The sequence below is a fragment of the Vitis vinifera genome, chromosome 6 (genome assembly GCF_030704535.1).
Source record: "Vitis vinifera cultivar Pinot Noir 40024 chromosome 6, ASM3070453v1".
Classification (NCBI taxonomy): domain Eukaryota; kingdom Viridiplantae; phylum Streptophyta; class Magnoliopsida; order Vitales; family Vitaceae; genus Vitis; species Vitis vinifera.
This window is the reverse complement of record NC_081810.1, coordinates 15481211-15625389: the sequence shown is the minus strand read 5'-3', so window position 1 is coordinate 15625389 and position 144179 is coordinate 15481211. Positions and strand designations below refer to the sequence as shown.

Sequence of the window (144179 nt, the reverse complement as noted above, 5' to 3'; positions counted from 1 at the left end):
CAAAAGCCCTACCTAAGCAACAATCCTCAACAGAGGTTCCGAAGTTAGAAGAACATATTGACAAACCACAAGGCAAGAAACCTTCACCTCCTCACTCCCTACGAAAGCTGGAGTCTTTCAATTACTACCATTCGACTCTCTTCTCTTCGTTAAACCCAACCCGCATTTGCTCACAAAGATCTCCACGGAAGTTTTTTCGAAGATCAGATCATTTTTCCTTGCCACAATCGAGAATCTGAAACACGGAGGCCAACTCTTCACCTACCGCCTCGCGTCACCTGGAGTAGCCCATTCAATAGCTTTAGCTTGTCCTTCAACGTCACCTCAATCCTTCGCAAAGCAAACCTCTGTGCCCTTATAATTTGGGGACGAAAACCTACTTTAAAAAGATTCGTAGAGGGCCCTTACTATTGTGTAAACTGTGCTACCTTCTTTTGAAGAAGAAAATGACCTAAAACTGCACCCTCTGATTGGAGCCAAAATATGTGCTCTAAGGGCACATATTCGATATGATTTGTACACCAAAGGACATTCAAATCACCCAACTTGACCTAAATCAATGCTAAAACCCTAATCATGAGTTTAATCTGTACTTTGGAGACTTATCTCAGGTTTAAGGGAAGAAAATTGTGCAAATTGAATGACTTTAGATTTTGAAAGATCAAGAAATGGCTAAATGAGGAAATAAGTGAGTCAAGACTCATTGAACATAAGGAAAGGCAAAACAAGGATATCATGAGGTTGGAAGATGATAAATGACCATTATGGAGTAAGAAAGAAGGCAAGAAAGCGTTGGACTCCTGACTTCTCGAGCTTCGAAACGATATATAGTATGTATATAATGGACTCCAGAAAGTGCTCCAAATTTGTCCTCAAATTCAAAGTATATAATGTCATCAGATTTTTGAGTTCTAAATTTTCATGCAGCTAAATCTTACTTCATGCCTCATTTCCCACGCTTTCTTGCCTTCTTTCTTACTCCATAATGGTCATTTATCATCTTCCAACCTCATGATATCCTTGTTTTGTTTTTCCTTATGTTCAATGAGTCTTGACTCACTTATTTCCTCATTTAGCCCTTTCTTGATCTTTCAAAATCTAAAGTCATTCAGTTTGCACAATTTTCTTCCCTTGAACTTGAGATAAGTCTCCAAAGTACAAATTAAACTCATGATTAGGGCCTTAGCATTGATTTAGGTCAAGTTGGCTTTTCCCAAATTGGGCTCGTCATTTCTTCATTACGGGCTTGCTTCTTTCCATGAAATGGGCTTCCCAAGAGATGGGCCAAGGCCCTTGGTTCAGTTACTTGAACCGTAGGAGACCTAAGGCTCTTTTTCCTCAACCTCCTCTTTCCTTTGTGAGCTTTAGATGGTTAGGTTTTCATTGTTAGTGGGCTCTTCTTCTTTAAGCCCTTGTTTGACCCAAGATTTGAAGATGAAACAGGAACTCGTGGGAGACAACTATCACCAGTATTCAAACTTGGGAAACTTGTGTTTGGGGTGGTAATATCAAAATATTATCAGATTGGAAACCAACTTTTGATTTTTTTAATATAACTATTCTAATCCCAAAAATAATATGGGTTTCATGCACTTTGGGCTGAGCTATTTTTTAATGCCCAATATGCCCTCCTTTTTATGTCAGGTCAACCTTCACATGTGGAAAAAAAAAACCAAAAATAAAAAGAAAAACTTAATAGCAGGACTTTCTTCGTTCAGTTTTTGTGTCTAAACCCTTTGGGCTTCTATTCACTTTCTCATCTTCTTTATTTTGCCCTTCCCTTTGAACATGTCTAACTAGTATAAATCCTAACGGAAAACCTCTTCTTCATTTTTCCTCTTCATCCATACAATACAAACCCTAATTAATAAGCACAACTATGAGGCTAATGAAGAAAATAAGATTAGTATCAGCAGTTCTTCAATTCCTTGGCTTTCAAGTTTTTCTCGATTTAAAAATTCGGGTTCTTTTTTTCTTGATTCTGCTTCTTTCTATTTGTGTTTCTAATTTCCATATTTTAAGTTTGAAGAAAAACCTTGCATTTGCAATTGAAAATGGATTATTTCTATGTTTTGAAGAATATGAGAAATTGATGCCTTTGTTTGGCTTTGTAGAATGATTTCTTGTGGGTTGGGTTATTTGTGCAATCTGTGGCTCAAATCAACACTTATTTATAGCAACTTTCACTTATATAGCAACTTCAAATTTCTTATTAAAGCAATTTTCATTTACGGCAACTTTAGGTGTCTTGAGATATTTTTAACCTTATGACAATAGTGAGTACAATGTTCATTATATCAGGGAAGAAATTTTTGGAGCTGATTTGGTGATTTTTATGAATACAGTTTCCTTCCTGTTACAATACTCATCTTCTTCTTCCCCAATGATTGAGGTTGAGACTATGAAGCTCCAAGCCCCATATTTCACTTCTAACAACGCCTGAAGCATAATGTTGGTGTAGACCCTCCATTTTGTCTTCCTAGCACATGTCCTATTAGGCATTTGTTCGATACTTTACAACAATTCCTTGATGGCCCATTACTACTCGTGTAGCTTATCTTTTCTAAGCCACCTTGGGGACTTTGGTTGAGGGATTTATCTAACTCCATTGTGACTCTTAGTAGCTCTAATTTAGACTTAGGCTCACTTAGGCACCCTAGGCTCATTTAGGTACACTTGGCCCATTAGACACCACCTTAGGCCCACTTAGCCACATTAGGCCTATTTAGGCACATTAGGCCCACTTAGGCAACTTAAGCTCACTTAGGCACCCTAGGCTTATTTTGGCACACCTTGGCCCATTTAGGTTTACCTAGTCTTACTTAGGTCACCTTTCAAGTATGGTTGCATGGCTTGTATGACTAACATGTGCTTGATTTTTTTTTAATTATTATTATTAGTTTTATTCATTTACTTATTCTTTTTTTAGAAAATTACATGAGAATTGAGATTTTAGTTTTTCCTAATTGCATGAATTGATATTTCATATATATTTATATTGCTTGAGCTTCATGATTTTTATTCTTTTAGTGTGATTGATATTTTAGTTTTAATTACATAATTTTAATTTTTAATTTTCAATTAGAAGATTTTTTATCCTACTTTTTAAGATTTTCAAATTTTACTATTTTATTATTAATATATGGTTATTGACTTTCTATTTTCTTTTGTTTTATAGAGAGGATGTCACTTTGGAAGGTGGACTTACCATTCCGAAAATGAAAAGAACCCTACAAGCTTCGTATTTAAAGGACATGATTCCATACACCGTTTGAGGATTGATGAAATGGGCAGGTTGCATAATTCTCTTATTATTTCCTTGATTTCTTACTTTTCCATATATTCTCTGCAGGTTGCCATGTAAAAAATGGAAATATGTTGCATATAAAGTAGACCAACACACTACCAAAGGAAAGAATGGCATACCTACCATACGGTAGGCATTTGGAATCACAATTGGTGGGGGAATTCTTGGAAGAAAAAGACACTATTTTTAGAGAGATTCAGCAATGTTTTAAAAGAAGGAGAATCAGTCCATGTGGAGTGGGTCAATTTTCTTTTTTTGAAATATGAATTACCAAAGCTATGAGGAGCGGAGGAAAAGGAAACATTCAATGTGTATATGGACAGAATGAAGGCTATATTCAAGTGGGATCTCTCTCTGCTGGGCTAGGGGCGTCCTCTCTCTCTCTCTCTCTCTAAACCAACCTCCTCTGGACTTGACTTTAGGAAAGGAACTGTCGGATTTTAGTATGATGTCTATGTCTTTGATTGTGAAAGATGTTTGATTGTGGTCATAAGTCACAGTACACGGGGGTCCAATGAGAAAGGTTTGTAAGGTTGGATGACTTGGACTCCAAACTATCAATTTTTCTGATCCAGGAGTTAATAGATGCGAATTTAGTATTGACGGGTTAAGCTATGTTTTGGTTTTGCGAGAAATACATCATCTAGATATTTGAAGAAAGGAATGAAAAAAGAATCTGAAGGACTAAAGTCAATTGGCCGATCACTTGGATTTGGGGTTTCTCGAGCAGTATTCCCACAAGATCTTAAAGTGTCAAAAAAGAAGATATTTGACCTTCAACACAAATTCCTTCATTCGTGGAATAAACTTTTTGTCATATCATGCATTCTTGCAGTATCTGTGGACCCTCTGTTATTTTATCTTCCAGTCATTGATAGTTCATCAAAATGCCTTGATATAGATCGTAAGCTAGCAATCACAGCGACAACATTGCAGACAATTATTGATGTTTTCTATTTTATCCATATGGCTCTCCAATTTCAAACAGCTTATATTACCCCATCATCTTGGGTTTTTGGGTGAGGTGAACTTGTGATAAATCCTGCACGAATAGCTAAACGGTATTTGCGAGCATACTTCATCATTGATTTTCTTGTTGTGCTACCACTACCACAGATTGTGGTTTGGAGATTTCTTCATAGTTCAAATGGTTCAGATGTATTGTCTATGAAACATGCTCTGTTATTCATAGTCTTACTTCAATACATCACTAGGTTGTTTCGAATGTTACCCTTATCTTCAGAATTGAAAAGGACTTCTGTGTCTTTGCTGAAATTGCTTGGGCCGATGCTGCATATTATTTGCTTCTGTACATGCTTGCTAGTCATATAGTTGGGGCTTTCTAGTACTTACTAGCTGTAGAACGTAATGATTCATGCTGGTAGAAGGCTTGTGTTCATAGTGAAAATTGCAAGACATATTTCTTGTATTGTAGTAACAGGCACACAAAAGCTTTGTTTGAAATCTGACTTGGGTTTTGTATCCTTGTTCTTCACCTCAAAACCCACTTGTAATTTCAACTTCTTTTCCGTTTCCTAGTAGCCAAACTGGTTCCTTTAATTTTTATTTTATTTTTTTATTTTTGTTTCCCTATGTTCTGTCTGGTTGTTGAGAAAACGGAGGAAAACTTTAGGAAGGAAATGGAGTTTTGCATTTGATTGTTTGGAATTTCGGATTTTGGCGAATATCGGTCATTTTAGACCCAAAAAAGCTAGAATCATCCACTCAATTGAGCTTGTTATGGCAATGTGTGTGTGAGATTCGATGATTTGTTTGCATTTGATGTTTAGTTGTTGCTGTAGTTCAATCAATATGATTCTATTGCTGTTGGAAAGTATTAAATTCATACTTCTAGGAAACAAATTTGGAAGCTGCAAATTTTGTGGGGAAAATGGTTTAGGAGTAGAAGAATTGCATTAAGAGTTTGAACCAAGTGAATAAAAAAAAAAAAAAAAAAACATATTCTCAAATTTAATTTTTAAAACTTCGATTTTTAAATAATTCTTCAAAATTCCAATTTCCGAATTTAATTTCCAATTTCCAAAATTCCAATACTGGGGCATATTTTTGTTTTGGTTGAGATTTTTATATCTCCATTGATTTGCATGATCATTCCCATTTACGAGATACATGTTGAGTTGATGATCTGTTTTTATTTTACGATGATTCCCTAGTGGAACATTTCTTGAATCATTCAGTTAGACTCATACTTTCTGATATTTTCATGATTCTATGATGGAGTTATCTTAGGCGCATGGACTCCCATATAATCATTTCAATAGAGTACACGTCAGATCTTTTATACATCCCCATTGAGTTATTCTCGAGTTATCAGGACAGACCGGATGCCCTAGTTGCTATACTAGGGCATATTTCCCTTTTTTAGCTGTGGAGATGATTGTTTTCCCACAAACCTGTTACAGTCTTCATTACTCATACTAGGGATATTTCTTTGCATTATCGGTCACAGTTTTGGTGATTTTGGTCGAGATGAGTTTCCAGATGAGCACGACCTTCTGGGTTTTGATTGCCTCACTATCCATGACTTTTCAGTAGATTTTTGTGTTGAGGTCATGGTAGTTACCCCGACGAACTATTCTCTTGAGACTCCCCATTGGATCATTCATTTGAGATGACAATAGATTCCTCTAGTAGAGCATTTTAAGTTAGAGACGTTCGACTTATTGTGGCACTTTGTCAAGCCTCACAATTTAGTCAGATGGGTTGTGAGGCCATATTTATAGTCGATTTGACCATTCCAACTCACTAGCGGAGCATCTTTTGAGACTTAGGAAGCCTCTTTCAGACCCTTCCAGTGGATTGAGAGTTGTGGCAACACGCTACACTGGGGCATATTCCCCCCTCATCATTTCCTCATAGCTATGGCGTTCAGAGTCATCATCTCCTTCTAGTTCGACATTTAGAGTTGCCATTTCCTCGTAGCTTGGTGTTCAGAGCCATGTTCTCAGTCAGGCATTCAGAGCCACCATTCCTTCACAGTCAGGTGTTCAGAGCCACCATCTCTCCACGGTTTGGCGTTCAAAGCCATCGTTCACAGTTTGGCATTCAAAGCCATTGTCTACAGTTTGGCATTCAGAGCCACCATCCCTTTTTAGTTACGACGTTCAGAGCCGCCATCTTTTTACAGCTCGACTTTCAAAGCTGGCATATCTTCTCAATTACAAATTCAGAGTCGTCCTGCTCAGTTTGACATTCAGAGATGTTAGTTCTCAGTTATGGCGTTCAGAGCCACCATCTCCTTACAACTTGACGTTCAGAGCCATCATCTCTTCTCAGTTACGATGTTCAGAGTCGTCTTTCTCAATTTGACATTTAGAGATGTCAGTTCTCAGTTATGGCGTTCAGAGCCTTCATCTTCTTCAATTTGGCGTTCAGAGTTGCATCTCCAACTTAACGTTCAGAGTCACTATCCCTACACAGTTTGAAGTTCAAAGCCTTCATCTTCTTCAGTTTGGTGTTCAGAGCCACCATCTTTTTTTAGTTTGGCATTTAGAGCCACCATCCCTTCTCAGTTATGACGTTCAGAGTTGTCATTCTCAACTTGGCGTTCAGAGCCATCATATCTTCTCAGTTACGACGTTCAGAGTCGTCTCTCTTAGCTTGACATTCATAACTATCAGTTCACAGTTAGGCATTCAGAGCCACCATTCCTTTTCAATTTAGCGTTCAGAGCCACCATCTCATTACAGTTTGGCATTTAGAGCCACCATCTCCTTTCAGTTTTGGCGTTCAAAGCCACAATTTTTTCTCAGTTTGGTGTTCAAAGTCATCATCTCATTACAGCTTGCCGTTTAGAGCCATTGCCTCATTTTCAGTTTTGGTGTTCAGAGTCACCATCTCATTTCATTTTGGTGTTCAAAGCCACCATCTTCTTTTCATTTTGGCATTCAAAGTCGTCGTTTGTTTCTAGTTCTACATTCATAGCCATCATACATCCTTTTCAATTTGGCGTTCAGAGTTGCATCTTCATTTTGGCGTTCAGAGCCGTTGTTTGTTTCTAATTCGGCATTCATAGCCATCATACCTCTTTTTTGGTTTGGCGTTCAGAGCCGCATCTTCATTTTGGCATTCAAAGCCATATTTTCAGTTTGACGTTTAGAGCCGTTGTTCATTTCCTTACAGTTCGACGTTCAGAACCACCATCTATTTTTACTTTGACATTTAAAGCCACCATCCATTCTCAGTTATGACGTTTAGAGTCGTCATTCTCAACTTGGCATTCAAAGCCACCATGTCTTCTCAGTTAGCTTGACATTCATAGCCATCAGTTCACAGTTGGGTATTCAGAGCCATCATCTTTTTTCAGTTTGGCGTTCAGAGCCACCATCTCTCCTTAGTTTTAGTGTTCAAAGTCATCATCTCATTACAATTTTGCGTTCAGAGCCACCGCCTCCTTTTCAATTTGGTGTCTAGATCCATTGTTCATAGTTTGGCATTCAGAGTCGTCGTCCACAGTTTGGCGTTCAAAGCCGCATCTACAATCAGGCATTTAAAGCCACCATCTCTCCACAGTTTGGCGTTCAGAGTCGTTGTTCACATTTTGGCATTCGAAGCCATCGTTCACAATTTGGCATTCAGAGCCATTGTTCACAGTTTAGGGTTCAGAGTCGTCGTTCACAGTTTGGAGTTTAGGGTCATCGTTCACAGTTTGGCGTTCAGAGCCGTCATCCACAGTTTGGTGTTCAGAGCCATCATCCATAGTTTGGCATTCAAAGCCGTCGTTCACAGTTTGGTGTTTAGAGTCGTCATTCACAGTTTGGCATTCAGAACCGTCATTCACAATTTGGCATTCAAAGCCGTCGTTCACAATTTGACATTTAGAGTCGTCGTTCACAGTTTGACGTTCAAAGTCATCATTCACAGTTTGGCATTTAGAGCTGCATTTCCAGTTTGGCATTTAGAGTCATTTTCCCTTCATAGTTTAGCGTTTAGAGCCATCATTCTATCACGATCGGTCATTCATCGCCACCTTTTCGGTGTTCAAAGCTACATTCCTAGCATTCAAAGCTGTCAGTTCAGTTTGGGCATTTAGAGCCTCATTTTTAGTATTCAATGTTATCAGTTTTTTTTTAGTTTAGAGTTCAGAGCCATCATCCTATCACGATTGGGCATTCATTGCCACTTTTTCGATGTTCAGAGCTACGTTCCTAGCATTCAGAGTTGTCAGTTCAATTTAGGCATTCAGAGCTTCGTCTTTAGTATTTGGTGTTATCAGTTTTTTTTTAGTTCGGCGTTCAGAGCCATGCCTTCATTTCGGCATTCAGAGTCATCATGTCTTTCTTTCGATTGGCGTTCAGAGCCACCATCTTTCCTCAATTATGGCGTTCAGAGCCATCATTTTTTTTTTTTAGTTTGGCGTTCAGAGCCACCATTTCCATAGTTTGACATTCAGAGTCATCGTTCACAGTCAGACATTCAAAGCCATTGGTCGCTTGGCATTCAGAGCTATCATATCTTCAGTTCGGCATTTAGAGCCATTAGTCAGCTTGACATTCAAAGCCATAATATCTTCAGTTTGCCGTTCAGAGTCATCGTTCACAGTCAAGCATTCAGAGCCATTGGTTAGCTTGGCATTCAGAGCCATTGGTTAGTTTGGCATTCAGAGTCATCATATCTTTAATTAATTTTATCAAACAACTTTAATACTTAAAGTAATAATTAAGTATATTTTAAGTGTTATGTTTATTTTAATTGCTTAATCTCCACCCTCTTTCTTTTTGTTTTCTTTGTTTTTTTAATTGTTGTCAACTTTCTCCTCTTCCTCCCTACCTCATTTCTCCCATCCTTAGATACTCCCACCTACATACCCGAAAAAACACTTTCTCATGGGTCAATTTTGATTAAAACTCATACACCAAATGTAGTGTGTCCTAATGCAAATAGCTTTACTTTTCAATCACAAAAATAAATAAATAAATAAAATAAAATAAAATAAAATAATACAAAATTTACTTACTAGTATGTCATTTCTTAAGTTTTAAAAGGTATAATTTTACACATAAAAGTTAAAAGCTCATATACCATTATTGACAAATTATTAAGAATATGTTTGATTTCCGAAAAATTTAAGGGAAAATTCTAAGGAAATATGAAAGAAAAAAAATAAAGAAAAATAAAAAATAGATTTAAAATTAATAAATTATTTTATATATTTCATCAAATTTATTTTACTTATTTTTCTTCATTATATAAAAATTAAGTAATTTTAAAATACAGAAATTTCTAACTAATTTTAATTAGTCCACGCTCAAATTATTAAAAAAAAACACTTATAAGATCAGAGAAAACAAATAAACCAAAAAATAATGTTAAAATGTAGAAATGTTATCCATGAAAGACATTGATAGAAATCAATGAGGGTTATCTTGCATTGAAGGGGAGAGAAGAAAAGAAGTGAATGAGTGAGTAAATTGATTGGAGATTTTTATAATATTTCCAATGAATAAGCTTAGGGAGAAAAATGGGATTTCCTCCCCCTTCTTTTGATCAGCAACGAGTTTCAACCTTAAGAGTCGCATCAATTTATTTAAGCTTGGGGACTTGACATTCTTCTCATGCCCCTTGCCAAGAATTTGTAATATGTGGAGCCATTTGCAGTACTTAAATAAGGATAGTTTTTCGGGTAAGTATCCCGTCTCGTTACATTAAATAAGCGGGTTGGGAATGGTTTAAGATTTCTTTTTTTAAAAAAAAAAAAAAAAAAAAAATTGAAACAGGTTCAAAGTGGGTTTATGTATTATCTTGTCTCACCTCGTCCTATCTTATTCTGTTTATATATAAAATTTATTTTTATTTTTATTTTCTTATTTTTAATATATAGATAATAATAAAAATAATAAAATAATTTTTAATAAAATAAATGATAAAAAATAATAATAATTTAATTATTTATAAAAAATATATATTTTAATATAATTAAAAAAATTTCAAAAATAAGTAAAACGGGATGGGATGGGTACCTGTCCCATTCGTTTAATATTTTTAATGTGACATGAGAATTATTTTGAATAAATAAGATAAGATTAGGATGGGGCAAACCATTCTGAACTCGTCTTGTTACCATCCCTATCTTTAAATTTGAAAATTTAAGAAGTTTATATCCATCTTTTGGTAATTTACCCTTTTTAAAAACAAATATAAAAGCTATTTGATCTTATTATAATACAAAACTATACTTTTCTCATAACTATCAAAAAAATATTACAAATTAGATAGTGTCATGTATATATTTTTAGGTCTTATTATTTGTTTGACTCAATTAATTTTATATTCATCTTTTGTTAATTTACCTTTTTAAACACAAATATAAAAAGGTATATGATTTGATTATGATGAAAAAGTATATTTTTTTAGTATCTATAAAAAAGACACTACTAATCAAATAGTGTCATGGATATATTTTTAGGTCTCGGTGTTTGTTTTATTGAATTAATTTTATATTTATCTTTTGTTACTTGATTTGATTATAGCACGAAGAACTTTTTTGACTTGTAGCCCAAATATTATAAGAGAAAAAAAATGTTTGAACTCCCCTCTGTTCCGTGGAATGTTGATGGCCTCCTTCGCTAGCTGCTTGCCATGCTAGCGAAACCAACGACTCTGCTTCTCCAAAAACACCTATCTCGCCTCAACTCTTCGAATACTCAAGGTAACAGAACAACCAAATTCCTCGTCCACTGCCACTCTCAGATCACCAAACATGGCAGAAATGGAGATCTCAAAGAAGCCGAGTCGATCTTCAGCCGCATGCCCCACAAGAACGCCATCTCTTGGACGGCCATGCTCACAGCCTATTACGAGAACGGTCACATTGCAAAGGCCCGCAAAATGTTCGAAAAAATGCCCCAAAGAACCACCGCCTCGTATAATGCCATGATCACGGCTTACACACGTAGTAATCCGATGATGATAGGTGAAGCTAGCAAGTTGTTTGCTGAGATGAGGGAGCGCAATTCGATTTCTTATGCTGCGATGATCACGGGTTTGGCTCGGGCGGGGATGGTGGATAATGCTGAGGAGTTGTACTTGGAGACGCCGGTTGAATGGCGTGACCCGGTTTGTTCGAATGCGTTGATATCTGGGTATTTGAAGGTGGGGAGATTAGAGGAGGCCACTCGGATTTTTGAGGGTATGGGGGAGAGAGATGTGATTTCTTGGAGTTCAATGGTTGATGGGTATTGCAAAAAGGGTAAGATTGGTCATGCTAGAGAGTTGTTTGAGAGAATGCCAGAAAGAAATGTGGTTACTTGGACAGCTATGATTGATGGGCATATGAAGATGGGGTGTTACGAAGTTGGGTTTGGATTGTTCTTGCGTATGAGAAAGGAAGGGTTTGTAAAGGTTAATCCTACGACATTGACGGTAATGTTTGAAGCTTGTAGTGAATTTGGTGAATACAAGGAAGGTATTCAGATGCATGGGTTAGTTTCACGTATGGGATTTGAATTTGATGTGTTTCTAGGCAATGCTATTATCATCATGTATTGTAGGTTCAGTTTTGTTGTTGAAGCCAGAAAAATATTTGACATGATGAACAGGAAGGATGTTGTTTCTTGGAATGCCTTGATTGCTGGTTATGTTCAAAATGATGAAGTTGAAGAAGGTTATGTACTTTTTGAGAAGACGCAGCAAAAAGATGTAATATCTTGGACGACCATGATTACGGGATTTTCTAATAAAGGGAAAATGGGAAAGTCCATTGAGTTGTTTAGAATGATGCCCAAGCAAGATGATATTGCTTGGACTGCTGTTATTTCAGGGTTTGTGGGTAATGGGGAATATGAGGAGGCTATCTATTGGTTCATTGAGATGCTTCGAAAAGTGGTGAGGCCAAATCCTCTTACCTTGAGTAGTGTGCTAAGTGCTTCTGCTGGTTTGGCAACATTGAACCAAGGGTTGCAGATCCATACTCTAGTTGTGAAGATGGGAATGGAATTTGATTTGTCCATACAGAATTCTCTTGTTTCGATGTATACAAAGTGTGGAAATGTAGCTGATGGCCATCAAATCTTCACAAGTATCAACTCACCTAATATTGTTTCTTTCAACTCGATGATTACTGGGTTTGCCCAAAATGGATTTGGAGAAGAAGCACTTGAATTGTTTCACAAAATGCTTAATGAAGGCCAGAAGCCTAACGAAATTACCTTTCTGGGTGTTCTTTCAGCTTGCACCCATGTGGGACTTCTAGAGCAAGGATGGAATTACTTCAAATCCATGAAATCATTGTATCAAATAGAGCCAGGGCCTCATCATTATGCATGCATCGTTGATCTCCTTGGCCGAGCTGGGTTTCTAGATGATGCTATTGATTTAATTCGTTCTATGCCCTGTGAGCCCCATTCTGGGGTTTGGGGAGCTCTTCTTGGTGCAAGCAGGATACACTTACGTCTTGATGTTGCAAAGCTTGCAGCTCAACAGATTTTCAAATTGGAGCCTGACAATGCAGCCCCTTATGCAGTATTGTCCTTCTTATATTCTTCTGCTGGAAGAAACAGGGATAGTGAACAAGTAAGAATGGCCCAGGGATTGAAGGGGGTGAAAAAGAGTGCAGGCTACAGTTGGATTATTGTGTAAGACAAGGTCCATTTGTTTTCTTGCAAGGGATCCATTGAACATGGACTCTGAGGTGATTAGAGCTAACCTGTGTCCAGTTATAAAGGAAATCAATCAATTAGATTGGCGCATATAAAGAATGGTTTCCTTTTTTCAGACAACCATGTATTATTTTTGAAATAAAGGATAACTGCCGAAGCTGAAAGCTGGCTGGGAGCACACTGAGAACCACCATAATATGGAGCTTGGTAACAAGGTGGTGCAGCTTTGATCAGAACACTAGAGTACGGCACAAGATTTTGGTTGGCTGAAATGGAGAATTGGAACTACTTCATACCAGCAGCATCTGGATGGGTTAAAATAAATAGGAATGCAAATGTTAATTGATTCTGATTGAAATGAAATACCATCTGTTTCCATTAACGTGCTCCCCATAGGTGTTGCCATTCATGCTCTCCATGGGAATACAATAAAACCCACAGAAACTTAATTTTTGCTATGCTCCAGTACTACATTCTCCATTGTCTCTGAGCTCTCAAGAAGAATGTTCCTGCCCAAGGGGCTCTCTCCAATGAAGCAATTTTTTGCCCTTGACTGAGGGTTGCTTTGAAGCTTAGAGCCAAAGCTCTCCTAAAACTGCTGTTGGTAAACCCCAGGTGAGGATGGTTTTTTTTTTTTTTTTCTTTCTTTCTTTCTTGTGGTTATTTCTTCAAAATTTCATCAGTAGAATGGCTGCGGTTCAGTTCTGTTGTGTGATGGAAGGATTCTGGTTTATAGTTTTTCTTCTTTTTCTCACTTTTCTTTGCTACCAATGAGAAGGTTGATCTATATTTGTGTGTGCTGTTTTTTTTTTCCCCTTGTTTTCTGCGTTGTTGCTGTGTTTTGATTTCAACTATTATGATCATAAGGCTAAAATTTGTGGTTGGGGGAGGAAGGGGATGAGACTAGTGGAGCTCTTTGGATTCATGGAAAAGAATATCTAGGGAAGGTTCTGCCAAATTTAATGAGGGGCTTTAGTGAAGATCAGGAGTAAAAGGAAATGGGATGGTAGCTATGATGAGAAAAAGTAGAGGGGTGTTTGGAGGGAGAGAAAATTTTGTAGGATGTTTCCAAGCAAGAGGTACATTTCTATGGTGCTGAGGGAACTGATTTTCTGTAGCTCAATGAATGTCTGAATTAGCAATCTGAATCATACAAGTGACATTTTTTAAGCTAGCTCATTCACTCAATAGTACCTGCTATTGAGTTTTGACATTTTTTAACAAGTCAATCTGAAAAATTCAGTTAGTAACTGTTCTGCTTGCAGTTGAGTTTTGATGTTGTACATATCATATATAAATTCCATAGGAATGATATTACTTTTACACTATGTTTGGTATGAGGGAAGTAGTAGGGAAAGGGAAAAAAAATATTAATGACAATAATTTTTCATGTTTGGTTTCTATGGAAAATATGAAAAAAAAATCAAATATAATTAAAATATTTACAAACTATGTATTTTTAAATTATTTAATATCTCTATTAAAAAATAAAAATACATGCAATGAGTTTGAGGAAACATGTAAAAATAAGTTACTAACTTTAAATCTATATTTTATTTTCTTTTACTTTTTCTTTCCTTTTGTTTTTCCTTTCTATTTTCTTTCCTACGCATTTTCTTTCTATTTATCTAATCACCCGATTTTGATTAAAATAGATTGTTTTGAAACTTCCAATGCATTCCAAGTGTGAAGTAGAGTCACACATGTAGGATCCTGACATTTCTCAACGTGTTTTATCTAAAACTTTTGAAGAAAAACATTTTTAAAATATAGTTTCCAAACATATAATTCAATTGCATCATAACAATAATTACTTTTGTTTCATGCTCTTGTTTTATTGTTAAAATGCAGAAGTTAAATGCTATTCCAAATAGAGCTATAGTATCAACAGTAATTAACTATACTTCAAATCTTAAAGCTGATGCCGTGGTTGTTCCTGTCTGTCTGTCTCATCTTCTATCTTATGTTGATCTCCAAATCATTCCTTTGTTGTTTATGAGTATAATATGATTTGGACCTGGCACAATTATATGGGATGGGGGTTACGGATGCATTGAACTGATTTCATCTTGTTTCATGTTTTGTTTTATAGTTTGTTGGTGCTGAAGGGATTAATAATAAATACAACTTGTTCAATGAACAAGATACCATTAGGCCTTGGCTTTCTGGAACTCTGCTTGGGTTGGATTCAGTAGTCTTTCAGAAGACTCGGTTCTTGATCTGGGAAATGAATGAAGGTCAAGTTGGCATAGCTTTAGAGAAACATCCAATATGGAAATAAAGTTGATCTATGCACAAAATAGTTGTATTAGAAATCACTCTTTGGGGATTGTTGTTTGTTGGTTTCCAGACGATGATTTTCATTTTTCCCCTTTCCAATAGGTTTAAAGTCATTCCTGGATGATGGAAACATGCCATGATAGTTTTAGTCTTTTGCTTTTTCTGACCTTTTCTTAGAAACCAAACAATGTTGAAGCACAAACCCTTTCTAGTAGAATTGCTGCTCTCTAGAGTAGCAAACCAACTGCAATGAGTTGTTGAGATGAGGGTTTTATAAATTGTCTTGGTTATCTTGAATGTGGCATGTCTTTCCCTTTTCTGAGAGGAAGACGTTATTTTCTTTTCTTCCTTACCAAACATGATGTAAATCTTTTGGCATATCCACCTGCATGCACTTTCACTTCAAGCAAGGATGTGAAATTGAGAATACCTTTTTTTACTCTCAAGCTCATTTCTTTGATTTCATACATCTGTTGGATGAGCCTCTAACAACTGATTGTTTTGTCAATAGGAATCAGGTATTTAAGCTTGCATTTGCTTTGTTAAACATTTTTTTGTTTTCATTCTTTATTTTTATTGTTTTCAAAACAGTTTTTGTTTTCTATTTTTCTTTCTTCAAAATACGTTTGATTAAATAAAGTGAAAACTGTTTTTAAAAATGAATTTTGTAAAATCTTATTTGGATTTGGATTTTCACTAATGTAAATATTTATCATTCTTTTTTTTTTTTATTTCAATTTTATTTATTATATTTTTTATTTTAAAATAATTAAAAAAATATTCTAATAATTATAATTAATCAACAATCACTCTTGTGGGCTTAAGTCCCTTAAGCGTACCATTGGTTTATCAAAGTTCCTTTTTTTTTTTTTCTAAAGTTTTCTCTTTTGTTTCTTCTTAGTCATTCATGGTTGTAATGAGATTTTTTTTTTTTTTTTCTTTTTTGATAGGTAAAGATGGTGGTAATGAGATATCTTTGCTCCATGTGTGGTTGAGGGTTTTCGAATCCAGATAGGGTTTGCTTTCAAGGGAAAGTCCTCACTGAAGGAGTGCATTTTCCTATAGGTAATCCTTATTTTTAGATTCAAATCTTTCAATATGTTTTAGATCCAAAATTTTCTACAAGTCTCTTAGGATTAGGCACATTTGATGTTTATTGTTCTCAAAGAATGCTAGCTTTGAGACTATGTTTGATTCCCAGAAAGTAATTAGGAAAGGAAAAAAATGTTAACAAAAATGGTTTTCTCATGTTTGGTTTCACATTTAAAAATACAAAAAAAATTAAATATAATTAAAATTAGTTAGAAATTTCCCTCGAATTTTCCCTCAAACTTTCCAAGAACCAAACATAGCTTAAGCGTTTAATTCAGTGAAATCGATTTGATGATTCATGTATGAAACCCTAGAATAGTTCTTAAGATGAATTAGGTTTTTTAATATTTTGAGAATCAAATATGAAAGAGTGCAACCGTTTGTATGAAATCTAATATGTTATTCCAAGTTAGGATTCAACCTAAAGAACAAGTTAGGATTCAGTCTCAAACATTGATGACATGATTTAAAGCTTGAGGGAACTCTTATTACAAATTGAAAACTAAATTTTCATTCACCAAACTGTTTGTTATACATGACATAATAGGAACTCTCTCATAGTTCTTCATTTGTATGAATCAATTTGCATTATCCCTATTCCAGCCCTTCATCTTTTCCAAAACATAGCATACTAACTTCTTAATACAACCAACACAAGATGAATTTTAATAGAATTGAATACAACCCGCATGAAGATCTTCATGCTTCAAGTCACACATCAACTTCTTCCCTCACTTTGGGCACACTCAACTGAAGTAGAAAAGTATTTTCAGAAGGGATGAAGTAGACAACTGAGTGGATGGAATGTTTCTATTTTGAATTTTTAGCAATGAATAACTAAAGGGTGTTTTAGTAGGTATGCACAATCTACAACATAACATAAGCATCATTGACAACCTAAGCATTATGAATTGTGCATTCCTAAAGCAATTGTACTACCTCTATTACATCCCCATTTGGATCTTCCCATGGTATATTTTGGGTCTCACCCAAGGGCATAATGGATCACTACTAACACTTAGATTGCGTTTGAGAGTGATTATATGAAGTATTTATAGTATTTTTAATATTTGAAGAATAAAAATTTTTAAGTGTTACAAATATTGGAAACACTTTTTAGAATCATTATCAAATGCACTCTAAGAGTCTGTTTGGTAGTGATTTTAAAAAATATTTTTAATTTAATTAAAAAGTTTTTTTGAAAAAAAAAAAGTGTTTGTCAAAATTTAGGAAACACTCTTAAAAATTAAAAAAATCACTTATGGTATTGAAAAATTATTTATAATGTTCTTTAAAAAAATATTTTAGAGGTGATTTTCGTAAAAATACTTTTGGAGAAAAAACTTTCATTAAAAATATTTTGAATACGTACTCTAAAAATTCATTTGACAGTGATTTTAAAAAACGGTTTTAACTTAAAAAGTATTTTTAAAAAAACATTACGTGATTGATAAAATTTAGGAAACTTTTTTAAAATTTGAAAAAACACCAATAATGTTTTATGAAAAAACACTTTCATAGGTGATTTTTAAAAACATATTTATCAAAAAAATGTTTTCACTAAAACCATTTCAAATAAAAATACTTTCAAATGCAGTCTAATTCACATATGAGACTTTTCCTTAATAAAATCACTAGTGAGCCTATTGACCTCCTGTGGAGTAATTTCTCATATTGTTTTATACCAAATCCTTGACCACATTGAATTTTTACCAGGACAATTAAGTAGTCTTTACTAAAATTTTTAATAGGTTACAACATTGCATGTGTTAATCTCAAGGTAGTACATGTGGCCATATAGGTTACAACAAAGATAATCATGAACCAAGTACTAAGACTAGAGAGATCCCAAGTAATTTGTATTCATCAACTCTCTTTCCTCAGTCACTTTTGTTGGCTATCCAACTGTCAACTCAACCAGCAAACGTCAGAGTGGCCAGGATCAGGTATACTACAATTTCTTTGCCTGTTTGATTTGATTTGGAAATTAGTGCATATGAATGATATTTTTTTGTAATTATCCGCTGATTTGATTTTGGAATATACCCAAACAATTGGGCAAATTAAATTTCCTTGACTCATTGAGAATATTCCATTTTTTTACTATTATTTAAACTTAGGATAGAAACAAGATGATGTTGTTTTCCTGGACAAAAGGTAGCACAATTAATTTATTTTACCCACATGGTGTTGGAGAAGTCTAGGTTTGGTTGGAAAGCCCAACTCGGGAAGAGGCTCCGCTGCCTACCACACATCAAATTAAAAGCAGGTGATCCAAGTTGAGAGCAGGCAGCAGAGGCATCACACCAAACTGTAGGGAATTGTCCTCACGTTCATAAATTATTTGTACTGGAGTGGACCAGTGGTCCAATAATAATGGTCGGCAAGTGGGTTCCGGTTCATGCATTCGCTGCTTTGTCTACTTGTGCAGCAAGCAGCCCAAAAGTGATCTCAATAATGAAGCATAGAGTTCCCAGCTCCCACGTTTTCCATCAAATTATTGGTTAAGAAAGATGCAAACTCTCTTTCGGCACGAGTCTCCTTTGTTTCTTCTCGTGGACCCATTCACGCTTTCTGCCCAAACCGCCGTAACTGCTGGGCCCATCTACACGCTATATCTGTGGAACTATTCTATCTTTGAAAAAAATGGTATCTTTTGATACTAGTGTTTTTGCTAAAGATTTTTGATTCCTGGGAAATAAAATGTTTCTTCTGCTTAGAAAAAGGAGGTAATACAATAGGAACTCCGGGTCCACTGCAGTTTGATATCATTAATTTGGGGCTGGCTTTAGGCTTTATCTCAATATATATGACACATAGACACGTGTCTCAGAAGCAGGTTGTAGATCTGTCATGATGATGTCTGTATTAGATTATGGTTTTTTTGACATCACGTGATGCAGATTTTCGACCATTTTCAGTCTAGTCATTTTTACACGTGTTTTCTAGTGCAAGTAACAACTACTGCCAGCTTGCTGCTGCTCTTGGCTTTCCGTCAGGCACTCACATGCAAGGATTGAAATATCGGTTTTTACGGATATATCGGTACTTTGATTTTACGAATATATCGGAAATATCGGAGAAATATCGGAGAAATATCGTGGATATTTTTTCACAAATATCAATAAAGTGAAAATTATTTAAAATTAATAGAAATGTTTGAAAAAACTTTAAAAAATGATAAAATAAGTAAAAATACACATTTTAAAGTTATCTTGTAAGTGTAATTGACATATATATAATTAAGAAGATATTTTAAACAAAGATATATTGGTAGATTCGATATTTGAATTTTAAAAATAATATATATGAATTTTGAAAGTATATAGAGTTAGAATTAAATTAAAAAATATTTGATTTTATTGAATAAAAACAATTTATACATAAATATAATACATATGATATTACAATAGTCCTTATACTAAGGAAGAGATCGATGTGATTTCATTATATTGTTAGATGAAGATGACCCAATTTGCTGAAGATAATGTTTATTTAAAAAATTTTAAAATATTTTTATTAAAACATGTTTTATTATATTTTAAATGAAAATTAAATTAATTTATATAAATATTTTATTTGAGATTTAATTTTTAAAATTTTATTAAAAACATATAGTAACAACTTTTTTTTATTAATATTAATTTATTTAATAATCAAAATAAAATTCAATAATTTATAATTATTTATATGGGTAGAGGAAAATTGCTCTCATGATTATTATTATTATTATTATTATTATTATTTTTTTTTTTTTTTTTTTTTTTTTACCTCTACTAAATCTAAAAATTAAAAGGGCCACCCACGTCTGAAGTTGCCCTCCAGCCGAGAGAATTCCCCTTTCCCCTTTTCTGAAGCTGCCCTCCAGCCAAGAGAGTTCCTCTTCCTAAAAAGACCTATCTTCCTCTGCCACTCTCAATCCTCGCAGGTACTAATCTAATCACGTTCATATTATTTTTTTTGCAACCCCCGTTTGATTCCCAAGAAAATCCATCCCCCATTTGATTTCCGGGAAAATTCATTCTCGTTTGATTTCCGAGAAAATCCATCCATTCAAAACCCCCAAAGAAAACCAAAAAATTTGCTTTTCTTTTGCTCCCTGTGTTTTCTGGATCTATTTTAAGGGTCTCTTTGTTGTTGTGCCATTGGATTTAAATTTCACGAACCCTAAATCCACGATTTTTGAGCCAGATTTTGTATCCTGTGCGCGGGCTGGACTGGTAGGAAAATATCGGGAAATTTCCCGATAAATCGGTATTTCGCCGATATTTCGCCGATATATCGGCGATTTTGCCGATTTTTTGTCGATTTTTCCGTCGATCGATAATCGGTGACGATTATCGTTTCGACGCCGTCCGATATCCGATATTTCTTCGAAATATCGACGACATTTTCCGATTTTTCAATCCCTGCTCACATGTTATTCAAGCAGCTTCCAGAGGGCCATAGGCCATCCGTCCTATATTTTCTTCTCTTTTGATTCACTGCATTTTTTTAAAATTATTTTCATGATTAAAAAAATCTGATTAAAAGAAGTTCGTCCCTATCAATTAAATAAATAAATAAATAAACAATTCAGTGGAACAGAGATTCATAGGTATCAATTACATAATACACATGCATACAACTTAAGAAGTAGCTAGTTAGGCACCAGAGCTCTTGCAATTCTTAGAGAGAGAAAGCACAGATATATGGCCACAAGCCCACCACCTAGGCACCTATCAAGCACCATGTTTCTCTTGGGAAGGATTACAAGGGCCCAAAGCAAGCCACCCATTAGAAACCCCAGAGTTTCATAGTCTGAATTGTCTTTGGGGATGATGTAAGATGCTGGGTACTCTGACCAAGCTGAGAAAGCAAGTGGCAATCCCAAGCCAATCAGTGTATTGAATATGGGGCCTGCATAGCATCCTGATAGAGCCACTTGGGCACCCTCTGCTCCTCCATTTAGTGCCATGGTAACATTGGATACCAAGTCCCCAAGGGAGTTACCCCATGCAAGGACAGTCAGCCCTAGGATTGAAGGGCTTATCCCTAATATCAATCCCAGTGAGACCAACAGGGAAATAAGCTCGTCTGCTGCAATATATGTCCATGTGATGCTCATCAAAAACCCTCCAGCATGCCATGGGAACAACCATTTCGTTGGTGGGTTAGACCTCTCTGTCGTGAAAAATGCCACGACTCCAGAAATGGTCCCAACTGACGCACCAATTAGGTAAACCAGCCAGCTTGGTTTGGAGCCATGCGAATTCCAAACAACAGCTACTAGAACAGGAGCTATTGTCACTGAGACCACTGCAAATGGCTTCGACCATCTCTCGGCGGTGATGACCGGAATTGTTAGCCTTCTAGGCAAGTAAAGTGGCAGCTCCAGAAAGAACAAGAGCCTGCAAACAAACAAGTGACTAGAAGTTGAAGGTTGAAGATCCAAACACCTTCTTCTTCGTTTCCTGTCATCACCAACTTGAACTAGTCCCGATTTTTCCATCGAAATTGGCTTATCATCACCCACAAAACCTAACAAAGGCTCTTCCACTTCACATAGTCCTTCTGTTTGGTACTCGAGAAAGTTCTTAGTAACAGGCAGTATTGGAGATCCAGATGCTGCACGATCATCCCCTACTCCCTCTTTACGATGGCATAGATGTGAGGTGGATATGAAGAGTACATATATAAAATACAGAGAAAAAAAAGAGATAGCACCCCACAAATTAATTTTTCCCAACATTATGATGACAAGTAGGCAAGCCAAGGAGAGAAGGAAGAAAGTAACATCCCATATGAAGCTGGACCTTTCAATGGACGGTCGAGAATGACAGACAGAAATGCTTATAATCCCAACAACTATGCTTGATACAAAGAATGCGCCACCCAAAATGCTATTGAGGCCGACCTTTTCAGTCTCATCTCCCATGAAAGAGACTATGCTGGCAAAGAGATCGGGTGCACCGTTTCCCAGTGAAAGAAGAGTAACACCAGCTATGTTTGGAGAAAGCTTCAAAATTCTTGACAAGCCCTCTAATGAACAACAAAAGTAATTGGCAGCTGTGTTGCCCAACAAATAGAATAGAACTAAAAGCCAGAGGATGAGTGCTGAGTAGCCTAGCACCGGGTCAAAGTTGCAGTAAAAGAGCTGGAGATAGGATATGTAACCTCCATTTTGGCATCCTGTATGAGATTTCACATAGGAGCACTTTGCTTCCCTATCAGAGTACTCGTGAAGCTGTCTGCAACCAGTATCAGAATCATGGTATGGTGCTGTCATGGCATTGGGAAATGTTTTGAACTGGTTGAGGAAATTAGAATTGGATGAATAGAAATGGGTTGTGAGGCACAAGAAGATGAGGAAAAGAAAGGATATGTTGAGAAAGAGATTGAGATACTGGCCTTTGGATATGGGAGGAAATTCTGCCATGCTACCAGGGATAACAAGAGAGTTTTTGGAGTTATATATACGCATACAAACTAACTCATGGTTAAAATATTTGTCTGCAGATGTAAGTCACACATGGACCCATAAACTTACCCCTTGTTGGGAATTACTTGCTCTTTTATTAGCTCATTAATGACTTCCCAATAATTAATTTCATGTGGAAGATAGAAGAATATTCCCTTGGTAGAAATTCTATCTTGGATTGGGAGATCATATCCCAAGAGCAGATGATAGAAGAAAAGGGAAAGAAGTGAAATAAATAACATCATTAGATACAGTACATGTGGATAAGGATTATAGAAATGACACTCAAGAAAGTTTGACCGGGTTTTTAGATATATATATATAGAGAGAGAGAGAGAGAGATTAGAGAGACAGTGTGAGATAAAACCCGTCCAGGTTAACTTTGAAAGATGAGACTTCCCCAGTAGTGTCCAAAGGGGCAAGATGCATTCACCCTAGTTGTGCCTAAGATGCTGGAACAGTAGTCATCTTGAGAAATGATGGATTTGAGAGAAATGAAAGAAGAAAAACAAAGTAGCTAATGTGAGTGAGTAAAGAAGGTGGCTCCAAATTAACATCTGGATAAGGAAATCACTTCAGGCTGCTTTCCAGCAACAAACAAAATTCATGCTGTTAGTGATACGTAGCGTTAGAAAATAAGACTCCAGCTCACGTCAGTACCAACAAAGAATTATTGTGTCCAATCATGCACCAACCAGTCGCACCAACCAGTCACACCCAATCTGCATGTGGGTGTTTTCAATCCATGTGTGCAATATTTTCATTCACTAGTTAGGTGCATATACAAATGGGTTTTAGAGGTTCCAAAGTACATTTCTGATTATTTCAATCTTCAAAAACAGTAGCCTGATTTGGTTTCTTATTTAAAAAATAGATTTTTTTCTGATAGGTTTTCCAAATAAATGTATAGAATATCAATTATATGATGCTGTAGGAAATCAGAATATCAGTATGCTTTTCTGTGAAGATATTATATGCTCCAAATCATAATTATGGATTCTAGAGACTCAACGGTTTAGGCCTGACAAAGATAGGGTAGTTGGGCTTGGGCATAACATTTGGAGCAATTAAGTAATTAATGGGCCATTAAGGTTCCCAAATCAACTCTATTAAAACCCTAATTAAAAGGGTTGCAAGCTTACTGCGTCTGAACATGCCTTAAGGAGTTGTACATGAAGGTAAGTGGTTATATGCATAGAAGGATCCAAGTCTTCTTGCTTTGGGAGAGAGAAAAGAAAAAGGGCCGGGTGTAGGAAGAGCCAATCTTTCTAGGTCTCCAATCTACTGCAAGTTAAAGCTCTCCTTCCATTGTTTGTATCTAGGTTTGAAGAACAGATGATAACTTGGAAGATCCTCTTGAGGAAGGAGGCATCACTTGGAATTTGGTTTGGGAACATTAATAATAGGTAAGTGTGGAGCTGCAATTTTTTAATTAAGCAAGTACCCATTCCATGGTGAAACTCTCTTATTTGGAAGAAAAATTGTTTTTATTTTGAATTAGGATTTTTGTTATTTTTCGTATGTTATTTAATTTATTTTTAGCAAAAAATAAAATAAGAAAAAAAACCTTTATGTAATCTCTCCTTAAAAGGAAATAGAAGTAGGTCTAAGATCCGAAGGTGAGTTCAGTGGTCAAATTACTTAGTGGAAAGGTTTTAGACATCCCTAAAAATAATTAAAGTTTCTTCTAAATTAGAGGAATTTTGACACTTACGATTTGTATCGATACATTTCATGTTTTTGTTTCTAAAACAAATAATATAAACTTACCCAGTGTCTTTAAAATTTACTTGTAAAAATTTTAGAATTTGAGATATACAAATTTTTTAAAACCTCAATTTTTTTTTAATTTATTAAAATTTCAATGTAAACATTTGTATTTTATATAAAATTTAGTTCTATTTTTTGTTTTTTAAAATAGAAAATATGAAGTATTTTTTACACTTAATTAATTATTTTGTAGTTGTGATATCAAAAAATGAACCACAATATATTATAATATATGTACAATAATCGAATAACAGCATTTCGAATTTGATGAGTAACCAATTTATGGAATAAAATTCTAATTTCTTTAACACCAATTTTATATAGGTCAATTTATAGATCAAAATTCTGATTGGAGGCCCAATTTTATACAAAACCCATTTAAAAATTAAATTTCTGATTTAATTTACATCAAGCTTACAAAACTAATAAATCTCTGAAAGAAAAATTCTGATTTATTGACCATCAATTGGCTAAATAAGTGTTTGATTTTATTAATATTAATATACAAAGAAATCAATATATGAAAATAAAATTCTGATTTAATATAACATCAATCACTCAAGATTAGTTGGCATCTAACTTTATTAACATTATGTGGACCCCGCATTTTGCTTGATGGTAAAACTTGCTTTTTATTTATTTAGTGAAAATTTGATTTTTTGAACAAGGACTTAAAGTCGCCACTTATTTTTGTTTTATTTTTAAAGGGAAAAACAAAATAATAAAGAAAAATTTAAGTGTGACTCTTAAAGAAAAAACAGGTCGGTGAAAAACCAAAGTCGAGTCTGGGGGTTAGGTTGCCTATCGGGAAGGTAGGATGGTGAGCCGTAACACCTCTTTAAGCCCTATAATAAGATCTTTACTAAATAAGGTGAAACAAGTGTGGTAATTGATAAGGAAATCAATGGATACTAATGAAATGATTAAATAATAAAACGAATCACACATAAGAATAAGCAAAGTGGGATTGAGATTAGACCTTAGGAGCAAGTAATAGTGCGCTATCATGGAAACAAGGTTAACTTAAATATAAAATTGTCACGTGCATATCAAAGAGTAAGACAAAAATAAGCAATATTCATTAAGCATAACAATCGACAATCACAAGAAAGAACTCATATGTAGGGCCCTCACCAAAGCCCAATTGATTTTGCATGAATGAATTTCACAAATTCTATTGCTTTGGAATTATGAAAACTGTCTTCATGCTTATTTAAAATCAAGATAAACAAAAGATTATTTGAAAATCAAGGAAAATTTGTGAAAGTGCTTACCTGAAAGAAAATATAACAAGTTTATTAAAAACGAGATTTTTGGTGACCCGACCTTAAGGAAATACATAAAATTGAGGATTTAAAATTATTTGAAAACTGGAGAGGATTTAAAATTATTATTATTATTTTTTTAAAAAGCTAGAGTTTTGAAAATTATTTGAAAATTGAAATCTTAAAATAAATAAATAAACTTAAAAATTGGAATTTTGAAAAATTATTTGAAAATAGGAGTTTTGAAAATTAAATTTGAAAATTGGAATTTTAGAAAAGTATTTGGAAATGAAAATTTTGAAAATTGGAATTTTGGAGAATTAAATTTAGAAATTGAAGTTGTGAAAATTAAATCTGGAAATTGAAATATTGAAAATTATTTGAGAATTGAAGTTTTGAAGATTAAATTTTGGGGGATTACTTGAGAATGGGATTTCTAAAATTAATTTTAAAAATTGGAATTTTGAAAAATTAAACTTTGAAAGTTGAAATTTGGGAAATTATTTGAAAATTGAAGTTTTGAAAGTTAAATTTAAGAATTAGAATTTTGAAAATTAAATTTGAAAGAAATTGGAATTTTGAAAATTATTTGAAAATTGGAGTTTTGAAAATTAAATTTAAGAATTGGAGTTTTGGAAATTAAATTTGAAGATGACATTTAAAAAAAAAAAATTGGAATTGGAATTTTGGAAAATTTATTTGAAGATGGCATTTTAAAAATGAAATTTGGAATTTGGAATTTTGGAAATTTTGGAAAATGTTGAGAATGGTAGTTTTGGAAAATTATTTGAAAAATGAAATTTTGGAAAATGAAATTTTAAAAATTGGAAAAAATTATTTGAAAATTGAAGTGAAAATAGGATTATTTGAAAATTCGGAATTTTGAAAATTAAATTTAAAAATTAGGATTTTGAAAAGTTATTTGAAAAAAAAATTAAGTTTTGTAAATTAAATTTGAAAACATGAATAGGGAATTAAAAAAAGAAATGAGGGCATTGAATTATGGCTCAGAGCTTTTCCAAACCTTCATTTTCATGGTCAGAGAGCGCCCCAATCCCAACACTTCTTCTATCAGATTATGGCAATTTTAAAGCTCTAAACACATGCATAGTTTTAATTTTTGTAAAACATTATAATTGGTGATAAGAGTTGTAGGGTGAAATGTGGAGAATCATAGCAAAATCACAAAAGCAGAAATAATAATATAACGGATGGATTGAAGGAACCATACCGTGTCACCCACTTTACACTGTCCAAGAATTCTGTACAAGTCACTTCCATTGGAAATCTTTTTTCCATTATTATGATGTCACCTAAAATAAGCCTACCATATGCATCACGTTTGGTTGGTAGTAGGCCCACTTTGCTGACAGAACCATTTACAGCATAAACAAGGACCTCACTTACTTCCAACTGCTTCATAGACTGATAAGGCGCAAACATAATTCCTAAAATAGGTCTTGTGACTTTTCCAAATCTCACCAATTGGTCAACAATGCCACTTACAATGTCAACTGGAATTGAAAAACCAACATCAAAAGATGCACCAAAGCGAGGATATATAGTTGTATTTATCCTGATTAGGCTTCCCGAATCATCAAGAAATGGTTCTCATGTTCTAAAGCGGAAGTTTTTGTTACATATCGCATGAATAGATCGCAACCAACCGTCAAAGAGATGAAGGTTGTGTCCTATATTTTTAAGAGAATCAGAGACCTTCTTGAGCTCAATCTCCAGTTCCATCATGATGGTAGCCTGGCTGGACCAAATCACCAATGCCAAAGCGCGAAACGCAACCACCGCCTCGGCTAAATCGGGGTGCTTCCACCAGCTATTGAACTCATCGATGATGCTAAAAGGCTTATTGGAATCTTCAACCTTAGGGGGCGGGAGATCATCATGGTGGCGGCCAATGACGGCTTGGGCTTGGGCGAGCCAGTCGCTAGCGACGACGCCATGGCAAGCCACTCTGGTATAGTAATAGGCTAAAATCTTAGGGTAAGGGTGTTGGAGAGTGTCGACCATGAAGGTGTTGGATGGGGAGAGGAGGAGGCTTGCAGGACTGCGGACTCCTAAAGCTTCCAGTGCAGCAGTAGTGGGGCGAGTTGAAGGTGATTTGATATGATGACGAGTGTGGTGAGTGAAGGAAAATGGGTTAAGAATCAAGCATAAAATGCATGCCGAAAAACTCATATACAATAAAAACATGCCAAAAGCTTCCAATGTTCACATTCAACCATCAAAATAGAAGACTGGTATACACAGAAAAATAATGGAACCCTTTGAAAAAGATAGAACAGGCAAGTTATAGAAAAGATACTTGTGTTGCTACTCCTTTTCGGACTCCTTTCCCCTGTTTTTCTTCTTCATCTCTCAAAACTTTCCTTCTCCAAAAAGCTTGCCCTGCCCATTTTTTGTAGCCCCCCTTTCCGTCCTCATTCCTTACAGATCTCTTTGAAAAGCTCTCACCTCACCCATTCCACTGCTTCCATACTCATCCTCTGTCATCCGTTCAAAACAAATCCCATCTCAACCACCACCATGGCGAGGTGGTGGTGTGTTCTTACCACACGTCCATGTAGCTTCTCCTGGCATAAAGAGGCCCTCCTCCAAATGAAATGTTGTCAGCTCTTCAAAGGTGATAGAAATGTGCTCCAAAAATAACCAAAAAACTTAGACCAAAAATGAGGGTTTACACATTAACATACAAAGAAATCAATATATAAAAATAAAGTTCCAATTTAATAAACATCCATCATAAAGGATTAGTTGACAAAATAATTTTGTATTTTTTTTTAAAAAAAATTAATATACAAAGAAAACAACAATTGAAATTAAATCTTGATATAATGAATATCAACCACACAATATTCATTGGCAAAATAATTTTGTGATCTTATTAACACTAATATACAGAAAAAAAAAACATATGAAATAAAATCCTGATTTAATTAAATCAAGCACACAAGATTAATTGGTGAAACAATGTTCTTATTTTATTAATATTAACACACAAAGAAAACATATGAAATAAATCATGATTTAAGGAGTATAAACTTCACAAAATTAATTAAGGATTTTTTTTATTTTGTTAATATTAACATATAAAAAAATGAAATAAAATTCTAATCTAATTGACATAAAATTTATAAAATTAATTATAGAAATAAGTTTTAGAGCTTATTAATGTTAATGTACCAAAAAAAAGATATGAAATAAAATCTCATTTGATAAATATAAGCCTAGAAAATTAATTGGAGACATAAGTTTCAAACTTTATTTATATTAATATTAGGGCGCTCTCTGTTAGGATAGAGCCCTTAAAAGCAAAACTTGTTGTAATAAAATTAGATTTGACATTCCACTTACTATCCGTTTTTACATTGATATTAACTTGAGCATTCATACCCGTATCATTGGCATTATACATGACTTGGACACATGAGGAGTTACATAGAAGATACAAATCATGGATTCCTTACAAGATGATAAGTAATTCACAATTAGTTCATGAATTTGGGCAATTCAATGGAGATTGTAATGAACCACCTTCTAATTGGAGGGATGACTTATTTTAACCATCAGGATGAGTTTCCCATTATGAGTGCACTAGTGTGTATGGTTATATATTAGATAAGACCTATGATAAATCATGATGTAAGACTGTTAGATTGTCATGATTTACTAAGTTATTATATTGCATAGATTCCTAATCTTGAGAGGATATTAAATCTGTGTTGAAATCAATATGAGACTTTTACCTATGGGTGAGACCCTAAAGTGATCATATATACCTTATAATTAGGTCATTATAAATAGAGGCTGGTGGTAATAAGTATTCTTAATAAAGGTACCATGATATCTCATGAGATTGAGTCAATGTGTCTTCTTAGGTGATCCAAAGGACACGTGACATTGAAATTTATGGTTGTAGTAATTCCTTAAGTGGAATTTGACATATGCTCTTCATGAGTTAAAGTATGTCAATTGATCACATATCTGTAACTCAAGGATAAAAAAGGTAATCTTAATGGGTTGCTATATAACACTACTTTATTAGATTATAGATACTAGTTCATGGGGAGTTTGCGTGCAATGAATAATAACTTATTGATTCAAACTTTAGCTCATTATAATTTCATAGGATACTAGAGTGCAATCGATTTTCTTTAGTGGAGTATTGAGTAAACATTATAATTGGATTATAAGGGAGCCAATATCTTCCTATGAGACTTAGTGGTCCTTGCTTGAGCTCCTAGTTCATGGTGGCATGTTTGTTTTGAGGAATTTAGGTTTTCAGTTCATAAATTTGCATAAGGGGGTTTTGGTAAAAGCATAAGGTTGAACTAGATCTTATGAATGGTCTTTCTAGACCAAACTAGTTAATTAGTTGGAGCCCAATAAGGCTAATTAATTCATTAAGATCTAGGTGGGTTGGATTAAGTCACCTAAGCCCAATTTGGGCTCAAGTCATTTAAGCCCACAAGAAGCCTTATAAATACCCCTTTAAGGGATAAAGTTTTAAACTTTTTCGTATCATCTTCTAAACATCCTCTAAAGAGAAACCCTACCTATCATTTGGAGAGAAAAGCTTACACTTTTCTCGTGCATAAATCTATGTGAGGATGATTGAGTGGAAGAGCATTTATTAGGTAGACAAGTTTGTATTCCTTGGTGACACATTTATTGAGTGGTATTTGAGTAAAGATTCACATGTGTGAATAAAGATGTTTTGGTAAATAGGTAAGGTTGCACAAAAGCTTGTGAATGGTATTTTTGAACTAAACTAATTAATTAATTGAAGCCTAATAGGGTTAATTAATCAATTAGGACCCAAGTGGGTTGGATTAAGTGACTCAAGCCTAAGATGAGATCAAGTCACTTAAGCCCACATGAATCCTATATAAAACCGACTTAAGGGCAAAGATGAAAATATCGGTTTTGACAGATATATCAATTACTTAATTTTATGAATATATCAGGATATATCGAAATATTTCGATGGATGTTTTGACACAAAATATTGAAAATTTGATAAAAAAAAATTCATATATATATATATATATATATATATATATATATATATGAAATTAAAAGTGATGCAAGTTTATTTGCAAGAGGCTTGAATTCCAAGCAAAAAAACCAAGGTTCAAGTCTTGGTGGTGTGCATTTGATTTTATGATATTTTCCTTAGCATGCTTAAGGTTTGGATTGGGCTTTAACAAAATGGGTTGGATGATGCCTTGTGCACGCTTGACGCTTGGATTGGGCTTCAACAAAATGGAAATGGGCTAGATGACACATGCTTATGAGGCTCATGTCAAATTTTAAAATCAAATGGAGTGCTGACATGACATCGATTTTTTTGGTGATAATGTCGAAATGTTGATAAATTATCAAAATATCGTCGATTAATTGACAATAACCGGAGAAAAAAGACCAAAAAATTGAATGGTCAACATTTCCATCTCATATATTGTGTTGGACTATTCTGATAAGTGATATTTTGACAAAATATTGATGATATATCTTGATATTTTTGTCATTACTTAGAGGTTTTAAGGCTTCAAACTCTTGATATTCACTTTTCCATTTTGTGGAGAGAAAAGAGCCTTAACCTCCACCCATTTGGAAGGCTTTCACCAGTTGCATGTCAAACCTAGAAAGAGAGCCATTAGACAAAAGAGCCCTTAGTCTACAAGATTAGCACGACACTGCATCAATAGGAAACAATCTAGGAACATCTAGATCTAAGGTAAATCACCCTAAGCCCCATATTTAAGTTTTGATATCTATATGGCTTCCGCATTGTTAGATCTAAAGAGCCCCTAAGATAGTTTGCATGCACCTTAATTGATATAGGGTTGGGAATGGAGTTACTTGGGAATTCCCAACAATTGGTATCAATACCCTAGGTTAGGATTTAACATATTAAAACCATTCTAGGGTGTGCTAACTTTTTTTTGCAAGGTTTATTATTCATCTCATACCCCATAGGGATGAATGCATGTGACTAATTAATATCATAGAATTGAATGTGTATGGATTGTTTGTTTGTTTTTATTCTCTTAGATGGGTTATATACTCTATAAGGGGTATGAGATTTTTTCTCCATTATAAAAATCCAATTTTTATGCTTTTAGGAGGGTTGTACACTCCGATTTGAAGGAATATTTTTCTATGATATAAAAACCAATTTTTTTTATCCATCTATGTAGCCCAAGAGAGGCATTGAAGCAATCTAAGCATGCAGACACATATATGATAGATAAATCTAATTGAAAATATGAGTTTTTTTAGTTTCTAGAGCTCTTTAAATCTAAGCATAATGGAAGTAGTGTCAATAAAAACTTTAGTTGATACATGATTGGATATGTAAAATTGAGAGATTGAAATTAAGTTATTTTTCATGCTAGGTGCACAAAGGATGTTATTAAAATAAAGGTAGTAGTGGCAATGGCAAGAGAGGTCAAACCAATATGGGTGATAAGAACCATCAACAATTATGATGTCATTGGTTTTGGTGTATAGAAGTGAATGGATAGGTTACTCAAGTTTGCAGTGACATGATGAGAAACACCATTATCAAGAAGCCACAATGGAGTATTGGAAATGGTGTTGACAACAAAATGAGCGGGGAGTTGCCATGGTACTTCAGAATGCGGTGTCAAAGGATAAGAATTCATTGAAGATTGAACTGGTATGAAGTAGAAGGATAGACACCGTTTGTCAATGTGACCTTGGATGCCATAGATTTAACCAAAACTTTGGGAAAAGCGTGGAGGTGGGTGATCACCTTGTGGTGGTATAGTATTTAGCCCAGTGTTAGGGGACACAACAAAGCGATTGCTAGAGAAAGAGAACATATACCAACCCTTGTTATGGTAAGAGGAATGGGATAGGCACCAATTTGTGTTTTGATGGGTTAGATTAGTAGTAGTGGGGAAGTGATCTAATGTGGGTTGCTTGTCGTGGAGAGATGCATCAAAATGCAAGAGCTTTTCATTGAGCTCATAAAACATGGTTACGGTGTCATGTGCTCAAACAATGTAGACCTAGTCTTTGTATTTGTCATTGAGATCATCAAGAATCTTCTCAATGAGATCATATTCATCCATTAAGTCACCGATGAGAGTAAGTTCATCAATACAATCTTTGATTCTTTGCAGGAAGTTTGTGATTCTTTGAGAACCCTTAGTGGGATTCTTAAGGTGGCCCCTGATTTTTTTAATTCATTTACATTATGGTTTAACATATAGGTATTTGTGAGGATGGCCCTAGATTCATGAGAGGTTATGGCACAAGTAATGAATGGAATTATGACGAGTGAAAGGGAGCCAATAAGAGCATTTAGGATCAATTGGTCTTGATGAAGCCATGAGGAATAAGTCGAGTTTGGTGTTATGGTGTCATTGACATTGAGAGTGATGAGTGGGCAAGATTAGTTCCATTAATATAGCCAAGGAAGTCATAGCAAAAAAGCTTTGTAATTGAAGCTTCCATGATACGTAGGAGGTAGTAGTGTGTTTTAGCAGGGCTTAGGTATAAACATTTATTGAGATGAGTGTTTGGTGTGATTCATGGGTGTTTATAAACGCTTAGAGTAGAAGTTGTAGAAGTGGTGGTATCTTAAGTGGACATGAGGCAATGAAGGTGAGGAGCAACACTAGGTAGCTTGACAAAGAAAAAAGGATAGGAAAGAGGAACAAGTGACAACTAGGGTTTTTAGACTAGTATAGCCTTGATACCATATTATACATGTATGAGTTTGGTAAATTATGGCATAACACTCCTTTGTGTGTGTGTATGTATAACCTAGAATCAAGATTGACCTAGAATATAACCAATTTACAATCAATAGGATATTTACACAATAAATAAATAAATTAATGATTGAAAGATAAATTGGTAAATTCCTTTATTACTTTTGTCCTCACAAAATCTCAACACATTAATGGAGGTTCAATTATACATGAGAGATTGTTTTCATGCAAATAACTAGCTTTTTCCACCAACACATTATTTTGTGGTTCTATTGCACATTTTGTCTTCACAAGTAGCTTGATTTTTCGTACTTTTATTAATAAAAATATACCAATATTAATATTCTCACTCTGAATGTATTGATATATCTCCAAAATACCGGGATACTAATTTGAGGACTATTTTGAAAATGGATCGGGTTTCATGTGTATCACTCTTATGATTATTTACCACTGCATGGTTAGGAATAGAACTTAGAAGGGCTGGCCAATCTAACATGATGTTTTAATGAATTTAGATAATCATTCTAATATTTGAATTGAGTTTTGATTGAGTTTTATCAACCCAAGCATAATTTGGGTTAGACTCGAGTCGAAGATTTAGGGACTTTATGAGTTCAACCCGAATCTAATTTAATATTTTTATAATATTTACAATTTAGTTTATAATAAATAATATTATTTATTTTATATTTTTTCAATTAATTTTAAAAGAAAAATATCAAATTCAAGTATATGAAACAATATTTTATTTTTATAGAAAAATTTATAAATAAATTTTGTTAACAATGTATAAAAAATAAAATAAAAAATCCTTAAGACTAATTCAACTTAATCCAATCTATACAACGCAATTAGCTTTGGTCTAATCCAACCAATCCGAGTATAACCCAAAAACCCGAATATAAAAAATAAAACCAGGTTAAATTTGAATTAAGCACCTCATGGTTGAGGTCAATTGGGTTCAATTCCTATTAACTGTTTTTAAACTGAGGTTGGACTCAAAGCAAACCCAAGTCACCCAATTCATTGCCCTGTTGGTTGACTGTGATGGTAGGAAATAAAAATGGGTTAACATATATTAAATACAAAAGTTTTCTAAAATGAGATAAATTATCTATGGCTTAATAATGTGGTAAAAAGATGATAAAAAGGTGTAACTAGCTCTTTTCTTTTAATAAGTAACCATGTAGGCTTTGTTTGGTTCTAAAAAATTTGAGGGAAAATGTATGGGTAAGAAAATTGGGAGGAAAAGTGGAAGGAAAAAAAAAAAGATTAAAAGTAATAAATTATTTTTATATGTTTCTTTAAATTCATTTAATTTATTTTTCTCAATTTTATTAAGATTAAATAATTTCAAATTGCACATATTTCTAACTAATTTTAATTATATTTAATTTTCTTTCGTAATTTTCATTGTGAAACCAAGCATAAGAAAATTATTTCTCGTATTATTTTGTTTTCTTTCCTTAGTAGTTTTAAGAACTAAACATAGCCGTAAATTTGAGACGTACCCCTTTAAGGAAACCCTTGAATTAGGAAACAAATTTAAACTTTCTTTGCAAAAAAATAAGATTATATTCATAATATTAAAAAATAATATTTAATTGATTAAAAAGGATTAAAAGATCCTAAATTTGTAAAATTAATCTGTCCCATTGTTTAACTTGAAGAATAACCTATTTTTGACATAATACCCTTCAACATTTTTTATTATTTACATGTGTGTTTTTAAAGAAAAAAAATATTTTTACAAGAAAAAAATGATGACATTCTTGTCCAAAATGGGTATTGTTTTGGGTAAAAAAAAGAGTAGAAAGTTAGATTTGCAATTTCATGTTTCTTTTTTCCCTCTTAATTGGTTATCCCTAAAAATAAAACTATTGATAATGTCAAAAGAATTTACAATTAATTGCCCATATTATTCATACTTGTCTAAGCAATAATAAAATTGGACAAGGGATTTTAATCATTTTATGTGAATCCAATTTACTTAGCAAAACCTTATCATAAAACTATCCACAACCCCTAATTATTTTCCTTTTTTTTTTTATTTAACTCAAATTTCATTTAAAGGGAAGTTTCAGGAATATATACAAAAGAAAGCTGCATTCAAATATGGCCACATAGCCTATGATCAACAAATGAGAATCTACTGAAGCTTTGGAAACACAACATCCGTGCATAAAAAAGGCAACAAAATGAAAGAAAAAACAGTATAAATGAGACAAGGAACCTTGACTTTGCCCATTCATGAAGCCACCAACTGTACGTGCCTAAAGCATACTTGATCAATTCCTTGGGCAACCCAAAGGTCCATTGATTCTTGGACAAGGAATAACTGTTCCCAAAGAAAACCCACAACCCTCAGCCACATTAATCCAATCTCCATCATCAATCCACCTCCATATGGCTATATAAACCCAGTTTCTTTCTCATCCTATGGACCCAGAAACCAAAATATAGAATAAGGCGTGTATAGAAACAAAAGCATAAGATGGAGGCCAAGACTGCGACTCCTGCGGATAGAGTGTACGTAGAATTTGAGCCATCAATGGAGTGGGCATGGGATGACAAATGGGGCACTCTCCTCCTCTATTTACCAGGTGTGCTCTTCATTTTCATTTTCATTTTCATTTTCACTGTTCATGTTCTATGGAAACTTAACTGAAATGATCAATAACATCACCTTTAGTAATAAAGCTAGAGATCCGAAGATTAGTTAAAAATGGAGTTTGTATACAGCTGCATGAATCTTCGTTTCCATGCATGAACAGAAAGATCAAACTTCAGTTCTGAGCGCTTTCACAAACTTGCAGAAGAGTCCAGTTGATTTTTATAACAAATCCTTTTGATGGGTTATGTGTCAGCGTCTCGGCAGTAATCAAAGCCCTTGAAGCTAGAAACATAAGAGATATTTGTTTCCTGCGTTCTTGATACAACCTCTGCTATTCTATTATTAAGGAGAGAAATGTTAGATGCATCCATTTCCCCTTTATTTTATTTATTTATTTTATAAGAATTTACAAAATATGGATACTCTCTTCTTCACCTTCTCTATCCTTATCTGCCCAAAACTTTTAACTCTTTTCTTCTCCATTTTATCTTCTTTTCTTTTCTTTCATTCCTTTTCTTTCCCTTCTTGTTCTCATTTTTTTTTCTTTAACATCGAAAAGAAGCAATAAAAAAAAAAAAAAGATATGCAAGTCAGTCTATCGTGGGTCACTATCGTTCGATCAAGTGCTATCATTGGTACTGACTTAAGGATGGTAATAGAACAACTTTCTTTTAAATCCGTCTAGTTGAAATGAGGATGACTTGTCCTAAATGTCTCATTGTCATCCCTAGTCATGACCGAAAACTTGGCTACAACCTTCATAAATTTTTTATATAATTAAATGGGAATGGAAGTTGAAACGAGGGTGACCCGTCTTGAATTTGTCCCGTTGTCATCCTTAATTATGGCCGACAACTAATTGGTTGCAATTTTTCTAAATTTTTTTAGGTTTCAATATTTAAATAAAAAAAAAAGAGGGGAAAGATGAAGGGGAAGAGAAGAGAAGAAAAGGAATTAAAGAATAAAAGGGAGAAAAAGGAATAGGGATTTGGATGGGTTGGAAAAAGGGGGTATTTTAGAGATTTCATGTGTAATTTTATTTTCTTTTAGGAAAAAAATGTGATATATGAAAGAGTATGAGGGGGATGTTTTCAAGTTCCTCACAAATGACAGCTCCGACTATAAATCCATACATTAGATCAACCATTATCAATCAATGGCTTGTTGAGGTCCATATACACATCTTATTCTAAATTTAAAATGAACTTACAAATGGGCCGTCATCCAATAATTGGGTCTACAGGTTTTTCTAAGCAGCATTTGAGAGTCCAGGTGACTTCATCTGGGATGCTGAAGCTCAGTGGAGAACGTCCAATTGGGGGTGAAAGATGGAATCGATTCTACAAGGAAGTTCAAGTTCCAAAGAACTGCGACACTAATGCAATCATTGCCAAGTTTGAGAACGGTATACTTTATGTTCAATTTCCAAAGGTTATCAGCACTCCAGCTGAACAACAAGATACTGTGAAGCCACAGACACAGCCTCCTAAACCTCAAAAGCCTGCCAACCAGCCAGAGTCTCAAAGGGAGCCTGCCAAAGAACCTCAAAAACCTGTAAATGAGCCACTTTCTGATAAGGCATCACAACCCCAAATGCCTAAGAATGAACCACATTCTCAAGGGCAGCCAAAAGAAGTTCCAAAACAAAAGCCTGCTGATGAACCATATACTCCAAGGGATCAGAAAACAAAACCCAAGACTAAAACTTCAGAAAACACAAGCCCTGAAGATGGGAAGAATGGTGTCTTCACTGAAACCAACAATGCTCCCAAGAAGACGTTGGAGAAGGGGGATGATGAGCTGGGCAAAGAGGGAAAGGACATAAGAGGAGCAAGTGAACGACAAGGAAATATTAGTGATTCTGCTGAGAAGGCCACAAAGTTGGATCAAGAAGCTCATTCAATTGCATGTGGAAGTGGTAACTTTGCCCTTGAAAATTATACAAGTGTTGTTGGAAGTCTGGCCAGGGATCTGAGGCAAGGAGGAAAATTGTTCAACTTTGCAGTTACTGTTCTATTGGCTCTGCTACTTGGCCTTTATTTTGGCAACATGATTAAATCCTCTGAAAAACCTAAAATCTAAAGCTTGTGACCATGGGATCACATGACTTTGTAATGTATGAATTTAATAAAGGCCTGCTTCCCGCTTTCCAGTGTTGAAGAATATTTCTGCGAAACTAATCCAATATGTGTATATGTTAGTTTCAATTAAGAACAGAGCGATGTTTTATACATCAATTGGCTAGCTCCATCATTTATGTAGAATCCTATTCTTTCCCTACATTCTTCTATTAATTATTTTGTCATATCTCTTCCACTCATTCATCCAAGAGGAAAAATGGGAAAGCAAAATCAGGAAGGTACAGAAATTTTGTTAAGAAAATTAATTGTAGGGGAATCCGGATTTCATATTAAAAGGGAAAACACACTTTATTACTCCAATAAAAAAAATTATACTACCATTTCTGCAACTGCTAATGTTTCAAGTTAAAACTCTTGTGAACTTCAACTTTTGGCCCCACTCATAATTTGATAGTGCCTGCAATCTTATCTTTGTAAATTCCTAGCCCCACTCATGAATAACAACAAATGAGCATACAACATCCACAGAAAAAATTGTTCTGCTGTTGACATTCCTTTTTGGCTTTGCTTTTACTTTCATATCCTTTTCTTTTAGGTAAAGACTCTGAAGAAGTTCGGTCTAGCACAGCTGAATGATACCCATCACATATTTTCAGTCTATTAGTCTATTAATGAACTTAGCTTGAGCTAGACATATCGTAACCAGGTCTCAGTTCAGAATTTATTCTTTTGTTCTTAATTTTCATTTGGGCAGGACACCTATTCCATTTGTTCACATGCTTTCTTGCTTTGAGACCCAATGTGTAGATTTTTGTTATGATGATCAGGTAATTACTCTTCCAGGTTTGATTGTTCTCATACCATTAAGAAATGTCATTCTAATACATTAACACCATTAAGGACTAGCATTCTAATACATTAACGTGATTAGGCAAAAGCTGGTTTAACAGAATGCTCAATAACAACTAGGCTTGCTTCTCCAGTGGCAGCCTCTATTCCTGTCCTTTTATGTCACTCAATACTGCAAGTGATCTAGCCGAGAAAGAAAATTGATAATAAGTTTCATTTTATAGTAGGAGAGAAGTGCTACATTGAGTCACTGAACCTAGACCTGGGACAACCTCAAGGCTTCATATGAGAATTATGACAATGAGGAACCCCTAAAGATAACATTTTTTCATTTCAAATCACTCAATGGTAGCTGTGTGTTGTTTACATATAACTGTTTTGTAAACATTCCAATATACTTTTTACATATATCAAAAGCGGTGTACTAACTTTCTGCTTGGATGAACCATCTGCCTTATAATGGAAGAAGCTAGAATAATTTAATTACCTTTCTCATTTGGAAACTCCAAGCTCATGGCCACCCACTTGTCCTCTCTAATAGGCAGCACTGTAATCCCCTTGGGGAAGCTAACATCTGGGAAGCATGGATACACTCTGACCCTGCCACAGAGCAAGTAACTCATTTTGCTGGTAGTCATCTCTGTGCTAGAAGCTGAAAGGTCAAGAGGTGCCATCATAGGAACTGAATCTTCTTTGGGTGCCACAGGTACTGATTCAGAACAAGCTGTTGAGTTTCCTTTTGTATTCATTTTGTCAATATCTAATACTAGAAGAGATGAACGAGTGTCCTGAGTGGTGGCATTGGCTGTGGCTGATGATATTTCAGCTGAGTCCACTTCCTGAACTTCATCTGTGAGAAACAGAAGCAGGACAAATACAATCATGTAATTTTCTTACATAAGAAGTGTTCAAATCTGGTTAAGAGTTGGAAAACCCCAAACTCTATTGAAACAAGGAAACTTATTTTTATCATAAAAGCATTAGTGAACACTCAAATGCATATTAAGCATACACAAACACTCCTCTTTACTGATACACATATTTGCAATGTTTGGAAACAACATTAGTACAAAATAAATCGAGAAAGATAATACCTTTATTTTCTTTAGCATGTTCCTCATAGCTAACAGGTAAGGATGAAAGCAATGAGCATCCGGGTATAACATACTTTTCTGAGTCAACAGAGATGACTTGATTGGTGCTAGCAGAGGAGTTGAAACCCTCGCCTGCTGGGGAATCAGGGAAAGTAAACTCAGCACTTTGTCTCAATGCAACTGAACAGGAAGCATAGTAAATTCTGTTCTAACTTTCTACCATTTTTACCATACATTGAAGTAATGAAGCCTAGGAATTGATAGCAAGCTGATATAAATATTAGTATTGTAACATGCTATCATTTTAAAAGCTTTGAGGTATATATGCAGTGGTAGAGAAGGACCTTAGTTTCATCAAACCAGTTATTTGATCTTTCTTTAAATGAACCAAGTTCAGTAGAACCTGTATCTCCAAAATCGGGTCTTTGGAAGGTCATTGTGGTAAAAAAAAATTCAAAAAAAGAATGTAATGAACATAGAGGATCAGTAATTCATCAGTCACATGATATAGCAAAAACAACTAGGAATTGGAGTTTTTTTGTTGGATTCAAAGATTTTCAAGAAGTGCTTGAATATGATAAAAGACTGGTCTTGGTTTGAGCAGGTTATATAATGCCTTATGGACAATTAAATCTAGCTTTCAAAATCTTTACTGACTCAACCCTTTCATCAAGCGCTATGTTGGATGTTTGAAGTTAGAAGACTTGTACACATTTTAATTTCCTTGTGATAATCAATCTTCTAGAGTCTGGTGGCTTTCCCCTGAGGCAGGGGAGTGAACAATGAGAATTAACTAAATAGGTTGGCTTGGTGAATGAATTGAAATGGCCACACCCATCTTTAAAAGGAAGAAGAATTGAAAAATAACGGTAAAGCATTAAAGCCAAATATACTATGTGGGGAATTTGCTACCAAGAACCATGTGCATGAACATAAAAAGGCATGCACACAAGAACATATACATACATATAACCAATAGAAATGGCTATGGCAGGTGGGTTAAAGATCAAAATCAAAATCAAAATCAAACTTAAATTCAAGAAAGACGGCCTATCTCATGGCATGTTTGTATTAAATAAAGTAAAAAGAACTCTTGTGAGGAAGATGCTGGAGAATTCTAATATTCCAGTGGACCACTCTCCAAAGAGAAAGATCAGCAAGTAATCAGCTGTCCCTATGAAATAAACAAAGGATGATACCTTTTGTTTCTTCAGCATGTTCCTCGTAGTCGATGGTTGAAGATGAAAGCAACGGAAGTTGGGCCTCGAGGTTCTGCTGTGAGTCAACAGTGGTGACTTGGACTGAGGCAGCAGAGGATTTGAGAACCTTGTCTGCTGGGGAATCAGGGGAAGTAAATTCAGCTCTCCGTCTTGATGCACCTGGACAGGCATGATAGTCATTAGTATTGCTACTTTCTACCATGTCTACTATACATTTAAGTAATCAAGAAAAAGAATTGACAGCAAGCAGATGAGAATACTAGTAGTATAACATGCAGTATCACTTTAAAATCTATGTTCAGAAAAATAAAAACTTCATTTGATATATCACTCTTTTTTTTATTTATAATTATCTAGTTCAGCAGGATCTATACTTTCAAACTCAAGTCTTTGAAAGATCATCATGGTCAGACAATTTCAAATAATAATTTAGCAAACATGGAGATCATTAAGTCAGGTATATAAATCAGGAAAAAACACTTGGAATAAGATTTTGGTGAACTAAAAGATACAAAAGCAAAGTGCTTAAACTTTGAAGGAAGATTAGTCTTGGTTTGAGCAGTTTTATAGTAATTCATAGACCAAAAAAAAAAAAAAAAACCTAGTTTTCCAAAACAAATGTCATGGATACCAGTGGGAAGAGAGCAAACGACTCACGATCCTTAAAAGCAGTGTATGCAGCCTTTGCAGCTTTCATCTCTGCCTGTTTCTTTGATCTCCCTGCTTTTCCATGGAAAATCTCTCCATCCACTTTCACTGTGGAAAAGAATGTGGGCATGTGAGATGGACCACATTTGACTGTTTCATACTTCGGTATGCAGAAAAGTTCTTTCTGGGCTAACTCGAGTAAAACATTCTTGTAAAAGCCAGAGTCATCCTGAACAAAATATATAATTCAATGTACTATGGGTCATTTTCATATAGTATTAAACATGTTTTCCAAATTAGAGAAGAAGAAAAAAAACTGTCAAATGAAGGTATATAATTAGAAAACTTGCCTCTTGAAAATCATCCTGCAACAATGACATTAAAGCAACCTTTGCAGCAGCATGCTCTGCTTTCTTTAAAGTGTTGAAGAACTCTGGGCTCCCAAAGGTATGTCCATCAATAGTAACTGTAGCCTTGAAGCGAAGAGCATGATGTGGACCATCACATTTACTTGAGTACAAAGGAGCATCAAGATTTTTACTTCTAGCATAATTCTGCAGCTGGCTCTTGTATTGGTATTGCAAATCTACAAGCACCAGTCAACCACAAGAACAACATTATCATGGAAATATAGAGAAAGAGCAAAGAGTAGAAATGGATAAGGAACAGAAAGTGGAGCTAGAATAAAACATATCTTCCAAGAAAAATGTCCCTATATAAGATGGCACACGACCAACTTCAAATGGCTTCTGACATGGGATTAATGACCATTTATTGGTCTATGATCAGAGTTTATGAACAGGACATGAAAGGGCACATAATTTTCTGTCTGAAAATTGCAGGTGAATGGTTTGAATACAAACTACACTTCATCAGTGATCAACTGTAATATTTGTGAAACCGTTACACTCAATTCAAAGTTCACGCTTTCTCAATCTAATAAATAGCATCAAGTAATGACACAATATTTTCCACTAAGAATTGTCAGATAATTCATAGATAGGCTTGGTCTTTTTTCAAAATAAAATCACAAATTGGATAAGACCTGCTATGCTTTGATGGTAGTTATGGTCTGCTGTTATTTTTGCAGTAGTGATAGAAATTTTCCTTCATTTTTATCAATATGCTCTAAATTAAGAAGACAGAAGCTAGGTTGTGTAAGGAAATTTTCTAGATATTTTTCTTTCCTTTTAGAAAAAAACACATGCTGTGACTCCAGATTAAAATCATAAAAACAAGAAAATACAACCATATTAGAAAAAGAAATTAAAACAGTGGAAACTAAAGAAATCACTAGCCTTGTAAATATTCACCATTGCGGACACTTGAACCATGTGAATGAGTCTCAGTACTATGATTTGTTTCTCCAGTCTTTGGCTTCTCATCTCTTGGTGCTGAACAACCGGGACAAAAATGAGACACAAACATAAAATTAGAGCAGCTTTTTCTAATATCTGACCAGTAAACTTGGTATTTGATCCTGTATGTCTAAGATTTAATGCTATTTTTTATTCATGCTTCATTATGGCAGCTTTCTACAAAGAATTTAAAGTAGCAGAATACTAAAGAAAGCATGAGTCTTATAAGCACTCACCATCTTTGACAGCTAAGGCATGAGAATGAATTTCAGTACTTTGATATTTTTTTCCAATATTTGAATCCCTATCATCTTGGTGACCCATTGGCTTCAGAGAACCTGGACACAACAATGAGAAAATCATGCAATAGCAAACTATAGTATTCCCAAATATATCGTAGTTAATGTCATTATCTACTGTCCCCTAGAGATATCTTTCTGGGAAGTAGTTCTAAACTTTTTTCCTTGAGTCTTTGTAGCTTCATTCCACATGGTTTCCAAAATAAATATATTAGCATCCTACCAATGAGACAAGCATGGCCTTCCTATTTGCTGCAAAACTATTTCCCAAAATGCAGAACATTCTCTGGAAATTGAACATGTCCAGCGTCTTGGAAATTGGACTTAAAATGATGATTACCAGTTTTCTCCCAACTGTTCGATTGAAAGAAGGATTTTCGGGATTTCAATATCTGACTTCACAGCCTTTTTGTTTTGATTACTATGTGGTATATCCTCGTTAATTGGCAGCCCATGTGTTGGGAGTGCTATGGGAAACACCATGAACTCACTTGGTTTCCACAGGGCATCAAGTTAATCAAAATCTTTCACAACATTTCTCACATCCAATTTCCAAGAGTAAGTTATTTCATATTAATCACATTGAAATAGAATTTTCAATCACCAAAATTCTGTGAAATTTATAATAAAATTCCTTACAATTTGTAACAGCTAAGGTACTTGAGTGACTCTCAAAACTCTGAATTGCTTCCTCAGTATTTTGGCCTTCAGCCATGGTTTCAGCTGCTGTGGTTGAAGAACCTGGACAATAATGAGGAAGCAGCAATTAGTTTCTAGAGTATAAAGAGTAAGGTTAGATGGTCATCCTTCACACATAACATTAATTCTCTTCAATACTGTTCTAATAAAAATTTCAATACAAAAAATAGCAGAAAACAAGTAATGGAACTAAATTGTGCGCATGCCAAACTGTACTAATATATATATATATATATATATATATATATATATATATATATATATATATATATATATATATATATAGAGAGAGAGAGAGAGAGAGAGAGAGAGAGAGAGAGAGAGATTTGAAACCAGAGATCATTATAAGCCTTTCATGACTCCATTTTGTGAAGTGCATGGGGAAAAATTGAGGGTAGTAATCAATAGAAAAGAAGGGGGAAACGATGGGTGGGTAACCTGATGAAGAGGCGAAATGAAGGAAAGCAAGCTTAGCAGCTTGGTTGTGAGCTTGTTTTGAGGAGGTGGAGATGGTGGGTGAATGAAAAGAGAGGCCATTGACGTAAACAGAAGCTTTGAAGTGGGGTAGGTGGTCTGGTCCATCTTTCATGGCCGTGTATCTTGGTAAGCCCCACCTCTTCTGCTGACTTAGCTCTTGCAACTTAGCCTTGTACATTCTCTTCCTCTTCCGCTTCCTCTTCCTCTTCTCTTCCTCTTCAAGTTACAAAGAGAACGAGAAACGAAGATGTATGTTAATATAATTCTCATGTATGTAAACGAAGAGACACAAACAGAATATAGAAGAATATTGCTAGTCGTACGGAGGGGTACACAGGCATTTTTTCACTTCATTTGTACAAAAGCATCGCTTCCACATGTACAGTGCCTCTTGCTCACATTATTCTACAAAGCATTAGCTTCCTAATTTTCGGCTTTATGTCTGTATGTTTACCAGAATGCTCTTTTCGCTGGCCTGAAAAATTCTTTAGATAAGAATCAGCGCCGAGATAATAAGAAGGCACCAATCACATTTTGAGGGCCATTTCCACATGCCTCCCCTACCCATTGGCGTGACAAACTTTTGACCATTCAAATTTCTAACCTTTTTATTTGGTTTACCATTGAAGTGGGTAAAGGTAGGGGAGGGAAAGGAAAGGAAAAAAAATGGGAAGGTAGTTAAAAAGGTTGGGATTTGAGAGCTTGATGCTATGTTTGGTTCGAAAATATTTTCTATTTTTAAATTTTTTATACATTTTTTTAAAATTATTTTTTATTTTCTATTTTTTTTCTTAAAAAAAATGTTTGATTAAGAAAAGAGAAATATATTTCACAAAATGAAATTCATAAAAAAATGATTTTGAATTTTTTTAAATTTAAAATACACTAAAGAAATACAATTAAAATTTTATATGATTCACATGTTATTATAATATCTATTATCATAAAAATAAAATTACTATTTTTGATAATATATACATTATGATATTATATATAATATATATATTCTAAATATAATATTATTATATTTATTTATTTAGTATTATGTATTCCTTTTGTTCATTAATTTTTTGTTTTATTTATTATATTTTTATTTTTAAAATAGTGTAGTAAAATTACACTTGCAACTCAAAAGGTTGTGTTGCTAACTAACCCAAGTTCAACCAAATTAAAAAAATAATCAACTCAAGTTCAATTCAACCTAACCTCTAACTAATGTATTCAATTCAAACCTAATCCAACCTCATTTTTCAAGTTTGTGTTGATCATATTAGACTTTGGTAGATTAAATTGTATGATTTAAAATCCCTTACAACGTTTTTTAAATTTTTTGTCTATAGATTTATACCTAAATTTAAATAGTAAATGAGATAATATATTTCAAAATAAAATGAAAAAAAATTAAAAATAAATTTATATATCTTTTATATAATATAATTATAATTTGATATTTTTTCTTAAAATTGAAATAAATAATATTATTATATAGGATAACATAAATTATAAATATTAAATTAGGATTCGACTGTCATTACCTTTACATAAGTCTAACCCATTTAAATTTAGGATGAAAAAACTTACAAAAAATTATTTGAATTAATCAAGATAAGATTGTGATTATTTTTTGTAATAATGAGTAGCATTACGAAGGAATTAAGTAGAGCTAGTTCATACAGATATCTTAGGATAGATAGTTCTACATCATATAATTTTGCAAATAATTTAGCTAGTTACTCATGTACGTTAGACAATTATGCAAATACTATAGATTCATTAACTGCATCAAATAGTCAACATGATTTTGCTAATCAAAATTTAGATTCATCATTATCTCATCAAATAAAATTTAATAATTCAAAACTAGACATAGAGATGATTCAAATTGAAAATCAATTAAAAAAATTTGTCAAATTTGTCTAACATTACTCCAAAAGTTTCTATGTTTTTTAAGAAGAATTTGAGTCAACACTTTTTACTAATTCTAATAATCTTCTTTTATACATAAATATTATTAGAAAGGGAAATATTAAAAGAAAAACTCTTCCTTTTGTTCCTAATGTAGAATGAATTAAATTAGATTATTTTCCCTCTTATAATGATGCCAGAAGAGCCTATTTCAAAACTCTTAAACCTCAAGTTAGAAATGCCTTAAGAAAACAATACAAAAAATATATGTTGTTAAGATAACAATTCCCTTTTTTTTTATTGGTTTTTCAAATTTAGGATACCCCTTAAAAGAATAGTAACATTAACCACAAAACAAGAAATACAAAATTCTTTAAACCATCCAAATAATAAATATTTTAGTCAAGAAAATCCAATTCTTAATAAAAAAAAAGAGTCAAATTCTAACAAAAATGAATCAAATTTTGTTTTGTTTTGTGCCAAGAGAGGTAGGAGAAACAAGTCAAAACACTAAAAGTGAAACAAGTAAAGGTGAAATATGTGAAATAAATGATGAAGTATGTACCTAAAGATTCCACTCTACACAAACAAACAAAATATAAAGATAAGGAGATAAATGAGGTATGAGAGACATCAACATCATTAGAAAAAATAATTCAAAAAGTTGAATCAACATTATTACCAACAAAAATTGAAAAAGAAGAAATAAACAAAACATAAAACAACAAATTAATAGAAACAATAAATAAAAACAAAGCAATAAACATTATCTCTTTAAAAGTAGATAAGAAATATTTTTTGATGTTATAGATAAAATAGATGATGCAAACACACAAAGACAATATTTACAAAACTTTTTTTTAAAAAAAATTCTTACTGAAAATACAAGTAAAATTCAAGAAATCAAATCGACTCAATACGCTATGGATAAAATATTTAATAGATTCAAAAAAATTTTAAAACCTATAACTATTGAAGATTTGAAAATTGAAATACAAGAAGAAAAAAAATATATCAATTAAAACAAGAAAATGAACAAATAAAATAAGAAAGTGAACAAACAAGAAATTTAATAGAATTTAAACAAGAAAATTTTGTTGAAAATTCTGATAATCAAAATCTAGGAATAATAATCCTAGATAAGCAAACTCCTATAAAAATACTCATTAATACAATATCTAAAGTAAATTTTCAAATATGATACACAAAAATAAGATTAATAGTTGAAGATTTTGAAATAAAAATGATAGCTCTAGTAGATTCAGGATCTAATATGAATTTTATAGAAGAAATAATACCTACTCAATATTATGAAAAAAATAAGTCAAGAACTTTACTCTACAAATAAAAGTAAATTAGAAATTGAGTACAAACTTCAAAATATTCATAGATGTCAAAATAAATTTTGTTTGGGAACTCAATTTATCCTTGTACAAAACATGACTGAACCAATAATTCTAGGAATTCCGTTTATTACACTACTTTATCCTTTCCAAGTAAGTAAATCAAAACTACAATATTAGGAAGTACAATAAATTTTCCCTTTATATACCCATTAACTAGAAAAGAAATACATCAAGTTCAAAGCGATTCAATAAATAAAAAGCTAAATTTGATTCAACAAAAATAAGCTCATATAATTTTTTTATTAAAATAAATTTAATATATAAAAAAAATAGAAGAACAACTTTTAAAAGATGAAGTTCAAAAGAAAATAAAAGAAATTCAAGATCTTTTACAAAAAGAAATTTTTTCTGATCTTCCAAATGCATTATAGATAAGAAAGAAACATGAGGTAGGTCTACCATACATTCAAAATTTTGATGAGTCAAATATACCTACTAAGGCTAGACCTATACAAATGAATGAAAAACTTTTAAAATATTTCAAACAATAAATTGATTCATTAAAAGAAATTAATTTAACCTTCAAAATCTCCTTAGAGTTGTACTGCTTTTTATGTTCAAAATGTTGCTAAGCTAGAGAGAGGTGCACCCAGATTAGTCGCTAATTATAAACCTTTAAACAAAGTATTACAATGGATAAGATACCCTATACCTAATAAACAAGATTTAATTAAAAGACTCCATAGTGTAGTAATTTAATCAAAATTTGATATGAAATCAAGATTTTGGTAAGTACAAATTAAAGAATAGGAGATGTATAAAACCACTTTTACAGTTCCTTTTGGTCATTATGAATGAAATGTTATGACTTAGTCTTAAAAATGTCTCTTTTGAATTTCAAAATATTATAAATGATATTTTCAATTCTCATTTTTATTTTATTATTGTATATATCAATGATGTTTTTGTATTTTTTGATTCATTAGAGAAACATTTTGTGCATCTAAAAATATTTTTCAAATTAATTAGAGCAAATGGAATGACATGTTTTGCACTAAAAATAAAATTGTTTCAAACAAAAATCAAATTTTTAGGTCATGAGATTTATCAAGGAGTGACAAAACCGATTCAAAGATCCATAGAGTTTGCTGACAAGTTTTCTAATGAGATAAGAAACAATTGTAAAGATTTTTAGGTTATTTAAATTGTGTTTCTAATTATTTCAAAGATTTAATAATTACTTGTGAACCTTTATACAAAAGAATTAGGAAAAATGTACCTGCTTAGACTGAGTTTTATACTAAGTTAGTCAAAGAAATCAAACAAAAAGTTAAACATTTATCAAGCATAAACATCCCTCATCCTAATGCATTACTCATTGTAGAATTAGATGCATTTAATATAGGTTATGGAGGCATATTGAAACAAGAATATGATAATCAAGTGCATATAATTAGATATCATTTAGGAATTTGGTTGGATGCTCAAATAAATTATTCAGTTGTTAAAAAAGAAGTCTTATCAATAGTTTTATGTATTTCAAAATTTCAAAGTGATTTGATAAATAAAAATTTTCTTTTAAAAATTGATTGCAAAGTTTCAAAAGATATTTTATAAAAAAACATTAAAATTTTGGTTTCAAAACAATTTTTTTGCAAGATGACAAGCTTTACTTTCAAACTTTGATTTTGAAATTGAATTTATCAAAAGAGAGTTGAATTCCCTTCCTGACTTCCTTACTCGTTAGTTTTTGCAGGGTAAGGATTCTCAACCCTAATGGATACCCCCATTAGGCCCATTTTCTTTCATCCTCTAAGAAAACCAAAGCTTCATATGCTATCTTCAAATGTCTCAAATGTTCATCCTTCATTTCCATTAGAAACATCAAATTCGTTTCAAGTTCCAAATCTAGACTTTCCTCATCTTCAACCATCAAATTTTTTTATTCAAGCTTCAAAATCAAATTCAAAAAATTTTCCTATTCAGAGTCAATCCAGTCCTAGTATTGTTTCAACACTCCATTTTTCCTCATCTTTTCCATATAGTCAATATGTTAGAAAACCCAAAACCTTAGAAATCTCCTTCATTGAGTCTGAGTTAAATTTTGAAGAAATTCCAAAAATCCTTCCTTATATTTTTTTTCAAGGAGTCAATTTTAATTTAAATGGTCCTTTAAAAACTTGTCAATTCTATGAGTTTATCTTGGTTGATACTGATTCAGTTGAGATTACTCATAATATTGATAGAAATAATCATCAAAGAATTGCATTATCTAAATGTCAAATTTTAAGAGTCATGTCCATAACTGATTGGAATAAAAAACCCTCCACCTGCAAAGTATTTTGTCAACCTTTCCATCCTATGAATTTCAACTACATAAACTATATGAATGCTTAGTACAATATATTTTACTTGTAAAACTATCAACATTCATGGTTCATTCAGTTTTCAAAAGGATGCAATGTCGAATTTACTACTTGGTTTAAAAAATGGTGGGCCTTCTTTGGTTTAACCGAGTCAATATTTCTTTAGGAGATTCAAGAAATGTACAACTTCTACACGAGAAAAAATTCATCAATATTTTTCTCAACTAAGACTCTCGACATTCTACTCCAAATTAGGAATTCGCTAGATTCTTAATTGGAATTTTATCAAGAAATAAGAGCAACCTTCTCTTTTTCCCTTTTATCTCTCAAGAGAATTCAATGTCAAGAGGTGGGATAAATTTAATCATGATTTTGTGTGGCAACAAAAGATTTTACAAATAATTTCAAGACCAGGTTCATCAACTTCAAAAGACTTAGCAAGCATATCTACTCAAGTATCAGCTCAAGTAGAATTCTTGACCCTGAAAAGTAAATGTCAAGCTTCATTAGCAGCTACTTTAGATGTGGAACAATACAAACAAGGACTTATTCAATTTCTCAAGCAATTTTGTAATAATCAAGATAATGAAGAAAATGAAAATAAAGAAGATGTGGCTCTTTTAGATGATTCATATGTAGATCCATAATTCATCTTACATAGTGGACCTATGAACTAGTCTAGATAATTTTCTTTTATGACAAGTGTAACCTTTGTATATATCCAATCTAAAAATTTTTAAAAAAAGAAAGAAAAAAAACAAGTAAAGTTGTGAATAGTAAAATATGTGATGTGAATAGTGAAAGACAAAATATCAAATCTATTCAAGAACTAATCAAGATTACTGATAAGCTTCAAGCTGTTAGTGGATTTTATCAAGATTCAAGTTTGTGGATTTCAACAAGTTTCAAGCTCGTGAATTTGAACAAGTTTCAAATTTGTCAAAATTCTCTATAAATAGTCCATCAAGTTTATCACAAGGTAGAATCAGAGTGGAAAAGTGTAAAATAGTGGCAACCAAGAACTAGAAAAATGTTCCAAAAAATCTTCTTAGCATTTTTGTAATCCTTCTCCTTTCAAAAATCTTTCATTTGTTATCAAAACCTTTCTTTGTCATCAAACTTGTATCAAGATTCAAACTCTTTGTATCAAGGTATTATTTTCAATACAAAATTTATTTAAGATTCACTTAATGTGTTGTATTTCATGCTTTAAATTATATTTGATTTCATGTTTTAAATTATTGCAAAATTTATCTTTTGATTTATGAGTTATTTTATGTTTTGGTTTGAAATGGTATCAAAGTCTAGTTCTACATTTTTTTTTTTTTAAGAATTGAGTGATATTACAATTTGAAATAATCTATAATCATCGATTTACTCCTTAGTTAGTTCAAAATATTGATTTTTTTGTGAATGGCTTGGTCGGTCTGGATAACGGTTTTTAAGGGGCGAAGTAGCGCAAGTCCCATGTTGATTCACTTGTGGTGGTCCTTGTTTAGAAAATTATTTGGATTAATCAAGAATAAGATTGTAATTATTTTTTATGACAATGAGTAATTTTATAAGGAGATTAAGTAATCTATTTCTTCTAGATGTCATAAGTCTAATGATAGTTCTTCTAAATTTATTGGAAATTTGTATTAATGGGATATAGAAGTGGGCTAGTAATCAGAGTTTCAATTGGGTACTACTTGACCTCATGGAAACACGAGTGGTTCATGAAAACCTTTGGAAAGCGGCAAAGAAAATGCATAAGGAAAGAAAGAAGCTAGCACAAAGACTGAATTCATCCAACCACAATTTCCTTGACAAATTTCTTAATCTATGTATACTGCTTGCATTGTTGGACTTCTTTCTTCATTTCTTTTTCTAATTTAGTCATGGTGTTACTTCAATTTGTGTTTTCGTTAGCGAATGGATGTAAAAACTACTTGGGTTTCTTAAAATATGTAGTGTAGCAATGCAACTTGATTATGAATTGTATTAAATTGCAAACTAAAAGTGTTAGTCTCATCACTTCTTTTATTATTCTTTCTTCTTTTTATCAAGTTGGGCACTTACATATTAGAAGTGCTATCACTCGTTTGCATGTATTAGATTCTTTTACTTATTTTGTATCAAAAAAGGAAAAAGGAAAAATGAAAGTTGCCTTGCATTGGTGTTAAGCTATTTAATGGGAAGTTAAGGAGCAGTACAAGTCCCCTTAGGCTATTTTACTTGCCAACATTCTTGCAGTTGGCTGAGTGAAACTACGCTTTGGGCTCATCTACATCAACCTTAGAACTTGTATGTTTTGCAAGACTTTCATTTGAAATAAATACAAAAACTTCAATCTTTGAGCACCTAACCATAAAACTAGAAAATTCAGAGGAGATGGAATATTTTTAGGTAAATCAAATTAGGAGCCTTCTATTTGTACATGAAATTCCATACGAAAAGCATTTTTTTTCCTTTTTGTGTGTAAATCATATTGATGGGATATGAAAACTTTTAGGCTGTGACAACCTGAATGGAAAATGAAGGAAAAAGAGAGATATAGATACTAAGACTTTGTTTGAGGATTGTTCTCAAAAATAGTTTTAAAAAACAGTTTTTGAAAACCATTATTTGATGTTTTCTAAAACAAAAGTTTGTTTAGAAACCTGAAATCTTTTTAATTTATTTTCTATATTTTTAAATATATTTTAAAAATAACTTTTATTTGTAGTACTTTATTTTTAATCACTTTATATTTATATAATTATTTTTTAAAATAGTATTCAAAAAACAACTAAAAAATGTTTTCTGAATATAAGTTAGTTTTTGTTTTTAAGATTATAAAATTGTTTTCTATTTTTTTATTTTTCAAACATGTTTTCCTTTCTTTTTTTTTTTTCTTTTTTTTTTGTTGTTCTGAAGAACAAAAAAATGTTTTAAAGAGATAATTGTCAAACATGCCCAAAATCATCCAACCACAGTTTTCTTGAGAGATTTAAATCCATGTGTTTCTTGTATTGCTCTATTTATTTTCTCCATTTTTTTCCTTTTATTCTACTGTTGTTTAATTTCTCTCTCTTTTCCTTCTTGAAACTCCTTGTTTTGTTGAGTAATGAGATGTTACTAACAATGCAAGAGGCCTGTGGTCTGTGATAAACTACAAATGCTAGTTTTATGGCTTCATTTACCTTTTCTTTCTTGTCCAGTGGGATGCAGCAACTAGAAGTCTGGAAATTTATATACCAAAAGTAATATGACTACCATGTATTTTTTATATTGTTCCATTTATTTTCTCGCAAAGAGGTGAAAATGGACACTACCTGGCTTAGAGTTAGGATCTTTTATATGCAACTACTAGCGGTAAAATGAGCCACTTGGGGTCTTTCATCTTCCTGGCATTCTTCAGTATGTCTCATAACCATTTAACAAGGCCTACACCACAAAGAAAACAATTTGATACATTTCCAAATTGTTCATTTGATGGAAACCCAAGATTGTGTGGAAATCCTTTGCCAAGGGTATGTGAAAGATCTAAGGGATGGTCAGTAACACCACCCCCTTCAACTTTTGGAAATGTTTCCCCAAGTGATTTTGATTGGAAAATTGTATTGAGGGGATATGGAAGCAAACTAGTAATTGGAGTTTCTACCAGGTACTGCTTGACCATGAGAAAACATAAATGGTTGGTGAAGACTTGGAAGACATCAAAGAGAACTGAGAAAGAAAGAATAGAATGGATCTACATGTAAGTGTAAAGAAAACTTCAAAGAGTAATTCTGCGAAATATACTTCAAGTACTTCTATAAGTGTTTTTTGAAGTAAGAACATGACTGCCAAAAGTGATCTTAGAGTATTGGATCCATATGACTTTACTATTGTGACACTGGAAGCTTAGACGTGAATTTTATTGCAACTGAAGAAACGTAGACCTCAAGATGAATTATATCTCTTGCTGCTCAAGATTAAGCCATCAGCAATAAGAGGACATTAATTGGGCTCATCCACATTAATCGTAGAAATTATATCTCGGTTGCACTATGGTATTGCAAGTCTTTCATTTGAAATAATTAAAAAAATAATATATTTATGTTATCAAATAACAAACCATCTATTAATCGAAGGAATTTCATAAGAAAAACTATTCTATTTTACTCTTTGCTAATTTTTCCACTTGAATGTTATCCCGTACGCTGATTAAGACTTCGTTTGAAAATACATTAAAAAAAAAAACTTTTTGAATAAAACAAACATTTTTGAAGAAAGATTAGGTGTTTGTCAAAATTGAGAAAGTACTTTTAAAAATTGAAAAATCATTTATAACATTTTTTTAGATAAATATTTGATAGGTAATTCTCCTAAAAACACTTATACAACATGATTTCTCTTTATATTATAGATTTGTCTAGGAACTACTTAAAGTGACTGTAGACCCTCAATTTTGTCCCTCGACGCTGGCATTTATCCTTCGGGTGTCACATCCACCCATCGTTCGCATATGGCACCATTGGGGCCCCTTTTGGGCTTAGTCGGTGTCCGAGCCTCGTGTGGGTTTGTCTGTGGTCCATTGTGGTGCATATGTGGTTCATTTTGGAGGATCACCATGGCCATTTTCCTAGTCGTTCACATCACGCTATAGGAAGGAAGTGGGGTCATCTCGATGTTTTAGCTTAGTTGGAGTTTATAGGGGCATGTTGAGGTTCGGAGCACTCGAGCTTGTTTTGATCGTATCTCCCTCATCCAAACTCGGAATCAAGTATTCTTCCAGGAACATTCTGTAAAATTTTCAAAATTTTTACAACCGGTCTGCTGGTTGGCAGCCTGTTCAGCCGGTTCATCGAGTCAGCCGGTATAGAACACTGATTTTTGGTAATTGTTTTGATCATATCTCCCTCTTCCGAACTCGGAATCACGCACCGTTTTTTTTCATGGATTTCTTACTCTACTAGGAACATTCTGTAAAATTTTTAGAATTTTTTGCCATCAGTTCGACCGGTTGGCATCCGGTTCGGCCGGTTCAGCCGATTCATTGAGTCAGCTGAGGTAAAACACTAATTCTAGTAATTTTGAGGCCTAAATCCTACATGGCTCAGGCCCGTAAGCTCCAGATCGGTTTTGGGCAATGTTGTGGGTCCATTTTGGGCCTTGATTTAGGTTCCTTGCAGCCCACCACGAATCCATATGGATTCTTGGTGGTGAAGCAAGCTAAAAACTAAAGGGAGTGAGCTGACCTCGTAAGTTTAAGAGAAGTAATGAGGGGTGTGGTTCCCATGCTGATGAAGGGGATTTCGGTCCTGAAGGGGAAGGAACCCAGGAGGCTCAAATGCTAAGAGGGGTATGAGTATAAAAGGTGAGAGGAGAGGAGAGCAAAGGACAAGAGGGGACATTTTGGAGAGGGGAAATTTTGCTGGTGAGAAAAACAAAAGGTCAGTAGCATCTTCTGAGTTGAGAGTGTGGGGGAAAGCTTCAGCACTGTGGTTTTTTTGAAGAGGAGAGTGACAACATCTCAGTTTTGGAAGTCATCATCGGCATACACAGATCATATTTGGTGGAGATTCTGAGGTAAGCATGCTGAATTTTCTTTACTTACAGTTTTTCTTCGTCGTCTTCATATGCTTTTTCTCCTTCCTCATCATCTTTTCTTCCCTTTGATATGAAGATTGTATTGCTTGGGTGTGGATAATAAAGGCCACACATGATTGTTGTTGATTGGTTATTAATCATTTAGAAACTTTCTGACCGAATTTGGGATTTTTTATCAACCGGCTGAACCAGTTGAGAACCGGTTCAACCGGTTCAGCACAATAGCTGGCTGCCTCTGTCAGCCATGAAGAACACCTGCCTTTCTTTGTCTGGTTCTCACTCATCCGAGCTCGGAATTGAGAACCGTTTCTTTTTTTTTGCTTTCTTAATCACTTAGGAACTTTCTGACCAAATTTGGGATTTTTTACCAACCGCCTGAACCGGTTGGGAACCGGTTCAACCGATTCAGCACAATAGCTGGCTGCCTCTGTCAGCCATGAGGAACACCTGCCTTTCTTTGTCTGATTCTCACTCATCCGGGCTCGGAATTGAGAACCGTTTCTTTTTTTTGCTTCCTTAATAACTTAGGAACTTTCTGAACAAATTTAGGATTTTTTACCAACCAGCTGAACTGATTGGGAACCGGTTCAACCAGTTCAGCACAATAGCTGGCTGCCTCTGTCAGCCATGAAGAACACTTGCCTTTCTTTGTCTGGTTCTCACTCATCCGGGCTCGGAATTGAGAACCGTTTATTTTGTTTGCTTCCTTAATCACTTAGAAAATTTCTAACCAAATTTGGGATTTTTTACCAATCGGTTCAACCGGTTCAGCACAATAGCTGGCTGCCTCTGTCAGCTATGAGGAATACCTGCCTTTCCTTGTCTGGTTCTCACTCATCCGGGCTCAGAATTGAGAACCGTTTCTTTTGTTTGCTTCCTTAATCACTTAGGAACTTTTTGACCGAATTTTGGATTTTTTACCAACCGGATGAACCGGTTGGGAACCGGTTCAACCGGTTCAGCACAATAGCTGGCTGCCTCTGTCAGCCATGAGGAACACCTGTCTTTCTTTGTCTGGTTCTTACTCATCCGGGTCAGAATTGAGAACCGTTTCTTATATTTGCTTTCTTAATCACTTAGAAACTTTTTGACCGAATTTGGGATTTTTTACCAACCGGCTGAACTGGTTGGGAACCGGTTCAACCAGTTCAACACAATAGCTGGCTACCTCTGTCAGCCATGAGGAACACCTGCCTTTTTTTGTCTGGTTCTCACTCATCTGGGCTTAGAATTGAGAACCGTTTCTTTTTTTTGCTTCCTTAATCACTTAGGAACTTTCTAACCTAATTTGGGATTTTTTACCAACCGTTTGAACCGGTTGGGAACCGGTTCAACCGGTTCAGCACTATAACTGGCTGCCTCTATCAGCCATGAGGAACACCTGCCTTTCTTTGTTCGGTTCTCACTCATCCGGGCTCGGAATTGAGAACCGTTTCTTTTGTTTACTTCCTTAATCACTTAGGAAATTTTTGACCGAATTTGGGATTTTTTATCAACCGGATGGATCATTTGGAAACCGGTTCAACCGGTTCAGCACCATGGCTGGCTGACTCTATCAGTCATGAGGAGCACCTGATCAGGCTTTGTTTGGTTCTCACTCGTCTAGGCTCGGGATTGAGTGTCGTTTATTTTGTTTGAATCCTCACCCATTTAGGAGTTTTCTAGAAAAATTTGGGAATTCTTCTCAATAGGTTGTACCAGTTGAGAACTAGTTCAACCTGTTCTGCTGGAGGACTTTAGGTAGCCCTCGATTTTGGCATTTTTCGAGCCCTTATCCATTGGGGCTCAAACCCATTTGCTATAGGGCACTTGTGAGCCATCTTGAAGGTTTAAGTCAGTGTTTTATTTCAGTTAGTATGGGCAATTTTGAAGTTATGGGTGGTGTGGTCTAGATGAGTCTAGTTCGATTTGTATGACATTTGGGGAGTCCCTTACCTCATTTCAACCAGCTATCTTCCTTTTTGGCACAAGCTTGGATGCTTGATTTTGAATACATGTTGCGTGACTGACTCACCCTCTGCTGTAGCACATGGCTAGGGACTAGAGGTACGCATCGTTGGTTTTGATTGTTGAATCATATGCATGCATGGTGCTTAATCTTGAATGTTTGTTATGTGTTTATCGACCTTTTATGCAGCGCTTGGCTAGGGACCATAGGTACGCACCCATTATTTTGGTTGGTTGAATTCATATGCATGCCAAATACCAACTAGGATTTTGTGATTCATGACATCTATTTAGCCTAGGGTTTCATCTTTGACCCATATGCTCCCACATACCCAATTCATTAGTAGAGACCGAGTTTCGGGCCGAGAGGGGTGCTACCTCGCATGAGGTACCTTCCCAATGGGTAACCTGATCCCTGGACCCAGAATCTAGTTTTTGCAGACCGTTTTTTCCATACTGGGGTCATTAGGGGTTTTTGTTCTTACTTAATTTTCCCCATTTTAAAAATAAAAATAAAAAGTAAGTGGCGACTCCATATAGCATCGTTCCTCACCGGGAGCGGGTTTTTCAAAACTGGAAAACTCAACTTTTTCATTTCTTTCTTTTCTTTTAAAAGCGAGTCGCGCCGGTCCGGTGGATCGGGTGAGGGTCCACAGTGACATAATTTTAAACAAATAACATTGAAATGTATTATATTAAAAAACGTTGCAAACCAAACCTTTTAAGATTTACCTATGACTTTTTTATTGATTAAACAATAACCTTAAATCTTCAATAAAGAGTAAGTCACTATCTAAAAAGATTCCTAAGCCATAAATAAAAGTTTTGTGCATAATCAAATTGGTTTTTAATGTAAATAAATTCTTTCAAGATTTCCTAAAATTGTATTTGTTAGCCCAAGGGTTCTCCTAATCAGATTTTGATGATAACAAACTATGGTTAAGTGACTAATTGGTTTGAATGGTAAAGAATCTCAAGTATAAATTCGAAACTTCATCAAAGGACCAAATGGATACAAGATTGAGGTTTTTGGAAGACTTTTGATCATAGGAAACGAATGTAAGATGAATGCATGGGTGCACTTAGGTTTTTCATACCTTTTCATGCATCTTTGAAAACTTGGTTTATTCTTTAAAATTTTGATTTCATTAAAACCCGAGTTTTATCGAATGTACCTTAGGTAAACATTTCAAAATTGACATATTAATTTACCTAAAGACATTGCCTAAGTGTTAGAAAAGAAATGAATTGAAAAAGATAGGTTTTCGAGGCCAAAAGGCTGAACCGATCGAGGCTCTGGCCAACCGGCTCAACCGGTTGGGAAACTAGTCGACCGGCTGCCCTTGTCCGGTCGAGGAGTGTCAAAAACACTCTCTCTCTTTTAGTAGCTTCCTTTTCCCAGTTGAGGTTTCCTTCTTCCCAGTCGACCTCCGATCAAGGCAACGGTAACCTGCCAAAGCATTGAATGCTCTAACGACTAGTGAACTGTTCGACCCCCAACTCGACCGATCGAGGCTGCCTTTTGCTTTTCTTGGCTCCCGAGCTTAGAAACCTATAAATTGAGAGCTTCACTTCATTTATGACATGGAGAACACTTGCAATCAATTGTCTACCTACCTATTCTTGGCTTAAAAGCTCTCATTTTTTCTTAGTGCATTAAATCATCACTTGCATATCTTATAGTGTACCCTTGTGAGTCATCCTAGCTTTGTTTTGTATTCGAGCTATCTTTGAGCTAGGTTGAGGGATATTTCTTGTAAAACTTGAGTGTTAAAGTCTTCAAGAGGTTTGAATCTTAAAGAGATTGTGTAAGAGCTCATTGGAGCCGAAATCCAAGTGTAAAGTATTGGAAGCTTGGTTAAAGCTTCAAGCTAGTGGAACCCTCACTCGGTTAGGAGATTGAGGAGAGTGGACGTAGGCAAGGAAGTGTCAAACCACTATAAAATCTGAGTTTGAATTCTTTAACTCTATCTTTTATTATTATTATTATTATTATTATTATTATTATTATTATTATATTGTGCTTGAATTTGTTGTGTTGAAAAAGTTTTTTGAAAAACCCAATTCACCCCCATCTTGGGTGTTTTTCTCATTTAAGCATAACCTTTACTTTCTCAATTGGTATCAAAACTAGGCCTCTTGTTTAAGACTTAATCGTCTAAGAGGAAATGGCTATTCCATCAATCTCATCTCAAACTGAAAATTTTACAAAACATACAACTCCATTTTTTACGGGAACCGACTATCCCTATTGGAAAACTAAAATGACTTGGTATTTATAATCAACCGATTTAGACGTATGGGACGTCATTGAAGATGGCCCAACTTTTCCTACAAAACTAGTTGATGGAGTCTTGGTTCCAAAACCCAAGCAAGAATGGAATGAGCTTGATAGAAGAAATTTTCAATTAAATGCTAAGGTCGTTTTTACTTTTCAATGTGTTATGGATAGAAATGAATATAATAGAATATGTCAATGTAAATCGGCTAAAGAAATTTGGAGATTGCTTGAAATAACTCATGAAGGAACAAATCAAGTGAAATAGTAAAAAATAAATATACTTGTTCATAACTATGAATTGTTTGTGATGAAAGAAAATGAGACTATTGTTGAGATGATTACTAGGTTCATCGACATTGTCAATGGTCTTGAGGAATTGGGAAAGACCTACAAGAAATCCAAAAAGGTGATGAAGATATTGAGGTTATTCCCATCAAAGTGGCATACAAAGGTCACCGCAATTCAAGAAGCAAAAGACTTGACCAAGTTACCTATGGAGGAGCTCATAGGGTCATTAATGACATATGAGATCAATTTGGCAAAGAAGCTACAAGAGGGTGAAGACAAAAAGAAGAAGAACATGGCTTTCAAAGCTACAACTAAGGAAGAAGAAGATGTTGAAGAAGAAAAACCAAGTGAAGAAGATGATGATTTAACCCTCATCACAAGAAAGCTCAACAAATACATGAGGGGTGAAAGGTTTAGAGGAAGAAAGTTCACCTCTAGAAGAGACCTTTCTGAAAAGGAATCTTCATCTCATGGTGATAAAGACAAATGGGAAGAGAAAAGAGATTTGGTGTATTTCAAATGCAAAAAACTGGGACACGTTAAATATGATTGTCCTCTCTACAAAAGTGAAGCCAAGAGAAGAATGAAGAAGGCAATGATGGCCACTTGGAGTGATAGTGAAAAATCCTCTGAAGCAGAAAATGAGAAAGAAATGGAAAAACATGTACTTCATGGCAATAGATGAACTTGATGAGGTAAACTCGAATTTTAATGATGAAGATATGCATGATGTTTTTGAAGAATTATATGAGGATTTTGAAAAGCTTAGTTTGAAAAATAATTCTCTTAAAAAGAAAATTCAAGAACTTGAAAAAGAACTTAAAGGAGTGAAAGAAAAGTTTTCAATTGTTGAAATTTCTAAAACTCATCTTGAAAAAGAAAATGAGATTTTAAAAAATGAAAATGAGATTTTGAAAAAGAAAAATGAATGGTTGACCTCCTCCTTTTCAATTTTTTCTTATGGACAAATTTTTTTTGAAATGATCTTAGCTAGCCAAAAATGTGTTTTGAAAAACAAGGGTTAAGATTCAAATATTCAAAAAATCAAAAGTATTTTAAAAACTATTTTGTAAAAGAATCCTCAAGTGCAAGTCCTTCTACTACTTGCAACTTTTGTGGAAGAGGGGGGCACATTAGTAGCACATGTCCCTTAAGAAATGGTTCTCAAAAGAATTCAAATGTTAAAGCTAAAAAGGTTTAGATTGAGAAATCCAAGGTCACTAACCCTTAAGGACCCAAAAAGATATGGGTACCTAAATCAACTTGAATTTTATTTTGTAGGGTTCAAAGAAGGATAAGTGGTTCTTGGATAGTGGATGCTCAAGACATATGATTAGGGATGAATCCAAGTTTGCTTTCCTTACAAAGAGAAATGGAGGATATGTTACCATTGGAGACAATGCAAAAAGAAGAATCATTGGTCAAGGCAACATTGGTAATGACACATCCTCTCTTATTGAAAGTGTTTTATTAGTGGATGGTTTAAAACATAATCTTTTGAGCATTAGTCAACTTTGTGAGAAAGGTTTTTAAGTGATTTTTGAATCATCTCATTGCATCATCAAGGATATTCAAAATGATAAAACCATCTTCATGGGCCATAGATGTTATAATGTTTATGCTATGAATATTTCAAAATATGATGGTCATGATAGATGCTTTTCAAGCATGCATGATCAAAGTTGGTTGTGGTATAGGAGGTTGGGACATGATAACATGGACCTCATTTCCCAACTCAACAAAGGTGAACTTGTTAGAGGCCTTCCCAAAATAAATTTTCAAAAAGACAAAGTTTGTGAAGCTTGTCAAATGGGAAAGCAAAAAAAAAACTCTTTCAAAAACAAAAAATTCATTTCAACATCTAGGCTTCTTGAATTATTGCATATGGATTTATTTGGTCCCTTTAGGACACCAAGTCTTGGAGGAAAATCTTATGCATATGTTATTGTGAATGGCTTCTCTAGATACACATGAGTCTTGTTTTTAAGTCAAAAGAATGAAGTCTTTTATGAGTTTTCAAAGTTTTGCAATAAGATTCAAAATGAAAAAGGTTTTACAATTACTTGAATAAGAAGTGATCATGGGAGAGAATTTGAAAATATTGATTTTGAAGAATATTGCAATGAGCATGGTATTAACCACAATTTTTCGGCTCTTAAAACTCCTCAACAAAATGGGGTAGTTAAAAGGAAAAATAGATCTCTTCAAGAAATGGCTAGAACCATGCTAAATGAAAATAATTTACCAAAATATTTTTGGGCTGAAGCGATTAACACCTCTTGTTATGTTTTAAATAGAATATTATTGAGGCCCATTCTTAAGAAAACTCATTATGAGCTTTGGAAAAACAAGAAACCCAACATTAGCTATTTCAAAGTCTTTGGGTGCAAATGTTTTATATTAAACACCAAAGACAATCTTGAAAATTTTGATGCAAAATTGAATGTTGGAATTTTCCTTGGTTACTCAATTTCAAGTAAAGCCTTTAGAATTTTCAACAAAAGAACCATGGTTGTAGAGGAGTCCATCCATGTTATTTTTTATGAATCTAACAATTCTCTCCAAGAAAGAGAGAGTTTTGATGATGATTTAGGCTTGGAGACCTCCATGGGAAGATTGCAAATTTAAGACAGAAGGCAACAAGAAGAAATTGGAGAGGATCCCAAGAAAGAAGAATCACCTTTGGCACTACCCCCTCCTCAACAAGTGCAAGGTGAATCAAGTCAAGACCTTCCTAAAGATTGAAAGTTTGTCATCAACCACCCACAATATCAAATTATAGGTAATCCATCTAGTGGGGTAAGAACTAGATCATCTCTTACAAATATTTGCAATAATCTTGCTTTTATATCTCAAATTGAGCCTAAAAAAATATATGATGCTATAGTTGATGAAAATTGAATGATTGCTATGCAAGAAGAGTTAAATCAATTTGAAAGAAGTGAAGTATGGGAATTAGTGCCAAAACCTTCAAATCAAAGTGTTATTGGAACTAGATGAGTCTTTAGAAATAAAATGGATGAAAATAGCATAATTGTTAGAAATAAAGCAAGATTGGTAGCCCAAGGTTATAATCAAGAAAAATGGATAGATTATGAAGAAACCTTTGCTCCCGTAGCTAGATTGGAAGCCATTACGATGTTACTTGCCTTTGCATGTTTTAAAGACTTTATTTTATATCAAATGGATGTGAAAAGTGCTTTCTTAAATGGCTTTATAAATGAAGAAGTATATGTTGAACAACAACCCGGTTTTCAAAGCTTTAACTTTCCTAACCATGTTTTTAAACTTAAAAAGGCACTTTATGGTTTGAAACAAGCACCTAGAGCATGGTATGAAAGATTGAGTAAATTTATTTTGAAAAAGGGTTTTAAAATGGGAAAAATTGACACAATTCTTTTCATAAAGACCAAAGAAAATGACATGCTCTTAGTTCAAATATATGTTGATGATATTATTTTTAGAGCTACTAATGTCTCTCTCTGTGAAAAAATTTCTAAGTGGATGCATAATGAGTTTGAAATGAGCATGATGGGAGAACTCAACTTCTTCCTTGGACTTCAAATCAAGCAATTAAATGAAGGAACTTTCATCAATCAAACAAAATATATAAGAGATCTTCTCAAAAGGTTCAACATGGAAGAAGCCAAAACAATGAAGACTCCAATGAGCTCATCCATTAAGCTTGATAAGGATGAGAAAGGTAAATCCATTGACTCAACTATGTATAGAGGCATGATAGGTTCTTTGCTATATTTGACCGCTAGTAGACCCGATATCATGTATAGTGTATGCTTGTGTGCTAGATTTCAATCTTGTCCTAAAGAATCTCACTTAAGTGCCATAAAATGAATTCTTAGATATTTGAAAGGGACAATGGACATAGGCTTATGGTATCCTAAGAGTGATAACTTTGAATTAATTAGATTCTCGGATGGAAATTTTACTGGTTGTAAGAAAAAACACTAGTGATACTTGTCATTTCCTAGGACACTCACTTATTTCATGGCATAGTAAGAAGCAAAATCAGGTAGCTTTGTCAACAGCGGAAGCTAAATACATAGCAGTCGGTTTATGTTGTGCACAAATTCTTTGGATGAAACAAACACTTAGTGATTTTAATTTTTCTTTTGAACATGTTCCTATTAAATGTGATAACACTAGTGCCATAAATATTTTAAAAAATCCTGTGCAACACTCTAGGACTAAGCATATAGAGATTAGACATCATTTTCTTAGAGACCATTCATAAAAGGGTGACACTACACTTGATTTTGTAAGCACAAAAGATCAACTTGCCGATATATTTACAAAATCTCTAAGTGAAGAACAATTTGTTGATACTAGAAGACAACTAGGGGTGATTTCTTTATGATCTAATGATTGCTTAATGAATTCTTGATGAATATACCCTCTGATTGCATGAACTTTATGTCATATGCATCATATAGACATACACTTAGTTAAATGGTCAAATCTTGACCAAAAATCAAAATTTCCTTGGCATTGGGCATAAAAAATTGGGGATTTCAACTGAAAAGTGTAGGGAGAGGATCACGAGACAAGAAAACACACAAAAGGAGAAAAGTCAAACCGCGTTGACCGTTGACCAGGTGGTCAACCGGATCAAGACCGATCAACCGGTTCGTCGGGCTGTCGTTTTAAATATCTTTTCCACGCCTCATTTTCTCTCCCATTTTCTCTGGTTTTTCAAGTGTTCTGCCGATTCAGTTGCCCAAAAGAGATTTTTGACGCCATTACAGCAATTTAAGGGGTTCAGATTAATTTTTTGGGACCTAGGGCTTCGATTTGGGATGGTTTCCCCTCCTTCAGCGCACGTCTCAACCGGTTTCAACTCTTTTCCTACGCACCTAAGGTTTCGGGTGTGTGCGTCTCTCTCCATCAACCTCGTCTCCTTTATCTTTTTCTTTTCTGATGGCTCTTAGGAGAGAGACGAGTTCCTCTAGGGCATAGGGCAAGCACCCTACTGAGCTGTCTCAACCTGCTCAAACGGAGGCTAGCCGAAAGGCGAGGTTTGACACAGCCCTCTTCAGCACCTTGGAGGATTATCAGAGGTACAAGCAGAAGTTTGCTCAGGGAAAGGTGGTTCCAGGGAGAAATATTAATTTCTCCCAACTACAACATTTCGGGTTTGATGGACTTTTCGAACGGATAGGGTGGTTGCCTGTAGTGACTATTTCGGAGTCGATTTTTCCGACATTAGTGAGGGCATTCCATTCACGAGTGTCATATGGACTTCGTGGACCAATTATTTCCACCATTAGAGGTGTTGAGATCCAACTAGACCCGGAGAGCATCTGTTGTATTTTCGACATTGCTCTAATTGGAATCAGGGTATATGGGTCCAAGGTTTGGCCCACTGTGCTGGGTTTCAAGCCTAGAGAGGCTATTCAAGGAATGTGTAGCCTTGTAGATGCCAGGGGACGGGCAAACCATCAGCACATAGCCTGATCGTGAGCAATCGAGACCTTTACCACATGATCTGCTCCATCCTACTGCCACGAGGCGGGCACCAAGATAAGGTTTCCTACCTTGAGGTATTTCTTGTGGACTCCATTCTGACAGGGAGACGGATTCACGTGGGGTATCTGATGATGATGCACATGATATCATGCTATGAGAGCACAACCCGCGTACTTCCTTATGGTCGCTTCCTCACCAAAGTATTCAAGGATGTCGGGGTTGATTTGAGCATAGAGACAAACTTCAAGGCCCTTAGTATTTATGATACTTATGATGAGCAATCCTTGGGGCGGATGAAGTTTAAGAAGGCCCCTGATGGCTCCTGGATTAGGAGAGCTAAGCGACCACCAATATAGGCCCGGGGATAGGGACAAGTGCATCCCGGAGTAGATGAGGAGAACGAGATTTGCGAGATGGAGGGTGGATTAGACCTTTAGAGAGATTTTGAGCAGAGAAAGCCCAAGTTTGACATCCCTCCACTCTAGTCCGAGGGTGTTCAGTTTGAGGCCACATTTTCAGAGTCGATGATGTCTGAGCCGACATACTCAGTGGACCTATCTTCTCAACCATCATTCATTGAGCCTCCTCACACCGAGACATCACCTCATCAGACACCTTATGTTCCTAATCATGCACCTTGGATGGATTTATCTGCTCAGATCAACTCACTTGGCACTCGCATGGAGGAGCTTGCAGTAGTCAGCGATACTTGATTCTACTCTATGGAAGATCGCATGGATCAATATCATATTGGCTTCACTTCTCAGTTTGAGTGTCTACAGTAGAGATTTAAGTGTATGGAGGATCGCATGGATCAACAGCAGGTTGCATTTAATCATCTCCAACATAGGATTGAGCGCATTGAGAGTCGTGGAGAGTTAGCATGAGGGAGATAATGGCATACTTCCGCTCCGTGTTTCCACCTTCACCTCATCAGCCTTGATTTCATCGAGACCCCATTCGTTACTTTTTTATGGTGCCAAAGGGGGAGAGATATCTAGGATCTAGGAGACCTACATGCATATCATTGTCATATCTATTTCATATGTTTATGTTTCGTGTACATTTGACTTTACTATATATATGATATGCTATTTTCATGATTTATATTGTTTCCTATTGAAAATTCGCATATCTTGATTATCTTGGTAAATTTTAAATTGATTGATCCATGATTGGTTTGAGGGGGAGATTTTTTTCTCTCCTAGATAACCAAGGTTTGTCATCATAAAAAATGGGGAGATTGTTAACCCAATGGTTCTCCTAATCAGGTTTTGATGATAACAAACCATGGTTAAGTGACTAATTGGTTTGAATGGTAAAGAATCTCAGGTATAAATTCGGAAATTCATCAAAGGACCAAATGGATACAAGATCGAGACTTTTGGAAGACTTTTGATCATAGAAAACGAATGTGAGATGAATGCATGGGTGCACTTAGGTTTTTCATACATTTTCATGCATCTTTGAAAACTTGGTTTATTCTTTAAAATTTTGATTTCATTAAAACCTGAGTTTTATCAAATGTGCTTTAGGTAAAACATTTCAAAATTGGCATATTAATTTACCTAAAGACCTTGCCTAAGTGTTAGAAAAGAAAGGAATTGAAAAAAATAGGTTTTTGGGGAACCGGTCGACCGGTTGCCCTTGTTTGATCGAGGTCCAGTCGAGGAGCGCCAAAAACACTCTCTCTCTTCCAGTAGCTTCCTCTTCCCGATTGAGGTTTCCTCCTTCCCAGTCGAGGTCCAATCAAGGCAATGGTAACCTGCCAAAGCATTAAATGCTCCAATGACTAGTGAACTGGTCGACCCTCAACTCGACCGGTTGAGGCTGTTTTTTTCTTTTCTTGGCTCCCGAGCTTAGAAACCTATAAATTGAGAGCTCCACTTCATTTATGACATAGAAAACACTTGCAATCAATTGTCTACCTACATGTTCTTGGCTTAAAAGCTCTCATTTCTTTCTTAGTGCATTAAATCATCACTTGCATATCTTTTAGTGCACCCTTGTGAGTCATCCTAGCTTTGTTTTGTTTTTGAGCTATCTTTGAGCTAGGTTGAGGGATCTTTCTTGTAAAACTTGAGTGTTAAAGCCTTCAAGAGGTTTGAATCTTGAAGAGATTGTGTAAGAGCCCATTGAAGTCGGAATCCAAGTGTAAAGGATTAGAAGTTTGGTTGAAGCTTCAAGCTAATGGAACCCCCACTCGGTTAGGAGATTGAGGAGAGTGAACGTAGGCAAGGAAGTGTTGAACCATTATAAAATTCGAATTTGAATTCTCTAACTCTATCTCTTTATTTTTTTGATAATATTGTGCCTAAATTTGTTGTGTTGAAAAACCCAATTCACCCCCCTTTTGGGTGTTTTTCTCATTTAAGCATAGCTTTTATTTTCTCAGTATTATAATATTTAAAATAATAAAATCTTTCTAATAAATCATTTTTTGTATTTCTCATATATCAATTCCGCATATTTGTCTAATTCGCTTTTATGATTTCTTTCATGTACACTTGTATTTTTCTTTTGTAATATTCATAATTTACTGATCAATAGTCATAATTTCTTTTATTCATTTAGTAGAAACTGTCGGTATATGGGCTTAGAGGGGTACACCTTATCACCACACTTGTTTTTGAGGATTGTTCTCAAAAATAGTTTTAAAAAACATTTTTTGAAAACTGTTATTTGATGTTTTCTAAAACAAAAGTTTGTTTAGAAACCCGAAATCTTTTTAATCTATTTTCTATATTTTAAAAATAATTTTTATTTGTAGTACTTATTTTTAATCACTCTAAATTTATATAATTATTTTTTAAAATAGTATTAAAAAAGCAAATAAAAACAACTAAAAGGTGTTTTCTAAAGATAAGTTAGTTTTTGTTTTTAAGATTGTAAAACTGGTTTCTAATTTTTTGATTTTTCAAACATGTTTTCCTTTTCTTTTTTCTTTTCTTTTTTTTTCTTTTTTTTTCTATGGAGGTGAGAGCCATTTTTTATTTTTGAAAATTCTATTTTATTTTTTTTAAAGTTTGAATCCTCACTTATTTTAGTTTATTTTTAAAAAAGAAAACAAAATAAAAAATAAAACTCTAATGTGACTTCTTATTATTATGAAAAAGACTTGTCTAGAAAAATTGAGTTCAAATATGAGGATCATGTTACCTATTGGGAAGGTATAGTGATGAATCATAGCATCCTTATAAGCCCATATACTAACGATCTCTATTGAGCAAGTAGAGAGAATTATGATAATTAATTAATTAATCATAGATACCGAGAAAAAGAATAATTCAAGTATATTAAATAATGTAAAAACACATTACAATAATAGAAATGATGCATGCGGAAAGTACAAAATGATTTATTAGAAAAAAAATATTATTTCATAATACAATTTCAGAAATTTTCAAAGATTTTATTTACATTAACAATAATTTCAAATTAGTGATTTGAATTTATTTATTCACAAGACTTCAATTTGTTCACAAAATATTTGATTTTATTTACAAGAATTGATTTTTATTTACCTTATTAAGAAGAGGCGTGAATTTTACAAATTTATTTTCAAAAGTGTTTTAATTCAATTTTTTATTTATTTAAAAAAAATTCTATGAACTTAAAAGAAAGATATTTACAAGTTTCTAAAAAGGAATTTGATCTTAATTTTATTAAAAATATTTTTTAGACTTTGCCTAGAAAAAGATTTTTTATAACCAATTTATTTGGAGAAAGAATTTCACAAATTTGTTGCCAAGGATTCCAATCTTTTTAAGAAAAAAAAATTGTATTTCATCTGAAAAAGGTTTAATAAGGTTTTGGATCTCATCTAGGAAGAAGATTTTTACAAATTATTAAAAAAAAAAAAATTATAAATTTATTTACAAATGAATATTTCAATTTGACTTTATTTACAAAGGAATTGATTTTTTTTTTATAAATTTTATTTACAAAAATATTTTCAATCCAATTTTTATTTAACTCTATTAAAAAGGTATTTTACAAGATGCATTTTATTTAAAAAAAATCATCAGTTTTATTAGAATAGCTCTACAATTCATTCCCTAAAAGTTATTTCAATTTTTTTTTTAAAAAAAACTATGAATTTATTATTTAAGAAAAAAGATATTTCAAATTAATTTAAAGAAAATATTAGAGAAGATATTATCCTTATTTTATTAAAAAGAGTTTTTCAATTTTATTTTTTTAAAAGAGGACTTCTCAGTTTTATTTTCAAAAATAAAATAAAATGATTCTAGCATTTTTATTTAAAAAGATTTCAAAATTTTATTTATTTTTAAATCATTTTTACAATGTTTATTTGAAAAACGATTACACTGTTTTCTATTGAAAAATGGTTTTGCAATTTTATTAAAAAAATCTAAAAAATTTTATTTCAAAAAAAAAAACTTTATTAGATTTACAACTTTGAAAACCGAAAAAGTGACATGGAATGAAGCAACATACATAAAACATATAATAGAAAATGAACAAACTAGTTGAAATAATAAGAAGAAAACAAGGACAAAACTATTAATCTAAAATAGTTTAACAAAGCATAATCAAAACTGAAAATTTTGAACCATATATGTAACAAGCCAATATATGAAAAAATAATATTTAAAAAAAAAACAAATGTAAAACAAACTAATACCCAATAAAAAAACAAACAAAAATGCCTAAAAAAAAAAGAGAAAATTTAGATCACTAGAAAAGAAATTAGAAAAAATAAATGGAGAAAGAGGAGAAAATGTACCTAAATATGATTCTAAAATAACATCCATGAATACCCTCTACCATTAATAGACAACTCCAAATAAAAATATAGATCAACTACCATTGCTAAACCCTAAGTATTGTGATCTTTTTATAAACCTCCCGAGCATCATTTTTCCTCGGAAAAATTTGGCCCTTTTGTGCTCGACATTTAAGTTCCAAGAAAAAGTGTTTAGAAATGGATTCATGCATAGAAAATAAAGCCCAAAGAAAGAAGCAAGTCTAATATAAATAGAAAATATGAACTGAGCTCAAAATAAATTTTCAAAAATATGCAAAACCCAAAATAATAATAACTAACCGAAAATATCAAACCCACCAACAAAAATGGACTTGAATTAATAAATAAAACCTAATAAAAATATCTAACGTGCAATATGTCAAGTCCACAATTCCAACTTAGTAACCAATCTGCAAGTGAAATCAACCAAGCCCAAATGTAACAAATCAAAATAAATTCAATAATTAGTCTAAATTCAATATCTCGCGTCAAAACGCAAACCCAAAATCCAATAATCAATTAATCCAAATAAAACCCAACCCAACATTAAACTCAAATCATGAATATGAACCAATAAACAAGGTCTAAAATGATACCCAAATCACTTAAGCTCAACCTAAAGTTTACAAACAATATCCAAATCAAGTGAATGCAAACCAAAAACTAATAAAAATTAGCTCAAACAAATAAGCTCAATAGTTAATAAAAAATTATTGAAGAAATTAAAATAAATAAATAAAAATCTTACCAATTTGTTAAAGAAAGTATGGATGAAAGGTGGCAAAAGAGTGATAGTGGAGATAGGGTGAAGAGAAAAAAAGAGAAAAAGAAAAGGTATAAAAGTGTTGTGCTAGTGGAAGCTTTAATGCAAACAATGTTAATTCAAGAACAAAAAGATAATACAATTACACACACGGTACACGAGATTTTAACGTGGTTCAGCCAACAATGCCTATGTCCACAGATGAAAGAGAATCATTCCACTATACTATAGAGAATATTATAGACAACAGAACCAGATATAACTATTGGGTTTTCTAAACATCCCATGTTTCCCCACTCCTTGCATCCATACCCTACCACGAGCTCTCTCATTCCATTAGGTATCTCTCGTTCTCCCTCACATCTCTATCCACCTTGTATAGTCTCTATAAGCCAATCTCCATCTCATAACTTTTTCCCCTCATGACCTATAATATTTATAGAGATATTTGTAATAACTTCCCTTATTCCATAAGGAAATATAATATTACAATAATATATTAACTGGGCTATTTCTAGTAACTTAGCCCAATCCTTCTGGTTAGCACTCACGAAGTGCCTCAAGTATAGCTCTAGTAAGGCGTTCACTCTCTCAGCTTGCCCATCTATCTGCGGGTGAAAGCTTGTGGAAAAGTGAAGCTCTAAACCCATAAGCTTGAAGAGCTGCATCCTAAACTTCCCAATGAACCATGGGTCGCGATCACTAATGATATAATTAAGCAACCCCCAATATTTGATCACGTGCTTTAAGAATAACATTGTCATCTTCTCCGTAGTGCAGTCAATAGGGGTTGCTATGAAGGTCGCATACTTAGAGAACCTGTCCACTACTACTATGATAGAGTCGTTGTTTTTCAACTTGGGTAGCCCGATGATGAAGTCTATAGTGATGTTCTCCTATGGACACTCCGTTATAAGTTGTGGCTCCAACAAGCCTCTAGGTTGTTGTTGTTCTACCTTATCTTGTTGGCATACAAGACAAGTTCTCAAATAGGCCTCAACTTCATCCCATATTTGAGGCCAGTAGTAAGCCAACTCGAGTAGTACCCTCATGCGTCATTGCCCAGGGTGCCCAACCTACTTGGTGTCATGGCACTCCTTAATCGGATTTCGCCTTATGTTCTCCCACTTAGGCACGTAGAGTCGTTTCCCCTTAGTGTAGAGTAGGTCGCCTTCACCCAAAACCACTTAGTTTTCCCTTCATGAGCCAGGGTGATGAGGCTTTTAGCCACTAGATCATGTTGCAGCCCTCCCTTAGAAAATCCATTATGTCTCATTGGGGTTGGCTCATCATGGATGCTAGTTTTGTCTTACAGCTTAGAGTGTCGACCACATGATTAACACTTCCTAGCTTATACTCCAACGTATAGTCGAATTCAGTCAGGAAGTCTTGCCACCTAGCTTGCTTAGGTCTTAGATTTTTTTGTGTTAAGAAGTAGCTAGTGGCAACATTATTAGTTTTCACTACGAAGTGAGATCCTAGAAGATAGTGCCTCCAAGTGTGCAAGCAATGGACGATAGTGGTCATCTCCTTTTCTTGCACTGTGTAGTGCCTCTCTATGTCATTTACCTTGCAACTCTCGAAGGCGATCGGATGCCTATCTTGCATAAGGACTCCCTCAATAGCGAAGTCTGAGACATCTGTGTGTACCTCAAAAACCTTGGTATGGTCGAGTAGTGCCAACATCGGCTCCTCAGTCACAACCTTCTTTAGATCTTCAAAGGCTTGTTGGCACCTTTCGTCCCAATCCTATGCCTTGTTCTTCTTGAGAAGATCAGTGAGTGGTGTTGCCCTTGTAGAGTAACCCTTGATGAACCGTCGGTAATAGTTAACTAAGCCAAGGAAAGACCTTAGTTGAAGTACCTTAGTAGGTGGATCCCATTCCTGGATAGACTTCACCTTGCTGTCATACATTATTAGCTTACCATCTTTGATTCGATGCCCTAGGAAGCTCACTTCTTCTTTAGCAAAGGAGCACTTTTTCTTCTTTACGTATAACTTGTTTTGCCTTATGATCTTGAAGACCTTCCTTAGATGCTCTACGTGCTCTTTCAGGGTGTTACTATAGATAACTATGTCATCCAAGTACACTACCACGAACTTGTCTAAATATGGGTGGAAGATCTTATTCATGAGTGTGTAGAATGTCGTTGGGGCATTGATTAGGCCAAAGGGCATCACTAAGAACTTGTATGAGCCATACCTGGTCACACATGTAGTCTTCGCAATCCTTACTTGGTAGTAGGCCGATCTCAAGTCTAGCTTCGTGAAGTATCTCGCCTTACCAAGTTGATCGAATAAGTTGACGATGAGCGGAATAGGGTATTTGTTCTTTACCGTCACCTTGTTGAGTACCCAGTAGTCACTGCACATCCGTAAGGACCCATTATGTTTTTTTTGAAATAAGATCAACACGCCATAGGGAGCCTTGGATGGTTGGATGAACCATATGTCCAGCAACTCCTTAAGTTGTCTCCTTAGCTCTTCCAGCTCGGGCGGTGCCATCCTATATGGCCCCATATCAGGGGGCTTAGCTCCTGGCCCCAACTCGATCTTATGATCTTCTTCTCTCCTAGGAGGAAGTCTCTTAGGTAACTCGGGTGGCATCACGTCCTTGAACTCATCAAGAAATCCCTTAATTTCCATAGGCATGGGCTCCCCTGACCCATTATCCTTTTCTTCCTTAAGAGTGGCAAGGTAGGTCACCTCTTTCCTCTTTAACCCCTTCTTTACTTGCATAGTTGATAACATAGGGGTCTTGGGCAAACCTTTGTTGATCGTAAAGACCATGCATGGTGTCTCTTCCTCTAGGATAACCATTGAGCATAGGAAGGGTAGTGGCATGGACTTGACCTTCTGTAGGAAGTCCATCCCCAATACCATCTTGAAGTCGTCCATGGGTGCCATTGTGAAGTCGACCCTTCCTTCCCATGAGCCAATGTGCATAGCCACCCCGCAAGCTACTCCGTGTGATGACTTGGTAGCTGAATTAACTGCCTTGAGCCAACCACTTTCCTTGGATGCTTGGAGCTCTAGCCTCTTTACCTCATCATCCAAGAGAAAGTTATGAGTGGCACCAATGTTCACCAAGGCCTTGGTGGCCTTCCCATTTACAAGGGCCTCTACATACATTAACTCTTTGCTTTGAGGCATCTTAGGAACTGGCTTGGCCTTGAGGGCATTTAGGAGTTGTAATGATCTCACATGAGCATCACCCTCCTTCTCATTTTCCTCAATCATGGCATTTAGGGCTTTCCTTTTAGGGTAGTCTCGCGCCCAGTGTGGACCATCACATAGGAAGCAATTGGTCCTGGGCGTGAACTCCTTCCGTTTGTCCTTTTCCTTACCATCCTTGCCACCAAAGGTCTTGCTTGATCCTTCCTTAGGAGTGTACCCTTGGATTGTGGCTTGGGCTTAGAGGAGTCTCTCCTTTTGTATTCCACCAAGGACTCCGCTATTGCCATGACTGTGGCTAGGTCTTGGATACCGCATCTCCTCAACTCTTGTTCGACCCAGCTTTGCAGGTTGTCCATGAAGTTGAACAGTAACTCTTCTTCAAACATGTTGGGTATCTCAAGCATAAGTGTAGAGAACTCTTTGACATACTCATGGATCAAGCTCGTGTGCTTGAGACGTTTCGTAGTTTCCCTTACTAGATAAGCCACATCCTCATGGTAGAATTGCTTTTTGATCTCTCGCTTAAAGGCATCCCATGTGTCTATGGTGCACGTCCCTTTTTCTATATCAGCAAACCTCCAATGCCACCATAGAGTAGCATTATCGGTGAGGTAGAGGGTCGCACTGCATACCTTAGTGGCTTCATCCGTCAGTGCGATAGCCTTAGTGCTCCATGTGCCACAATAGGTTGTCTAGCTCCTTGGCATCCCTCTTGCCACTAAACTTGTGTGGCTTGGGCACCTCTACCCTTGGTGCCTCATGAGTGGCCGTGACTTGTGTTGATATGGCAGTCTTGTAGATGGTCAACTCTTGTTGAACCTCCTAGTCTTGGGCCTCCATGAATGCAGCCAAGGGCTCCACCCTTAACTCTATGCTAGTGAACATGCTCATGGTCTTGTCTTGGAAGGACATGAACTCCTCGTGTGACTCCAACTAAACTTGTGAGCCTAGCACCCCCCTCATGAAGGTCTTGGATATGCTCCTTTAGATCCTCTAAGCCCTTCTCCATGCCTTGCTCAATCAAGTTCACCTCTTTCCTGGTGTCTACCATGGCTAGCTCCATCTTGGCTAGCCTTGCCTCCATGTTAGCTATGGCATCACGAGATTTATCCTTCTTGCCCCTGCCCCGTGTAGTAGGCTTGGTCTCCCTCCCACGGGTTTGCTCACTAGTCCCCTACACGTTGGAGCCTGACATGCTTCCTTTACTATGCCTGCTTCGTAGCCGCGCTATAATACCAATTGTCACAAACTTAGTCTTTTCCTAATCTCGTGCGGCACTTAGACAAGTCAAGACACTTGATCTTGTTAAGTCATCCTTACTCCTGATGCTTAGCTTGCTAAGGCAAGATGCACCTAACTTAGAAGCTTTAAAGGGCATAATAGGAAACACTTAAAGAATGGAAGGTTTATTACTCAAAGGAAGCTTTACAAGTGCTTTGAAACTCACTTGCTTGGTGCCTTGGCCAAATGAGGCCCTCACCTATTTATAAGCAACAATGGAACTCTCTGGAACCTTGAAGGGTTCTTTATAACTCAAGAATAATCTAGAACTTCCTACACAATTCTATGTACAAGCGCATGTACAAGAATATACAAGAAATCTCTAGAATTCTTTAGAAAGCCTTAGACTCTCCTCTCATGCCTTCCACCATGGTGTAGAGATGTGTGGACTTCTCTAAGCATCTTTAGAACCTTCCACACTCTTCTCTCCAATGGCTAAGTGTAGGAGTCTCCAGAAACTTCTTGGGCTATATATAAACCCATGAGGAGGCTCATTTGAAGCATCCTATGACATAAAGGTATCTTCTCACCATGTTGGCTCATGTTGTAGTTTTGGTACATTTGTGTCATGCATTTAGTGCATCCTATTGTACATTACTTTTACAAGAAACCCAAATGCCTTGACAATGCTGAGAGGTTTTGCATGCTATGCAAAAACACAAATAAGTATTAGCTTACATTAAAAAAACCTAAATGTCATGGGAAATGCTAAAATATATTTTGAGGTTGGTCATGGGAGGTAACTTGTAGCTTGCAAAAGCTCTGCAAAAAGCATGCTCAAATGTTAGCTTGTGTTAAAATAAAAAATAAAAATAGGTCTTATCATATGATATCATAGTTTTAGTGCATTTGTGTGATATGTTTAGTGTGCTTGTATTTTGCATATATTTTGTAATGATCTTAATTGCATTACAAATTTCAACATATTTGAATAAACTTAATTATTTTTATTAAAGATTTGATATATTCTAGTGGGTCAATTTAAGAATAATGATTAAAAATGTTATTAAGTAGAGTTTTTTTTATAAAAAAACTTTTCTTAATTTTACAATTGTGAAGATTTATAAAGGGTTGTAAAATTTAGATTTATTAAATGTATAATAATCTTAATGTGATCACGGTTGACTTAATAGTACAATAAGATTTGAATAAAAGATGAAGTTGTGTATTTATATATAAATATATATATATATATATAAAGAACTTCTCTCTCTCTTCTCTCTCTGAGAGAGAGAGAAACTTATTTCAATTCATTGTTAGTTTCAAATGCTTATCATACACTTGTGTTTAATATTTTTTTTTATAGCTATTTAAATTCTATTTTTATATTTTATTTTGACATTAAAAATAAAAACAAAAACATAAAATCATTGTTATATTACAAGAAGTGGCAAAAACTATTTTTGATGAGTTGTCAATTATTTTTTTGAAGAATCCCAATTTTTTAATATTTATAAGTGAGACACCAATATTTTTTAAAAATATTTGGTTAAAAGGGATAAAATAATCCCTAAATTATGAATCTAAGTTTTTTCATGTTTTTTTTTAAGTAACTCATTTTTTACATAAATACCCTTTACCATTTCAAGCATTTTCATATATGTTTTCAAACAAAGCGTTATTTTAGAAGAAAATAATAAAGATATTTTTGTCAAAACGAGAAAAAAAAAAAAAAAAAAAAAAACCTAAATTTCAAAAATTAGGTTTTCATTTATCCTTTTAATCAAATAATCCTATTTTTTTACTTTAAAAAGAACAAGTGATGAATGTGAGTGCTTTCATTTTAAAATTTATTTTAAAGAATTTTGGAATAAAAAATATATTTGATACTTTTATTTTTAAAACTTTTGCTATTAAATATTAAAAAGTAAAAATATTGTACCAAACATAATTTTGAAATTTTTAATTGAAATATAATATAAAAAATATTGTAACAAACATAATTTTGAAGATAGTTTTCAAATTTTTAATCAAAGTATAATATGCACATGCAAAATTTATCCTAGTTATTGAGTAGAAAATAAATGAAAATTTCATCCCTTGTGGAAGATTTTTATGCTACAATTCATATATATGAAGACAAACCATAACATGTATACGTTATAAGTAATGTTTAGACAGATGACCAATATGAACATCTTCTGTGTAGAAAATGAAGAAGGTAATGATCATCTCAAGGTTCAACTCATCAAAAAGAAACCACAAAGGTGGTTAGTTAAGATGGTAACAATGACTCATTCTTCAATTCCCATGCCCCTTTACAATAACAAAGGGAGGATCACACAAACAAACAAAGAGAACAGCTTGCTAAAATAAACATATATAATTTCTATGTACTAGTAAATATATGCTCCTTTAGCTGAAAAGCCAATGGATTATTTGAGCTTCCAAGGAAAATCACTTGATCACTTGATGGCAGCTTAAACAACTCACTTGGCACGGGCCAGCTGGGTGCGGAGGAGCTTGGCAGCAGCAACCATGTTGCTGAGAGCAGGCTTCACCTCTGTGTACTTGCGCGTCTTGAGGCCACAATCAGGGTTCACCCATAGGATGTTGGTCTCAAGGACTGCAAGCATCTTGTTGATTCGGTCTGCAATTTCTTCTGTGGATGGAATCCTGGGGGAGTGGATGTCATAGACGCCAGGACCAATACCAGCTCCATACTTCACTCCCTCGCGGAAGACCGAGAGGAGCTTCTCATCTGATCTGGAGTTCTCAATGGTGATCACGTCAGCATCCATGTCTATGATTGAGTGAATGATGTCATTGAAGTTGGAGTAGCACATGTGAGTATGGATCTGTTAGAAACAATATTAAAAAGACGTTCAGAATTCTAGTCACTGTTTCATTTCCTTTTGCATACGTTTCCTTATATGATACGATCACATACTCCTAACATTTGTGAATGGAAAGAAAAAAAAAGGACGACATTTTTCCTTTTTGAGGTAGTTTCATAGAGAAGCCAAATTTTCCTTTATATTCTGACACAGCCACTCAACTTGAGTTTTGATTACCTATTTAATTAATACTCAAATTATGAACTATTTAAAACAAATATAAGTGACCACTAATTTCCCAAAACAGAAAAGATGAAGAACCTGAGTAGTGTCTTGAACACTGCAGTTAGTGATCCTGAAGGAGTGAACAGCCCATTCCAAATAGAAAGCCTGCTCAGACTTTCTAAGCGGCAAACCCTCCCTTAGAGCAGCCTCATCAATCTGGATGACAGTAATACCTGCTCTTTCAAGATCCTCAACCTCGTCTTTGATGGCCAAAGCAATCTGATAGCAAGTCTCGAATCTAAGATCAGGTAAAAGCATTAGATTCAATCATTATAACAAAATCGTAGAAATCGACTGAGATAGATTTGGTTGGCTTGATTTTCTTACCTGGGCTGGTCATTTCTGACAAAAGACCAGTTCAGGATGGTAACAGGTCCAGTTAGCATTCCCTTCATTGGGCGCTTAGTCATGCTCTGAGCCATTGAGGACCAGAAAACAGTCATGGCCTTGGGTCGACTCACATCACCATAGATGATAGGTGGCTTGACACAACGGGACCCATAAGATTGGACCCACCCATTGACAGTGAAGGCAAAACCTGATAATTGCTCCCCAAAGTACTCAACCATGTCATTTCTCTGCATCATCAAGCCATTGACAAATTACAATGAAATTATTTAAACCTTCTTTCCCATAACAAAATATAGCCATGAAGCATTGAATTAATTTTAGATAATTAGGAAGAGAAATCACCTCTGGCTCTCCATGTACCAAAACATCAATATCAAGCTCTTCCTGGAGAACAACAACTTTGTTGATTTCATCCTTGATGGCCTTGACATAGTCATCTTCAGATATCCTGTAAAAGAGCATAAATATCATAGATGTGATAAAAGGTCAGACAGAAGCAGTGATTTGGGGGAAATACTATCTATAGAAGTAGAATGCTCACTTCTTAGCCTTGAACTCACGGCGAACTCTTCTAAGATCCATGGTCTGAGGGAAAGATCCAATAGTTGTAGTGGGAAGGACTGGAAGGCCCAGCTTCTTCTGCTGAGCATCTAACCTGGCACTGACATCTGTGGCTCGGCGGTGATCAGAACCCTTCAAAGAAGCAGCCTATACAAAAAAGGACATCAGTCTAAGGTAAATACAAGAGGATCATTGCAGTCCATTCCAAACCATATAGGAGAAAAATTGATTTCATTAAAAAATGACTTACAGCCTTTTGGACATTCTCATTTGTCACCCTTGGGGAGAATTTTCTTGAAGAATGAGCTGCAGCATTACTAAAAAAGAAGGCCTGAAGATGAAAAACTTAACAGTGAGAAACTAAAAATATCCGGAAGCTGCATCATTAGTATTCCTTATTTCAGTTTCAATTATTAACACAGCATGAGGGAAATAAGTACCTCATCTCTCTGACCAGACAATGCCTTAGCCAAGGCATTCACTTCATGCACTTTCTGTGCTGCAAATGCAAGCCATGATTTGATCTCTTTGTCCAGCTTAGTCTCATTTGCAAGATCAACAGCAGTGTGGAGAAGAGAGCAGGATGTAGACACAACGAGATTGCCTGTAGAAGAACATAATATACAGCATTGTTTAACTGCTGGCAAATAACTTCAAAAGCAATCACAAAAATGCACTCAACAGTGAACACCTTTTCCCACTTTGTCCTCAAGAGACTTCAAAGTATTAAGGGAAGCAGCAAGATCATTAGCCCAAATGTTCCTTCCATCTACCACTCCAGCAAAAAGTTGTTTTCCAGAAGGAAATCCACTGTGGATTAAATCAAGGGTCTTTGTTCCACGAACCAGGTCAAACCCAAATCCAGTAACACCCTTCAAAGAAGTTAGGGTTTTGTATGCCTCAGCAGGAACATCAGCAAAGTATGTCTCAATAAGAACGTTCAAACCAGATACAGTAGACTCTAGTTCTGAGTACGCATGAGTGAATGCTTGCAAGTGGTGGGAATCAAGATCCAACACAAGGGTAGGCTCATCAAACTGTATCCAGGTAGCACCAGCTTTCTTTAACTCAGTCACAACTTCCCTGCATGGTATTCATTATTAGTATATTTTATCAAGAAACCCACCAGAAATGCATGAAATTAACTATCTTTATCATAGAAAAGGCCTAACTCCTCACTTGTAGATTGGAAGAATCTTGTCGATCAACGAGAGAAGAGAAAAGGATTTCTCCAGACCCTTAGCTGGTTTTGATAACAACAAGTAGGACACAGGGCCAACTATGACTGGGACAGTTTCAATTCCAAGCTGCAATGTAGAAAAATTCATCAAATGAAGACTTAAACTAGAAACACCATAAATGAGACCAGTAACATGCATAGATAAGGACTTGTTTTTCATTGTATTCTAGCTAAGATACCTATAGCAAAAATAGGGCAACACATTTACAAAACAGTGCCAAAACAGATCCATAGGAAAGTTTGGATTAAACATATATTTAGATCATCTAGCCTGCTCTGATTTAAAACCAAAAATCAAACTCCTCTAATATGTGTCAAGGGATATGAAACATGATCTCCTTACACAATATTATATTAGTTGACATAGGTGATGTCATAATACTGACATCATCAAATTAAGATAAAATTGTGGTAGATCTTATCATGAGATAGATCCACAAAATTGTGGATTTGAACAACATAAAAAAACTTAAAAAGGTATGCTACAACCTTCATTCCCGTCCATGTATAAGATTTCTACAAAATCCCCATTATGATAAGATAGTTTAAATTTCATGAGGGGTGTTAAAGAGTTCCATTAGTAATTGACCATTGAACTGTCTTACAACAAGGAATCTGGCATAGAATTTGAAATGTGTATATCGAGTTTTAAGATTTGTGTGAAAGCTTTTTCAACTTTTACTATAATTTGCAGTGATGCCTCCATTTTCTAAATGGATCCATCATGAGAGATCTGAGCCTCAAAATGCTAGAGGGGAAAAGGGCGACCAATTTTTAGAAACATCTAAAAATTGCCCCAATTATAATTCAAGCATAGATCTACCAATATGCCAACAAAAAACAGCATGACCAAACTAGAGAACTTACAGCTTTGGCCTCCTTGAATTCATTTACAGCCTTGTGAGATGCATAAGAGAACTTAACATTGGGTCCCAATTCAGGGACAATGAAATGACTGTATCAAAAATCACATTCATAAGTCATGGCTTAACTACACCAGTAAAAAGGATTACTAAATCATCTAAATCACTCAGGACATGAGAAGAGAGAGAGGTCATCACTCACTAGTTGGTGTCGAACCACTTGGTCATTTCCATGGCTGTTACAGAGGCATTGCCCCTAGCCATGGAAAAGTAGGCATCAAACCCAATTTCCCCACCATTCCAACCATATCTTTCAGGAACAGCACCAAGCATTGCCGTGGTGTCCAACACCTGATCATAGTATGAGAAAGTGTTGCTAGGAATGTACTTGATTCCAGCATCAGCCATTTGCTTCCAGATGGATGCCCTGAGCTCAGCCGCCACCTTCTGCAAATCCTCAGCACTACTTTTCCCATCCCAGAAAGATTCCAGGGCAAACTTGAGCTCTCTCTTGGGTCCCATACGAGGATAACCCACAATGTGAGATGCCATTGCTCTGCCTCACCATAACCCACCAAATATATCAATAAAACACCATCCATTGCATTTCAATCATACTATTTGGACAAGCAATTCCACAAATCATTATATATATACCCACAATTTCTTTACCAGAAACCCAACAAATATATCAATAAAACTCCATCCATCCCTTCCAATACACCATTTCAACAACCAATTCCGCAAATCATCATAAAAGAACAATGTAAACAAAAAAAAAACCAACTCTTCCACCAAAACCCACCAGATATATAAGTAAAACACTACCTATCCCATCCCAATCATATGATCTGAAAACCAATTTCGGAAATCATGGAAAAAACAACAAAAACGAATATTAATATGAGCAATTTCTCAAAAACAAATGGCAATTGAAAAGTACGAATATAACCATGCAAATTGGTATAGAAGAAAAGGGCCTGAACAGAACAAATTCAACTTAGAAGGAATCCAAGTAATAGGAAACAAAATGGGCAAAAGGTGAAATGCAACGATTTCAGAAAATAACAACAGAAACCCATTCAGAAAAACAGTTTTTTAATCTTCAAAAGAAAGATTGAAGGAAAAAAAAAAAGCAGAAACCCAAAAAGCTTACCACCTTTGGGAATGTAGTAGCAACTATAGAGGGAAAGATATTGAAGAAGGCAAGAAAATGACATAAGAGAATTGTACGATGTGTGAAGAAGGAATAGATGAGAAAAAAGAGGAAGAATACCTGAACCGGAGATTGAAGCGGAGAAAAGAGAGACGGTTTTTGGAGGAAGAGAGTGTGCGAGATAAGATGAGAGAAGACAACGGCACGACAGAAGAAATAGAGGCTAGGCCCATTTATACTAGTTCCTTCACCAACTCCACGCCAACTCCACCCCCTTCCCTTTGGCTTTACTCCTGCCCTTTCTCTCTCTTTCCTCGGAATTCTCTTTTCTTTTTTTTCTTTGAATTTACTCCCAAGGTCGATTGTATTAGGTCTCCCTTTCTCTATTCACAACCTTTTCATCTACCACATCATATGTTTTATTAAGTGAAGTTATCATCATATTTCATCATCTTATATGGTAGGTAAGCTTATTAACGACCAAATATAGAAAAAATATAAGGAATATGTTTCAAAAAATGTCACTAATTTTTATTTTTCAATTCAAAAACATTTAAAAATATTTTATTCTATATAAAGAGATTAATTATCTTTCCTATTTTAATGCTTTTATAATTTTTTTTTTAAATAACTAGGTATTTTTTACACACATGAAAAAATTAAAATTTAATTTTATATTCTATTTTCTATTTTTAATTGTTTTTTAATTATTTTTATTTTATTTTATGTTTTTCTCAAATCTCATTTTGTTTTTTAATGTGATTGCTCTACTCATTTGTTGTTGTAATCTTTAAGAATAATGTTCATCAATACATTTCTTTGTATTAGATTAATTGTTTAGAGGATATGGTCAAAGATGATGAAGTTGGTGTTACAAATTATCATATCTTTGACTTGGCTCTTCAATTATGATCAACATAAATATGGAATATAGAAGAGTAAGAGTCCTTGCAATTACTTGAATGATTTAATTTCTTAATATTAGCGACTTAAATTAGCTAGTTTATGTTGATAAATTTGTTTTAAATATTACTAGATTCAACTTTACACGTACCTCCTGGGAGTTACACTTGTCTTGAAGACTTGATATCATGATCAATCATATGCAAGGTCATTAACATAAGCATGCATGATTAAATTTGTTTGGGTGAATAATGACATTAGAAGGTATAATTTGGTCTTTACTTAAATACTTAAAGACATTAGAAACTTAAGTGCTTTGGGCACTCGAGTGATCCTTGTAAGTGCTCAAAATTATTTTTGCATATATATTTTTAAAAATTTTTATCCTGGTTTTTTCTCATGTTATCGACTTGACCCGCTAGAGTTTTAAAAATATAAATATATCTCAATTTGCTAAAAAAATTTGCATGCCCTAGAATGATGTTATCATTATTCCTTATGCATTCCCAATGCTTCCAAGAGTCTGTCTCTTGATCGAGATTAGTCTGTGGTGGTTGACTTCATCCTCTCAATTATTGAAGAGTTCACTAGGTAACATGAGATGCTATGTAAAGACATGAAGATAAGTATAGGTGTTGTTGGCTAGTGTAAAACCCTTGAGAGAAGGTAGCATCTAGTCTAAGTGAATCATGTATTTCATGTCTTATATTTAGTAACATCATATCAAAATGCAAGAAAATGAATCTTCTCTGGTATCTATGTTGAGTTGAGTGATATTTTAACTCGAGTTTCAATCTAAAGGAGAAGATTATTGAGTTTAGGGTAGTTAGGAAAATCCTTAAATTCCTTCCTCAAAGATTCAATCCTAAAATAATTATCAAAGAGAAAATTAATGACATTAAGAGTTGATGAATTAGTGGGATCTCTTCAAACCGATGAAATGTCCCTTCATAGTTTTAAGAAGCTTAAGGTTGTAATCCTAAAAGCTTCGAAGAATGATGGTAATGAGTTTGATGAACATATTGAACAATATTTAATTTTTGCTAAGAGTTTTTATTTACTAAAAGGTTTAAGAAAGCAATGCACCCTCGTAAAAGATCACTTACAAAAGGGTTCATTTAAGAACAAGAAAATAGAATGCTTTATTTGTAGGGAAGTAGGATACATGTTGCTGATTGTCTTAGTCCCAAACATATAAAAAAAAAGTTAAATAAGCGACTCGGGGTGATCTTGAGTTTGATGATTGTGAGTCTTTATGGACTCCAATGAGAGAAAGATGATAATAATCTTCTTACTTTTATTGTATTTGTTGCTCACTCTAACTATGGTCCTCCTATTTATTAAATCAAAATGAGGAAAGTGAATTTGATTTTGGTGAGATACATGTTGCCTATGATCAGCTGTATAAGGCAAGCTTAAAAATAAAACTCGTTAGTGTTTAAATGAGTAAAAAGGCATTAAAAATTAAAGAAATCTATGATGCTTTAAAAGTTAAAATTATCGATTTACTTAGGTTATGTTTGGTTCCCGGAAAATACTAAAGAAAAAAAAAAATGCGAAGCAAAATGATTTTTTTCATGTTTGGTTGTCCTATAAAAAATATAAAAGAAAATCAAATATAATTAAAACTAATTAAAAATTTATGTATTTTTAAATCATTTAATCTTTATATCGATGAATTAAAATAAATAAAATGAATTAGAAGTAATAAAAAAAATAATTTATCAACTTTTAATCTTTTTTTTTTTCTTTCTTTTTTTCTTTCCTTCTACTTTTCCTTCGTATTTTCTTTCCCTTGCATTTTCCCTCAAATTTTCTGGAACCAAACATAGCATTAATGAACTTGCCACCTTAAAACTTGATAAAGATTTTTGTTTTTTTTTAATAAGGTGAAGTTCCTTAACACTAAATATAACTTTGCAATTAATAAAAATAAAGCCTTAATGCTTATAATTGAAAACACTAGAAAGCCTTAATGCTTATAACTGGTGTCAAAATCCTTAATGGAATAATTAATAAAGGGAAATTTACAGATCACGAGTAACATAAGATGCATCAGCAAGATTGAGACTTGTGGGGAAAGAAACTCTATAAAGGTTAAACCAAGTGTTCTTTCCATCGATGCATCCCTTAGCTCACTAGCTATTAGCAATAAATTTATAAATGAAGGAAGTGTTATAACAAACCTTTTAATAGGTTTCAATCTCTTATAAATAGACTAACGAATGGGTCGAGCTTTCTTAGAAACCAAGTCTTAAATACTAAAAAAAGGTAAGAGGTCTCACACTAGATCTAGAAGTAGTCATGCCTCCTAGAGTTAGGAATGATGATATGCTTGTACCTCAAAGTGAATGTTTCACAAAATTTGTTACTAATTACCTCTCAAAATGTTATTTCTTTTCGTCCATCCCATCCATATTACATATCAACTTAATATTCCAATCAATTAGGAATAACATAATTTAAAAAATATTATTAAAAACTAATACATAAAAATAATTTGGTATCTAGAGCTACCAAAATATATTTCAATTTAAAAAATTTAATTAAAATAATGATTAGATAAAAGTTTAGATGACTGAAAATTTTGAAGATGGGTATAAAAAATAAAATAAAATTGACCTCCAAAAAACAGTTAAATTTAGGTTGTTCAACACCTAAACATGTGTGACCAAGAAGATACTCCCACCAAACACTTGATCCAATTAACAAAAATTTGACTTGAAACTAAGCTGAGATAGAGTGCTAGTAAGCCATATATAGGTTAAAAACTAAGCTATCTTTTAAATCAAAGAAAATGAAATGGTTGATGTCAATGAGGTTGGTGGACAAGTGGCCTGGTAGGTCACTCACTTGGCTACCATGTGAATTTGAACTTCATTCAAAATAAAGTAATCATTTGATGGAGCATAGCATTATGGTATTTCATATTTGTGGTTGGGTGAGTAGGTGGGCTGTGGCAAATGGTTTACTAGATGTCATGTTGAAGCCCCTCTCTGTTGAATGATCACAAAAAGAAAGAGGAACCTAGTCAGGGAAGAGCAGCAAAACTTGATGGATGTTTGCATGGGGAGAGACACTTGTCGTGGAATGTATCATCTAAATGCTTTTTATTTACTCTCGGACCACGTCTTGAGGCCCAAGCCAAATCAAAATACTCAATATATACCTCTGCGTTATTGGGTTTGGATTAGAACCAAAATAATAATAAAAAAATTTATTCTCATCAAAACTATAATTCACTTTAAGAAGGATTTGATTCATCTTTCAAAGCATGAAAATAAAAAAATATTTTATTTTTCATTTATTATTACTTCTACGTTACTTAATATATATAACTAAAAATGAAAATAGGAAAAAAAAATTTATTTTTATGAAAATTAAAATCGTTATTATCAAGAATTTGACTATTTTTTTTACATATATTTTATATTGTGATTTATCTTTATTTTAATTTCTATTCTTATCCATCAAACATACTCATTTTTATTTTATTTTTTCCTTTGTTAAGGGGGCATATTAAAAAAATTAACTTTTTTTTCAAAATTATTGTATGGGTAAAAGTCAAAATGGCTTGCTCAAATCCAACATTGAATGCAATTGTACTATAAATGTTTCTTATTATATAGAAAAATTTGTTTGAAATGTGAGGAGTGAACTCTTTTTCAATCTTTGCCCTCTCCTTTATGGTCCCCTTACATAGTCTTTGTATAGGCATGGAAGCATTTTTCCTTACATAGTCTTTGTATAGGCATGGAAGTCCTTAGTCACGTGGCAAAGTCTAAAGAGCGGGGCTCTACTTCCATATGCCGCTTGCTATGAAGTCTCTATGAGATCCACCTTCCTATATCACAATAAACATTACTAGACTACTACCATCATGACATCGTAGGAGTCGACCATGTTTGGGGATGACCACCGCTCATAATAAATGACACATAAGTGGATGACTTACACATTAAACTACATAATGGCCACAACCCCCACATTAAACACATAATGAATGAAACCTTAAAATTCATTCTATAATCATTACATAATGACCAGAGCCTTCAAGATAGGCATAACGGAAATCATTTTAGATGGTGCTCAATTGATGTCATCTTTCATTACTCTCCTATAATTAATCTAAGAAAAGGCAACTATAAAAGAAGCTCCAATCATAAAACAATGTTTAAAAATACAATTCCAATGTCCTTTTACTTCACTCCATAGCTAATTTGACTATTAGAAAAGGGTAAACCTAATTGGCTCATCATCTTTCAGCTTCTTATCTCTTTGATTCATAAGACAAAGTTTCCAACTCAACTTGAAGCAGATGCAACATATTGGCACCGTTTATGTGACGTTAAACATAGAAGCTATTATTGTTGGGAAAAACCTAGATCACTCCATTTCCCATGCCCAAATCAGGTTAGGAATATGCAAAACTTCTTAGGACTTTCTAAATCCTATACATAACTGAAAATTACATTTTTAAACGTAAAAATGATTCATAAAATGCTAACGTAAACAATACCTAAGATTTGAATGTTCCTAAATCTATTCCATGGGGTGAAAACGAAGATTGATGTCGTAAGAAGTCCTTTAGACCCAAAGTCTTCCACATGATGACTCGAACCCTGACTTTGGCACACTTCTGTTGGAGGGGAGGGGGACAAGAGGGTGGAGGCTGTGGCTCTCTTTCCCTTTGAAGATGGAATACAACTCTATGGAAAAACTATGAAAACCTTAACCCATAAGAAAGTATTTATGGGGTTCCTCATTGGGCTTAAGTAACTTGAGCCCAAGAAAGGCTTAGGTCACTTAATCTAGCACACATTGAGTCTTACTTGATTAATTATCCTAGCCTACTAATTAATGAATTAGTCAATCTAAAGACCTTATTCACTTACCCTTTATGCAATCTTACATAATTACCAAAACACCTTTATAATGGGAAAAACCCAAATCTTTCAGTTTTCCAAGTTTGAATTTGATTAGGAACATACTTGACTATTCTAAGTTTTTCTAAATCCTATGCATAATAGAAAATTTTGTATTTTTAAACTTAATAAGGATTCATAAAATATTAACAAAAGGCATACCTTAGATTAAGATGTTCCCGAATCAATTCCACACAAAGAAGATGAAGAATGAAGTTGCAGGAAGTCTTGTAACCCGAAGTGCTTCCCTCGATGACCCAAACCTTGATCTTGACACACTTTCAATGGGGATGGAAGAAAGGTTAGAAGCTATGACTTTCTCTCTTCGGAGATGGAAGATGAGATTCTCTATAAAAGGCTATGAAACCCTAACCCTTAAAAGGGTATTAGGGTTCACTATTAGGCTTAAGTGACTTGAGCCCACTAAGGTTTGGGTCACTTTAATTTAGCCTAAAACAAGTCTTAATTGATTAATTAATCTAATAGGGTCTTCTAATTAATCAATTAACTCAAATCAGAGACCTTGTTCACTTACCATTGTGCAACCTTATGTAATTATCAAAATGTTTTTATGCACAAAAGTGAACTTAGAGTCAATCTGACCTTCATAACTCTTGCTAACAAGGTAAAGGTATGTAAGTTGAGAATAGGGACCATTGAGACCTATAGGAGTACTAGCTCCCTCAAAATCTAATTTTGAAGTTGATTCAACATCCTACTATAGAGATTCAATCAAATTCCAATATTCTATGTAAATGATAATGAGACACAATGTGCTTAAGTTCGTACCTATTATCCATTGCATTTAGTTTTCCCATGAACTAGTGTTCGTAATCTAATAAGGTAAAAGTTATCAATGTTTCAAGACTATCTCTACTATCCTTAAATCACAAATCCCCATATTATGTCTTCAATTGACATATCTTAGCTCTCCAAGAGCATAATGTCAAGTTTCGCTTAGTAAACTACTATGACCATAGTTTTCATGAACATACCACCTTAGAATTACCTCACTTTGTCTCAATCTCATAAGACATCATGGTGTCCTTATTGAGAATATCTATTACTATCGGTTTCTATCAACAGTGATTCAATTCATAAAGAATATTTGCATTTTTTTCATTTCATTACATTGCAATGGAAAATGTTGTCAAATGTTATAGTAGTCATTAGAGATCTCACAAACCATTACTCTTTTGCTCGATCACTCTTCCTTGAAGTTAGACACTTATATAGTGGAGATCTAAAAGGTGGAGGCTAAAGTTCTTTCTCTAGAATATAAGGGAGAATGACAACAATTTAAAACCCGAACTCCTAAAGAAGGTATTTATAGGTTTCCAATTGGGCTTAAGTACCTTGAACCCATTTTAGGCTTAAGTCACTTAATTTGTCCTAAAAAAAGGTCTTAACCGATTAATTAGCCCAACATGACTTCAATTAATTAATTAGCCCAATTTAGAGATATCGTTCACCAACCCTTTGTGTTATCTTACATATTTACCAAAACGCTTTTATGCACATAAAATACCTTTCAATAGTTCAAATTATTCCATGGATGTCTAAAAATGGATTTTAAATATTTAATGCAAGGAAAGGCAGGTTAAAAATGGCTATAAATGAAAAATAGCAAAAGGATGTCAACAACTCTAAAAGTTTGCTTGAATTTGAGTACCCAAACCTTTAAGCAAGTTGAGTTCGTAATATATAACAATTAAGAAGAGTCAAAGAAAAATTAACAAAGTGTTGACTTAGGAATGAACTAAGTTTTTTTAAAAATGATTTATAGATATAAGATTAAGAAAACAATTCCATAAAAAATTTAAAAAAATGCGAATACATAAGAAGGGAAAGAAGTATGGACAACCATAGGTTTTTAAGTGAACAAGTATTTTCTAAATTTTTTTATTTTAAAATTTAATGATTTTTCTTTTAGATTTTTCTTAAATAATTTACAATTAAGTAATTAAATTTTTATTGAATTATAATGCCACGAAATAAGAAGAACAGATGTTTCAACAATAAACATTGGATTATTGTTGTCAAGCTATTATTGATTAAGCAATGCTTGAGTACGAAATAGTACTTGATTATCAAATAGAATTTATTTTCTAGGCCTTTTTTTTAAGGACAAACGAGAGGGAGGTTTTCAAGGTAAAATCTCACAACCTACATATTGGAACATCATCGTAGAAGCTTGGTAGTGAAATCATTAATCAAGCGTCAAGGGCTTGAAATATTTAGCATCAATGAGATAGGTGCCAATGCTCAGCCTAACCGCCCATACATCCTTAGGCTTTCTGGACACGACTCTGCACACCAAAAATAAAATAAATAAAATAAAAATCACACCAACACCCACTTGTTATCTATCCATCTACTATGCAAAATTCATAAGCCTTACAAAATCTATAAATAAATAAACACATAGATGTCTGAATCCTACCTCCCGACGTCTCCGGCCTTGACCAGACCGGCATTAGCCCTGAGGCAAGGGACCGAAGCCGCAGTCTTCAACACTTTGGGGGCCTCGATCACGATAATGGGTGACCCTATCTCCAATTCTGAAGTTTTTGGTGAGGATTTCTCCCCAAATTCGCACTTAACTCTCGTCTGCCGCTCTAAGATTGACTTGTTAAGAGGCTTTGACCCTGCTACACCGAATATGGAGGATAGAGATAAGGCCATGGCGATGATGATGATGATGACACTGGCACTGTTTTCTGAGCCCTTTATATATATTGCAATCTTTGGTCTGCTGGGCCCCAACCCTTCTCACACTTCGTTTATCTTTTCAGTGCTAGTTGGATATACCTCCTCCTCTTGTTTGAAACCTAACTTAAAATAATATTAACTTTTAAAAACTTAAAAGACTTTAAAAAAAAAAAAAAATTCTATCTCAGATTTTAAAAACATAACATAAATTTACACCTTTATATTAAAATTACAGTATATTTTAAGAAATTATTACCATTCCTTAACACAAAATCCCTGTATTATGGGAAACAAAGAACTTAAAAAATAAATAAATAAATAAAATTATGGTGGCCACTTCAATTTTATTTCCATTTTTATCTTTAAAGAGAACCTAGGGCATAAAATAGACATCCAAAACTCACTAGGTGAGAGGAACTTAACACAAAAACAAAATTATATAAATGGTTTATGGTCCAAACTTCCCACACTGGTATGCTAGATAGAGGACCCTAGTAATCCATAGGTGTAAGACCATAATCCCAAAGAGCCCAAAAGTCTCGAGGTAAGCACGCACCAGAGAATGAGTTTACATGGAGCAAGCCCAATTTGGTGCCATACCATAATATTTAGGTAGCAATTCATCATCCAAAAATCTACTTGAACAAGCATAGAAAATAACCATCTCTGACATGTTCTTTCTATCAAATTAAATCCACTTTCTCCTCCTTTTTTCTTTTCTCTTTTTTTTTTTTTTTTTTTTTTTTTGCTTTTTTCTTTTTCTTGGAGGAAAAAGGAATATTCTTTTGAAGCACCTTACAAAATGAATACAGAGTAAGAACAGCAGAATTAAAGAGGGTGACACACAGATTGTTGGGTAAACAAGAGCAGGAGTGAAAAAATTTACAGACACTTGATAACCTATACAAAATTTCAAATGGACATTTGAGTGGATCTTCAACTCAAATGATCTAGGGAAGATTGTCTACCATTGTGCTCATTGTTGCTCTTCTTTTACCTTTCTTTCTTTGTGTTCACTATCATTTCTTTGAGTATGTGAGATATGGATCTTGAGCAATGGTTAAAACATCTGGTCTCTCTGCTTGGTTATATGTTAGACATCGCCGAATCAGGTCCTGCAAAATAATAAGAAAATGCAATCTTATTTTTCGAGCTATCATAAATTCTTTCCATATCAGCATTGGCAGAGAGACATAGTACCAAACAAAAAACTTAAGTAGCATGTCTTGAAATCAGAACAATGTATATGGGAAGCAAAAAAATATTAACCTGTTGTTGAAGAAGGTATTTGGTTGAACCTCTTTTACAGGCTGAAAGAAAATTGAAAAAGCATGGGGTTGTTGAAGAAGGTACTCATTTTGACTCAAGTCTTAAACCAATAAGACATTTTTAAAATCATTTGTTTTTTAACTTATTACATTTTTTTAAAAAAAAATTTGTCTTAATGGGAGAAGATGAATTTTGAAAAATCATTTTTTCTTCTCTTCTTAACCTTTAACTTTGTTATAATAAATAAAATTCCTTTTTGAAAATTTTAAATAACTCTTGTTTTAAAAAAAATTAAACTAAATTTTGTGCAATTTGAATGAGGAATAAATTAACTATAAATTAGCACAGTTTTCATAATTACAAAAAAAAAAAAAACAATATTTTTTGCACAATTTTTCTCTTGTTACTTGAGAAAATTTAGATGCAAAATTTTCTAAAAAATAGTTACTCAAAAATAAAGCCAACAACATAAAAATCACTTAATTTGGATAAGAAATTAATATACAATGAATTCACAAAATTTCAACACCAAGGCCAAAATTCTACCACATGGGGCTATTATTTTTGCCTCATAATTTATCTCATTCTCAACCTCATTCAAAAATGAAAATAACCAACATTAAAAATCATAAAATTTGGATTAAAAATGAATTTAATACAAATTTTTAAAATTCAACATCTTATTGTATAACAAAACCAAAATGAACTATCATCAATTTCAATGAATTACAAATAAAAACACATCACATAAAAACATGTATTAACTTAAAAATGTTCTAACATTTTCTTAGCAACCAAATATAATTAGAAATCCTAATTATTATCCAATTACCAATTTTCCACTTATCTCATGATTGATCATTATAAAATTTTTATTATGATAATAAATTTTGGCATTTGAAATGTTTAAAAATATATTAAATTATCCTTTTTTTTTTTTTTTTTTTCAAAATACTAGTTTTCAAATTAAAAGAAAAAGAAATATAATAATTAACTTTGTAGAAGTTTTCATGTAAAAATAAATAGATTTCTTAATAGTATTCAAACATTAATAAAAACAAACAACTTAACACTTAATAACATTCAGACACTAATAAAAAAAGTCTAAACACTTAATTACATTCAGCTCTATTCAAATTTAAGTCTCATGGTACCTATCAAAATAAATTAAGTCTCATCGTGCATTACTACATAAAATGTTTTTTTTTTTTCCGAACTCAAGCTTGGCTGAGAAAGACAGAAAGACAGAAAGGGGGAGGAATATTCATAGTTTCTTAATCACCCCTCAGAGAAGAAGTGTTTTCCGGAAAAATGATACTAAATAGCATTCATTATGCATCATCTTGCATTTAGAAAATGAGCTTAAACTGAAAATGTTTCAACTTTTAACAATCAAACAGTAATCTTGTTGGATTGTTGAGCATAGACATAGTTTCTTCTATATCTTGGTTTTCAAGTTAGAAAATTGCACAAAAAAAAAACTGAAAGCAAATTCCTACTGTACTGAACAAAAAACATCAATATTCAAGCACTTACAGAAACACTGGAGGACTCACCTTTGCCTCATTAGATACAGCTGGTCTTGATGGGAATTCCACCTTGCGAGCATTGATAATGGTGTCCTCTCGCAGTATCCGCTCTTGGGTCTGGTCATGCCCAAAAGGGCGCCTGCCAAAAAGCATTTGGTAAAATAGAACACCAGCTGACCAAACATCTACCTGTTCCAAAGAGATAGCATGTCAAGAGAGGCTGAAATCTGATTGACAGAAACAGCTGGGAGGACTGAATTATTGCCACTAATAAAGCTTCTTTTGAAATCATGACACTCAAAAACAGAGAGTTCAGGTATTCAAGTAAAGAGGCTATCTGTTGAACAGTTGAACTACATGCTCACAGGAAAATTGGGAAGGCATTTCCTCCTCTTTCCATCTCAAAAACTTCACACGGGAATGCACAAAGTCGCTAACCTTTGATGATATGAGAGGTGTCTTGCTGAGCTCAAAGCACTCCGGGGGCAAATACCTGAAATGAACAAATAGCGAAGATACATAATGGAGCAGAGAGGCAAGGAAATCCACTGAAACATATAGAACAAATCTCAAAAGCAAGAAACTCTGAGCTTATGTACAGAAGCAAATAAATTTGTTCCTGTTACAGAAAGGGTACAGACACAAGGAATGATTGTTCTATAAAAAGGACTAATGAGAAGGGAAAAGGCAAAGAATAGTGCAACTAAGTGGAAGGAGGGAAGGATTTAAGGAAAAAAAAAATTGAAATCAAGGGTTGTAAATTGGGGATAATTTAATTTGAATGGAACAAACCATTAAAATTCCACTCATCCGAATTTATCAGGATGGTGTACTTTCTATTTTAGTCCCATTTTCTGAGATCACAATTTCTTTCTATTTTTTATGATCTGGTTCTCATGGATCATTCTCAATGCAATAGATAACAGAAAGAAATTATTTACAGTCCATTTGCTCAAACTTCCACAAACTAAATTAGCAATAAATAAATAACAGCACTCATTTATTCTCCATATTTCTTAAGGACATTTGGTTAATTAAAAAAAATGCAAATATTTAACAAATATTGCAGTTGAAGAATAGGGTTTTACAGGAATAATTTTCTTTCATTGAGATTATTCTTTTATAGAGTTTACAACATATACAAATCCTTCAAATTAGGAAACTAAATCACTGATTAAAAGGAAAGAATAACTCCTAACAATTACTTTCCTAAAAATACAAAGATTGACAACTAATAAATAATTTACAGCTTTATAAATTTATTTCTTTCCATATCAGTTTCGGTTTTCCAACACTCCCCCTCAAGCTGGCTTAAAGATATCTTCCATAGCCAGCTTGCCAACTAAAAAATCGAATTGCCTCTTGTGTAGTCCTTTGGTGAAGACATCAGCCACTTGTTCCTCAGTAGGGATATAGGTCATACAAACCAATCCGTTGTCTATCTTCTCTTTAATGAAATGCTTGTCCATTTCCACATGTTTGGTGCAGTCATGGAGAACCAAATTGTGATCTACTAAAATTGCTGCCTTGTTGTCACAATACAACTTCATAGGAGATGAACCTGTCATCTTTAACTCTTCCAGTAATCTTCTTATCCACATAATCTCACAAATACCATGAGCTACAACTCTAAACTCAGCCTCAGCACTATTTCTAGCAACCACGTTCTGTTTTTTACTTCGTCACGTAACCAAGTTGCCATCTACAAATGAACAGTACCCAGAGGTGGACCTTCGATCCACTATGCTTCCAACCCAATCTGCATCGGTGTAGGTTTCAATTTGTAGGTGTCCTTGTGACTTGAACAGAAGACCTCTACCCAGTGTCCACTTTAGATACCTTAGAATCCTGTAAACAACTTCAAAATGCTCTGGTCCAGGCGCATGCATAAATTGACTAACCATACTCACTGAGAATGCTATGTTAGGGCGTGTATGGGATAGGTAAATCAATCTCCCAACAAGTCTCTGATAACGATCCTGGTCCTTCACATTCTTGGCTTTTCTAGGCTGCAGTTTTACATTCGGCTCTATAGGTGTTTCAACAGGCTTACATCCTAACATACCTGTCTCATCAAGAAGATCAAGAACATACTTCCGTTGATTTACAAAGATACCTTCTTTAGACCTAGCAAACTCCATCCCAAGAAAGTATTTTAATGCCCCCAGGTCCTTAATCTCAAATTCCTCAGCAAGTTTCCCCTTCAGCTTCTCTAGTTCATTGCAATAATCCCCAGTTAACACAATATCGTCAACATACACAATTAAGATGACTACTTTACCTTCATTTGAATGTTTGTAGAACATCGTGTGATTAGCTTGACTTTGAGTATATCCATAATGTTTTATTACTTTGCCAAAGCGCTCAAACCAAGCTCTAGGCGACTGCTTAAGTCCGTGTAAGGACTTCTTCAATTTGCACACTTTCCCAACTCCAAAACTTTCTTCAAAACCTGGTGGAAGACTCATGAACACTTCCTCCTCTAGGTCTCCATTAAGAAAGGCATTTTTAACATCCAATTGGTGTAAGGGCCAATTGGAATTTACTGCAATGGACAACAAAACTCTAATTGAGTTTATTTTAGCTACGGGGGCGAAAGTCTCTTAGTAGTCTATCCCATAGGTTTCAGTAAAACCCTTTGCCACAAGTCTGGCTTTGTATCTCTCAACACTTCCATCTGCTTTACTCTTTATTGTAAACACCCATTTGCACCCTACAACTTTTTTTTCCCTTGGTAAATCTACAACCTCCCAAGTGTCATTCTTTTTTAAGGCATTCATTTCCTCAAACACTGCCAATTTCCAACTCGGTTCATCTAGTGCTTCTTGAATATTTCTAGGTACTACAAGTTTTGAAATATTTGTAGCGAATGCTCTATAGTTGTCAGAAAGGTTACTATAGGAGATATATTTGGCAATGGGATGTTTAGTGCAGGCTTGGGTTCCCTTTCTAAGAGCAATAGGGAGATCAAGGTCAAGGTCCTCTGCAGGAATAATCGGGGCTAATCCTAAACTGGGTTCGGGTGTAGATAGTTTTGGACTTGGACCAAAGTGTGATGGTAAACTTAGATCAGTAACAGAAGAAGAAGAAGCATGTATATGAGTAGGAATAGAAGGAGGGTTACCTGAGACATTTAGAGAGCCATTGCCAAGGGCTTTCGGTTGACCATGTGCTGGGATGATTGGCTGGTCTTTACTTCTTCTAGGGACTTTTTTCCTTGAATAAACCGCAGGCTCAAGATTGTTTCTATTTTTTTTTTCATTCGTAGTATTTCTTCTTCTAACAGACCAATTTCATATTCGGATTCAGTAGGCTTAGTTTCCTTATTTTCTTTTTCAAGAGAGATATCAAGAATTACACTAGGCAAAGGTTCAACAATTTCCCAAAAATTTAGTTCCACTAATTTCTCCCCCTGAAGTAAATTTTTGGTAAAATATGGGACGTTTTCCATAAAGGAAACATCCATAGTTGTGTAAAAACGTTTTGTAAGGGGATTAAAACATTTGTAACCCTTTTTATTAGGAGTATATCCTACAAAAACACATTTTTCTACTCTTGGGTCTAACTTAAATCTTGACCTTTTTGGAATGTGTACATATGTAGTGCAACCAAATATTTTCAAGGGTAATTCAGAATTAATTCGAGATTCTGGAAATACCTTTTTCAAGCACTCCAAAGGAGTGGTATACAGCAAAATTCTTGTAGGCATCCTGTTGATTAGATGTGAAGCAGTTAGTATGACATCCCCCCATAAGTATTTTGGAATATTCATGTAAAACATCATAGCTCGTGCTACTTCTAACAAGTGTTTATTTTTACGTTCAACTATTCCATTCTATTCAGGGGTATCAGAACACGAGAATTGATGTAAAATTCCTTTCTCGTTTGAAAAGGTTTCCAAAACTTTATTAAAGTACTCAGTCCCATTATCAGATCTCAAAATACTAATTTTTGTTTGAAATTGGTTTTCAATCATTCTGTAAAATTCTTTAAAAATCCTTTCGACTTCAGATTTTTCCCTCATTAAATATACCCAACAAAGACGTGTATGGTCGTCTATAAAGGTCACAAACCATTTTTTTCCTGAAATTGTGGTTACTTTTGAAGGTCCCCAAACATCACTGTGAAAAAGATAAAATGGTTTTGATGCATAGTAGGGTTTTGGAATGTAAGTTTTTCATTGGCTCTTTGCCAATAAACAACTTTCACATTGAAATGATAAAGGATCAACCTTTTGAAATAACACTGGAAATAAATGTTTTAAATAAGAGAAACTAGGATGGCCTAATCTGCAATGCCAAACCATTATTTGATCACGAACAGAAAGAGAACTAATACTACTTGGTCCTTGAGCAATTTTATTACTAGGTAAATTATCCTCAAAATAATAGAGACCATTGATCATCCTAGCACTGCCAATCGTCTTCCCCGAGCTCTGGTCCTGAAAAATACAATGGGATTCATAGAAAATAACACAACAATTAGAATCTCTAGATAATTTGCTAACAGACAAGAGATTACAAGTAAGTTTAGGAACATGGAGAACAGATTTAAGATCTATTCCCTCAGGGATTTTTATTAGACTTTTTCCTGCAATAGGTGAGAAATTACCATCAGCTATCCGAACCTTTTTATTTCCAGGACACGGTGAATAGGATTCAAACATGTTTGAGGAATTGGTCATGTGGTCGGATGCTCCAGAATCGATTATCCATGGAGTAGATTTAAAACGACAAGATAGAGCATATAATTCTTTACCTGTGTGTGCCAAAGAAACACTAGAAGTACCAGATGTCAAGTTAGATTTCAGCAATGCAAGAAGATGCTCCATTTGCTCAGTGGTGAAGGGACTGGTCTTAGCCTCATTAGCAGTAGGAATAATGGCTCGGCCGCCTGGTTTGTCACCTGTTTTTCCTTTCCAATTTGCAGGTTTCCCATGGATTTTCCAACAATTCTCACGAGTATGGCGAGGTTTGTTGCAAAAATCACACCAAACCCGTGGTTTTTCATCTGATTTGCGTTGAAACGCAGCAACTTTATTATAGCCTCCACCCGTGGTAACCAAGGCTAAACCTTCAATAGCAACTCCAAGTCCCTTCTTGCCCAGCATCACATTCCTCCAACTCTCTTCTCTTCTAACTTCTGAAAAAACTTCACCAATTGAAGGCAAGGGCTGTCTTCCAATGATTCTCCCCCTTACCTCATCAAACTCGACATTAAGGCCAACCAAGAACTTGAAGATCTGATTGTCTTCCATGGTCTTCTTATGATGAAGTCCATCCTCGACAGATTTCCACTCATAGGTGTTGAAGAGGTCAAGGTCTTGCCAGATCCGCTTCAAGGAGTTGAAGTACTTTGTGACGTTGTCCTCCCCTTGTCGTATCTCACCAAGTTTGAGGGTTAATTCAAAGATCTGTGATTGATTCCCTAAATCAGAATACATCTGATTTACATTCTCCCAAAGCTCTTGTGTTGTTGGATAGCACATGTAATTAGAGCTAATGTCTTCTTCCATAGAATTCACAAGTCATGTCATCACCATGGAATTCTCAGCATCCCATATAGCATAGTTCGGATCATCCACTGCAGGAGCCTTCTTTTCACCCGTCAGGTAGCCCATCTTTCCACGTCCTTTGATGTACATCCGAACTGATTGAGACCATCTCAGAAAGTTGTCACCATTCAAGCGAATCGTGGTGATTTGGACAGAGTGAGATTCCGAGGTGATAGGACTGATTTTTGAAGAATTAGTGATAATGGGATTGTTCAAAGAAGGTTGAGGAACAGTAGTGGACTCATTTGAAATATCCAACATGGTTTCAGAGAACAGGGATTGAAAGAGAGGAAGGAGGATTTCGGCAAGCAAATTGCTAGCTCTGATACCAAGTTGAAGAATAGGGTTTCACGGGAATAATTTTCTTTCATTGAGATTATTCTTTTATAGAGTTTACAGCATATGCAAATCCTTCAAATTAGGAAACTAAATCACTGATTAAAAGGAAAGAATAACTCCTAACAATTACTTTCCTAAAAATACAAAGATTGACAACTAATAAATAATTTACAGCTTTACAAATTTATTTCTTTCCATATCAGTTTCGGTTTTCCAACAATTGCAAAGTAAATGACTCAAATGAAAGCTAAAGTTGGAATTAGCAAGTGAACCAGACAATGAATACAGCATGTTTCCTGAACTAGCAAACCAACCACTTTATGAAGACATAACATCAAAAAAACATGGCTCCTGTAACCACCAGAGGAGCTAATCAGTTAGCATTCTACTAATGTCAAACAGAAACAGTAGTGTCTTACAAACTTCCAAGAAGAGCATAGATGCAGAATTGATACACCACTCACCAGTATGTTCCAGCTCCCTGGGATGTAAGTTCCATTCCCTGGGATCCAACATCATCCTCCACTATCTTGCTAAGACCAAAGTCGGTCACTTTTGCTACACCAAGGTCATCAAATAGAACATTCCCTGGTTTCAAATCATAATGAATAATCTTTTGCGTTCTTTTGTTCAAGTATACCAGGCCTTGAAATATCTGGACAATAATAATCCTAGCTTCCCTCTCAGGTAATATAGGTGTTGCTTTTAGAACTGCATCAAGATCTTTACCTGACATCAAAGTATAAATGTAGAGAATGAGAAGCAGATTCTATAAAATCATTCCTTATAGCTCAGATCAGAATGTTGGTGCAGTACACTTTCTATTCACTACATATGTCAAATGAATAAGACCTCAGATAGAGAATAAAAGTTATGAGTAACATATACCACTACAGTACTCTAGGACAGTGCAGAACGCATTATGGTCAATCTCAAAAATGTCCCAAAGCCGAACAATGTGATGGTGCACCAAGGTTTTGTGAATGTTATACTCTCGAATCGCATGCCGTATGTAACTTTGCTTCTTCTCTTCACTCCACTGGGCATTCAAACCATGGAGCTTACATGCAACGTATCTATGCTCTACCAAGTCGTAAGCCTGCTGGAAATTTCTTACTTCAAATCACTGCAAAAAGATGTAGTCTCACAATTGCCAATACAGGCAAATCTACAAAGTATTTCAACAAAAAGAGCTGATTGACAAAGTCCATATTTGTTGAAAACATTTTAATAATCAAAATATACAAGACTTGAAAAAAAATAAAATTTGACCTTGTAAACTTCACTGAATCCTCCTTTCCCAAGAAGGTTCAGAAGGGCGTATCGGTGGTTCAGAATCTGAAAGTTGTTAAAGCGAGAACCATCCTCATCCCTTATACGTTTCATTTCACGTATAAGCCTTCCCTTGTCCAGTTCATAGCGATCCCTCTCACGCAGAAAAGTTTCTTCCTCCTGAAGATATCCAAAACCCAATGACAAAGCATGAACAAATATTCAATCAACTTTCATTTTTGTATCGCATATTGTAATATGTTGAAGACTAAAACAGCAATCAAAGAAAGAAAGCAAACTTACACGTTTGATACTTGCAAGACGGGATTTATAGATCTCATCATGAATGAGAAAATCTTCTTCTTGCACTCCAGTTTCCGCATCAATTCCATCACCCTTATCTTAAGCCACAAAAGTTTAATCAGCTCTCATGCTCTTTCTAAGAGAACTAGAACAATTAACTGGTAGATGTGGACTATATGAGAACAAAAAAAATACTAATATATATTTCTGCCTCAGATATGAGCCATAAATTCATATATCAAACTTTCAAAGACATTCAAAACTGGTGAGATCCTGTTAGTGCCCGCATGACAGAAAACTAAATCACTTGAAATGAAGATGATATCAATCAACACATTAAATGAACATCCAACAAATGTTGTATAAAAAATCTGACAAATGAAAGGAAGGAAAGGTATACAGGCTGGATTTGTGCAGCAACAAACATGGAAATAATTTCCCTGGAAAATACAATAGAACTAAGAATTTGAACTTCAAAGTCTCAACACCTGAAATGAACATTCAAACAACATTACATGAAATATGGATATAATTGTCCTGAAATGTCTATTCAAGCAAGGGCACACATGCAGGCATGTCCAACCTCTCCCCAACACCCACACACACACACAGAGTCCCACATCACAAATCTAAGAATTCACCGTCGCTGAATTCTTGAGTCAGAAATAGATCAGGAAGACAGTGGTCATAATATAATTGAGAAAAGCAATCATATAAACCAAATAACCAATATATAAATTCCAAATTGAACATTTGTAAAAATAACAGCTTACCAGATTGTCGTTTTTTCAATGACTTCCTCTGGCGCTCAACAGCCTCCTTCATTTCTAATAAATGCCTCTAGAAAAAATATACATATATATATATCCATGTCAAATATCATCTAGAAATTGTTCAGCTTGGATTCATATTTTAAACAAAAAGAAGTGAATTCATCAAATTTTAAAAACAATATTTTCTATGATATGATACCAGGTATAATTAAAGTTCAGAATCAGGCTTCTCAATTTTATAAATAAATATTTATCATACATAATAGCTTCAAGTGAAAAACAATTAACTGAAAATAGTTCAGACACCACAAAATGCGTGTCTGTGTCTGTGTGTGTAATGAATTGCAACTAACAAATGCAGGACAAAGAAGCCATGAAATGTGTATTTCTCTTTACCAATGTGTTCTTTTTTCAACCTTCTAAAAATTGCCATCCTTTCTGTTCACAAACATGAAACCCAGCTTTTTAAGGCCCCAAATGGCATTCTGCTTTTAGGCTATCATCCAAACACCAGGAAACACTAGTTTAGCTAGTTTCCAGAAATTCCAGCAACCAGTTTTCTAGCACTCCAGTAATTCGAGACCTTACCATGACCCCTAACAATTGGCTTCCATCTTTAAGAATCCTAAATCATATTTTTGCTGAACTTCAGTCACCAATAGTCTCATTGTAAGATGCAACATCTATAGTTTCCTAGTACTGTCCTGAATCACAAACTCCTTCTAGAGACTAGTTTAAAACCATATATTAGATGATGCCAGATGAAACATATCAACTCTAGGGGAGCAACTGAAAGTCATTTTTTGAGCCAACTTGGACTTGTAAATAAAATAAAATAAATAATTATATCACAAATCCTAAAACTATAAACTGCGCTGAAACTCAGTCACCAAAAGAGTGATGGAAAGAAGCAATATCTAGAGTTTCCTAGTTCTGCCCCAAATCACTAATTCCTCTTAGGAACTAGTTTCAAATCACATATTAGATGATGCCAGACAATACATATCAAATCTAGGGGAGAAACTAAATGTCCTTTTTTGAGCTAACTTGGACTTGTTAAAAATAAATAAATAAATAAAATAATAAAAGCATAAAAATGTAATAGCAATAATAATAAACAAAAAATCCAATAACTAGATAAATAAATAACACTAAAATAATAATAATAATAATAATAATAATAATAATAATAATAACAATAATAATAATATGATAATGATAATGATACTTTTGTTTTATAGGTAAGATCAAAAAGTACATATATAAAGAGGAGACGCCAAAACAATGTCCCAAAGTATATAGGAAGTATAGAACGAAGGCTTAAAAGCTCACCCAAGTAGGAAAGGGAGAAAAACAAAAAATATCACATGCACTCACTTAAAGCCTAATCAATCAATAAAGCTAACAAAGACTCATATCTACAGACACCCTAGACCAAGACCACAAATTACATACAAAGTATTTTTCATCCTTTAAATTGATAACTCCGTATTATCAAACGCTAACACCCTTCCACACTGTCCAAAAAATACATAAAGGGGCCACCTTCCAAGACTTTTTGAGGGCTTCACCCACAAATAACCCATGCCACCCAATGAGAGTCTCTCTAACCGAGTAGGAGAGAACCCAAGTCACCTCAAAGAGAGAAAAAAGCAATTGCCAAAGAATCCACGTCTTTGCATAGTGAAGAAGAATATGATCGATAGTTTCTTCTTCAAAGTGGCAAAGAAAATATCTATTTGCCAAAGAAATCCCCCTCCTTTAGACTTAATCCAAAGTTAAGGCTTTCCCCCAAGTCGCCTCCCATACGAAGAAGCCACCATAGGTGGCACACAAGATCTCCAAATGATGCTACTTGGGAACAAAAAAGGGTTGTCAGGCTCCAAAACCGAATAAAGAGATTTAATCAAAAGGTTCCCACTCCTTAAGACTATCCATATCACCCTATCTTCCACATCCCCATGCACCCTTTTTGCTTGGAGCTTCGTCAAAAAGCGCTCTACACTTTCAATTTCTCAATCATTAAAGGGCCTAGAGAACCGAGGAGTCCATCCACCCTCTTCACCTTCAGGGTTCTAAACATCTGCCGCCTAAGCTTCCTTAAGAAAAGATAAGGCAAATAAGGAAGGGAAGGAAACACATAGTGACTCATCACCATACCACTTGTCCCTCTAGAATCTCTCTCTCTGACCATTTTCCACTAAGAAAGACAATCTATTGCTCAAAAGATCCCACTCCTTTCTTATGGCTTTCCACAGACCAATACCCTGCCTATCTCTAGCCTCACGGGATCTCCACCCCCATTCATCTTCTTCGTGTTTCTGACTAATGACTTGCTTTTATAAAGCCTCTCTTTCATTGGCAAAACGCTAACTCCACTTGCACAAGAGGGCTTTGTTCATCGCAGAGAGACACCTCACACCCAAACCCCCCTTCTTTCTCTTTGAACAGACCATCTTCCACCTTACTAGGCGGGGTTTCTGCATAAGAGCCCCACCACCCCAAAGAAAATCCCTCTAAACCTTCTCCAACCTCAACCTATCCTACCTTGGCATGCAAAAGAGACACATGAAATAGACGGGCATGTTCGATAGAGTACTTCAAATTAAAGTGAGTCTCCTTCCTTTCGAGATCTACTATCTTTTCCACATGGCTAACCTTTGGCAAAACCTCTCTTCAATCCCATCCTAAACTACCACAAATTTGAAAGGAGCCCCTAAAGGAAGACCCAAGTAACAAGAAGGGAGACTGCCCACCTTTCACCCCAACTCCAAGGTCAAGTCATCTATATTGTCCACCCTTCCCACAAGAATTAGCTCACTTTTTTCAAAGTTGATTCTCAATCCAGAACAACCCTCGAACCACATAAGTAGCAACCTTAGAAAAGTCATCTAATCCTACAACACCTTACAAAACACTAGAGTATCATCAGCAAATAATAAATGAGAGATCTAAATCCTAACACCGCCCTTGCCCCTCACCCATCACCTAGAAAGATAGCCGCCACTCTCCGCCCTAAGAACTCTGCATTAATTGTTTTTCAACCTTGAGTCTACGACCTCATTAGCAACCAAAATTGCATCTAAAATCTGTCTACCCGCTATAGAACCATTTTGGGACTCAACGATCACTTTGCCCACGACCTTCTTAAGTCTATTCGCTAACACCTTGGCTAACAACTTATAGAGGTTGCCCACTAGGCTAATTTGCCCAAAATTTCTCAAGTCTTCAGCATCACCTTTCTTTGGAACAAGAACCAGAAAAGTAGCATTCAAAGACTTAACAAATCTACTCTCCTCATGGAACACTCTAAAAAACCTCATCACCTCTTCCTTCACAAACTCCAAGCTAAAAAGCTAAAAAGCCAAAACGCCTTAGTGTACCCATCTGGGTCTAGTGCTTTGTCCTTGCCTAGATCAAAGAGAACAATGAACACCTTTTTTTTCAAGAAAGGAAGCTCTAGCCTTGTAGCCTCACAACTATCTAAATACTTAAAGGTCAAACCACCTATAGTGGGTCTCCACTCCCCCTCCCCCATTAAGAGGTTCTGAAATACCCAACCACACTAACTTTTATCTCATTCTCCTTAGTACACCATCTACTATTCACTTTCACCTTGGCCAACCAGTTTCTTCTTTTGTGGGCATTTGCTGTCTTATGGAAAAATCTGGTGTTACAATCACCCTCCTTCAACCACACTTCCCTTGATTTCTACCTCCAAGAAATTTCCTCCTTGAGTACCCGTATACTCCTCCCTTGCCTCCTTTTTGGCTTCAATCTCTTCTAAAGACAAGGTTGTAACCTACAAAACACCACTTGACTAAGAGTTGCTCCCTTTCTAGCCTCAATAAAGTTGAATACTTCTATATTCCAGGACTTCAAGACGGCTTTTAAAGCTCTCAGTTTGGTAGCCAAAACAAAACTATGGGATCCATTAAAATTCAGGCCCACCCACCAATTCTTTAGCAAATCTTTGAACCCCTCCTCCAACCAACCACATATTCTCATATTTGAATGGAGAGGATCCCCTTCTTAGGCCTCCCCCATCTAGCAAAATGGAAAAGTGTCAAAAACTGGTCTAGGTAGAACACACTACAAGGCCCCATTGAAAAGGTTATCCTAATCTTTTGTCACCAAGAACCGATCAAGTCTAGATTGGGATTGGTTATTCAGCCCACCACTCCAAGTGAAAGGGCCCCCCTATAGAGGGATGTCTCTCAACTCCAACTCCTCCATAACCTCTAAAAATCTCTTCATGGCTGGGGTGAGGCCTCCTCCCCTACTACGCTCCTCGGGGAACCTTATCATGTTGAAGTCCCCTCCGATACACCAGGGGTCACTCCATAATCCCCTAATTCCCCAAGCTCGTCCCAAAAGCACTCCTTGTTCCTTCTGCACACCAGGCCATACAGCCCAATGAACACCCACAACCCACCATCCTCTCAATTCTTAAAGAGGTACTAGATTGAGATTGAGTAAACCCCCACTTCTAAACCAACAAACTCCATCACCCTATTATCCCAGTACACCAAAATACCTCTTGCTACATCCCTCAAATTGAGGGCAGTCCATTCTAAACATCTGCCTACCCCAAGGCTACGCACAAGCCCACCAAACATCTCTTGAATTTTGGTTTCCTACAAACAAACCACATCCACCCTTTGTGACTTAACCAACAATTTAATTATCTCCCTTTTGTCAGTCATTGGCCCCTCTCACATTCCAGGATAGGATTCTAATCTTCACTATCCATTCAAGCTTCTTGAGTTCCCTTTCGAATCTAGAAGATAAGGACTTCACCCTTCTATTAGTCCCTTCATGACCCTTTTGGTCAATTCTCTCCTTCATCCTCTTGAGAAGGTCCTCCTCTTTAAAACCTTCTGTTAGCATGCCTAAGCACCAGCTAAACTTAGCAGGCAACTGGAGTACCCACCCTTCTGGTCGTTCCCCCTCTTCCACTTGAGAACCAACAATCACCTCCAAAACCTTCAGGGAATCCACCCCAATCGAGACAAGCATGAGCTCCATCGAAAACCCGCAATCCACCAGACCACGGGTTTGCTCCTCTAGGCATTCACTACACGAGGCACTCTCTTCAGCCAAGATTACCTGCAGAGGATCACAATCAGTTCTCTCTAACGCACAACACTTTAACCAATGCCCCCCCCCCCCCCCCCCCCCCCCCCCCCCAAAAGTCTCATCGGTTAGCAAGAAAGGAGTAGAAGAAAAGAGGCCCTGTAATCCCAAAGAAAAGAGGTTGGGAGAGAGAAGTGGGGTACTCTGTAATCCCAAAGAAAAGAGGTTGGGAGAGAGAAGTGGGATACTTGGATGCCTCCACCAGCAATGCCTCAATGGTGAACTCCAATTGGCTTGCTTCCATCCCTTCGAAGCACTTGGTTCCAATGGCCAGCACCTCCTTCGCCCTCCAATCTCCATCAATGAAAGGCTTTGCAAGAGCCCTAGCCTCTTTAGAGAGAAGGGGCAGCCCACTAACAGCATTAAGGGAATGGGCTGATGCAACCTCAAGCCCACACTTCTCTTTAAAAGCCTTTGCCTGGCCCATTATCACTCTCCTGGGCTTTGGACCCCTCAGCCCAAAACACACGGTCCAAGGGCTTCGCAGGGAGACTCCCACCTGGGCCCAACTCATCTCCCTTCCACTCCTCCACACTGCCCGCTGGCCCACCACCTTTGCCACCTAATTCTGACTCCTCTACAGTACAGTACCCTCTGCAGGTCTACCACCTTCACCTTCTGCACCACTTTTACTTCCTCCACACTCAAACAGCACATCAATCCCAGGAGCTGCCTCTCCCTCACGCTTACTCCAGCGCATGAACTTAACTCTTCTTCATCCCTAACCTCTCGCCCTAACCATAACAAAAAGGCACTAGCAAAAGGATTAAGATAAATTATGATAGAATGTGTTAGTGATACTTATGCAACTACTTATGGTTTCTTAATCATATACGAAAACCTTGAGTAACATCTCACTGGAAATAGGAAAAAGGGTGGAATTTAAAATACATGATTTGGTAGTCTGCAAAGTAATAAATAAGAGCCAGCAACTTCATTTAGATATCCCAGTTCAAAGAGTATAAACAGCAGCGATTCACAAACTTTTACTCAAGATAGAAGCAGTTTTAGAATGCTGACCAATTTTCACAAGTTAAACTAAGTAACAAAAAGTTTGCTTGAGATAGAAAATTGCAACTATGCTGCTTATAATTAAGTTAGAGATGAAACAGATTTAACAACTTACAAATGACAAGATACAAATTACAAACACAAGTATAATTTACAAGGATCAAAAGTACCATAGAACAAGGATAAGAGAATATCATGGAGGATATCCAAGAGCATGTTAGGAACCTTAGTAACATGAAAAAAAAAAGTAGCGTAAGACCCTAAGACTGTACTTACTACGTATTCTAGTTCTATTGTGCTAAATTATTAAGCATATACAGTAGGATCCACCATTGTAAATTAATGTTCACATTAAGTAATAAGTTAGTAAGTACAAATTTTATGAAGGAAAAGATCAAGAAGTACTTTGCCACAGACAAAGATATAAAGCAAGCATATGAAGAGAAATTCACTGGTTATAACAAATCAGACAAGAACATACAAGATGAGCATTGAGATCTTTCAATGTTTGCCCATCCTCCCATGTCTCAGATATGACAGTTCCAGCTCTGCAATAAAAAGAAGATCATTCAAACAAACTTTAAATACAATGAGTAGCACAAAAGAATTACATGAGAATTTTAATCCTCAAAGACTAAAAAGGTCAGTTCAGTTGGCATTTTCTTATTTTAAAACTAATAGTAACAAGTCCAGAAACAGAATTGAAGAAACATCTTTTCATACAGTGGTCCTAAATACTTGTTTAAAATAATCATGTTGAATAGATAGCTAAGAACTATAGCATTTTCCTATGCCACAGTCATCAATATGAATGGAAAGCCTCCCTGTAGGCACAAAATCACATGCATACTCACATACATATCTATAGCATTCACCAAATGAATGTGCCAAATTTTTTGCATAGCACACCAACATGAATCATTTACCATGTGAATAAATATTTTTATCCTCACCAAGTTGTCACTAAACCAATTCAGTAAAGGCAGTAGATTTGATGTCAATATAATGTCATTAGCATGTGCTAAAACACAAGTCCAGTAAAAAGTGCATAATGGAATAGTACTATCAGTTTAAGGGAAGGTGATATATAACTTGTGCAATGTTTCTGAGTGCAATAAGAGCTATCCTTTCACTTCATGATAACTATTATGTGAAGCTAAAAACACAGCAAACAATGGCAAACCAATAAACATTGTTGGTGTTCTAATAAATAATTGCTAAATGATTTATGCCACCAGAACTATAATAAAATAACCAGATTCAGTATCATAAAAATTGGAACCTTTTTTCTTTCTCAAAACAAAACTACAGTCATTAAAAATGAGATGGAAGCTGCACACATGCATAACTTCAAAAAATAGGTTCTTTTATTTTCATTTTTTTTATAGGTAAGAAAGAATTTATCAGAAGAAACCCCTAACAAAAAGCAGTGCACAAGAAAAGAGAACAACAAAATCTTAGTGAGAACTCAAACAATCAATGAAACCCAACAAAGACGTAGGACCCACATCCAAAGTTTTCTTGGACCACAAGAAAAGAGAACATAGATATGACTTAGTTAAAGCTTGAACCACTGCTCCAAATCTTTGAGAGTCCTCCAATTTTGTTCCCTTCATTTATAGTCGAAAATAAGCAAAAGGGGGTCATTCTCCAAACTCACTACAATTTTTTTTTTTAGCAGAGCTGTCGTGCCACCCTGATAAACCTCTTTTTCCCGATTAAGCAAGAACCAAAGAAAGCTGAAACTAAAAAAGTAGCACAAAGCACTAACTAGACCATAATAGAGCAATATGTGGTTGGCTGACTTTTCCTCGCTCTCACACAAACAATCCCTCTATTTCCCATCTCCGAGTAAGTAATAGCTTGGAAAACCTACCAACCACTCCTAATAGCTTTCCATAAAATCACCCATCTCCCTTCCAACTTTGGAGCACCGTCCACCCACCTTCTCACCAAACTTCCCTAAGATGACTTCCCTCCACAAGTTGTTCACTCTCTTAGCAAGCCTCCAATAACACTTCCTAAGAAAAGCCTTGACAAAAAGCAAAAGCTTTGCAATTCCCAAAACTCCAATGTGTTTATCTATACAGACAGTAGCCAACTCAATATATGAGCCTTTTTGTCTAAGTCAACCTCCACTTCCTCCTAAGAGAGCCCCTTTGCATTGATTCCTCTACTTTACTACTCAAAGAATAACATAAATAGAAATATAATAAATTGACAACCTGGAAAGCATGCTCTTAACAATTGTTAACCACTCACCCTTATGGATAAATAACCCTTCCATGAGGTAAATCTTTTAGGGAACTTCTCTTCCATTGCATTCCAAACTATTGTTAACTCATAAGGAGCAACACGATTAATTGATAAGTGGAGGGTAAATCACCCACTCCACAACCCAATATTGATGCATAAATTTCTTTGTTGGGAACCCCCCTCAATAGAGATTAATGGACTTTTCTCCAAGTTAAAATTCAAGCCCAAAATGGCCTCATATCAAAGAAGAATCCATCTCTAACACAATATTTGCTCCTTAACTTCACAGAAAAGAAGAATATTATTTGCACACAAAGGATAGGAAATTTCAATTCCCACACCACCACAACCTTCCACTTGAAACCACTAAATAAGCCTCCTTCCTTTACTCTAGCAAATAACCAACAGAAAACTTCCACGACAAACACAAACGAAAACAGAGACATGGGGTCTCCTTAGCTCAATCCCCTCATATCATGGAAAACAATTGTTAGGCTCCATTTACAAGTATTGAAAGCTTCAACAATGAAATGCAAAACTTAATCCAATCAATCCACCTTGGCAAAACTCCATCCTATCACTAAAATAAAAAAGTTCTGGTTCATATGGTTGTAAGAATTCTCATATGAGTTATTCAACCTTGAGCCAATGGCTTCATTTACTATGAGAACTACATCTAAAATTTGCCTACTTCCCAAGAAGGCAAGCTGAATCATAGACCACTTCCCCAATTAATTTCTTTAGTTTGTTGTCCAACACTTTAGCTAGCAGCTTGTATAAGCCTCTAACTAGACTAATGGGTTCTTAAGATCCTCCACACCCCCTTTTTGAGAGATCAATACCTGAAAAGTGGCATAAAGGCTTCTTTAAAAGGAGCCCAACTCATGCAACTCCTTGATGAGGCCCATTATCTCATACTTGACTGTATCCCAACATCATTGCAAGAATAACTTGATGCCATCAAGCTCAAGGGCCTTATTACTTCTCAAAATGTTTTGACCTTTAATCCCCAAAATCTACCATAAACTTATTCCAATTTCCTTCAGCCATAAGTCCCTAGACTTCACTCTCCAAGAGGTTTTCTCTAAGTCTTATTCAATAACAATAATCTACCACAATACCTGTTCTTCTTTTAGAGCTTCCAAGTTGGCAGCAAGAATAAAACTCAAAGATCCAATCACATCATAGCTTTCCCACTCATTCTTCACCAAGTCCTTAAAGTCATCCACCTTTAGCCACATATTTTCAAACCTAAACAAGGTTCTAACACTTCCAAACCACCGCCATCTAGCAAGATCAAGGAATAATCAAAGACTAACCTCGGCAGCACACTCTAGACCAAATTGGAGTAGTAATGCTCCCAATCACTAGCCACAAGAAAGTGATCAAGTCTGGAATGGGAATCCCTTCTTGTCCCTCCACTCCATATAAACTCTCCTCTTGAAAAAGGCATATCCATAAGATTAAATTTCTTAACAAACTCCAATAAGTGTCTCATTGCTGCTAAAATACAAGTCATTATATTTCTTTCAAAAGGAAATTTCACCACAGTAAAGTATACATTAAAGATCTTCCCACAAGCTCCTAATATCCTCTACCTCTTTCCAAAAAAGTTTCCCTCTCCAACCCTTGAGACAAGGCCAAAAACCCCAAAAAACAACTACAAAATTCTTCTTCAATACTACTAAAACGGTAGGAAAATAAGAATTCTCCTACCTCCACCTCAAGCGTCTACTCCCAAAAAAACCACTCCCCTTACCTAAAATTTGCTTCCCCCCCGCCTCCCCCCCTCCCTAAAACTTTTTTTTTTCTTTTTTCTTTTTTTTTAATCAAAAACAAAGATAAATTCATATTGATAAAAGTTGTAGAGAAGGATGAGAGATCCTTCTCATAGAATACAAAACCCAATCAAAGTAAGAGTAGACTCCACCATACAAGGAGAACTATACCATAGGCATACACAAAATAGCTCATAAACTGAAATCAACTCCTCTCAATGTTATCCACCACTTTGGAATTACAAACCGAAAGCCAGCTTAGTTGAATAACATTCAGTGGAACTCCTCTAAAAGAGATGGTACAAAAGGCCTAACAGGAATAGTAAAAATGAAGTAGATCCCACGTCCCTTGTGTTCTCCACTTTTCCTCAAAAATCCTAACATTTCTCTCTTACCACACAATTCAAAGAATAATGAGGCAAGCGATTTGCAAAAAAGTCTTGCCATTGATTGAATTCCCAAATCCTCAAAAAGAGATAATCATCATATCTCCAATACTCCTAGGTTGCACCCAAACCATATTGACTAAGTTGAAGAGCTTATGCCAAAGCCCCAAAGTTAATGGACAATGTATAAAAATATGGTCAATCAATTCTCCTAAGGGATTTGTAGAGTCTTCTCAAGTCATTGGTATTCACTACTTATACACCACTAACCAAGCAAAGGCCTTGACCTTTGAAGAGGCTTTTGATTTCCAAACAAAATTGGCCGAAAAGAACAAGATTGGGTTTGAGGAACTAAACAAAATTATCCCTCCGCTATCAAACTAGATTGGTGCATGATCTGAGATTAGATTAGGAAGGGAGCTTTGATACAACCTGCTGAAATGATTCTCTCAATCATCAGAGACAAGAAAACGATCCATCCATGAGGCTGACCTATTATTTAACCCACCACACCAGGTGAACAGCCCACTAGATAAAGGGAGATTTTAAGACACATCTCCTCAATGAACTATGAAAAGCGCCCCATAGAAGTTGATAACCTTTGACAACTCCTTGTTTCCTCTAGGAATCTTACTACATTGAAGTCCCCTCCCACACACCAAGGATCATTCTAGAGACCCCTAATGGCACTCAAGTCATCCCAAAAGTCTTCCCTCCCCTTTGCCAAAACAGGGCCATACACCTTAGTGAACATCTAAACAAAATTATCCTCACAATTTCTAAAGCAACAAGAAACTGAAAAGGCACCTAACTCCATCTCAATGAGCTCCAAAACCCGATTGTCCCAAAAAACCAAGATACCCCATGCTTAACCCCTAGCCTCCACTAGCCCCCAGTTTAGACACCTCACCACACCCAGACTCTTCACCAGGCTATCATTCATGAGCTGCACCTTCGTTTCTTGAAGGTAGACAAGGTCGGCCGAGTAAGACCAAATCATTGATTTAATGATTCTGCTTATCCCCCTTGTTTATCCTTCTTGCATTCCAAGAAAAGATTTTGAGCTTCATTGACACACTTCTGCTAATTCCCCAAAAGACTTTCTTCCTCTTCTCCCACCAAGGAGTTAGTCTTATAAGAAATAGAGCATTCCAATTTACGTAGCTCCCTCTCAGATTTAAACCCTCCACAACTAGATTTTTTTAACACTTGCCTCGCAGTCTCCCTATTAGTACGGAACTCCAGTTATCTCAAAAGGCCAGAATTTCTTCCTTAAATCCATTCATCAAAAGCCCTAAAAAATTGCTAAAAGACACTAACTTGTTGAAGCTACGTTGAGAAAAGGCAGGGGTTCCTCCTCACCTCCACTAGGACACAACCCTTGTCCAGAGCTAACTGTGACTCCTCCTCCCCACCCAAGTTATCTAGTTCCACGACGTCATAGTTTAACTTAAGGTTCAACAACGACCTATCCTTCAGAACCATAGCAAGGGGAACATCACTAGCTTCCTCTTCTACAATCGCCATCCCTTTGTCCTTTGACGCCATTTCTCCCCAACAGATCATCCCCAAGTCTCATCGGCCTTCACCAACCTTACCCATAGGAGAGGATGATGAAGAAGTAGAAGAATGAGGCGCCCCACCTCGAAGAAGAAGACAAGTGGTTCATCGTTCCTTGAAAAAGGTTGCTTCCGCCACCAAAGCTTCATCAACAGGAGAGAGATTGCCCTCCATTGGGGATAACAAGTTACCGCCCCGCTCTTTGACAACTTTAGGGCAAAGATCAGCCTCGCAAGAAGGAACCAAGCTCACCTAAGCCTTAAGACCTTCCCTCTCCCGCAAAGGATCAAGGCTCAAAAAGCAATTCTAGGCCAAATATAAAATAGAAGGGGATTGAGCCAAACTACCATCTCTAGCCCACACCGCTTTTAAAGGGCTTAGGGCCCCCTCTAAGGGCCAGGCCACCCCTCTACCATAACCCACATAATTAACAGAGTAGCCTAATCCCACTTTAAGTTCCTCTACAGCAATTGACTACTTACCCTCTTCGCATGCAACCCCAGTAGTGTCCATCTTCTCTAGAAGCAACCCTCCTCTAAAAAGCTTGAAGAAGCTGCATCTCCTGTAACTCTTGGCCTACCAGAAGTCAACACCTCACCTGCTGGTCGTCGCCCCACTTTCCCCACTCGACAAGGCATGCATGTAATCCCTTGCCTCTTCTTCTCTACTTCCAACCACTCCTTGTCGGATGTAATCGAAGCAACCCGAGGAAGCTCCCACCATAGGTAAACTGTGAAATAGAGATGCCCTACCACCACCTGAACCTTCCTCGACATCGTTCTCCCATTTGTTTTGATTAAAACTCTAGCCCATTGCAAATTCTTTCCACCCACCAACTGCTCATCCACCCCCAAAAAACCCTCGCAAGCATCTCCCACTTGCTTGAAGAAGTCTCTATGCCAAAGACAAAGCGGGAGGCCCACTATCCTCACCCAAGCAACCTTAGCAAGAACACCTTCTCCAACAACCATTTGTCAAAACCCATCTCTCCAGCACCAAAGTCTTCTATTTGAAAACTCACTTTCCTTCTTGCAACACCCTTTCCACCTCCCTAGGATTCTCAAATTCAAACAAAATCAAAGCACCTCCCAACAAGTACAATATGAGGTTCCCTTTAGCCTCCAATGGTACCCAGCCTACTCCTTCAAGGGCAATAACAATGGGGCATCATCCGTGAAGTCTCCCCACCGTCCCACCAAGCACCAGTTAAGAGAATGCATCTTGTTGAATGCATTAACACCTCCAAACTGCAACCACACCAACTTGCACTCCATTCCCCAATCAACAACAACAATAGCATCTCTCAAAGGCTCTCTTCTCTGAACAGGACCAAACCTAGAAACAACAGCCTTGAACGGAAGCTCTACTCCACAGACTCTCAACTTTTGAGCCAAAATAGTCCATCCCCTTAACAGTCCCTTCCCTTCGGAAAAGATTATAACGAAACGATAAGCTTCTGCAGAAAAAAAAGAACAACAAAGTTACCTACCGGCCTCATTGCTACGTAACTGAAGCTTATAGCTTCTCCCCCCCTCCAGCCAAGAGTTTTTGAAAACCTTCAAACCCTTCTTTTGGCAACAAGCCTCCACCCCTTCCAGAAGCAAGGACAAAGCCCTCTCTCCAAATCTAATCCAAGAAGAGAAACCTCTTCCCCTCTAAGTGATGACCCCAATAAGCTTCCTTGTGAGCAGCTCCATCGAAATCTCAAAAGATTTAGAGTCAACCCCAAACCAACTCTACCTCCAACCTTCAAACCTTCCCCTCTCATGACTCTTACCTCCAACATTTAGGGTAAGTTATGATAAGAACTAATTTAGTTATGAATACAATGTGTAGTTTGCAGAGTGAATGGCATGCATTGTTTAGATTTTTTTTTATAAGTAAAGGATATGCATTAAAAAGGCAGAACGCCACAAAGTATATAGGGAATATACAAGGCGGCTAAGGCCTCAAAAAACAAAGACAAAAAGAATCACCTCCCTTTAGGTGGATGTTATCCACTCCAGGAAGCCTATAAGGGAGAACGCCTCCTCACCTACATACAATTTGGCCCAACTCCACAAATTACAGACGAAAAAATTCTTTAACTTCTGAATATTCAACACTCCCCCCCTAAATGCTAATCTATTCCTCTCCTTCCACACCGTCCAAAAAATACATAACGGAATGACGTCCCAAATCTTTTTCCTTTTCTTCCCCACAAACGAGCCCCTCCAGCTAGCTAAGACCTCCTTTAATATTTCTGGAAAAACCCATTTCACATCAACTAAACCAAAAACAACATCCCACAAAGCTCTAACCACTGTACAATGTATAAAGATGTGATTTACATTTTCTTCTTCACATCCACACAGGAAGCAACAATTTGGAAGTTGCACCCCTCTTCTTTGAAGTCTATCCAAAGTAAGCACCTTCCCCCACATCGCCTCCCACACGAAGAATGCAACTTTAGTTGGCACCCTTGCCACCCAAATGCTTCTTGAAGGAAAACCTGTGTCGTTAGACTTAGTCAACAAACTATAGGCTTCCTTGACCCTGAACTGACCACTTCTTCCTTGCCTCCACAGGACTGAGTCTTCCTCCAAAGAGGGCTTATGACCCCTCAGCATATGGAGAAAATCCCCAACCGTATCCAACTCCCAATCATTGAAATCCCTCAAAAAGTTTAGGTTCCAATTTCCTTGACCTGAACTTTGATCCCACATTTCCTCAACCGTTGAGTTCCTTTGGACAACCATGCCAAAGAGATGAGGAAAACAGTGGGACAACGTTGAATCAGAACACCACACATCTATCCAAAATCTTATCGTGTTGCCCTTCCCTACTCGGAACATCATGTTATCCCAACACCACTCTGATTCTTTCCAAATCTCCTTCCAAACCCCTACTCCAACCACCCCATTAGCCTTCTTTGGCCTCCAACCAAGACCCTCCTGCCCATACTTCACCTTGATCACTTGTTTCCAAAGGTTATCTTTGTCACAAGCATACCTCCATATCCACTTGCCAAGTAAAGGGCTAGCTTCCTAAGGCCTAGCCCACCTTTGTCCTTGTCTGTACACACCACCTCCCATTTAACAAGATGAATTTTCCCCTCCATATTTCTCCCTCCCCTAAAGGAAGACCCAAGTACTGAGATGGTAAGGACCCCACCCTGCAGCCTAGCTCAACAGTCAACTCCTCCATCTCCACCACCTCTCCAACTGGAATGATTTCACTCTTGGCTAAGTTAATCCTTAGGCCCGAAGCCGCTTCAAACCAGAGTAATATCCAACTTAAGTGAGTTAGATGATCCTTACTAGCCTCACAATGTATAATTGTGTCGTCAGCAAAAAACAAATGAGAGATGTTCAAAGGGGGTCTACTACCACCCCTTATGTTACACCCTGATAAAACAAACCCCTCCACAGCTCTCCTAATAAGAACATCTAGCACTTCCATTCCCATAACAAAGAGGTAAGGAGACAGGGGATCTCCTTGTCTAAGGCCTTTAGTGATAGGGAAGAAACCTACAGGCACCCCATTAACCAACACTGAAAATTTAGCTGAGGATAGGCAGCTCCACATCCACCCCACCCACTTAGACCCAAAACCCATCTTTTGCAAAACCTTCAGCAAAAACTTCCAATTGATGCTATCATAAGCTTTTTCTATATCCAATTTGCAAATAAGGCCCTTTTCTTTTCGTTTCTGCCACGAGTCTATCACTTCATTTGCAATTAAGGAAGCGTCAAGAATTTGTCTTCCCCTCACAAAAGCATTCTGAGAAGTAGAAACCACCTTTCCAACTATTTTCTTCAGTTTGTTAGCTAGCACTTTAGCCAATAACTTGTAGAGCCCCCCCAGGAGACTAATAGGTCTAAAATCTCCAAGGTCCTCAGACCCGCTTTTCTTGGGAATCAAAACCAAGAAAGTATTGTTGAGGCTCTTAAGAAAAGAGCTATACTCGTAGAAGTCCTTGAACATTTCTAGAATCTCCTCTTTAACAAAATCCCAACAGCTTTGCCAAAAGGCCATAGTAAAGTCATCCGGACCAAGGGCTTTATCCCCATTCATCTCCATCAAAGCGCATGGATTTCATCCTCTATAAAGAACCTCTCCAGGTTCTCAGCTTCTTGCTGGCTGATCTGATCAAACTGAAGTCTCCCAATGTCCGCCTTCCACCTCATATCTTCTGATAGTAGATTATGAAACGCATTAGCAATTCCTTCCCTAATTTCCTGCTCCTCTAACAGTCATTCCGCATTGATCTTAATTCTCTCCAATGAGTTATTTCTACGATGGGCGCTTGCCATGTGATGGAAAAAACCCGTGTTTCTATCCCCCTCCTTCAATCATATTTCCCTTGAGAGCTGTCTCCAATGAGTTTCCTCCATAAGCACCCATTTTTTATAATTTTCTTTTGCCTCTTTTTTAAGCTCTGTTTCTTCCATAGTCAAAATTCTCTCACTTTCCTTCCTATCCCAGAATTCCACCTACTGCAAAGCTGAGGATTTGTTACAGTCCAGCCTTCCAAAGACTTCTCTATTCCAAACTTTCAACTTCTGTTTGATTTCCTTCATCTTAGCAGCCAATTTATAACTAGCACTGCCCCTAACATCAATTCCCTGCCACCAGCTATGCACAAGATCTTTGAATCCCTCAACCTTAAGCCACATATTTTCAAATCTGAATGGAGTCGGGCCTCGTCTTATCCCACCCCCCACTAACGTGATTGGGAAATGATCGGAAACCGGCCGAGGCAGCCTGCTTTGGGTAATCCCATTGAATTGGTCTACCCAGCTAGGGGACACAAGGAACCTATCCAGTCTTGCCCAAGCCTGATTATTATGGCCCCCATTCCAAGTGAATTCTCCCCCCTGTAGGGGAAGATCCACCAGCCCAAGATCATCCACAATCTCAGCAAACTTCCTCATTACTGAGCTTATTCTCCTCTGACTACTCCTTTACCTCTGAAACAAAGTGATATTAAAATCCCCCCCTAAGCACCAGGGATCTTCCCACAGCCCTCTAATCGCCCCAAACTCTTCCCATAATTCATCCCTTTCCACTTTGGAGAAAGGGTCATACACTCCCGTAAAAACCCAAACAGCTCCATTTTCTACATTCCGGAATCTGCAAGATAGCGTAAAATGTCCCTCCTCCCAATCTAGAATGTCCAAAGACCTTCTATCCCAGCAAATAAGAATTCCTCCCGAAGCCCCCTCCGCGTTCACAGCTTTCCAATCTAGGAATCTCCCGGAGCCTAAACTTCTCACAATGCCTTTCGACATAGATTGTATCTTTGTCTCCTGAATACAGATTAAATCCACCCTCTGGTTCCTTATAAAAGTCTTAATAATTTTTCTTTTGGAGCTATCATTTGCTCCCCTCACGTTCCAGCTCAGGATTTTCAACTTCATTAGACAATCACAATTTGGCGCCCTTTGCCCTGTGCCGAGCCTTTCTGCTTATTCCCCCCCTCGTAGTTTACAGAACATTCCAGTCTTTTTAACTCCCTTTCAAACTTAGACTTTTCCAGTAACTCTTTACTATGTATTTTCTCCCGTCTTTTTCTGATTTTAATCAAAAAATTCAATATTTCCTTCTCCAGCCCCTCCGTCAGGAATCCCAAGAACTGGCTAAACTTTGCCAAGCTACTCTCTTCCCATTTTTCCTCAGGCTCACTTCTCTCGGCTTGAACATCATATATGTCACAGACCCCATCCATCCCCCTGATTTTGTCACTACTGCTTTTGATTACTCTCAATTCCCTACAGCCATTGATCTTTTCATTACAACCCTCATACACTGTTAACCACATTGTCTTATCAACCCGTACTTCCTCGTCCAATTCCCCAAAACTATCGTAAAACTCCCCCCCCCCCGGAGTCCGATCAAAAAGAAGAGAATTGAGATGAGGAGCCCCCAAAGCCCTTTCCCCTAAGAACAAGACCCCGTTCCATACCTCAGTGATTCCTCTTCCAGCGCCCTATCTGTCTCTGACAACCTAGCCACACCTTGTTGCTTCCTCATATCCTCAGTCTCCCGCGCAACAAAGGGCTTTGTCTCAGGAGGATTCCCGTTACTTGAGATGAAGCACTTCAATAGGGAGCCCTTCTCCTGAAGGTCATTATTTGGAGCTTGGGCTACTAGCGAGATTGGGCCCTCCCTTGGCTTTCCATCTAGATCAAGCTGTTTGAGGCAGCCCTTTGAATAAGTTGGGCCTTTGCTTGAAGATTGGTCTTTTGGCGAAACTGGGCCTTTGGCAAGGCAGCCCACATCTTCAGCCCTATACGAAGGGCCTGCTTCTAAGCCAACCTCACTGACTACCACTTCTTTCATCTTAAGGCCCATAGACCCGCGGGCCAGGCCAAGCCCAGCAACCCTCCTTGTCTCCTTTGGGCCCGCGATTGGACTTAAGGTATGCGACCCATGTAATGATTTACCGGTTGAGGCCCAAATCCGGGTTGTCGGGCTTAGATCTTGGTTTGCCTTCGCCCGACCCGACCCGACCCCCTGCTCACTCGTCCCTTCATCTGACGAGTTCAATGTCTCGAGCCTCACGCTCACCCTCTCCTCCGCCACTCGCTGCTCCGCGCGTGAGGCACCCTCACCCCTAACCTCACTGCTTTGTCGGCTAGCTTCTTCTCTGCGATTTCTCCTCAGCACCGGTCGACATTCCCACCATAAGGATACAGCGTAGACCTCCTCCTCCACTTCGAATTCCAGGATGCTCGGTCTAAACTCTCCTCTCGATTTCACCAAGATTCTAGCCCACTAAAGCTCGCCCATCATCTTTGTCTGTTCATCAGCTATAATAAAACCACCGCATTTGTCCCCCACTCTCTTCAAGATCATCGGACTCCATAACGAGATTGGGAGCCCAACTATTCTCACCCAAATTTCCTTTCTTTCTTCCTCCTCTGCCCAGCATCCACTCTTAGGGTTCCAGTGCTCCAACCCTACCTAGATTCCACCCATCGAGCGATTTCCAGAGGAGACAACACGTCTTGCCTCTTCCAAATCTTCAAATTCCAGCAGAACTCTTTCCTTTTCCAGCTTAGCCAACCCTAAATTTCCTCTTAGACCCCAAGATTTTGCCCAAAATTGCCCCAACTTCTCAAGATCTTCTTCTCCCCCTGAGCTATCTTTCCAGCTCGCCACAACACAATATTCCAATTTCTGTAATAATCCTATTGTTTCCTCCCTTTTAGCCTTCGCTACGATTACATTTGGGTTGCCCAATAGTGGCCGTTTCGCTACTGTTGCATACAATCTTCCCACAACAGCCTTCCCCACAGCCTTTACTTCCTGGTTTTCTGGTTTTCCACCAAGAACTCCTACCAGCTGGTGAAGCTTCTCCGCCATGATCATCCACCCCCTTTTATCCCTTCTACCTCTCAGGATGAAAATGCAGAACCTCTTCCTCTCTAGATTGGAGACCCCTAGCCGGATAAACCCCCCCGCTCTGTTTATCCCTCGCGTCATAGAGTACATTCTCCCCTGCTCCTTCCATTCCCTTCCCCATCTTGCTTCTTTCTCATACTTGATACAGAGATTCAGCCCTTCTAAGAAAAACCCTAGGCTTTCCGGTCCCAAGCGGACCCATGACGAAACCCCTCCCTTCTTCTCCTGATGAGGACTTCGGGTTTTCCTTTTCTATCATCCACAACAATCTCGAACGCCTTGGACTCCACTGCGAAGCTGCACTCCTTCCTTCTGCTACGCGACGCCGAGCTATTTTCCCCATCCTCACCATCGCACTCACCGTCGCATTCTCTCTCGCTCTCTCTCTCTCTCTCCCATTTCCAGATATAAAGTTGTGATTCTTTATTCACATGAAAAATCATACATTCGCTATGCTAGTTCACATGTCATTGGCAATTTTAAAATACAGGTCACAGAACTCTATGATTACAGTTTTGAAAACAGATTGGGGAAAAACTTAGTTTTATTGATATGAATAAATGAATACAGTTGATACAAAATATATATATTACAAACATATAGAAAATGGTTATCAGTTATCCAATTTGAATAGGAAAGTAATTTAAAATAGGAGATAACTATCCTTGATTTGTAGGTGTACCAACTAGACTTATCACAGCAAATTCGCCTAGAAAATAGCTCTGAAAACAGTCGAACATCTTAACATCCCCCCTCAAACTAGAAGATATCAATCAAACCAGTTTGTTAGTTAAAGACTTAAATGTTGGTTTAGGTAGTCCTTTGGTGAATACATCCGCTTGTTCCTTTGTTGGAATGAAAGGCATGCAAATAAGTCCATTTTCCATCATTCCTTTATGAATGGTAGATCAATCTCCACATGTTTTGTCTTGTGTGTTGTCCTAGAGTATAAGCGATGTTATGGTTGCCTTGTTCCAATAGTACATTCTCATAGGAGCCTCCACCCATATCTTTAACTCTTCCAAGAGTTTTTTCAGCCTAAGATGTTTACACATCTCATGTGCCACAACTCGAAACTCAACTTCTACACTACTCTTAATAACAACTACTTGCTTCTTACTACAAGTCATAAGGTTTCTCCCAAGAAGTGTGCAAAAACTTTAGGTTGATCCCCTGAACAATGCCATAACATGATTACACCCTCACTAGATTGAGAAGAAGAGTTATTCACTACTTGAGCTTGTCCTTCTAGAGTAGCATTATCATCAAAGAGGCAGAACCCATTCACCTCCCCAGCACTGTTAATCCTCTTCCCCAAATTCAAGTCTGGGAATTCACAGCTAGTAGGAAAAATTTAATAACACAATGATAATCTTTGGAAAACTTGCTAATAGAAAAAAGATTGCAAGAGAGATTAGGGACATGAAGAACCAAATAAAACATTAGATTTTTTGAAATAAGGATAGAACCCTTCCCTACAATTAAGGAAAAAGATCATCGGCAAATCTTACTTTTTGACAACCAAAACATGGAATATATTAAGAGAATAAATTTGAAAGACTTGGCATATTATCTGCTGCTCCTTAATCCAAGGATTTCAATGGCATTTTTTAGGTGTGCCATGAAGCACATCTCAGGGCAAGATGTGGCAAAATCGCTTGAGGCATTGTGGAAAAAATTGAACTCTAGAAAGGTGTACATCCTTGACAAAAATTAGGGTCTCAAAAGGCTTACACCTTAATACTTTGAGGCTTACACCTTGCCTCACAAGAACAAAAACGCTATGCCTTACACTTTCATGTATAAAAACTCTGCCTAAATCAATGATGTAGGGAGTTTTAGTTCCAGAATGAACACTTAAGGTATCAAGAAATTACCTTGCTAGGCTAGAGAATAAGAGGGTGTTGGATTTGAGTCATTTTTGGACTGGTTCAAAAACCTGTGCTGTAGCTTTAATTGTTCTATCATGAAAAGCTAAAAATCTGGTCCTCCAAAGTTCGTCAGTTAATGTCCACCACCTGCTGCCAAGAAAGTACAATTATTCTTATCAGAAAACATCATGTTCTTCAGATTTGCAGGCTTGCCATGAAGCTTCCAGCATTCTCTTTGGTAAACCTTGGCTTGTTGCAATAGTTGCACCAAACTGTTTCTCCTTTCTTTAGCCTTCTTGAGAGCCTTCTGTCCACTTGTCAAGGCATTCTCAGGCACTGCAGAAATCAAAGTAGAGCTCTCCATTGATTGATAGACTTGTTCACCATCCATCATCACATTCCTCCTCTCTTTGCTCCTAATATAGGCAAATACTTCACAAATAGAAAGGAAAAGGTTCCTTGTCAATAACTCTCACCCTAGCTTCATCTAATTTATAGTTAAGGCCTACATGGAACTCAAAAACCCTCTCTTTTCCATGCATCCTGTTGTCTCAAGCACTATCATAGTGCACTCCCATTCAGCATCACAGTGCTGGTCTAGTTCTTGGTCATGCTTTGGATCTCCTATTTCATCTACGAATTCAAGTTCTAATCTCAAATAATTGAGCCGAGTTTCCCACACCAGAATAGGTCTCAGCAACAGCATCCCACACCCCTTTCGTTGTTGATAAGGTACATTTGACCAATATCAGGTTCCATTGAGTATAAACCAGTCATGCCATAACCATGGAATTCTCTGCATCCCATGTATGAAAGACCATCGCATTCTCCTGTTTGGGTGGCTTTGTGGAACCAGTGAGATATCCAAACATCTCCTTCCCACAAACAAATATCTTCACAGATTGGGACTACTGTAAATAATTCTGCCCATTCAGTTTGTGTTGTGATCTAAAGTGCCGGGGTTTCATGAACAGATTGTTGAATCAACTGTTAGAATTGCTTTTGAACATCTCTTCTTCAGTCACTCCAAATATGATTACATAGAAACCTTTAAAAGAGAGAAGACACAAAAAAGGGAAAACAAAAAAACAAATAACAAATAATAGATCCCTAGGATTAGAGGTGGCTCCAGTAACATGAAAACTATGGAAAAAACTTAAATTTTTATGGATATGAATAAATAAATACAACTGCTACAGCATAGACTTTACAGACCTCTAGGACTAGGATTTGTTACACTAGTTACCCTAACTTGAATAGAAAACTAATTTAAAAATAAGAGATAACTATCCCTTATTTTTAGGCCCACCAACCAAACTTATCATAACAAATTCTCCTTGAAAATAGCTCCTAATACAATCGAGCATTTTTATAAGTTCATATTTGTCTGTATAATTGGTTCATATTTGTCTATAATATGCAATATAAATTATTATCAAAAAATAATTAAAGTTTCAATAGGTCAATATTGTCCTAATTTTGTTTCTATAACCTAACACCATTGAGTACTCACTTTCACTCTTTCTTTTTCAGTTCCTTTTTGCTCTTTCCTTTCCTCTCACAATTCTTGGGCATAAAAGATTCATGCTAAGCATCTACACCAAAAAGCGAACCAAATGAATATGGCACCTGATTACGCCCACATTGCCAAGTCTCAAAGAATCCTGCCGTACTTTCATCCTTGCTTCTTGTCTCTCAGCTTTTGAAACCGATATCAGCAAATCAGACATTATTTTCATTCTCTGCATCAGGGTAGAAAACCAAAATTGGAATTATGAGGACAATGGCACAACCCACAATTAGTAGACTTGACATGCACAAGAATGTTCAACAGCTCATAAAAATATTCAGAACCATGAAGACAATAATTATAGCAGCATGGTTAATACCATATGAAAATCAAGTGTTAGTTGAAATTCTTTGTTTTAAAAAGCTAACAGACATGCCTCATTTATTGCTAATTAAGTAATGGGGTGAGAGTGCCTAGATTGCACTCCCAAATACTCTTCTAGAATTCATCTATATTTGTGGAAACTGACCAGATCATGGTGGAATAGAAGAGAAGTTATTGCCTCAGACTAGAACAGATTTCAAGAATCTCAACCAGCAACAAATGAGCGACTAACCAAGCCTCCCAGTTAATGGAGCCACTCATTGAGTGTTCTTCAGTCTGTATGGAGGTAGTGATAATAAAGAAACATTCCTATTTCATGATTTTTCAGTCATTTCATCTAAAAAGAATTGAATCTTGCTGGTGTCTGACAAAAAATCACAGAAATAATAAAATTCAATTGTTTGAGTAGCAGCACTGATTTTTTTTCATCTCTACCATAATAACTACAGTTGCGGACTTGTTTCCAAGTTTCACCCCACGACACCCTAATGCTTTTCAGTTTTATTTTTCTGGGTTTTCCCCTTTATTGAAAACAGAAATAGTAGTAAAAAAGAACTCAGCACATGTAATATCATTGAAAACTACCCATTTACCAACTTGGGACATAAAAGTGACATAAGTTTCTCAAAACCAGTCTGCACATCCACCAAGACTTGCATGTATTGATAACAAGCATAAATATATTAAACTCAAGTTAAAGTCACGATTGTCTAATGAATATCCTCCTCCATGACCCACAAGAGAAAGAACTGGATGTTTTCTTTTTTGAAAAAGGAAATGTAATGGAAGTAGATATATAGGGGGGAAAGGAATGGTAATTATTGAGAAAATTATACCATAAATTAAGGATGAAAAAAAAAAGGAGAGAAAAAGCAGTTTATTTTGAGTTCAACAAGGGAACTTTACAGGTTGTGTAGGTTTTTTACCATTTCTCCTAAAGTAATAGTAATTTCTGCCATTCTATCACTGTCCTAATAATTTTTTGCAATATTTAATATTAGTCAGAGTTCATATTTTGAAAACTGCTAAAATATTATAAGTTTGAAGAGCCACAATTATATTATTTTGACACGAACATTGTGTCTCAAAACCTAATAGAGCTAATTAAGGCCTCAGAAAAAGGGGCAGTCCAGAGGTTCTACAAACAAGAAAAATTGAAGTTTGGGAGTACTATCCACCTGCTACTGTCACCAAGGAAGTGAGTACTCTGAAAAAGGCTTCATCTTCCCAGATGATAGGGATCACTGGTGCATTGTCAGAGGCGTGTGGGGGAGGAGGAATTTGACCCAGTAGGCTTTGTCTCATTTTCAAATTGAGAATTCCCTCCCAAACAAAGAAACCAAATTTTGGTGGGGTGCCTTCCAAACCTTCTATGTGGGAAAGTCAAACTATGATCTGAACCCAAATCCTTACAGTAGGATTTTACTAAAGAACATCCACCTATTCATAACTTCTAGAATACAAGAAGAACAACATCTAGAATACAAGATCACAACAATAATGCAAAGTCCAAAATCCAATTATAGAACCTTCTAATAGACCTTGGATTCCAATGACCTTGACCACCTTCCACAATTCAATATCTGCCACTTTGGCTTCTCAATTAGCAGCAATCACCAAGAGATATAGAAATTGACCCTTGAGAGGACTTTACTACACTAAATAACTAAACCAAATTTACTTCTAAGCCCATCACCCCTAGAATTACAGATAGATCAAACAATAAATTCATCCTCCTTGTTTCAAATGGCTTTGCATGATAGCAGCTATTGCCTCTCTTCTCTAAACACCTGTGACCCTCTTCCTCATATAATTTCCCCACAATGATAGCCTTGTTGAGATTCAATCGATTCTAAATCCTTAAAGCTCCTTTTCCTGAGCCAAGCACACAATCACTCAAGTTAACAGGAAAATTTCTTCTCCAAACTTCCTTATCACCTCCTCTTACTCCCCCTCCCCATCATCACCCTAAAGAGGACAAAAAGTACACATGCAAACCTTTAAATGTCTCTTAAAGGATCCTTTTTCAAAAAAAAAAAATTGATAATAATAAAATAAATAAACAAATAAAAATAAAGACACAACACAACAATAACAGCAACAACGGAATCCCTCAATGAATTAACAGAGGTTGACCCATTCAATACGAAACTCTGAACCAAATGATTCTACTTGCTCCACTTCCCCCACAAAATCCATACTGTTTACAAGTGCAAACAGTACTTTTCCATGGAATGGGGAATGGTATGGGTGTGTTTTTCTCTCTTACTCACACATGCATGCTACATTTTATGGAAAAGGCACTACTACAAATGATTTGTCCAGCACTTAACCACAAAAGAATCTACAGGCTTGAGGATTGCTTCAGCTAGTTTGACAAAGCTTAAGAGCAATTAAAAATATAGTTCAATAAATCAACCAATACTCAAATATGTACCCTGAATATGCTCTTGAAGTGAAGACCAATTTATAGACCATGTAAAATTACATCCTTCATCTTATTATTAAGAACAAAAACAAAGCATCAGAAACAATACCTTTGGCTTCATCTGCTGTTCATGATCTTTTAGGTCCTTCAATTCCTGCACAAATCACAATAACAAGAAGGATCAGACATTACAAATGAACAGAAGTGACTCTACCTGAAACTCAAATGTAATTACCTTTTCAAGCTGGTGGCAAAGTTGTTGATAATGAGAGGACTCTTGACGTGATTTCTGCAGGTCCTCCTCCAATGCTGTAATCTTTGCACGTAAAGATGCAACATCCTAATTTAGTTGACAAAGAAGAAATGGAATTATGAAACATCAAAAGCTATCTGTACCTCTAAGCAAAAGTATCTGATGCAGTATAAAGATCTGTGGGTGTGTCACAAAAAATGAAAAGTCATACGAGTGTGTGCATGTGCGTCAAAAACAAGTGAAAATTCACACGAAGAAGAAGAAGAAGAAGAAGAAGAAGAAGTTCCCTATCCTTTATGGTCTAACAAGGTAGATTTCCCTTAAAATCCAAAACTAAAAATTTATCATAAACCATACCTCTAATGAAGAGCGATCGTCATTCCCAAACTGCTCTTTGGACCTATTGTCCTACACAATAAGTACATCAAAGCAGCCAGCCATTAAAGGAAGCACAGCAGTTATAACAACAGATATAACTTTTTTACCAAATGGATTGATATTAATATTATTATACAAATTTAAAAAAACATAAATGTGCAACCCTTTACAAGTCCTTGAAGTTTCCAAGACGGATAATGATTTTATCAAAATGCAATACAATCACAAATACAGTAGTCGAGCATGCATTTGGTAATTGTCTAATTTCATTTTGTTTCCAAATACCCTAAATAAGGTCCAAGGAAGAATTTTTCCTAGTATGACACCTGATACCAAAGCTCCATCAGGCCATGATGCCAAACAAAAAATAAATATATAAATAAGAGGAAGAAGAAGATGAAGCCCACAAACTAGCCAGTTGCCATGATGCTTGGCATCTGCATAATTATAAGTTCCGCTTCTGAATAAAAATAGCAAATAATCTGCACGTAGCTTAATGAAACCCATTCTAGCCAACTTTTTATTCTAAAACCCTTTTATAATTTTTATTTAAAAAAGGAAAATAGTTTTATTCCTTAACAAAAAGAACAGAAAAAGGAAGGAAAATAAATTCTATGGTGGGTGGGGGTGGTGGTGGAGCAGCAGCCCCCGCAGCTCCCTCTTCTGTAGAAAGCCAACTACTTGGATAGCAGTACTTCTAATCCACTTAGCTTCACCGCCAAAACTTGAGAATGGCTACTATCTCCTTCATAAAGACAGCTGCATCGAGCATTTTTTTTTCCCCTCATTTTTCAATGTATAGTCATTGAATTGATTACACATTGCTTAATTCTCATTAGATGAGACAATATCATGAGAGACATATGTTACTTCCCTATTCTCTTCATGATGAGATGAATCCTTTATCCAATAAATAAATAACCAAAAAAACCTCCATATCCATGATCTACAAATCATTATATTTACCAGGGCAAGAAATTAAATTAAATACCCTTGAAATATAAAATGAGAAGAAAATAAAAATTAAAGAAACAATGTGGCAAGAAGGTAAAACAATATAAAGTTCCAAATCAATTCCCATGTTCTCAGATGTGTAAAAGAAAACACTAAAACATACAAATAAATAGAAAAGGCCAAAAGAAAAAAGAAGAAACAAAGATGGGAACAGAAAAATGGGGCAAACCAATCAATTCATTCTGTTCTTTTTCCTAAATATATATACCAGTTAAAAGAAACACAGGAAATCCAAAACAAAAAACCTCTGACATCAATTTTTGTCCCCCAAAGCTCAGAAGTGAAAAATGGTGTGCCATAACTCTAAGCTTTTGTCAGAGTTTCTAAGGTAAACAACCCTTCTGCAACCTGTTAGCAAATTTGGCAATCTAGCAGCAACTAACAGATTCTTAATGTACCAACTGGTTAAATCTGAAACACAGGAACAATACTATGAAATTTTTTTTTTGATAGGTAAATAGAAAGTATATTAAAGACGCTTGCAAAAAGGCGCATAAAAGTACACACGGAGCATACAGATTAGGCCAAAGGGCAAGAAAGGAAAAGAAGAAGAATGGACAGATAGAAATACACACACACACATAGAGTCAAGATTAGGGTGATTCAGAGGATATGTAGGAGAAAACTTTTTTCATAAGCAACACTAGGTGATAGGAAGAATTTCCGAGAAGAAATGATGAAATAGTATCACAAGAAGATTTTATGACTCAATCACAAACAACATACACAAAACTAATTAGTAAATCTTTTATGACCACAATGGCTGATAATGGTGTTTTTCATAGGAGCAATTGCTAACATTTTTCTTAAAAAAGAAGAAAGAAAAAATAAAGTGTTAGGAACTAGTCATTAAAAAATTTAAGGAACCACTAAAAATTGTTCAGAATTCATATTAGGCAGGCTATACAGTTACAGTTAATAAACTACTACCTTCCCTTATGCAATCTAAAAAATGATACATTATAAATTTCATTCAATTACCTTTCCTGTACAATCAGGAAATGTCATTCATAGGATTCTTTGCAATCCTGTTTGGATGAAACTTCTTCTGCAATGTGGCAAGAGGGCAGAAAAGATGCCTCCATTTTCATTCTTAGATGGGCACATTACTATGCCAAATTTATTGCTTGATATGTATTGATAGCTAACTAACAATGGTATCCATCCACATTTGTAATTGAGAAACACAAAGTAGGTAAAAACTCAGCTGCAAGTGAGTTGTCCCACACTGTTGTATGCATGGATTGAAATTTCGGTTTTTATCGGCGATATTTTGCCGATATATCGGATATCGGACAACCCCGAAACAATTTTGAGCGCCAATTATCGAACGGGAGGAATATCAGGAAAATCACCAAAATATCAGCAATATATCAGTCTGGAATCGATAAATTGGCGATAAAATCGCAAGTGGAGCGACGCGCGGAGCAAATGGGGAGAACGGAAAAAAATCCCCAAAAAATAGGCGATTTTTTGGGGGTTTTTTTGAAAAAATTGAAATTTTTCAAATTTGAATTTTTGACAATCCGATGGCCAAAATTTCACCCATGTTTTTATATTATCATTTTATTTTATATTATCCTTTTATTTGTAACACTTTTCATATTTATCCCATTAATCCTATTTTTAAAAATTATTATCACTTCACTCTTAAATTTTTTTTATATTTTTCCTTTCAATTTTATTTAAATTTTAAATGTTTTTATTTTAAAATATTAAAAATATAATTTTACCCAAAAAAATTGCTATAATATAAAAAATTAAGAAAGCTCTAATATTTTATAAATTAAAATTAATTTGATAAGATAAATTATTAATAATTTTAATTATTTAAATGAATTAATGTTAATAGAAAAAGTTGCTACCACATATTTTTAATAAAATTTTAGAAATTAAATCTCAAATAAAATATTTTATATAAATTAATTTAATTTTTCATTTAAAATGTAATAAAACATGTTTTAATAAAAGTATTTTAAAAAATTTTAAATAAATATTGTCTTCAACAAGATGGGCTCCCTTCATCCAATAATATGATGGTACCACATCGATCTTCCAACTTTATACACTTCCAAAATTCATATTTATTATTTTTAAAATCCAAGTATCGAATCTACCGATATATCTCTACCTATCGATGTTTTTCTTCTTGATCATATCTATGTCAATTACACCTACAAAATAACTTTAAAATGTGTATTCTTGCTTATTTTATCATTTTTTTAGAGTTGTCCAAGCATTCTTATGAATTTTAAATCATTTTTGCTCCACCAATATTTGTGAAAAAATATCCATTGATATTTCTAATATATCTGTAAAATCAAAGTACCGATATATCCGTGATTACCGATATTTTCATCCTTGGTTGTATGACATTGTTGCAGAACATTTGGATATAAATAGTAATTTTATGCGATGATGTCATGGTATGGTTGCCTACGAAGGATGGTGCTTTCTCTGTTAAGTCCTACTCCTCCTTGGCCGATAAGAGAGTGGAACCCCATGGTATTGTTTGGAATTCTTGGATGCCCCCAAGAATTAGCTTCTTTGCTTGGGAAGCAACTTGAGCCAAGATTTTGACTTTAGATCAACTCAAAAAGAGGGGTTGGAGGATTCCTAATAGATGTTACTGGTGTAAGGAAGAAAAAGAAACTAGTGACCATATTCTCATCCATTGTTCAAAAACTCGTTTGTTGTGGCAGTTGATCTTTGCACCTTTTGGCATTTAGTGGGTGTTGAATTGTTCAATTAGAGAAGTCCTTCTGAGTTGGCACAAGTCCTTTGTGGGTAAAATGAGGAAGAAGGCTTGGAAAGTTGCTCCGTTGTGTATGTTTTGGGCTTTATGGCAGGAAAGAAATAAGAGGGCTTTTGACAACTTTGAAAGCACGGATCAAACAATTTTCCAATCAAAAAAAAAAAAAAAAAATCAAACAATTAAAAATTCTTTTTTGTATCTATTTTGGGATTGAGTTAGATTGTACATTGAGGGTGGATCTTTACCATTATTAGACTTTGTGGATTGGGTAAGCTCACGATAGGGTGCGGTAGCGGGTTTTTGTGTCTTCACGCCTTTTTGTCCTTTTTTCTTCGTATACGATGTATATGCTTTTTTTTTTTGTATACTATTCTTATTTACCTATCAAAAAAATAAATAAATAATAATTTTCTATTTTGTTATAGAGTTCTATTGTTAGTGCTATCATTGTATCATTCCATCACGTTATATATCAATTAGTATATAGAGGACGTCCTTAATTGCATTCAGTGCACTAACCATAGATGACATAAAACATAAGAAAGAACAATGCCATTTTATTAATCATTAATTAACTCAAAGTATAAATGATGTACAATTTTAAAAGAAAAATAAATTTTCCACGACAAACAGAAGCATGTAAGAGAAGAATATACTCAAGAGAGAAGTAAATAAAGCAATATAAAACCAAGACAAGTCTATCAAATATATCTATATATATAGATATAGAGAGAGAGAATATCGCATAAAACATTTTGTAGTTTATGGGGAGTGGAATGCATGACATAAAATTCTAGAGTTGTAGCACCTATTTTAGCAAAGAAATCATCAGGCAATGGCAGGTTATAAATCAATTACAGATAAGCAATTCTTATGAAATAAATCAATAGCTTGATGGCCAATGTTTCAATAATGCCATAGACCCAATAATAATTCAATATCCAGGACCTAGCATTGACAAAATCATAGTATTTAATATTCATATCTCAAATACTTGGGCTAGCGATATATAATTCAAAATTGAAAATATCAATGAAATGTATAAAACATATTGGAATGTCATTTTAGATTCATTTTTGAATCAATATCTCCACCGACATATCCATATGTTGAAAACTCAATGCTATTATCATTATTGATATTTTATTCCTTCGGTACAATCATCCTCAACAAAAACCACAGAAAAACTTCAAAGTCTGCATTCTAAGAAGTAAATGGGCAAGAAACTAAGCTTTAGAAGACTCTCCCATCTAGAGCAAATGGATAATATTACCTCCAAGTTATTCTATAGGTAATACAGTCCAATGCCAAATAGGTGAAACACGCCTTAACAAAACCCAAAGAAATGGCCTCACCAAATTAGATTCATCTTAATATTTTGCAACCAAGGCACACAATGACCATGATGATAGAGTATTAGAAAAGATAATTACAAAGGACAAGCGTTTGTACTTGAACATACCATAACTATATGAGATGTAAGTATGTTATTTGCCAATCAAAGATGGTATGTGGAGTGTGTGATATGACATATTAATCACAACCAACAGCTCCCTTTTCCATTCTTCTTCTATATACAATAGCTTTACTTTATCATATTTGTTGCAAAAACATAAAAAATAATAATAATAATAAATAAATAACTAAATAAATAAATAACTAAATAAAATAAAATAAAAATATTTTTTTATGAAAAACATAAAAATAAAAATAAATAAATAAATATAGAAAATAAAAAAATTAATTGACCGGTTGAGCAACTTCCTTTTTTCATTTTCAATTGTGGTGTGTGTGTGGAGGGGGGTTTGGCAGCACGGACAAGAGCCACAGCTTAAGTGGTAGGACCATATGGCAATCAAACTTACCCCAATTACAATATGAGAGTGATGCCCTTCTTGGTTTCATCCAATATACAATATCTAGTAAAACAATAGTCTGCATAATAAACTAAATAATTTCATCATCAACAACAACAACAACATTAATCAAGGCAGCTCATTAGAGGATACCTTATGACATGAGATCTCAAGCTGACCATTTGAAGGCGAAATGGTTGAAGGAGAAATATGAGCCCTTGTCTGATCACTAGCTCTGGAACCACGCCCTCTGCCCGAACCAGCATGCCCCCTACCACGGCCCTGTTTTTTCCTATTTACATCAAAGCCAGCCTTGGTTTCCATGGTCTCCACAATCTTCTGCCTTCCATCAGCAACTGCCTGATTCAATATTCCTAAAGCATTACTATGCGATTATTTTTTACTTGAAGACTACAGTCTACATAAAAAACACTATTTACCTAAACTAAACCAGGCTTAAGAAAAAGTACCAGTAAAATAATCCATTTGATGTTCCCCTTTTCTCAAATGGGTAAAAGAAGGTTCATTGGAGACAAAAAGCTAGGGTGAAATGGGTAAAAGAAGGGGATTGCAATTCAAAGTTTTTTCACAAAGTGGCTAATGGCAGACGAAATAGGAAATTCATCAAGTTTTTGGAGAATGAAAAAGGTTTAGTGTTGAATAATATTAATAGCATCACAGAGGAGATCTTACTATTTTATGAAAAGCTCTACTCGAGTCCTCCTGGAGAGTCTTGGAGAGTAGAAGGCATAGATCGGTCCCCTATCTCAGCAGAGAGTGCTTCTAGGTTGGATTCCCCTTTTACTGAAGAAGAGATTTCTAAAACCATTTTTCAGTTAGATAGGGATAAGGCGTTGGAGCCTGATGGATTTACCATTGCAGTGTTTTAAGATTGTTGGGATGTGATCAAGGAGGACTTAGTGCGGGTGTTCGCAAAGTTTCATAGAAGCAGGATAATTAATCAAAGCACCAATGCTACCTTCTTAGTTCTTGTGCCCAAAAAAAGCCAGACAAAAAAAATTTCAGACTTTAGACCTATTAGTTTGATCACTTGTCTCTACAAGATAATAGTCAAAGTCTTATCAAGGCTAATAAGAGGTGTACTATATGAAACTATCCATTCTACTCAAGGTGCTTTTGTTCTAGGGAGACAACTTTTGGATGCAGATCTAATAGCCAATGAGATAGTGGATGAGAAAAGACGATCAGGGGAGGAAGGAGTTGTCTTCAAAATTGACTTTAAAAAGGCTTATGACTATGTGGGTTGGGATTTTTTGGATCATATGTTGAATAGTAAGGGATTTAGTCCTAGATGGAGGACCTGGATGAGAGGTTGTTTGTCATCAGTCTCTTATGCAATTTTAGTGAATGGAAATGCTAAAGGGTGGGTCAAGGCATCTAGAGGATTAATACAAGGTGATCCTCTATCCCTTTTTCTGTTTACTATCGTTGCTGATGTGTTGAATGGGATGTTGTTGAGAGCTAAGGAGAGAAGTATGTTGGAGGGCTTCAGTGTAGGTAGGAATAGAACAAGGGTGTCCCATCTGCAATTCGCAGATGACACCATCTTCTTTTCTAGCACATGTGTGGAAGAACTGCAAACTCTTAAGTTTATTTTGTTAGTGTTTAGGCAAATTTCTGGGTTTAAGGTCAATCTTGACAAGAGTAACCTTTATGGCATCAACCTTGATCAAGATCATCTCTTTAGGTTGGCTTTGATGCTTGATTGCAAGGTTTCTGATTGGCCTATACTCTACTTGGATCTTCCTTTGGGAGGGAATCCAAAGGCTTGTGGCTTTTGGGATCCAGTGATTGAGAGAATCTTGCGGAGATTAAATGACTGGAAAAAGGCTTATTTATCTTTTGGAGGTAAGATAACTCTTATCCACTCATGTCTATCCCACATTCCTAGCTACTTTCTATCCTTGTTCAAGATTTTCGCTTCAATGGCTGCAAAAATTGAGAGATTGCAAAGGGATTTCCTTTGGTCAGGGGCTAAGGAATGTAAAAGAGATCATCTTATTAGTTGGAATATAGTGTGTAAACCAAAGGCAAAAGGGGGATTGGGGTTAGGGAAGATTTCTCTAAGAAATTTCACTCTTTTAGGGAAATGGTTGTGGAGGTATCCTAAGGAGAGTTCAATTCTGTGGCATCAGATCATTCTTAGCATTTATAAGACACATTATAATGGTTGGGATGCCAACACTATAGTCAGATGGTCACATCATTGCCCTTGGAAGGCTATAACACAAGTCTTTCAAGATTTTTCCAAGTATACTCAGTTTGTGGTAGGAGATGGGGAAAGAATTAGTTTTTGGGAAGACTTGTGGTGGGGGAACCAGCCTTTGGGATTCCAATATCCAAGACTATTTAAAGTAGTCATAGCTAAAAATATTCTCATATCTTCAATTCTCGGTTCTGCTCATCCCTTCTCTTAGAACTTTAATTTCCGTCGTAACCTTTCTGATTCTGAGATAGAAGAATTAGAAAGTCTCATGCGTTCATTTGATCGTTTGCACTTATCCCCATCGGTTTCAGATGCGAGATCCTGGTCCTTATCTTCTTCAGGGTTATTTACAGTCTAAGTCTTTTTTTCTAGCCTTGTCCAACCTTTCTGATTTATCTCCAGTTTTCCCTACTAATTTTGTTTGGAATTCTCAAGTCTTTTTTAAGGTCAAGTTCTTTGTCTGGTTGGTGGCACACAAGAAGGTAAATACTAATGACTTGCTACAAGTGAGAAGACCTTACAAAGCTCTTAATCCTGACATCTGTAAATTGTATATGAAGCATGAAGAATTAGCAAATCATCTTTTCTTATACTGTTCTTTAACAAATGGGGTTGTGGCATAGATTATTTCAAATAGCTAAGATGGTTTGGGTCCTCCCGAGGAGCATTTCTGACATGATAACCATCAATTATAAGGGTTTTGGAAAATCTAAGAGAGGCATAGTTTTGTGGCAAACTGCGTGTATTGCTTTAATTTGGGTTGTGTGGCGGGAAAGAAATGCTAGAATTTTTTAGGATAAAGCTAGGAATTCAAAGAATCTTTGGGATACCATTCACTTCTTTGCTTCTTTTTGGGCTTCTTACTCCATGGTTTTTAAGGGCATTCCCCTTAATATGTTGCAACTAGATTGCCTAGCAATGTGTAGCTCCAATGGGGTGGTCTAGCAAAGAGAGTTTGTTTTTTTTTATTACCATTTAGCTTATTGTTTTTGTATTCTTGTTGTTTAGTTTTCTTTTGTGGGAGGCTTCTTCATCCTTCTTTTGCACTTCTTAATTCTATCAATATATTTCTTTGTTGTTTCCTATCAAAAAAAAAAAAATAATCCATTTGATGTATCCAAACTGATATCCAAAAAATAAAAAGAGGGAAAAAAGAAAAGAACATGAAAGTAAAGAAACTAAATGCATTGGACATGACACTCAATGATTGAGACCATTTGCTTTGAATTTCCAACCAAACGAAATCACAGAATGAAAAATCTACCTCAACATGTTCAAAAACAGTTGAGTCATCTTCTTGAAGTTTCTGGCGCTTCTGAGTGTTGGCTTGAATAAGAAAATCCCCTCCATTCTAGCATAATAGAATACAAACAATTTTCACAAAGTCAGGGAAGTTAAATAACGAGCCATTTTTGTTAAATGACATGAACTAGATTAAAAATTGTAGAATTTGGAAAACAAAACAAAACAAAAGGAAAAAAAAATCTTTCAAGGAGAAAGAATGTAAGAATCTAATAGCAAAATAAAAGCATTTCAAAATTAATTAAAAAATCTAAATAACATAGCTTCCTAAAAAGGATAATGCACACAAACTTCTAAATGCATAAACATGTTACTTTTATCAACATTTGCAGACAAGCACAAAATCATCTCATCCAAAAGAAAGTGCCACCTTCTTAAAAATGTGTGAACTCACAAACAACTCTAAAATTAAAATAAAACATTTCCATAATCAATGCCATTCATATTGCCATTTATTAATCCTCATATTGTTTTGGATTTCCTATGTGCTCCTCATGAATGAAGGCATCTTTAACTGTTTAGCCTCATTGAGTAAACATTCATTCTTTTTCCAAACATCTTTTTGTGGGGTTGTTTGTATCAAATTATTTGTATAAAGAATAATATTGAAATTGCAATATGTTTTCAAGCAATAAGCAACAGACATATAATAGATCTAGAAAATAACAATTTTCAATAAAATATCCACTTTATCCCCATCTATTGATAAGAGAACAACCAAAAAGTAAAAAATAAAAGAAGATTAATGAGCATGTATTACCTTTAAGATAAAGACATTTATCCAACTCAAATCATGGTAGGGCATTATTGGATTAATATTTGAATTGCAAATCCTGAACTAAAACCATAAAATGGCCCCAAGAGAGAGAGAAACTTTGCATTGGTTCATTATAACATCCATTTATAGAAAAATTTAAAATTGAAGGCAAATCCATAAAATATTCATGAAGTAAGATTTTAGTGAAAGCAATTTCTGGAGGAAAACCTTCCATCAATTCATTTTTATGTGGTTTTATAAAAATAGAAAATTAAAAAATTTAATTAAAAAAAAAAAGGACAAATCAATGAAATGTGTTAACTAAAATTTCAGTAAACACAATGGCCGGAGGAAAAGAAAAAAGAATTAAATCATGTCTGTAGCATAAAATGTTACAGACTTCAACACAAGTGACCCATCGAAATTTATTGAGGCTTAAGGTTCTCACAAAAATTGAATCGCCCTAATGTATGCTACACCATTCAAAGAACAAAACAAATGTGTAGAACTGGAATGTTGGAGCTGTCACTACGATAAACATCATACAACCAATTTTCATATTCCATGTCATTCACGGTTAGGGGTTGCTCCTTTTTAATGTCCTTACCGAAATATACAAACTAAACCCTAGTAGAATAAACACCCTGACCCTTGTGAATATTTGGCATAGCCACTAGGTCATATAACTTAGGGTGGTCTCAATTCCATAGTCAACTAATTTCCGGCATTTGATCTACTTAGTGAAATTATAACATCACAAAAAAAAAAATACCAGACATTTCAATGAACCACAAAACAATAGCAAAGCCAAGAAACGCAGCTTGCATAGAGCAAGAAATGAAAAAAAAATCGGCTTACATCATCATCTGAATCGCTCGAAGTCCCCAATTCGGCCAAATTTTCGGCAGGCACGAACTTGGAGGAGACAGAGGCAGACGACCAGGTTGCCGGCGCCGTGGAAGTGGCCGGCACGGCCGAGGGGTCTCTGCCGACCATGCGAGCTTCGAGCTTTGCAATCTTGGTGGGTAGAGACTGATCGGAGTGGTTTGAAGAGTTGGAGGAGAAATGGATGATCATATCGTCCGACATTGAGAAATTCGGAAGGTACACAACTTCACACTTCACAACCTCATATCTATAAACCCTAGAAAATGGATCAAAAAAAAAAAACCAAAAGCAAAGACGTGATCAGCAAGTCAAGTTGAGTAGTGAAGTTTGCAAAGCCAGCATTGGGAGATGAGCTGATGTGAATTATTAGTAACAAAATTAGGGTTTTGTTTTTGTTTAGGGAAATTGAGCGTTTTTGTTTTGTGTGTTTTGTATCCTGTGCTTTTTGGCAACACAGGGGAGTTTATTTCTGTGTTGTTCCATTTGGTCAATTTTGGGATGGGGACGGATTATAAAACGCGAGGGGTGAAAGGATTTGGAGCCAACGATGCCATGGACTCGGAAGTGGGGTGAATGTGCTTTGATATAGGGATAAATTATGGGCTTTGTAATGAATCTGTGCCAAAGGCCCAAAATGAAAAATACTCCTTTGGAACCCTTAAGGGATTTTATAAATGCATCCACTTGAACTCCCTTTGTATTCACACTTTTAATGAATTTTTTTAAGACATAAATGCCCTTAGATAAAATCCCCAAAGCACACTCGATGCAAAAAAAATATATATTGGAATTTGTAGTGTTTGATCATGAAAGACCGGATATAGCTTAGATGTCCAACACTGAAGAACCAAACATAGTTGAGATGTTCGGAATTGAAAGACTAAATATCTCGATTATGTCCGCCCATCTAGGATCGGAGATCTCAATCATATTCAATCTTCCAAGACCGAACACCATGGGTTCCAATTCTTCTTCTTTTTTTTAATCTTTCATTCGAATTACAACTTTTCATGATTTCTCACTTCTAAATCACACATACATTCTTCCAAATTGTTTTTCAACCATTTTAACAAGTTTGTTTTTATCAAAAATTATATATGAATAAGCCCTAAAGGATTTTTCATGTTCTATGTTATATGGGTGCAAACAAAATACAAATATATATAGATTAGCTATGAACATAGCTACAATTGTCTTTCGATATCAAATAAACTTCAAACAAGATGATTTGTAACTAGGATTTGTGGTTAGGAAGCAATGGGTTGGAGATAAAAGAAGAAGAAGATGGGTTTAGAGAGAAAATAATGGGAAGGGTGTTTTAAGGTTTTTTCAAATTGTAGGGTGGATGTATTTAGAAGTTTTAGCTAGATGTGTAAATAAGGTGGATGCAAAAAGAGTTTAGGCAAATGCATTTAACATTTCCCAACCCTTAAACCATGCATGAAGTGGAATTTTGATTATGCCTTTCCACCTAATTAAAGGCCCATCCAATTCACCATAAGCATGGCCCATTTCATTGCCCCTTAATTCTATTAATGTTTGTCAATAAGCTATCAAGATACCCACAAAAGAAGCCTTCATTTTCCATGGTGAAGACTTGTATTCTAGAATTCATAATAGGAGAATTGTAGTGATACACTCAAAGGTAGTGCTTAACTAGAGAGGACATCATGAACGACAACAATAGCTTCAATTGGAAACCAACTGCTTCACAAACCACTAGGAAAGTTTTGGGTTTGAACCACGTTCAAATAATGCTCATTCTCCTTCTCTCCACATTTGGTAGCAATAATGGTTTGATTAGGTTTGAAATTTGTGGAAATGATGTTGTTGTGTGAAGAGGAGTGGGTTTCCATTATCCAAAATATTGTATGTAATATTGACCTAATTTATGCAAAATGGAGTATCGTCATAAGGAATGCTAAGTTGGATGAGGAAATAGTATTGCTATGTTTCCTAAGTTAAGGTTTCTTATTAGTTGGATTAACCTATAACTAGGGTGATCTCTAATTTGTGGATGTTTAATGCTAGGTATTTGAATCCATAGATAATTGTCATTATCTAGCTAATGTACTACTTAAACCCTTCATTAGAGCTAATTGGTTGGAAAATGCTGATGGCATGGAAAATGTGTTAACAATTTAGAATGAAAATGGATTATATGAAATATGTTGAATTGTAGTGTATATAGATCCACATTCTCCACATGTTTTCACTATTTTAAATGGCTTCATCTACATGCATTACTTTTGTTTATCCAACTTATATTAAAAATAATAATTCCTTAAATTTAGGTATTGTGTTTCCCTTAACCATTTAGGACATTCAAATTAATCAATTAATAACTATGTTTGTACATAATAAAGTAGTGTTGGTTTGCAATTTCATCATGAATTATTATAAGTATGGATATTAGAACGATAACCAAGGGGCATTAAAGTAACAAAAACGTACACATAGGTAGCCCTTATCAATTAAGGATAAAAGATGTGTACCTTTGTACTTTAAGATTAATGAAGATTGCTTCAAAACCTTGTTGCCTGCTGCCTCGATGGTACCGGAGTAGTGCATTAGGTCGTGTAGGCAACCTAACCTTGAACAAACTAACGAGAGGGTGGTAGCTCCTTAGAGTTTAATAGGATGTGTCTCTTTCACTAAAGCATAAAAGTGTTTTAGATAGATCTAAAGGTAAGGGTAAAAGGACCACCTTGCCTTTAGTGACCCTTATCTTGCCCAACCCACCTTTCAATTGCTAAGATAAAGTCATTAATAGTAGTGACAGGATGTGACATTTTGATTTCATTACCCATAATATCAATTTCACTTTACTGTCATACTCTAACATTATGACATATTTGAGCATCATAGTTTAATCACTTGAATTATACATCACTTGAATGCATTAGGAATTACATGGAAGATTCAAGTCATAGGTTCCTTACAAGTTAATGAGTTAGTTCAAGACTAATTCATGAATTTAGGCAATCCATTTGAAACCATAGTGCACTACCTCCTAATTGGTGGGATGACTTATCTTGATCATTAGGATATATTTTCCATGGTGAGTATACTAGTATATATGGTTACACATTGAACAGGACCTATGGAGAGTCATGACTGGTGGTTATCATGATGTCATGACTTCTTTAAGTTATTATGTTGCATGGGTTTTCAATCTTGAGAGAATATTAGGCTGTTGTTAAGATCATCAGTTACTTTGACTTATTATCCATTGGGTAATTGGTGATTTAGGTAGAGATGACAACAATTAATTTATGGGTTTGAGATAGTATGTCTCCTTAGATGATTTTAAGGATTTTATGATCATGTTGTCTTTAACCATAGCAATTCCTTTAATAAAATTTGACACATGTCCTTTATGGATTAAAGTATATCAGTTGATCATGATATAGGAATATTTATGACTCAAGAATTGAGAGGTAATCCTAAAATGTTAATAGCTACTACCTTATTAGATTATAGACATTAATTCATAAGAAACTTGCATGCAATGTATAATAGGTTAAGGACTCAAGTTTTTTATCCTAATCTAATTTCATAAGATATTAGAGTATCATTAATTCTCTTTAGTGAAATGTTAAGTCAACTTCAGAACTAGACTTTAAGGGAGCCAATATTCTTCTATGGGTCCTAACAGTCCTTGCTTGAGCTCACACTCCTTGATGGCCTTTTTTTAGGAGTTTTTAATATTGAATTATAAGTGTGCATGAGGGTGCTTTTGCATAAGCATAAGGACTTATAGTTGAATGACTTTTGAGTTTCCTTTTAAGGTTATTTAATTAATTAAAGCTCCTTGGGCTAGTTAATTAATTAAAACCCCTTAGGCTAATTAATAAAATAGAATCCATTGGGCTAGATTAAGTGACTCAGACTTATAGGATAGACCCTAGTCACTTAAGTTTAGTTACAAGTCAATATAAACCTTCCCTATGGTTTAGGGTTAGACTAATGGATTCTTTTTCAGCATTGGAGAGAAACTTTAGCCAAACTCTCTTTAGAGAGAAGCTCACAATTCTCCATTGCCAAGATCCAAGAGAAAGCCATTGGGTGGAAGATTGCAAATCTTTGAAAGTATATTCTAAATTTGATACTTTCTATTACAATTGGAAAAAGGATTTGGGAACATCCAAATCTGAAGGTATGAGT

At 35.3% G+C, this 144179-nt stretch overlaps 7 protein-coding genes across 12 annotated transcripts; 2 read left to right on the top strand and 5 right to left on the bottom strand.

The window, feature by feature from the left end:
* The first annotated feature begins 10721 nt into the window (after positions 1-10721).
* On the top strand, positions 10722-13735 carry LOC100266773 (pentatricopeptide (PPR) repeat-containing protein-like). The gene has a single exon (XM_019220694.2). The coding sequence runs from the start codon at positions 10907-10909 to the stop codon at positions 12902-12904; it is 1998 nt and encodes a 665-aa protein (XP_019076239.2). The 5' UTR covers positions 10722-10906; the 3' UTR covers positions 12905-13735.
* Positions 13736-20870: 7135 nt separating this feature from the next.
* LOC100261580 (cation/calcium exchanger 1) lies at positions 20871-23038 on the bottom strand. The gene has a single exon (XM_002272197.5). It carries the CDS (start codon positions 22757-22759, stop codon positions 20936-20938), a length of 1824 nt encoding a protein of 607 aa, XP_002272233.3. The 5' UTR covers positions 22760-23038; the 3' UTR covers positions 20871-20935.
* Positions 23039-35877: 12839 nt separating this feature from the next.
* LOC104879665 (inactive protein RESTRICTED TEV MOVEMENT 2) lies at positions 35878-38451 on the top strand. Its single transcript, XM_010653319.3, has 2 exons — positions 35878-36160; positions 37415-38451. The coding sequence occupies exons 1-2, from the start codon at positions 36052-36054 to the stop codon at positions 38251-38253; spliced, it is 948 nt and encodes a 315-aa protein (XP_010651621.1). The 5' UTR covers positions 35878-36051; the 3' UTR covers positions 38254-38451.
* An 850-nt stretch (positions 38452-39301) lies between these two features.
* On the bottom strand, positions 39302-45364 carry LOC104879666 (double-stranded RNA-binding protein 1). 5 transcript variants are annotated; one of them, XM_019220398.2, is made up of 10 exons: positions 45220-45364; positions 44858-45112; positions 44360-44461; positions 43658-43759; positions 43362-43457; positions 42414-42649; positions 42073-42292; positions 41395-41574; positions 40196-40330; positions 39302-39951 (listed from the first exon to the last, which is right to left on the bottom strand). In XM_019220398.2, exons 2-10 carry the CDS (start codon positions 45072-45074, stop codon positions 39581-39583), a joined length of 1659 nt encoding a protein of 552 aa, XP_019075943.1. In that variant the 5' UTR covers positions 45075-45112; positions 45220-45364; the 3' UTR covers positions 39302-39580. The 5 variants fall into 5 exon arrangements, with proteins under 5 accessions (XP_019075943.1, XP_019075944.1, XP_019075945.1 ...); XM_019220399.2 differs by having other exon boundaries at positions 40196-40327; XM_019220400.2 differs by having other exon boundaries at positions 43377-43457.
* Positions 45365-78131: 32767 nt separating this feature from the next.
* Positions 78132-83694, bottom strand: LOC100242762 (5-methyltetrahydropteroyltriglutamate--homocysteine methyltransferase 2). Its single transcript, XM_002276872.4, has 12 exons — positions 83415-83694; positions 82341-82694; positions 82143-82230; positions 81215-81342; positions 80727-81118; positions 80476-80639; positions 80286-80366; positions 80016-80182; positions 79817-79922; positions 79451-79701; positions 79160-79361; positions 78132-78859 (listed from the first exon to the last, which is right to left on the bottom strand). The coding sequence occupies exons 1-12, from the start codon at positions 83525-83527 to the stop codon at positions 78491-78493; spliced, it is 2415 nt and encodes an 804-aa protein (XP_002276908.2). The 5' UTR covers positions 83528-83694; the 3' UTR covers positions 78132-78490.
* Positions 83695-91147: 7453 nt separating this feature from the next.
* On the bottom strand, positions 91148-91966 carry LOC100265104 (protein CHLORORESPIRATORY REDUCTION 42, chloroplastic). The gene is made up of 2 exons (XM_002276901.4): positions 91566-91966; positions 91148-91431 (listed from the first exon to the last, which is right to left on the bottom strand). Exons 1-2 carry the CDS (start codon positions 91805-91807, stop codon positions 91332-91334), a joined length of 342 nt encoding a protein of 113 aa, XP_002276937.1. The 5' UTR covers positions 91808-91966; the 3' UTR covers positions 91148-91331.
* A 286-nt stretch (positions 91967-92252) lies between these two features.
* LOC100265049 (serine/threonine-protein kinase TOUSLED) lies at positions 92253-140561 on the bottom strand. Of its 2 annotated transcripts, XM_002276939.5 has the most exons (16): positions 139983-140561; positions 138330-138416; positions 134992-135198; positions 129193-129243; positions 128818-128922; positions 128692-128736; positions 125890-126002; positions 109502-109568; positions 102874-102940; positions 102101-102198; positions 101798-101977; positions 101414-101624; positions 100990-101254; positions 95071-95125; positions 94660-94821; positions 92253-92949 (listed from the first exon to the last, which is right to left on the bottom strand). In XM_002276939.5, the coding sequence occupies exons 1-16, from the start codon at positions 140211-140213 to the stop codon at positions 92854-92856; spliced, it is 2040 nt and encodes a 679-aa protein (XP_002276975.1). In that variant the 5' UTR covers positions 140214-140561; the 3' UTR covers positions 92253-92853. The 2 variants fall into 2 exon arrangements, with proteins under 2 accessions (XP_002276975.1, XP_010651625.1); XM_010653323.2 differs by lacking the exon at positions 139983-140561 and having other exon boundaries at positions 134992-135194.
* Between the last annotated feature and the right edge of the window lie 3618 nt (positions 140562-144179).

Bases quoted from the DNA above. Each gene is read 5' to 3' on its own strand.
- LOC100242762 (XM_002276872.4), bottom strand. From the start codon at position 83,527: ATGGGCCTAGCCTCTATTTCTTCTGTCGTGCCGTTGTCTTCTCTCATC. The intron at 80,183-80,285 runs GTAAGTCATTTT...TTTTTTGTATAG, and splicing joins ATGAGAATGTCCAAAAGGCT to GCTGCTTCTTTGAAGGGTTC. The intron at 79,362-79,450 runs GTAAGAAAATCA...ACCTGATCTTAG, and splicing joins GTCAGAAATGACCAGCCCAG to ATTCGAGACTTGCTATCAGA.
- LOC100266773 (XM_019220694.2), top strand. From the start codon at position 10,907: ATGCTAGCGAAACCAACGACTCTGCTTCTCCAAAAACACCTATCTCGC.
- LOC100265104 (XM_002276901.4), bottom strand. From the start codon at position 91,807: ATGGCCTTATCTCTATCCTCCATATTCGGTGTAGCAGGGTCAAAGCCT. The intron at 91,432-91,565 runs GTAGGATTCAGA...TTTGGTGTGCAG, and splicing joins AAGGCCGGAGACGTCGGGAG to AGTCGTGTCCAGAAAGCCTA.
- LOC100261580 (XM_002272197.5), bottom strand. From the start codon at position 22,759: ATGCGTATATATAACTCCAAAAACTCTCTTGTTATCCCTGGTAGCATG.
- LOC100265049 (XM_002276939.5), bottom strand. From the start codon at position 140,213: ATGTCGGACGATATGATCATCCATTTCTCCTCCAACTCTTCAAACCAC. The intron at 129,244-134,991 runs GTATCCTCTAAT...CTTATTGTGTAG, and splicing joins TTGAGATCTCATGTCATAAG to GACAATAGGTCCAAAGAGCA. The intron at 102,199-102,873 runs GTAAGCTGTTAT...TTGTGGCTTAAG, and splicing joins ATTGAAAAAACGACAATCTG to ATAAGGGTGATGGAATTGAT.
- LOC104879666 (XM_019220398.2), bottom strand. From the start codon at position 45,074: ATGTACAAGGCTAAGTTGCAAGAGCTAAGTCAGCAGAAGAGGTGGGGC. The intron at 44,462-44,857 runs GTTACCCACCCA...ATTATTGTCCAG, and splicing joins TCATTTCGCCTCTTCATCAG to GTTCTTCAACCACAGCAGCT. The intron at 43,760-44,359 runs GTAAGGAATTTT...TGTTGTGTCCAG, and splicing joins TACCTTAGCTGTTACAAATT to GTTCTCTGAAGCCAATGGGT.
- LOC104879665 (XM_010653319.3), top strand. From the start codon at position 36,052: ATGGAGGCCAAGACTGCGACTCCTGCGGATAGAGTGTACGTAGAATTT. The intron at 36,161-37,414 runs GTGTGCTCTTCA...TTGGGTCTACAG, and splicing joins TCTCCTCCTCTATTTACCAG to GTTTTTCTAAGCAGCATTTG.